General features: G+C 43.0%; 1 long non-coding RNA gene across 1 annotated transcript; it reads right to left on the bottom strand.

The window, feature by feature from the left end:
* Positions 1-57411: 57411 nt before the first annotated feature.
* LOC141112939 (uncharacterized) lies at positions 57412-141136 on the bottom strand. The gene is made up of 3 exons (XR_012236661.1): positions 141041-141136; positions 61186-61236; positions 57412-58771 (listed from the first exon to the last, which is right to left on the bottom strand). It is a non-coding gene; the product is annotated as an uncharacterized lncRNA (long non-coding RNA).
* Between the last annotated feature and the right edge of the window lie 3043 nt (positions 141137-144179).

Below are 144179 nucleotides of genomic sequence, written 5' to 3'. Positions count from 1 at the left end.
ACATTGAGCGCTGTCGTGCTTCGGCAAACACGGGACTCAGCTGTGAATGGGCCCTAAAAATGCTCTCCATTTTGGACTGTTAAACACACCAGTAAAAGTCTTTTGTTAGGGTGGGGATGTCCAGTCATTCGAATCTTCTGGAGGGAGGTAAAGGGCTTAAAGCTGACCTTTCTCCCTTCAAAATTTGCATGCCAATATGAAATCACCTTACGCTAGTAAAAGAACCATTTTTTGCTTTTACAGTTCGTGTTTTTCCCCTTCCTTGCAGAGGCATCCTGGGAGGGCTATTGTCAGGACCAGGGTCTGAGCCCACAACCTCTGCTGCATTCGACAGTGGCTCCTCTTGCTGAGCCACCTGAGATCCTGGACAGCTTTCTGCTTGATCTCGTAGAACAATTTTGCCTTGTCTCTTGCTTCTGGTGAACATTGAACTTCCTATATAAGCCATGACTCTACATTTCCTGTTCGCCAGATTCTTGTGCTCTCTCCAGCCAATATCTTGCTCCTCTGCGTACCTGCAGCTGTCCCTATCTCCAACCACCTGTTATCGGCCTTTGGCTTGTTCCTCGACTACGCTTCTGCTTGATTCCAAACTTCTGATTCTAAGAACTACATGAATCATCTGCCCTTACTCAAGGTGGCTGCAGCTAGAAATGTTGTGGGGGGGGGGGGGGTTTAAAGTGATTTCTCAACAAAATAAAGCATGAAGACATGGATGGATAGATTAGTTTGAACATTAAAATTGAATATAATTGTGTTTTCAGTTTGTGGTGCTCAGGTACAGTTTAGTTCCATTTTACAGATAAATACAACAAAATCTGGTCTGTATGGAGAGACTTTATTAACTCAATAAAGACCTACTATTTGTGGTACAGGAGTAAGAAAATGCTTGAGAGTTCCTGAGACATCACCATCCTCGGCACTCATTAGGCATGTGCAATTCGTTTCGGAATTCGTTTTTTAACGAATTTCGACAAATTCATTAATTCGGGAATATCCGAATTAACGAAAACCCTTTTAACGAATTTTTTCAGAATATTCGTAAATTTGATAAAATTGGACATTCGTAAATTCGGGCATTCGTACATTCGTACATTAGTAAATTAGTGAATTCGTAAATTCGTAAATTCGAAAATTCGGAAATCTGAAATAATAGTTACTAATAATAACTTAACTATTAGTAATTACTAGTAACTTTTAAATTATAGGTATTGTAATTTCCTTTCAAATTTGACTATTAGTGAACGTAACACATACAAATTTATCCAAAGTTATGAATGATCCGAAAAAACGGAATGGAACGTAATGAATTAATAATAATAAATAACAATAATAATAATAACAACGTTTTATTATTATTATTTATTATTAATTTGTTCCGTTCCATTTGTTTAGAGGCAGCATTTGTTTTGGATAATTTGTAACTTCATATTTGTTATGTTCACTGACAGTTGACACTTATAGTTAGTTACTATTTCAGATTTTTGAATTTTCGGGTTTTTGGATTTTCAAACTTCGAATTTACAAATTTCCGAATTTTCTAATTTACAAATGTACGAATTTACGAATGTACAAATGTACAAATGTAAAAATGTACGAATGAACGAATGTTCGAATTTACGAATGTACGAATGAACGCATTTACGAATTTATGAATGAACGAATTTACGAATCGCGATCATAACGAATGACCCAAAAAACGAAAAAAATAATAAACTAATGAAACGAAAACGAAAATGAACAAATTTTTTGGCTGTGCACATGTCTAGCACTCATGCCACTCTTTTGCCCCCACACTCCCTGTCATCCTATTCAGGGGTGTTTGGACTGGAGCAGTTGAGCCCAGTGGGCTGAATGCGAGAAATGCATAGATTCCCCCATCCACGTTAAATAGTATGAATGGACACATCTCCCACTGCCCACTATTGTATTCTGACAGCTGGCATCAACGGCTGTCAGGATATCTAAACGCTAGCTGCAGCTGATTGGATGCAGTCACTGTTTGGCTGACTTTCTTCTGCCCTGTTCCTTCAATTTATCAATTGAATTTACCCCAGCTAGGTGGTGTTGGCAGGGCCACTCTGGACTCAAATTTTAGCTGATTCATGAGAAGGGGGAAGGGAAGGCTATGGAAAGTTTGGTGGCACTATGGGATGGTGGTAGGCACTGTGAGCCACTATGGGAGGTTGGGTGGCACTATGGGATGTTGGCAGGCACTCTGGGCCACTATGGAGGTTGGGTGGCATTATGGGATGTTAGTAGGCATTCTGGGCCACTATGGGAAGTTGGGTGGTGCAATAGGATGTTGGCATCACTGCAGGCAACTATGGGAGGTTGGGTGACACTATTGGATATTGGCAGGCACTCTGGGCCACTATAGGAAGTTGGGTGGCAACATGGGATGTTGGCAGGCACTGTGGGCCACTATGGGGGGTTTGGTGGCGCTAAGTGTTGTTGGCAGGCACTGTGCACTGTTGGCATACTGTGACCACTATGGGGGGGTTGGATGGTGTTAGTGGTTGTTGGCAGGTACTGTGGGCCACTATAGGAAGTTGGGTGTTACTATGGGACGTTGGCAGGCACTGTGGGCCACTATGAGAGGTTGGGTGATGCTATGGGATGTTGGCGGGCACTGTTGCCAACTATGAGAGATTGGTGGCCAGGATGGACCAGCCCGCACGCAGCTTGTTTGGGAATGATTGTAGCTGGAGTTCTTTTTTTAAACATATATTATTTGTGTCAGAAACCACTGCTACTAATTTGTGTTGCAAATGACGGTACCAATATAATGTGTCAAGGTAAACAGTTTCTGGCGCATTCCTGGGCTGCAAGTGATACGAATGGCTGCGGGGGTCAGGTTGGGAATTATTATATTACACATAGGCTTTTACTTGTTTTGCAGATTTTTGCCATGCTTTGTGATCTCCGTGATGTGACACTTGATCTGTTGATGATTTACTGGCCAATAATGTTCATATGATCTGGCTTGATAGATTACAGTAATTATTAACTCTTTTGTCTGTATTCATGCGGCTCGGTTTCCTTTAAACCTCCTTGATGTCAGCGTTGTCTTAAAGCACAGACATTGGGGGTTCTGTGCGGATCTGTGCAGGGCAGACAGACTGAATGAGAATTTATTGTTCTCTTGTGACTTATAAAGTCGGAAAAGCTGCTTCCTTCATAGAGACCTTTTATTTTGTCTGTAAATCCCACCCCAAACATTGTACATTTTCTGTATTTTTTTTGGCCATGTTATTGCAGGATTCGGATTATTCCCCAAAAGCTTTTAATCCAATTGTTTTACATTGTAAAGCTATGTGTCATCCTTTTAGGCTGCGTGTTTTGCTTTCAAGCAGACATTAGCCAAGGAGCGAGTTGTTTGCAAACTTATGTTGTGCTTGATTCAGCTCTCGTTAGGGAACGTCCTGATGTTTGAGAAAAGCCCAATTTTGGCAAGAGGAAGATATTTCGTTATTAGTGCCGAGACGAGAAATGTATTTGCAGAGTACATTAAGAATTTCATTCTAGACCAGCAACTATTTAAATACAAAACTCCCCTAAAGTTAAAGTTCTGTGCTTTTACCTGCATTTTTGGTATAGAGTATCTTTAATTCATACATATAACTGAAGAGGACCTTTTTGCATTGCTCTACAACAGGGATATGCAATTAGCGGACCTCCAGCTGTTGCAGAACTGCAAGTCCCATGAGGCATAGCAAGACTCTGACAGCCACAAGCATGACACCCAGAGGCAGAGGCATGATGGGACTTGTAGTTTTGCAACAGCTGGAGGTTCGCTAGTTGCATACCCCTGCTCTACAGTATAGACACACTGGGGACGTTTTACTCAATTTAAGGCCTTTTTATTTCTCTCACGTGGCAATCTTGTCAACTACACAACTCACAATATTGGATGGCTCCCTGGTTTATAAGGGCTCCTAGTGTTCAGCCTGCCCTTTGGGGTTCCCTCTTGACCGGGGTACATTGCCCTTTCTTCCCCTGCGATACACCTCAGGTTTCCCTCTCCACCCTTTTTTCCTTGGTATAGGGCAGGGGTCTCCAAACTTTCTAAACAAAGTGCCAGTATACTGTCCTTCAGACTGTGCCAAACTGAGGACAGTGGTAGTAGAAAGTGTCCTGCTGTCAGTGGGAGTAAACAATGCCCCTTCATCGGGTGGGAGTTAACAATGCCCCTTCATCTGGTGTCAGTGGGAGGACCTATGCCCAATTGTTGGTGTCTGTGGGAGGAATAGTACCTCATTCTTTAGTGTCAGTGGGAAGAATTGTGCCCCATTGTTGGTGTCATTGGGAGAAATTGTGCCCCATTGTCGGTGTCATTCTGAGGAATTGTGACCCTTCATTGGTGTCAGTGGGAGGTCATACTGTATGCCCAATTGTTGGTGTAAATGGGAGGACACGTGCCCAACTGTTGGTGTCAGTGGATGGAATAGTGCCTCAAGGGCTGAATAAAAACAAGCAAATGGCCGCATCGGGCTTCCGGGCCACAGTTTGGAGACGACTGGTATAGGAGGAGGAGGATCTCTGCAGCGCATAGCGTAACTCCACACCTGCATGTTCCCTGCCATTTGGAGGTTATATGCAGTGTATTCTTTATGAATATACTGTATGTTGTGTGGCCATATCTTATTATTATGTACTTCACTTATAGGTGCATTTTAATTTTGATACAATAAATGTCTTGATTTTATATTGCTTGGTTGTTTTCTTTTCCCAAAAGTGATTAGCACCGTGAACATCCCATCTTTTGCTCTTCAGTTTTTTGTATGAACTATTCGTTTTGGGATGTGGTGCATAGTTCATCTATCCACGCCATTCTAATATATAGGGTATCTTTAATGCTACAGCGTACACAGGCATTTTAGAAAGCTGTACTCCTGCAACCTTGACGTAACAGTTTGGTGAAGGTCCTTTTTAGTTCCAGTATGACTGTGCCCGAGTGTACGATGCCCTGCATGCCAATGCCACAATATAAAAAATTTATTGTGTCACCCAGGCAGGTTGAGGGGCTCCGGGGTGCTTATATCATATAATGCAAACTGGATTTTTTTATTTCCTCAGAGACTGGTAAAACCCAGTTTGGGTCCCGGAGCCCGGAGGTTTCGTAGTGACTTGATAGGGATTAAGTCTCCAATCCTGGGTCCACATTTTGCTGGATTGTGTAGGTGTATACAGAGTTTTTGTGAAAAAGCAGACTGTAGCTCAGGGCTTCATCCTCCTCAGTAGTCCGTGTGACTACAAAGAACAGCCAGAGATGGTACTCATGTGCACAAGAATCTGAGTTGTGAAGATTGTCTGCAGGGTAGGCAGGCAAGGGCCTGAAGCCTTTAAAACCGGATCAAGTGCAAACCAGGAGGCTATTTTGTTGTGTCTATAGAAGAGAGATGTTGAAAACCCTTCAGAGGATAACCACTGTGCGTTTTTGGAACATTATTTTATTAAAGTGGGCAAGAATGACCCTTAAAAAAGAAGATATTAACAGGTGGCCAAGTCTTTGGAATTGCTTATATTTGAGCTAACTTCTTACACTCTGTGTACAAAGCTAGGCCCATAAATACAGTATGGTGTGGAGGAACTTGAGTGGTTTCACAGAGCCCTGACTTCAACCATACTGAACATCTTTGGGAAGAATTGGAACAAGCCTGGTCTTCTTATCCAACATCTCCATACAGAAATAGTTTGATGAGTTTGGAGTGGAGGAACTTGAGTGGCCTGCACAGAGCCCTGACCTCAACCCTACCTTTGGGAAGAATTAGAATGAGCCAGGTCTTCTCATCCAACATCTCCATAAAGAAAGGGTTTGAGTTTAGAAGAAGTCAAGTAATCTGCACACAGAGTTCTGACCGCAACCCCACTAAACATCTTTGTAAAGAACTGGAACAAGCTATGTCTTTTCCATCTAACATCACCATAAAGACATGGTTTGACGAGTTTGAAGTGGAGGAACTTAAATGGCCTCAACCCTACTGAACACCTTTTGAGATTAATTGGAATGTCAATTGCATGCCAGGTCTTCCCATCCAACATAATTACCTTACCTCATAAATGCCCTTTTGGTTGAATATATACAAATTTCAAATAATACACTCCAAAATCTTGTCAAAAACCTTCCAAGAAGAATAGAGGCTGCTATAGTTGCAAAGTGGGCCCACTCTATATTAATGCCCATGGTTTTTGAATGAGACGTTGGATAAGCTCAAATAGTTTTGATGTTCAAGTGTCCACAAACACTTGGCCATATAATGCATACAATGTTCAAAATAAATGAAGTGGGTGATAAAGTTGAAGGGATTTCCATATGAGTTTTTGTCCTCCACAATAATTGCAGCAGTAGCAGTAAAATTCCCACAGGTTTGGAGACTGGTACTGTTTTACTATGTAATATATTTTTTCAGCTATGCACCAGAGGACTTCACCTAAGTTTTACGCATGTTCTGGTGTATCAAAGTGAAATTAAGTAGAGCTGAACAGCAGAAAAACTTAAATGCAGCCACTGTGAATGGGAGTGAAGTGAAGCCCAAATCTTGTGGTTAATGAGTAGTGAGAGGTTAATTACTGCAGGTCAATTATGTGAAAGCTGTCTTTTCAGGTTACATCTTCATGCTGCTATTATCTGATTTGATACCGAAAAGTCTCCTCTAATGTGGTTGATTTTTTAGCATTTAGCAAAGTACAAATTTAAAGGTAACACTATTGTAATTACCGGTAGGTGTTTGATATTGGAATAGAATGCCGCAGACATACAGTATATATATATATATATATATATATATATATATATATATATATATATATATATATATATATATATATATATATATACATACCATAGGCGTGTGCCAGGGCACACCCTAATCACCCAGTGTGGTGCAGATTCCCCCTGTGTTTAGGCCCCTGAAAGTTCACCAAAGTCCCCTGACGGGGCTCCAAAAAAAAAAATAAAAGAAATACAATTGTGAAAAATAATTAAAAATAAAATAATAAATAAGATGGGGTGGAAAAAAATAAAATACAAATAAAAAGCCCTCATTATTTTTTTCCACCCCATCTTATTTCGTGCCGGGGTTGTATGTTAGGTATATGTTGTCTGTGATGTTTTTGTATATTGTATGACAAAGTAATAATAAAGAATGATCTGATTAAAAAAAAAAAAAAAACTAAAATTATCGCACCTACCAAAAAAAAACTGGAAAAAAAAAAAACTACCGACACCAATCTCTGGCCTACTGACACCACCCATTGCTCTTCTGACACTGTCCGTATATATACATGCACACACATAAATGTTTGAGCTTTGGGGGTGCACACCCTAATGCAATAGGCTGTGCACACCTATGATATATACATAATTATATATATATATATATATATATATATATATATATATATGTGTGTATATATATATATATATATATATTTATGTAGCAACAGGGCTGGTGCAAGGATTTTTGACACCCCAGGCGAAACCTCATTTTGACCCCCCCCCCTCTGGCTCCGCCCATGAATCCACCCCCTTTGCCCGAGCATCAGTGTGACCGGAGATGGCGCTAGAGGAAAAATGCGGCTGCAGTAGAAAGCACTGATCATAGAGGCGCGCAGGGGATGTTTGCTCCCGTTCCATCAGGACATGTCCTCCAGTGCTGCGCCTCTATAATGACACTACAGAGCGGCTGCCTGAGTAACATGCAGCAGAGGCATCCCCTGCATCCCCCTAAATGTGCACGCTTTATCCCAGCAGCGCCCACCAGAGGTTATAACATTTATTACAAAGGTATTTATAATACAGCACCGAAAACATACATAGAGCGGAGACAGAGAGTAGGGAAACCAGCGGCCGGGCGCCCTAGGCAGCAGTGCACCCTAGGCGACTGCCTAGTTTGCCAAGTGGTAGCACTGGCCCTGTGTAGCAAGGTCCCGGACCCCCAAAGGCCTAATGGCGACCTCCAGAGTCAGGGATAGCTAAAATCTTTCTTTGTAGAGTGGGTTATAAGGCATGGTGGGTGTGATGCAAGATGGAGTGATGGGCGCCAGACACTTTTTGAATGCAAAAGAGATTTATTGTCTCTTAACAGAACTGTGGGAGAGAGGGTTATGGCCAGGACACCCTTAAGTAGATGCAATGATAATTGGCACTGGTTCCCCGTCCAGATGAACCTTCACAACTCGGTTGGACTCCAATCCTGCAGTCCCAACCCTCCACTGCTTCATCTGCTCCTGGGTAGGCCTCAGGCAGCCTAGCAGCCAGGTGTCCCCGGGATAGGCCTCAGGTTTCCGGCCTAGCAGCCCGGGGTGACATAACAGACACGTAGCCATGGCTCAGTCCCACCCCCTCTCTCTCCTCGTTGGCTCGATGACTTTGATTGACAGCAGCGGGAGTCAATGGCACTCACTGTTGTGTCTCAGCCAGGAGAGGGGAGTCCTTAAGAGTCGAAGCTCTCGTGCAACATCGCTGGATCAAGATGGGGCTCAGGTAAGTATTAGGGGGGCTGCTGTACACATAAGTTTTTTTATGCATAGAATGCATTAAGATAAAAAAACCTTCTGCCATTAGAACCACTTTAATGACATTGGCTGTATATTTGGGGTGGTTATCCTGCTGCAGAATACATTTGGGGCCAATCACACGCCTCCCTGATGGTGTGGCATGATGGGTAAGTATCTGCCTGTATTTCTCAGTACCATTTGCCCCCAGTGAAGCCGACACTGGAGCAAGTGGCCCATCATTGCCGCCATTAGATGGCCCAGAACAATGATGTGCAGCCGCCAATGGAGCAAGTGCATGTAGACAGGAAGTGGCTGACAGAGGTTGGAAGAGATCAACGGCACCGATATGGGAAAAAGGATGAAAATGTAGGAAAAAACAGTAGTTTGTGGAAAAAGCCTGGCATTTCTTTATGATACAGTGTTTTTGCAAACTAAATGTCATCTAGTTTGGGTTTAGCTATACTTTGAATGATAAAACAAAAACATAAAGCACAATCATATACAGTCCATATGTTAATGATTTGTCTTCTAATGAAAATTCATTAAATCAGTAAACAGGAATATATTTTGTGCCACAAAACTGGACAAGCTTTTATTTCTACAACAGTTATTACTGAAAGAAGAGACACAACACCTCAGAGACATACCAATACACTCAAAAACATATCCAAAGTGAAATAACATTGAATCCCAACAAGCACATCAAGGTCAGAGACAGTGGAGTCCTCTTATCAAATAACAGTTCTTGTTGAGACTAAACTGGATATTAAATTAAAAAAAAAATATCTGTACTGTCATTTTGAAATGTAACAGACTCACTAAAAGCTGAACTCTAGCCACAAAAACTTCAATTGAAATACACTAAATTACCAAAAGTATTGCCTTTACACGCACATGAACTTTAATGGCATCCCAGTCTTAGTCCGTAGGGTTCAATATTGAGTTGGCCCACCCTTTGTAGCTATAACAGCTTCAACTCTTCTGGGAAGGCCGTCCACAAGGTTTAGGAGTGTGTCTATGGGAATGTTTGACCATTCTTCCAGAAGAGCATTTGTGAGGTCAGGCACTGATGTTGGACGGGAAGGCCTGGCTCACACTCTCCGCTCTAATTCATCCCAAAGTTGTTCTATTGGGTTGAGGTCAGGACTCTGTTCCTCCACCCCAAACTCGCTCATCCATGTCTTTATGGACCTTCCTTTGTGCACTGGTCCAAATCCTTTGGTGGAAGGGGGATTTTGGTGAGGGGTTGTTTTTCGGGGGTTGGGCTTGGCCCCTTAGTTCCAGTGAAGGGAACTCTTAAGGCGTCAGCATACCAAGACATTTTGGACAATTTCATCCTCCCAACTTTGTGTGAACAATTTGGAGATGGTCCCTTCCTGTTCCAATAATGCCAGTGAAAGAAAAAGGTTGCCAGTAAAACATATGGCGGTGACGCTTGGCTGAGACCATCCGAGTGCCTCCTACAGTGTGTTCAGACTGTGCCGGCAGTGTGTCGCGTGAAGTCATGGTGCAAGGGAACGGGGCAGCCGCAGCCTCATGTGCAGGTCTGCGGAACGGGAGGAAGGCAAGCCGGGAGTGGACTGAAGGGACCACCTGGCATGGAGAGAAAGGATCACTGTGACTCAGGAGGGCACATGTCAGGTCAGTGAAGTGTCCTCAACATCTGTGCTGCTGTACACTGCTGTCAGTGTCACTGTGAGAGTCAATTTCATGTGTGTGTGTGTGTGTGTGCCTGCCCATTCTAATTTCTTGCCCTCCTGAGTCTTGTTCCTGAGCTACTTATTTACTATATATCGAAAATAAAATAAGAAATATGTTTTTGCCTTAATATCTACCTTAAATCGCTTTGCTAATGGCATATTGTACTTGTTTGTAGCCTAAATACTGAAATTTGCACTTAAAACTGTCATTTTGTAACTTTTGGATATGCCAGTAAAAACGTGATTGTGACAGTAAATTTTGGGTGTCGTGTCAGTAAATTTCAATCTGGTAGGTTGGCAACACTGCTATCATCATGTGTATTCTTCTTGAATCTCGGTGAGCTTTGTGTATTTCTTCCAGATCTGTGTAGTAATCCCAGTGTGAGAATTTTCCATCCTGTAGTAAAGACCGCTCACTGCTGCTCTCTCTCCTTGTGCAGGGTGACTGGTCTTGTCTCCGCCCACTCCTGTAGTTTTCTGCAGGAAGCCTGTAGTGGGTGGAGCCTGCTGTACCCCTCCCACAGCTCCGCTCTTTGCACAGGCTATGTACAGCACAGTGATGATGACTGCTATTTTTACAAGGTCATTTCTAGGTTTGTTAGGTATTTGGTGCAGACAACGTGGATTTATATCCTTTGCGGCTATTGAGGAATATATTTAAATGAGAAAGTTTTGTGACTGGAGTTGTCCCTCCCACATCTCTGCTCTATCTCCTTGTGCAGAGTGACTGGTCTTGTCTCCGCCCCCCTCCTGTAGTTTTCTACAGGCTGCCTGTAGTGGCCGGAGCCTGCTGGGCCCCTCCCACAGCTCTGCTTTGTGCACAGCGCATTGATGATGTCACTGATACTTTTACAGGGTGATATCTGGGTTTGCAAAAACCATTCCGTGCACAAAAAGTGGATTTTAGATCATTTGTGGCTATTGAGAAATATATTTAAATCTTTTTGTGCCCAGATTTAGATCTAAGTCATGTACGTCAATGCCTATGTGGCGTTCAGCTTTAACAAAGGTACCGCTACACAATACTAGACTTGAGTGCCATCGAGTGACAGGTGCACTTTAAGTGGGCATTTCCTAGAGTGATTTTTACTTTCCTATGTTCTATATCCCATTCTAGGCTGATGGTTGGCCATGTGCTCACCTTTCCTTCCTTTTTTCTGAGTGTTTCCTGAGATAACATCCATTCAGGATATGGTAGGGTGCACATCCTTCTCACCTAAAGTACACTAATTACACATAAAATGATGATTGCGGTTTCCTATCCAGGCCCTTTTGTGAGCCCGACCAGGAATGAAGGGGTTAAACAATGGGGGTCAGACGAGAGATGAAGTCATGGAACATAGTTTGTGGAAAGGGATATGGAGGGATCCTGTTCTTACATCACGTCGGTAGCTGCCAGGTCGGGCTCACGTTGATAGGTTAGCGCGCCGTGTAAAAGACATTTGGAAACGTTTAAAATTATTAAAAATAATAACTTTAACAGTCACATAACTTTACCAAAAATGGATATACGGGGGCCATGCATTAAAATACTTCTCTGGTTTCAATGAAACGTTGGAGAAGTGGTCTCTTTTTTCTTTTACAAGATGTTTCATACTCTGTAACAACATCTTATAGACCACTTACTGATCATAAATAGTAAGTTGGCAGGTATAGTCTAGGTGCAGTGGAAAAGAGCAACTGCTGGTAAAACGAGAACCCAATATGCTAGAAAACAAAGATTGCAATTGTGCTAAAATTTAGTTTTTTACTGTTGGATTATTCGATTGATATTCAACGCTCAGGTGAAAACTATACAATTACGCCAGCAGCTAGAGCTACTCCGCCCAAAAGGGAGCAAGGGGTGGGCAGGAGGGACAGCCGCCCAGGGCGCACCACGCGGAAGCTCCAGATCGGTGGCTAGCAACCAAGGGCCGTAGTTTGATGTCTGCTAAGGCAGCTGCTGCTGTCACGCCATGCTTCAACATACCTGCTCCCCACCCCATTCGCAAAAAACACACCGTGCACGTGCAACTGCCTTCTAGCCACAAGAAAGCAAGCAATTGCCCATGTAGGGGCAATGTACACACTATGCCAACTATGGGCAGTTGGAACAAGGGGGCAAAGAATGCACAAAAGGTGGCTGTCAGGGCTGGGCTCAGCCCTTCCTTCTCTGAGCTGGCCGCTCAGCTGTTGGCTAATTGCAAGCTCTTATCGCTCCACAGGTACTCAGCTGTTGATGATATCCTGCTCGTCAGTCCTGCGTACTTAAGCCGTCCAGCCCAGAGGATCTCTGCCTTCGCCTTAGTCAACCTCACAGAGACGCTCTCCTGCATTCCTGTTAAAAGACTCGCTCGGCTGACAACCCTTCTAGCTCCAGATCCTGCTTGCTGTTTTACTGCACTCATCTCCGGCTCCCTGACGTTTGGCTTGTCTGACTATCCATTCCGGTTCCTGAACTTTGGCTATGTTTTGACTACGTTTGTTCTATTTACTTTTATTATTAAACAAGTGTGATTTAACTGTACTTCTGTCGAGGTCTGATTTCATGGATTCTGACAGTGGCATACCGGTTCTATGGCATGTATTAGAAGGGGGGTGCAGTTCTTCATCCTTGCCCTGGGCTGTCCAAGTAGTGCTGCCCACCCTGGGCGGGTATCTTAACAGTAAGTATACCAGCGCTTCAAAATTAACTCAATAATAAAGTCCCATGTCATCAGTCCTATTGTTCCTTTAACCACTTGCCGACAAGCCGCCGTCATTATACTGCAGCAGGTCGACACCTTTAAGGCGATAGCAGGCGTGCGCGCACTGCACGGCAGGGGACCGATGCGCGTGGCCAGTGGATGTTCTGTCTGCAGGCCACCCGCGATCGCGGGCACGAGAGCCAGAATGGGGATCTGTGTATGTAAACAGACAGATCCCCGTTCTGACAGGGGAGGAGAGACAGATCTGCTGTTCCTAGTGATTAGGAACAGCGATCTCTCTTCTCCTCCAGTCAGTCCCATCCCCCCACAGTTAGAAACACACATGAGGGAACACATTGAACCCCTTGATCGCCCCCTAGTGTTAACCCCTTCCCTGCCAGTGACATTTACACAGTAATCAGTGCATTTTTATAGCACTGATCGCTGAATAAATGTCAATGGTCCCAAAAAAGTGTCCGATCTGTCTGCTGCAATGTTGCAGTCGCGCTAAAAAATGTAGATCGCCGCCATTACTAGTAAAAAAAAAAAATTGATAAAAATGCCATAAATCTATCCCCTATTTTGTAGACGCTACAGCTTTTGCGCAAACCAATCAATTGAAGGTTTTTGCCATTTTTATTTTACCAAAAATATGTAGAAGAATATATATCGGCCTAAACTGATGAAAAAATGTATTTTTTTTACATTTTTTTGTGGATAGTTATTATAGCAAAAAGTAAAAATATAGTTTTTCTTTCAAAATTGTCGCTCTTTTTTTGTTTATAGCACAAAAAATAAAAATATTTATAGCGCAAAAACATAAAGACATAAAAACATGATCAATAACCACCAAAAGAAAGCTCTATTTGTGGGGGAAAAAAGGACGTCAATATTGTTTGGGTACAGCGTCGCACGACCGCGCAATTGTCAGTTAAAGCGTTGAGTGCCATATCGCAAAAAATGGCCTGGTCATTAAGGGGCTAAATCTTCTGGTCTGTATGTGGATAAAAAGTTCTTTTAAATTCTCATCTTGTGCACCTAATGTATGTGAGGGTGAAATAAAGCTTTTTATTGCAATCCAGGCGTCCGAGTTTTCTTCCTTTGACACTGTGCTCTTTCACTCCAGAAGTTATATTAAATAAAAGGATAAAAAAACAAAACCATATAGTACAATATGTTTTAAAGCAAACCACAAAATACTGATAAACGATTGTGCTCACATTTATTGTGCCAATACAGTGCAAAAATTACTCTTCGCTGTGTGGTTTCTCCTCCAAGTGCCTTATCTCACAATCCATAATACTCTAACCAAGCTCTCTTGCCTTAAACTACCAACGCGTTTCGTAATGTGGCTTTATCAAAGGATCGTTTGGTAAAGTCATGTGACGAAACACGAGAGATCCTTTGAGAAAGTCACATGATGCAATGTGTCAGGAAGAGACGTTGGACAGAAACCAGAAAGGACTGTATTACTGAGTTAATATTGAAGGGCTGGTTTACCCATACTTACTTTTATGTTTGACTCCTCTTCACTTCCTGTTCAAGTGACAACCTGCCATAAACTATGTAGAATGTCATCAAATCTCTACGTCCAGTTCAGTACGAAAGTTCCTATTGTGGTGGATTTCTCCTTAATTCCTGTTTCACCGTATGTGTGGTGGGTGAGTCTACCTCCTGTGGCATTGGGGTGAATATACTCATGTGGTAGATGCTTTCCAGGGTGTTCAGTCCACTCTAGAATTTAGGGCTTGCTGGCCCACTTTTATTGAACAAAATGGAAAGTTCACATAGACATCAGTTGCCCTCACAGGGGTCTGTTTCCACATGAAATGAATAGTCAACTGAAAATGCAGAGCCACCTGCTTCCCTAGTCAGCAGCACCACTGCTCTTCTTACCAGTCCCTCTGATTCTGTTAACTAGCTCTCCTGGTTCTCTTAGCTCACTGAGCCTTTAGTCGCAGGCCCCACTCCTGGCCTTTGGATAGTAGTTTTTCTGACACCCCGATAGCAGCCGACCTGACTCCTGGAACGAAACCTCCTGTCTCCTGGCTACCGGCTTGGGCACCTCTGACCCCTGGTTGAAACTTCCTGACTCCAACATAAGAGCTGTCTCCAAACTGAGAGCCTTGAGTTATGCTTAGGCTTGAGTATAAACAACCCTGCTCACCTAGCTGCAGGCATGTGGAAAAATCTGGACACAGAATTGAAGGTTCCGTCCCACCCAAGACACTTTGGAAGCTTCAAGCTCCAGGCCCTACTCCAGGTTTACAGAATCCAAAGAAAGCCAAAATCACAGCTTTTTCTGCTCAGAAACATTTGCCTGGAACTTCGCATTAAGCCTTAATGCGAATCTTGTGTCATGTTCTCCTACATTTTCACAGTGGCAGGGCCTCGCACTGTCACCTTTTTTTTTGTCATACATGCCAACTGCCCCAGATTTGCCAGGACAGTTTCACATCTTGGCTCCCTGTGCTGCCAAGCTGTGTCCTGGGACATGTCCCAGGATCACAATATCAACTTTCCTTGAGTTATCACACATGCACAGTAACTACAAAAAATGCATTAATTGCAGGGATCGGGGCTTCGAATGGATGGAAACTGTAAACTAGTTGTGATCGGCAGTCCTTGCATATTTACAAGTAGGGTCCAGCCAGACAGGGTGCTGTCTTGACTTCATTTTAGTGCTCTGGACAAGCAAACAGAAGGAGCACAGTCTGTGTAGAGCCAATGACTATTCTCCCCAAGCCAGTCATACAAAGACCCTGTCTCTGCGGAAATATATTATTTTATCTCATTAGATGTCTGTTAGATGTCTCTTTCTTGGTCACAGACTCTAATAGGAGAGGGACATAAAAAAAAAAAAAACATTGTCTTTATTTTTTATAGAACTCTAAAAGGATCAGTGGTCTAGTGATTGTGCTTTACATCTTAACAGAGCGTCAATCACTTTGGTGAAATAATGCACATTTCGGCAGTGTGTCCGAACCCTTATTTTTTTTTTTCCAAGGCATCTGTTTACCATAAAAAAATATGCCTACATCTGTTAGGAGATGTCAGTATTTGTAAAAAGATTAAAAGCAGATTTTCTGCTGTTCTAAGCCATAAAAGAAAGGCAATAGGATTTACTGCTGTTCAATGGCGGTTTGTGTGCTTCGGGACCACAGGGTAGGCATCAGCCACCATAAAATGACCACAAAAGGACTTGCAGCCTGAGCCAGAAGCATAATGGACGTACACAAATCACTTTTACTTGAGGATGAGGAGGATGAAAGGCCCGATTCAGGGTGATATTGATGCATGCCGTGTCTATAAATCGGGCTAATTCAACACATAATGGCATGAAAGGTGGGTTTGGTTGGGATCAAACCATCTGACACGACAAGCCGATAATATGGCACTTTGAAAAGTTTCTCTCGACTATAGATGTCACAGAAATGTTAATGTGCATTGAACATATGGAGGGAGCAAGGGACGTGGGAACGGCGCTGTACAGCCACACATGGTGGGAACATGCAAAACCAAGACCAATGGCTTGAAATATTAAAGGCTAAACATCTGACATAACTTTGTCTATGCCCTTTAAGTTATAACTGTTTAGAGATGTGAATTATTTTACTTTTGACTTTTGCTCTTTTAGTTTGTTCTCCTGATCTTTTATAAAAAAAAATTTGATCAAGAGCTGTCCCACATTATGAAATCCCAAATCAAGCCAGTCAGATGAGGAAATTAAAGTAGACCTAATATTATATAGATACATTCACTGGACACTTTATTGGTACACCTTGCTAGTACTGGGTTGGACCCCTTTTGCCTTCATTCTTAGTGGCATAGATTCAACAAGGTGTTGGAAACATTCCTCAGAGGTCTTGGTCCATAGTGACATGATAACATCACGCAGTTGCTGCAGATTTGTCGGCTGCACATCCATAATGTCAATCTGCCATTCCACCACATCCCAAAGGTGCTCTATTGGATTGAGATGTGGTGAGTGTGGAGGCCATTGGAGGACAGTGACCTCATTGTCCAGTGGTGAGATGATTGGAGCTTTGTGACTTGGTGCATTATCCTGCTGGAAGGAGCCATCAGAAGATGGGGACACTGTAGTCATAAAGGGATGGACATGGTCAGCAACAATATTCAGGTAGGACGTGGCATTTAAACGATGCTCAATTGGTACTAAGGGGCCCAAAGTGTGCCAAGAAAATATCCCCCCCCCACACCATTACACCACCACCAGCCTGAACCATTGATACAAGACAGGATGGATCTATGCTTTCATGTTGTTTATGCCAAATTCTGGCCTTACCATCTGAATGTCGCAGCTGAAATCCAGACTCATCAGACCAGGCAACGTTTTTCCAATCTTTTGTTGTCCAATTTTGGTGAGCATGTGCGAACTGTAGCCTCAGTTTCCTGGTCTTAGCTGACAGGAGTGGCATCCGGTGTGGTCTTCTGCTGCTGCCCATCTGCTTCAAGGTTCCATGTGTTGTGCGTTCAGAGATGGTATTCTGCATACCTTGGTTGTGACGAGCGGTTATTTGAGTTACTGTTGCCTTTCTATCATCTGGAACCAGTCTGCCCACTCTCGTCTGACCTCTGACATCAACAAGGCATTTTCCTCCACACAACTGCCGCTCACTGGATATTTTCTCTTTTTCAGACCATTCCCTGTAAACCAGAGAGATTGTTGTGTGTGAAAATCCCAGTAGATCAGCAGTTTTTGAAATACTTAGACCAGTCCATCTGGCACCAACAACCATGCCACGTTCAAAGTCACTTAAAGAGGTTGTAAACCTCCCAAAAAAAAAAAAAAAACGAAAAAAAATAAAAACCTGCAAGACAAAGGCATAATGAGATAGTATGCATTGCATAATAATTCATGATGAAATACTTACCTTAGAACAATGGCCTGGATCGGCGTCGGCACACCACTGACAGGGCCGACATGTTTCCCGGAGTTACTTTTGGGTTCGCGGGCTCCAGCACTATGATTGTCCGGAGCCCTGATGACGTCACTCCCGCGCGTGCACACAGGAGCTGCCGGTCATGGCACGGGCCCTGAAGAAATGGCACAAGCAGGCCGTTCCTTCAGTGCGCATGCGCCAATGACGTCGGCGGCAGCGTATACAGTAAATATCTCCTAAACGGCGCAAGTTTAGGAGATATTTAAGGTACCTACAGGTAAGCCTTATTATAGGCTTACCTGTAGGTACATATAAAGAGGAAGACTTCACTAAATCGCCTTTCTTCCCCATTCTGATGCTTCAGCAAGTTGTCTTCACCGCGTCTAGATGTCTAAATGCATCTGCTATGTGATGGGCTGATTAGCAATTTTTGTTAACAAGCAATTGAACAGGTGTACCTAATAAAGTGAGTGGTGACTGTACAGTATATGTTAAGCCAAGGGTAGGCACAGGTTCAGAGAGTTCAGAGGTCTCTTGTGTGTAGTGTGGGGTCAGGAGTAAATAACACAGAGTTCTGAGGTCTTTAGAATGTTATACACAGTGCAGAGGAAAGTAGTACATAACACACAGTGCAGAGGCCAGTAGCAGGTAACATACAATGTAGAGGTCAGGAGTAACTAACACATGCCTGTAAGAGGGGCTTCATGGTTGGCTGGTTTTGGTGCCGAGTGCACAAATCCCCCGCTCCAGCCCTGCTAGAACACTGTCCCTCCTGCTGAGGCCTAACCCTCCGTCATCTTGTGCCGTGCTCCTTGCCATAGGTATCCACATAACATTCCCATTGCCATGGACCTTTGTATCTCAAAGAAGGAATGTCAACACAAGAAGTAGTTTTGCTGCACTATACTGGTGATATTCAGGAAACAGCATTACAGTCACATCACTAGGACATACATTATGGAGTCACTTGACATTACACAATTACATTTAGTGGCCGTCTGCAGTAGTCACATATGAAAGCATATGCAGCACCTCAGCAGCCATCTCCTTTACAGTTTCTTCTCTGCTAAGGGTCATTAGTACTCACAGGACTGTGGTCTCTGAAGTCATGTCCTTGCTAGGTACATCTCTCCCAGGAACCTTATAGGGGAGCAGCCTCACAAATGGATCTCCAGCCTGGCTTAAAAGTCTTTTTGCAATCTGCCCTAACTCCCACCTCCATAAGAGACAGAAAACTACAGCCGGCTCCTCCTGCATACAGGTCCACTCCACCCAGCCTCCTACCCTGTCCAGGACCTACATGTATGCTGGCTAAAGCCTCATAGATGTCCTATGCCCCAAGACTGACTGTGCCCCTCCCTACCTGACTTAGAACAGGGCACTGACTCACCTATGACATCACTGCAGGAGGGCTCTACCTAAAGAAATACCCACTTTCCAGTGCAAACATTACTCCACTAAGATAAAATTACCCACAGCACGAATTTCCCCTTCTCTTGAAAATTCACTTACCAAACCTCAGACGAAGCGGCGCCTCACAGAGTGAGGAAAAGTCCCCTCAGGTTTTCTCACAGCTGTGTTATCTGACGTGTCAGAATAGATGAGCCTAGGACTTCATGTGACTCTTTCTTTCTGAGGTCAGAGAGGCAACAGGTGATCGAGTGGTGGTGGAACGGCGGGTTTTGGATCCTCCCAATGACATGGTCATGCATATTGTGATCAAGGGGTTGCCAATCTCTGTGTTAATCTCATGCATACTAAGGATGTGTAAGTGTAAAACTTCCAGATATTTATTAACTTTCACAGAGATAACAACTTTGTAATCTGTCTACTGGGGGAGAGGAGTCTGTGGAAATGAGTCCTCCTGCCTGCAGAAGACTGGTGGTGGCATCATCTCAGCCTAGGTAAAGTCAGTGAATGGTGCTCAAGGACAGCACTTATGATCATTTATCTCATAATTTCAATCTTAAAAATATAGCTGGCAGGGACACCGTTGCTGGATTTACTCTTGGAGCTAGATATCCTAGGCGCCTCTACCCTATCGGGTGCTTGGCTGTAGCTCCACTTAGGAGCTCCCAAGGGAGATACATTTATTATACCACTACTAGATGTTTTAACCTCTATCGAGTGAGTGGCAAGCTTTATCCGAGAGAAAAAAAATGTTCTACTTTCTAAAGGCACAAGTCCCGGTTTTAAGGGGTTTATTATATATGAGCTGCCAATATATTGGATATCTTGAAAGGTGAATCTTCGCTGATCCAGGTGTCCTATATGGGAATCGGATGCCATTAATATTTGGGTTTCAGCTGTGTGGGAGGACGTTTTTGTCCATTGTGTGTGGTTCTGCCCCATATCTTGTCTCTAAGGTCAATCAGCATCTACCCAGTATGTCCTGAGGAAGCAATTCATTGCGAAACGCGTTGACAAGCAAGCATTGAGGAGTTCATGGACCCAACTTTTTGATATCAATCCACATTCTTTTCTATACATCGATGGACTTTCTACTTATTCTACATGAAAAGATCCATGCCTCCATGTCTGTAATTGGGTATTGGTTGACTTGTTGTCTAGTATAGGGTGTTGTCTATGATTTTAACGTGTGTGTGGTTTTAACTATTTTGTAATAAAGATACAATTTTTTCTTATATGCTGCCTCATGTTGTGCCCACAAGTCTGCCCATTTTTTGAGAGAGACTTTGTTACTCTCTCAATCCTTTTTCTCTAATATTTGGATGTTGGCAAGGTGGGAGTCCCCCCTTCTGTGCATCCTAAAAAATATGAATTTCTTCTCTTTGTGTCCCTTACTTACCCTAAAGTCTCCTTGTAATTAGTGGGCACATGACCACTCAAGCATCATTGCACATTTCCCAGCAATCGGGGCACGCTTAAACCAGAAATTAAAGCGGAGCTCCACCTAAAAGGGGAAGGTCTGAATAATGCCTCCTCCCCCCCTGCTGGATTCACTTGCAATTATCGCTAGCGGTTGCTACAGCCACTAGCAATATTCACTGTCTTCTCCCTGTGGGGATGGCTTCCTCCGCCCGCCCCCCCCCCGCCAGGAGCAGACAATTGCTCGGCAGGAGGGATTCCTCTGTCAGCACTGTCTGTGTTAATGGGGGAATTGGCAGTCTAGAATTTTGCACCGTCTATGGCCTGCCTTAGGATTGGTACAGATGTAGAGAATGAGAGGCTATCCTCAACTGCTTGAGGGTTAGTTCAGCTTTGGAACATGTTATATTTTCCACCTGTTTTTAGGGTGGAACATGTAACATGTTCCAGCATCTGCACCTTCTCCCCCCTGATCCCCCCTCCCTGTGACAGCAGGCGAGGGATCTCCTACCCGCACCTGTTGTCACAATGTGAAAACAGCGTGGCCCTGTGGGGCTTTGCCCACGCGGCTGCATCATTCATTCAGTTTCCTGAATAATGGATAGACTACAAGTATCATCAGCCATTGCGACTGATGGCTTGTAGTTCTCAGTGAACAATGGGGGCGCTGTTGAGTGCTCTTGTAGTTCATTGAGCTTCTTGCTCTTATATAGATGCAATGCTCTGCATGCTCATTAGAAAAAAAATTAAAAAATGCAGATTTTTTTTTACCTGCAAAAAAATGTGCATTTCTTTTTTCCTTGTCAAAAGAAGTTTATTGAGTATACAATATTATAAAGATACATAAAGTAAGTTTACAAGGATCTATAAAGTAAGCTCATTGTTTTACGGTAGGGTTTATATAGGTAAATATCATGAAATTTCAAATATTAAACATTGGGTTCACGTAAACCTAAATTAAAGATATATAACATTTCCTTAGTTACTTTTGTAGGTATTTAAATGATTTATACCTATTATACATATTGTTTACAGGTAGAGTGTATATAGGTCAAATAAATTCTGATAATGAGCTTTAATCGTAAGGTGGAGAAAAGGAAAGAGAAAGAAGAAAAAGGGTAGAAAGGCAGAGGTATGGTCCACAAGGTTGTCCCGCTCGTCAGTTTATTATTCTTTTTAGTTCTCTTTGAAGCCTTAGAATGGGTGTCTCTGTAAGTCATTTAATCTGTTACCATGGCAACAGGACAGAGTCATTGAAATTTGACAGGAACTGTTGTTTTATCCAAGGATGCCAAAGTTTTTCAAATTTTGGAATTTGATTTTGATCGATGGCTACCATCTTAGCATGGGACATTGTATTATTCATTCTGTGAATTGTTTCTGCTAGTACCAATGTAGGAGATTTCCATGCCTTGGCCACTGTTTGTTTTGCAGCCGTTATTAGTTGGATCATAAGTTTGAATTGAGAGAGTGTTAACCATTCCGGTTTTAGATTAAGTAAAGTTATATATGGATCTGGTTGTATTATTTTTTTAAATATTTTAGATGCAATCAGGAAGACTTCCTTCCAGAAGGTTTGGATTACTGGGCACGTCCACCATATGTGTAAATGTGTGCCTATTTCTGGGCATCCTCGAAAACAAAGAGCTGAGGTATTAGGTGAATATTTTGCCACTCTAGAGGGTACAAGGTACCAGCGAGTTAGGACTTTATAATTTGTCTCCAGTGCTAAGATGTTGGGTGAAGATGACTTAGATGTGAGCCATATGTTAGACCAGTCCGTGTCTTCTAAAGTTCGTCCCAGGTCCTCCTCCCACCTCTGAACGTAAGAGGGTCTATTAAGATTTGCTACTCCATATAATTGATTATAAAGTGATGAAATTGTACCTTTAGCAAATGGATCTTTTGTACAGATTGATTCAAAAATGGATAATTGGGATAATGGTGTATCCCCCTTTAGGAATGGTGTATAGAAATTTTTGATTTGGAGATATCTAAATATCTCAGAGTTTGGTAGATCATATTTTTCTCTAAGCAATGGGAATGAAAGGAATGATTTAGATGCTATGAAGTCATTTAGTGTCTGAATGCCTGATGTTGTCCAAGCTTTAAAAGAATTTGGGTAGATCCATGCCGGATAAAAGGCCGGATTTCTGATAAAAGAAAGGAGAGGATTGTGTGGAGATTGTAACTGATATTTGGTTTTTAGTTTATCCCAGAGAGATAAGAAGTGTTTAGTTATGGGATTATGAATTTTAAAGCGGTCTTTAGGATCAAGCCATAACAAGTTTGATATTAATAGAGGGTCATTTTCTGAAGCCTCTATTAATACCCATAATGGGATTTCCTGTTTTGCATGGTATTTGGACAGACTGGCCAAATGTGCTGCTCTGTAGTAGTTAGTAAAATTAGGGTATCCCAGGCCTCCTTTATTTTTGGGAAGATGTAGTGTGTGTATAGGTATACGTGGTTTAGAAGAGCCCCATATAAACGAAGTTGCTCTTTTTTGTACTATTCTCAAAAAATAGGAAAGAATTGGAATAGGGAGGACTCTGAATAGATAAAGCAATTTGGGTAGAATAGTCATTTTGATTGCATTAATCTTCCCTATCCAGGATAAAGGAAGTTGCGACCATTGTTTTATTAGATTTGTGATCTGTCTTAATACAGGAGGATAATTGGTTGAGAATAAGTCAGAATGAGATGCTGTTAAATGAATTCCAAGATATGGGATTGATTTTTCTGCCCATGTGAATGGGAGTGCAGCCCTAGCCGGGATCAATTCCATGTTTGTGAGCGAAATATTAAGCACTAGGTATTTCTTAGGATTAATCATAAGGCCGGATAGGGCTGCAAATCCATCAAGAGCTGGTATTAAGTTAGGACCAGAGACCTGTGGTGATGATAGAAAAAGTAATATATCGTCTGCAAATATACATAATTTGTGTGTAATACCTCCTACTTCAATGCCAGTTATAGTTTGGTTTGTTCTGATGTATTGGGCCATGGGTTCGAGTATAAGGGCAAATAATAAGGGAGATAATGGGCAACCCTGTCGGGTACCTCTTTCGATATTAAAGGCATCAGATTTGTATCCAGCATATTATATAGGCTTTGGGTTTATTATATAATGCTTTGATCCATGTTAAAAAGTGGGGTCCAAAACCCCATTTTTGTAATGAATATTGCATATATTGCCAGGATACTGTGTCAAATGCCCTCTTAATATCGAGAGATAGAAAACATAAAGGTAGTAGATTCGTGGAGAGAAAGTAACCCAATGAAAAAGAAATTCACTTATTTCTCGCACCCTCATCAAACCTTCACCAGAATAGATCATATTTTTCTAACAATAGGAATGATACCAGAAATTATTGCATCAGATATAATTCCGATTCCGTGGTCTGACCATAATGCAGTATACACTACTATAGCCTCAGCCATACCAAAAGCGCATGACCCAACGTGGTACTTACCAGACATAATGCTCAAACACCCACTACATCAGATGGCCATTGAACAAGCTTTAAAGGAATACATATCAATTAATAATACAACAGACATTTCCCCAATAACACTGTGGGAAGCTCATAAGCCTGTCTTGCGTGGTACAATACAAAGACAAATGGCACTATCTAAACGGGAACGCAAAAATCTAGGAAAAAAAACTAGAACTCAATTTTAATGCAGCCTACATATCATTCCAAGATAATCCATCTCAGAGTACAAAATCTCATCTGGAAAAATCTAGATTGGAATACGATCTATTTCTCACTGAGTCAGTTGATAAATCCCTCAAACGCTCCAAACACAATTTCTACATGAATACAAACAAACCAGGTACATATTTGGCTCGGGCATTAAATTCAACTAACAAATCTTTCAAACCAATACGTTTGAAATTATCAAAAAAAGTTTATACTTGTAATCCAGTTAACCACTTAAGGACCGCCTAACGCCGATTTACGTCGGCAAGGCGGCACGGGCAGGCAAAATCACGTACATGTACGTGATTTGCCTCTCGCGGGTGGGGGGTCCGATCGGACCCCCCCCCGGTGCCCGAAGCGGTCCCGTTCTGTTCCCCGGCGATCCGAGATGAGGGGGAGGCCATCCGTTCGTGGCCCCCCCCTCGCGATCGCCGCCGGCCAATGGGAACACTCCTTTGCTGCTGTATGCTAAACAGCAGCAAAGGAAATGATGTCATCTCCCCTCGGCTCGGTATTTTCCGTTCCAGCGCCGAGGGGAGAAGACATCAATGTGAGTGCACAACACACACACACACAGTAGAACATGCCAGGCATACAAAACACCCCGATCCCCCCCCCGATCGCCCCCCGATCCCCCCCCAATCACCCCCCCCCCCCTGTCACAAACTGACACCAGCAGGTTTTTTTTTTTTTTTTTTTCTGATTACTGCATAGTGTCAGTTTGTGACAGTTACAGTGTTGGGACAGTGAGTATTACCCCCCTTTAGGTCTAGGGTACCCCCCTAACCCCCCCTAATAAAGTTTTAACCCCTTGATCACCCCCTGTCACCAGTGTTGCTAAGCGATCATTTTTCTGATCGCTGTATTAGTGTCGCTGGTGACGCTAGTTAGTGAGGTAAATATTTAGGTTCGCCGTCAGCGTTTTATAGTGACAGGGACCCCCATATACTACCTAATAAATGTTTTAACCCCTTGATTGCCCCCTAGTTAACCCTTTCACCACTGATCACCGTATAACCGTTACGGGTGACGCAGGTTAGTTCGTTTATTTTTTATAGTGTCAGGGCACCCGCCGTTTATTACCTAATAAAGGTTTAGCCCCCTGATCGCCCGGCGGTGATATGCGTCGCCCCAGGCAGCGTCAGATTAGCGCCAGTACCGCTAACACCCACGCACGCAGCATGCGCCTCCCTTAGTGGTATAGTATCTGATCGGATCAATATCTGATCTGATCAGATCTATACTAGCGTCCCCAGCAGTTTAGGGTTCCCAAAAACACAGTGTTAGCGGGATCAGCCCAGATACCCGCTAGCACCTGCGTTTTGCCCCTCCGCCCAGCCCACCCAAGTGCAGTATCGATCGATCACTGTCACTTACAAAACACTAAACGCATAACTGCAGCGTTCGCAGAGTCAGGCCTGATCCCTGCGATCGCTAACAGTTTTTTTGGTAGCATTTTGGTGAACTGGCAAGCAAGCACCAGGCAGCGTCAGGTTAGCGCCAGTACCGCTAACACCCACGCACGCACCGTACACCTCCCTTAGTGGTATAGTATCTGATCGGATCAATATCTGATCCGATCAGATCTATACTAGCGTCCCCAGCAGTTTAGGGTTCCCAAAAACGCAGTGTTAGCGGGATCAGCCCAGATACCTGCTAGCACCTGCGTTGTGCCCCTCCGCCCGGCCCAGCCCAGCCCACCCAAGTGCAGTATCGATCGATCACTGACACTTACAAGGCACTAAACGCATAACTGCAGCGTTCGCAGAGTCAGGCCTGATCCCTGCGATCGCTAACAGTTTTTTTGGTAGCATTTTGGTGAACTAGCAAGCACCGGCCCCAGGCAGCGTCAGGTTAGCGCCAGTACCGCTAACACCCACGCACGCAGCATACGCCTCCTTTAGTGGTATAGTATCTGAACGGATCAATATCTGATCCGATCAGATCAGATCTATACTAGCGTCCCCAGCAGTTTAGGGTTCCCAAAAACGCAGTGTTAGCGGGATCAACCCAGATACCTGCTAGCACCTGCGTTTTGCCCCTCCGCCCGGCCCAGTCCAGCCCACCCAAGTGCAGTATCGATCGATCACTGTCACTTACAAAACACTAAACGCATAACTGCAGCGTTCGCAGAGTCAGGCCTGATCCCTGCGATCGCTAACAGTTTTTTTGGAAGCTTTTTATTGAACTGGCAAGCACCAGCGGCCTAGTACACCCCGGTCGTAGTCAAACCAGCACTGCAGTAACACTTGGTGACGTGGCGAGTCCCATAAGTGCAGTTCAAGCTGGTGAGGTGACAAGCACAAGTAGTGTCCCGCTGCCACCAAAAAGACAAACACAGGCCCGTCGTGCCCATAGTGCCCTTCCTGCTGCATTCGCCAATCCTAATTGGGAACCCACCACTTCTGCAGCGCCCGTACTTCCCCCATTCACATCCCCCAACGAAATGCAGTCGGCTGCATGAGAGGCATTTTTATGTGCTCCCGAGTACCCCTACCCAACGAACCCCCCCCAAAAAGATGTTGTGTCTGCAGCAAACGCGGATATAGGCGTGACACCCGCTATTATTGTCCCTTCTGTCCTGACAATCCTGGTCTTTGCATTGGTGAATGTTTTGAACGCTACCATACACTAGTTGAGTATTAGCGTAGGGTACAGCATTGCACAGACTAGGCACACTTTCACAGGGTCTCCCAAGATGCCATCGCATTTTGAGAGACCCGAACCTGGAACCGGTTACAGTTATAAAAGTTAGTTACAAAAAAAGTGTAAAAAAAAAAAAAATATATATAAAATAAAAAAAAATAGTTGTCGTTTTATTGTTCTCTCTCTCTATTCTCTCTCTCTATTGTTCTGCTCTTTTTTTACTGTATTCTATTCTGCAGTGTTTTATTGTTATTGTTATTGTTATTGTTATTATGTTTTATCATGTTTGTTTTTCAGGTATGTAATTATTTATACTTTATTGTTTACTGTGCTTTATTGTTAACCATTTTTTTGTCTTCAGGTACGCCATTCACAACTTTGAGTGGTTATACCAGAATGATGCCTGCAGGTTTAGGTATCATCTTGGTATCATTCTTTTCAGCCAGCGGTCGGCTTTCATGTAAAAGCAATCCTAGCGGCTAATTAGCCTCTAGACTGCCTTTACAAGCCGTGGGAGGGAATGCCCCCCCCCCCCACCGTCTTCCGTGTTTTTCTCTGGCTCTCCTGTCTCAACAGGGAACCTGAGAATGCAGCCGGTGATTCAGCCAGCTGACCATAGAGCTGATCAGAGACAAGAGTGGCTCCAAACATCTCTATGGCCTAAGAAACCGGAAGCTACGAGCATTTTATGACTTAGATTTCGCCGGATGTAAATAGCGCCATTGGGAAATTGGGGAAGCATTTTATCACACCAATCTTGGTGTGGTCAGATGCTTTGAGGGCAGAGGAGAGATCTAGGGTCTAATAGACCCCAATTTTTTCAAAAAAGAGTACCTGTCACTACCTATTGCTATCATAGGGGATATTTACATTCCCCGAGATAACAATAAAAATGATTTAAAAAAAAAAAAAATGAAAGGAACAGTTTAAAAATAAGATAAAAAAGCAAAAAAAATAATAAAGAAAAAAAAAAAAAAAAAAAAAAGCACCCCTGTCGCCCCCTGCTCTTGCGCTAAGGCGAACGCAAGCGGCGGTCTGTCGTCAAACGTAAACAGCAATTGCACCATGCATGTGAGGTATCGCCGCGAAGGTCAGATCGAGGGCAGTAATTTTTGCAGTAGACCTCCTCTGTAGATCTAAAGTGGTAACCTGTAAAGGCTTTTAAAGGCTTTTAAAAATGTATTTATTTTGTTGCCACTGCACGTTTGTGCGCAATTGTAAAGCATGTCATGTTTGGTATCCATGTACTCGGTCTAAGATCATCTTTTTTACTTCATCAAACATTTGGGCAATATAGTGTGTTTTAGTGCATTAAAATTTAAAAAAGTGTGTTTTTTCCCCAAAAAATGCGTTTGAAAAATCGCTGCGCAAATACTGTGTGAAAAAAAAAAATGAAACACCCACCATTTTAATCTGTAGGGCATTTGCTTTAAAAAAATATATAATGTTTGGGGGTTCAAAGTAATTTTCTTGCAAAAAAAAAAAAACTTTTTCATGTAAAAAATAAGTGTCAGAAAGGGCTTTGTCTTCAAGTGGTTAGAAGAGTGGGTGATGTGTGACATAAGCTTCTAAATGTTGTGCATAAAATGCCAGGACAGTTCAAAACCCCCCCAAATGACCCCATTTTGGAAAGTAGACACCCCAAGCTATTTGCTGAGAGGCATGTCGAGTCCATGGAATATTTTATATTGCGACACAAGTTGCGGGAAAGAGACAAATTTTTTTTTTTTTTTTTTTTTTTTTGCACAAAGTTGTCACTAAATGATATATTGCTCAAACATGCCATGGGAATATGTGAAATTACACCCCAAAATACATTCTGCTGCTTCTCCTGAGTACGGGGATACCACATGTGTGAGACTTTTTGGGAGCCTAGCCGTGTACGGGACCCCGAAAACCAAGCACCGCCTTCAGGCTTTCTAAGGGGCGTGAATTTTTGATTTCACTCTTCACTGCCTATCACAGTTTCGGAGGCCATGGAATGCCCAGGTGGCACAAAACCCCCCCAAATGACCCCATTTTGGAAAGTAGACACCCCAAGCTATTTGCTGAGAGGTATAGTGAGTATTTTGCAGACCTCACTTTTTGTCACAAAGTTTTGAAATTTGAAAAAAGAAAAAAAAAAAAAGTTTTTTCTTGTCTTTCTTCATTTTCAAAAACAAATGAGAGCTGCAAAATACTCACCATGCCTCTCAGCAAATAGCTTGGGGTGTCTACTTTCCAAAATGGGGTCATTTGGGGGGGGTTTGTGCCACCTGGGCATTCCATGGCCTCCGAAACGGTGTTAGGCAGTGAAGAGTAAAATCAAAAATTCACGCCCTTAAAAACGCTGAAGGCGGTGATTGGTTTTCGGGGCCCCGTACGCGGCTAGGCTCCCAAAAAGTCCCACACATGTGGTATCCCCATACTCAGGAGAAGCAGCTAAATGTATTTTGGGGTGCAATTCCACATAGGCCCATGGCCTGTGTGAGCAATATATCATTTAGTGACAACTTTGTGCAAAAAAAAAAAAAAAAAAAAAAAAAAGTGTCACTTTCCCGCAACTTGTGTCAAAATATAAAATATTCCATGGACTCAATATGCCTCTCAGCAAATAGCTTGGGGTGTCTACTTTCCAAAATGGGGTCATTTGGGGGGGGGTTGTGCCACCTGGGCATTCCATGGCCTCCGAAACTGTGATAGGCAGTGAAGAGTGAAATCAAAAAGTTACACCCTTAGAAATCCTGAAGGCGGTGATTGGTTTTCGGGGTCCCATACGCGGCTAGGCTCCCAAAAAGTCCCACACATGTGGTATCCCCGTACTCAGGAGAAGTAGCTGAATATATTTTGGGGTGCAATTCCACATAGGCCCATGGCCTGTGTGAGCAATATATCATTTAGTGACAACTTTTTGTAAATATTTTTTTTTTTTTTTTTTTTTGTCATTATTCAATCACTTGGGACAAAAAAAATAAATATTCAATGGGTTCAACATGCCTATCAGCAATTTCCTTGGGGTGTCTACTTTCCAAAATGGGGTCATTTGGGGGGGTTTTGTACTGCCCTGCCATTTTAGCACCTCAAGAAATGACATAGGCAGTCATAAACTAAAAGCTGTGTAAATTCCAGAAAATGTACCCTAGTTTGTAGACGCTATAACTTTTGCGCAAACCAATAAATATACGCTTATTGACATTTTTTTTACCAAAGACATGTGGCCGAATACATTTTGGCCTAAATGTATGACTAAAATTGAGTTTATTGGATTTTTTTTATAACAAAAAGTAGAAAATATCATTTTTTTTCAAAATTTTCGGTCTTTTTCCGTTTATAGCGCAAAAAATAAAAACTGCAGAAGTGATCAAATACCATCAAAAGAAAGCTCTATTTGTGGGAAGAAAAGGACGCAAATTTCGTTTGGGTACAGCATTGCATAACTGCGCAATTAGCAGTTAAAGCGACGCAGTGCCAAATTGGAAAAAGACCTCTGGTCCTTAGGCAGCATAATGGTCCGGGGCTCAAGTGGTTAAAAAAGTCCATAAATTTCACTCACATCTCGCAACTTTATACAAGACAAACAATGAATTTAATCCTACAGAGGCTGAATCCTTCTTCTCAAAAATAACCTTACCTGAGTTGTCTCAGAATCAAAAAAGCAGTTTGGATGAGCCTATAACTATAGATGAAGTTGCTAACGCCATAAAAGACCTAAAACTTAACAAAAGACCAGGCCCAGACGGCTACTCGGCTTTATACTATAAAACATTCTCAGAAATACTCTCTCCCATTCTCACTGAAACTTTTAATAAACTTCTAGAAGGACATTCTTTTCGGCAAGAAACACTAATGGCAATTGTTTGTATGATCCCAAAACCCCTTTCTGATGATACTTCCTGTGTGAATTATCGGCCTATCTCTCTGTTTAACCTTGATATTAAATTATTAGCAAAAATAATAGCAAAACGCCTCAATAGCATTATAGGAAAATTAATACATAGAGATCAAGTAGGCTTCATGCCAAATAGACAGGCAGGCGATAATATACGCAGGGCAGTGTTATTGGCACATATTGCTAAAAAACGGAAAATCCCTTTATGTATTTGGAAAGAAGTTGAGAAAAAGGTAATCTAGAGGTTATTTTGGATGGTGTAAAAGGTGATTTATCTAGAAATGGGAGGAGGACCTGGTTCAAATCCCCACACATTATCACTGTTCCTATTTTGTGTGTATTAATCACTTGTAATATATGTGAGAGGAATGGTGTAGGTTGTTTGTTAGGAGCGTAGTAGGAAATCACCGTGATTGCTGTATCCATTATATAACCCATGAGTATCAGGTATCTACCTTCTGGGTCTTTAATTTCTGATGATAAGGTGAATGGTGTGGATCGGTGAAATGCAATTAGAGTTCCCCTTTGTTTGGTACAGGCAGAAGCCGTGTAAATTTGTTGATAAAAAGGAGAAATATATTTTGGAGTAGAATCTTTGGTGAAGTGTGTTTCTTGGAGGCATACTATGTGAGCCTTCTTGTTATGGAAAGTACGGAAGGCTTTGGTCCTTTTTTGAGGGACATTTATTCCCTGAACATTCAGGGAAAGTATATTCAGTGGTGCCATGGCAACAGATCAAATAGTTTTGACTTACTTTTTGTTATGCAGAGCTGACTGCGCAGATCAACCTGTGTGGACTGAAGAGATGAAAAGATAGAAAAGAAACCCGTGAATTCTGGAGTAAAGAGTAAACAAAAAACATATGAGATTAGATGATACATTGTATAAATTATTTTTTGCAAGTAATCACAATTTACCCGTGAAAGAGAATAAATATCTCTCTCAGGGGAATAAGTGCCTTCGTCACACTCCCACATAATATGGTTGGGAGATTGAGGAGGGCTAATGGGGGTACACGGATCTTCCGCTTACAGGAGAGAAGTGCTATGTCAAAAGACATCAAAATGATGATTCATTAATTGGAGTGCAGAATATAGTTTTTGTTGAAATTATTTATTCCAGGGTGGTTGTATATGGTTAGTCTTGCCCTAGGCTAAATAATTCAGTTAGAAAGGTACTGTTAATAACTTTGGTATTGATGAAGATAGTTTGAATTATTTTGGGATTTTAACCCTTTTAGAGTAAACAATCCCAGCTCTCTTATTTCTTTGGTTAGGCTGATTGTTATTTGGTCTGGGGTTTGTTTTAAAGCCTTATTTTCAAATTGTAATAATATTACTGGGGATGCTGAGGAGGCTTGTGGAGAAGTTTGTGAGAGGATTTGTTCTGTATCTGACTCAAATGGAGAGTCTTGCTGTGACATTTTCTGTCTGTGAGAGCGCCCTGATGCTGTATATTGTGAGGTGACTGGAGCTGCTATAGTTGCAGTGAGTGCCTGTGAGCTCTTTGTGAGGTGATTTTTATTTCTGCCACGGCTTCCTCCCAGTACCATATTTCCTGCCCAAACTTTCACAGTTTGTTCCCTGGGGCAAAAAGGTTCAAATGGATACCTTTTGATCCTGCAGGCTCCGCTGTGTCCTTCTCTTCTCTCCTCAGCGGTGCGGAGCTCTAACAATGCATGTCTGCTCCGCTAGACTCCGCCCATCTCCCCATCCGCATTTCTTTTTTCAAAAGGTAAAGTTAGCTTTTATCCGCTTGCCGACCAGCCGCCGTCATTTTACGGGGGCAAGTCGGCACAATCCCGCGAACCATCATAGCTATGCGGCGGCTCGCGGAATCGGGACAGCACGCGCCTACTGCACAGCGGGGGTGCCGATGCTTGTGGCCGACGGCCACGATGACCGCCGGCCATGAGTGATCGCGGGCACGAGAGGCAGAACAGGGACGTATGTGTGTAAACACACAAATCCCTGTTCTGTTCTGTGAGGCGTGACAGATCATGACTTCCTATTAGCTAGAAACCACGATCCGTCACTTCCTCTAGGACAGTCCCATCCCCCCTAAAGTTAGAAACACAGAGAGGGAACACACTCAACCCCTTGATCGCCCCCTAGTGTTAACCCCTTCCCTGCCAGTGACATTTTTACAGTACTTAGTGCATTTTTATAGCACTGATCGCTGTATAAATGTCAATGGTCCCAAAAATGTGTCAAAAGTGTCCGATGTGTCCGCCATAATGTCGCAGATGTCGATAAAAATCGCAGATTGCTGCTATTACTAGTAAAAAAAATAAATAATAATACAAATGCTATAAATCTATCCCCTATTTTGTAGACGCTATAACTTTTGCGCAAACCACTCAATATACGCTTATTGCGATTCTTTTTTTACCAAAAATATGTAGAAGAATACATATTGGCCTAAACTGAGGAAAAATTAGCTTTTTTTAAAAAAAAATGGGGATATTTATTATAGCAAAAAGTACAAAATATGTGTGTTTTTTTTTTAAATTGTTGCTCTTTTTTTGTTTATAGCACAAAAAATAAAAAACGCAGAGGTGATCAAATACCACCAAAAGAAAGCTCTATTTGTGGCAAAAAAAGGTCGTCAATTTTGTTTGGGTACAACTTCGCACGACCGCGCAGTTGTCAGTTAAAGCGGCCAAATGTTCCGGGGCTGAAGTGGTTGGGGGAACTTAAAGAAAAAAATAAATAAACAAATAAAAAAGACCACCCGCAGTATATATACGTAATTCATTTGACGTTAAATACCAATGTTATGGCAGCAGCTAGCTGTCATAACTCCAGTATCATTTTTTACTGTGGGCAAGGAGAGGTGCCTGCCCCACCCCCCCATCGCTTCCCGGTCGTTTCCGGGTTCACCGGAGCCGTCGGTAAACCCAGAAGCGATCTAATGCGACCGATGGTTAGGCAGGAAGTTGAGTGAGGGCAAGATGGCCCCCATTTGGCTCTATGCCGTTAGAGGACCGGAGCGACCTCTGACGTCACTTACAGTTCTCGGGCATAAACAAATCTTTACTTTTTTTCTTAAAGTCGAAATGTCAAAAAAAAATATTTTTGGTTTTAAAAGTAAATGAGAGATCTGAGGTCTTTTTGACCCCAGATTTTTCAAAATAGAGGACCTGTCATGCTTATTTTGATGTTTACATTCCTTGTAATAGGAATAAAAGTGATCAAAAAATAAAAACAAAGGGACAGTGTAAAAAATAAATAAATAGGAAAAAAAAGTGAAGCGCCCCATCCCTCCGAGCTTGCGTGCAGAAGCGAACGCATACGTAAGTCGCACCTACATATGTAAACAGTGTTCAAACCACACATGTGAGGTATCGCCGCAATCATTAGAGCGAGAGCAATAATTCTAGCCCTAGACCTCCTCTGTAACCAGTAAAGAATTGTAAAGCGTCACCTATGGAGATTTTTAGGTGCCGTAGTTTGTCGCCATTCCACGAGTGTGTGAAATTTTAAATCCTGACATGTTAGGTATTTATTTACTCGGCATAACATCATCTTTTACATTATATAAAAAATTGGGGTAACTATTGTGTGTTTTTTTTTTTCATTCATTAAAATAAAAATAACATTTTTTATTGCGTTTGAAAGACCACTGCGCAAATACGGTGTGACATAAAATATTGCAACGATCACCATTTTATTCTCTAGGGTCTCTGCTAAAACAAAATATATATATATATATATATATATATATATATATATATATATATATATATATAGAATGTTTGGGGGTTCTAAGTAATTTTCTAGCAAAAAAATACTAATTTAACCACTTCAGTTTCGGAAGGTTTACCCCCCCCCCTCACGACCAGGCCATTTTTTTGCGATATGGCACTGTGTTACTTTAACTGACAATTGCACGACTCGTGCAACGCTGTACCCAAATAAAACTGATGTCCTTTTCTTTTTCCCCACAAACAGAGCTTTCTATTAGTGGTATTTGATCACCTCTGCAGTTTTTTTTTTTAATGCTATAAACAAAAAAGACCAACAATTGGAAAAAAACAAAACAAAATTTTTACATTCTGCTATAAAACATACCCAATAAAAAAAATGTAAAAATCAGTTTAGGCCATTAAGTATTCTGCTACATATTTTTGGTAAAAAAAAATCGCAATAAGCGTATATTGATTGGTTTGCGCAAAAGTTATACCGTCTACAAACTATGGACATGTTTATGGAATTTTTATTTTTGTAATGACTGTGATCAGCGTTTTTTTAGCCGGACTGCAACATTGCGGCGGACAAATCTGACACTAATGGCCCGCACACACGATGCAAATATCATACGAAAACTGACGTCCGATGAAGAATCGTACGATATTCAGATCGTGTGTGCACTACTTTCGAGAGCCGATCACGACAGTTCATCCAATATGATTTGATCGGACAAGCACGAAAATTTTCCTCGTACGAAACCAGATCGTGCGATTTTCGTTTAGTCAGTGTAGTTGTTGTCCGAAAATACAATACAAATACATTACAACACATGACATCACTTCTGATTTTTTTTTTTCTGTCGCACGAGAATTTTCATGACTATTCAATTTCTACTTGCAAATATTAAGCGAAAAAAGTCGTACGATCTGTCGTACGATATTCGGATCGTGTGTACGGGCCATAAGTGACACTTTTTGGGGACCAGAGACACCACTACAGTAATCAGTGCTAAAAAAAATGCACTGTCAACATTAACATTAGGGGAGATCAAAGGGTTAAATGTGCTTACATAGGCAGAGTGCCATTCTGTCTACCTCTGGGACCGATCAGTGGGTCCCGGCGGACACTGGATCCGCCAGACCCGCTGATTGGCTCTCGCTGTGTCCAATCACAGCCCCCCCGACCCGAAGTAAAACAATCACGTACAGGTACGTGATTTCGTGCTGAAGGGCCGCCCTGCCGCAGTATATATGCGTGGGGCGGTTCTGAAGCGGTTAAACTTGTAAACTTATAAACAAAAAGTTCCAGAAAAGACCTGGTCAGCAAGTGATTAAAGGGGTTGTAAAGGTTCATGTTTTTTCACCTTAATGCATTCTATGCATTAAGGTGAAAAAACATCTGACGATTACCGGCCCCCCAGCCCCCGTTTTGCTTACCTGAGCCCTGGAAAGTCCCGGGTCGCGAACGCGCTTGATCGTTGCCCGGGCTTCTTGGCTCTTCTCGGATGTTCATTGGATAGACTGATAGCAGCGCAGCCATTGGCTCGCGCTGCTGTCAATCAAATGACGTGGGAGTCGGGGGGGGGGGGAGTCCTGTAATTGGCGGCTATGGACGCCGAATGCAGGACTCGGGAGCCGCCCGCAAGGTAACCCCCTTGGGAGAGCGCTTCCCAGGGGGGGTTATCTGAAGCGGGGAGGAGCCATGAGGGCCGCCAAGGGACCCCAGTACAGGAGGATCGGGGCCACTCTGTGCAAAACGAACTGCACAGTGGAGGTAAGTATGACATGTTTGTTATTTTGAAAAAATAATAATCGAACCTTTACAACCCCTTTAATTCTCCCCAGAAATTCTCAGGCCTGTTAAACCTCTAAGGAAAATTAAGACCGTCAGCAAAAATCTCAAACAAGACTTTTTTTTTTTTTTTTATGCCCTAAAATGTTTATTTGTTTGTGGCCTTTGAGAACCGGAGTTGGGTGGCCTGGATTACAAGTATTACATCTGCTCCAAATTTAGCAATGGTGATATAATGTGTTTTTCTAAGCACAAAGTCTGCTCTCCCGAACGAAGACAGGTCTTTAGTAAGAGTTTAGAGTAGAGAACCTCCGCTCTTTAATGGGGTGAAGCCAAGCGTGGCATGTAATCCTTACAGGTGGGTGGAAGGCAGACAAAGAGGAATTTCTTAGTGGTGATGAGCATTGTTTGACAAGGGGATGTGCACAGGCAGATATAGGGGAAGCTGAAATCACACACAAAATAGCATGAAAACAAGCCCGCCAGAGCTAATAATAACACAACCGGCACACATTATCCGCATGCTTTACAAATCCCCTAATGGGAGATCCTGCGAGGATCCCTTCTCACCTGGACAAACAGCTCCCTTTCTACTCATGTGTGTCTGAAGAAGTGGATATGTATTGATAGGTTCCTAGGCAGTTTGAGGGACACAATGAACTGCTCTTAACTTCTCAGGAAGAGAAGGAACAGAATAAAGAAAGACCTTAAGTAAACTGTTGCTATAAATATCAATGCTGGGATTTTACCTGGTTTTGTGGACTTCCCTTCCTGATTTCACGAGAGCAATACGTGTTGAAGAAAAGGCAACGCTACAAAGAATTCCTACAATGACAGAACTAATAGGATCTGATCTAGTGGGGTAAATGCCACCATAGTGACTCGCACAGATGCCAGGGAGCCCCAGACTTAATAGGACCCAGCTATTTCTAAGTGGGTTGAAAATAGCAAGTTAGGTGCGGTTCCAGACGGGAGGGTTAAGCCCCGTACACACGATCAGACTTTCCGACGGGAAATGTTCGATGACAGGCTGTTGGCGGTAAATCCGACCGTGTGTACGCTCCACCGGACAATTGTTGTCAGATTTTCCGCAGACAAATGTTGGATGGGAGGTTTTCAAATTTTCCGCGGACAAATGTGTGTTGTCGGATTTTCCGAGCGTGTGTACACAAGTCCGTTGGACAAAAGTCGAAAGTGCAAACACGCATGCTTGGAAGCAAGGACGAGCCGGAAGCGGTCGGTCTTGTATATCAGCGTTCGTAATGGAGAATTAACATTCGTGACGTGGCAAATTATGAAATCTCCAAATGCAGCGCACAATTCTCTTCTTCTTTAATGGGATAAAAATGAAGCTGCTTTGCTGGTGATACTGATGGAGTTATTGCAAACAAATTTTCAAAGGATTTTTTTCTAGTGATATCAAGAATAATATTATTATGTTTTTGGTTTTTTTTGTTTTTTTATTTGGGCAAGTTACCACAACACCATTATCCCGTAGTTTTTAAGATCAAAGATACAACTATGTTGGTGTCCCTTGTTAATGTTACATTGTATTTTTTAAAATGGAACTGCCGTCTCCCAAACTGTCATTTGAAGTAAAACACATAGCCAAGTATTATTCTCCACAATTTTTTTTATTGTGCATTAAAAAAGAAAACACATAAAATTAGTCATGCTATCTGCCAATAGAACTTAACCAAAAAGTGCATTCTATGCATCCAAAAATATAGAAAATATAACAAATCAAATCATTATTATTCAACCAAAAAAAATAATGTCAAAGCAATAACTCCAAGGCCAATAATAAATAACACGTTATCTCCTCCGATTCCGCAACATGTCTGGTTGACGTTGCCGTTCAGAAACAAACTGAAAAGCGCGAAATGAATAGCACGAATCAACACTCACCAAACTTCTACTAACACAAAATTAGCAGAAGGAGCCCAAAGGGTGGCGCTAAGGAGCTGAAAAACCACGTAATACGTCACTACGTTCGTAATCGTTGGCCAACAATTGTGTGGCTGTGTGTATGCAAGACAAGTTTGGGCCAACGCCCTTCGGACAAAACTCCACGGTTTTGTTGGCCAACAATCCAATCATGTGTACGAGGCTTAAAAGTCAATGCCTTCCCGGTTCTGGCCTTTTGGTGGGTTTTTCTGGGCCAGACCCACTGGTTCTGTGTAATATGAAAAGGGACAGGGGCCCATACCCAGAAGGTGAGAGTCCAGAACTGGATAGCTGGGAGATCCAAGGGGGGGGTCCCAGGGCCCGTAGCAGGCCAGACAGAAAGCTGAAAATGTGCCTGTAAGGGAGAGAGTTGGAGAACAACACCCGAGAGGAGTAGAAGAATATGAATGTACAAGCTATTGAGATCTGAGCACAAGTATATCTTGTTCCTATTGTATTGCAGGTCAGTGGCCAGACCTAAACAGCGTAGCTCTCCCCCATTTTGTGTCTGTTTGTCCAAGGTTGGCATTGTGTCCACAGTAGCATTTGCAGTGGCGAAGCAGAGTAGGACTGGCTAAGGAAGGATTACTTTGATGCAGTTGGCCAGCTTAAACATGTATTGCAATATGTGTGAACTATATATCCCTATTTTTTTATTTGCAAAGTTTGGTTAAAAAGTTATAGCAGTGTGCAGAGGGTTTTTCTTTCTTCAGGAGTAAAAGATTGTCACTCACTATTACTTGGATGTAAAGTCATCAGAACTTGGGGTTCATACCGAAGAAACACCAGCTGCAGGAGAATGCGTCTGATGGACTCTGTAATTACATGAACACTACCTTTGCAGGTATGCCAAGGCAGCACATAGTCTGAGTTAGGGTATTAGGAAAGAATTAGGTCTCTGAATGTTGGACTTTGTAATGCCTTTTGCACTTTTTCAAGTAAAGTTTTGCAAACCTATGAAGACTATAGTACAGAAATAATGCAGTGCGAACACACCAGTGGTTACCTAGGGTAACAGGAGTCTAACAAGCAGCCTGTTGATAGCGTGTACCTGCTTCAGGTGGAATGGCCTCTAGCAGTGAGGAAGATGTTGTCAGCACTACTTCCACCAGAGGTCTGTCTCCTAGACCAATGGGAGCGCATTTGAGCTGCAGAGGTTCCCATCCTATACAGAGGTACGGAGTTTAAGAGTTAAGTTAAGTGCACATGTGGGGCCTGCGCAAGTTGCACATTTGGGCACACTCCGCTACTGGGGAATGGTAGGTGGATGTGGACAAGGCTCAGTATGTCGCTCCTGAATGCAAGTTACACAGATGGTGTACATTGTCCCAGGGACCTGAGTGTTAACTGGAAAACAGTTGCAGTGCAAGTGTAAATGGTGTACCTTCATCCCTAAAAGTAGAGGCCTGGCCCAAGGTCAGGTATTCCCCATGGCAGCCTCAGCTTTGTCCCAGGGCATTGATAAAAATGGCATAAAAGTAAAGGTAACCCATATATAGCAAAGTGAACCTGCTACAGGTGCCTAGAGTAGCCAGAAGAACTCACCCCAGGTAGGCCTTTCATGTGACCCTTGCTTGGCGTGACGACTGCCCTGTCACCCTAACCTGCCCACATATGGATGTATCTTGCCAACATTAGCTGCCCACTTTATTTCTGGGCCGCCAGCCTCCCAGTGCACAATCTAGAGCTAATTATTCACATTTAACTGGACTCCCAAATAGCTATGATAAAGGTCTTTACTGAAAATGCATAAGCCTCAACTGAGGTTTACTTAGACCAAACTATGAACAAGTCCATTGTTCCAGGTAGTTGTACTCCTTGGGGAACTGCAGCAGTCCAGCAGCAAGTTCCTACAGCAGTCCAGCAGCAGGTTCCAAAAGCAGTCCAACAACAGGTTGTTATAGCACAGACAACCTTAGCGTGGCAGCATTTAGCGTAATAGCTCAGTCTGGCTCTCCTAGCTGACACACACACACACTGAGGAGCCCCAGTACAGGTTTTAACAGGTAAACACAAAAGTTTCTTTACCAGAAAGACTTGCTGACTTCACCTTAAAAATTATATTTAAGAATCCATGGAGCGACATACCTTCCATCCCACACACTTTTCCAGAGAACATTACAACAGTCACCATGATACAATACCCTTTTCAATGGCACAGTCTGCTAGGACATGCTCTAAGAAGGAAAGTTAAAGGTAATTGTATCTGTTCCAGACGAAGCCCTATGACCTATTTATAAGAACCTAAGACACTGTCTGTCATCCCAACATGCTTCTGGCTACATATTTTCTAGATATAACCTAAAGATGGACTAGTCATCAATCAAAGGGTGAGTAAACCGAGTAACATATTACTCCACTAATAGCTCGATGGCACAACGGATAATGATTTCTTTTCACTATGCTTTAAAAAAGAACTGAGAAAATGTAAGAATAGGGAAGGAGAAAATATCTTTTTAATAAATTAGACTAGATACCCAAATTGAATGACATTGAGTTTGCCAAGGCCTTGAAGGTCCATCAACTTCAGACACCAAGGAAAAAGGACTCACGGAGTGGAATAGGGTTATATATTTGAGGTGCTCCTCCCTTAGAAGTATGCTAGCATCCAATCACCTGAAGGTACGAGCCTGATGTATGAATAAGTTGCCTGTGTCCTGTACTGTACTCCTTGATGTGGAATTTTCAGGTAAGTCAAAATTCCCCTTTTGCTGAAGTCCACACTGAACGGGATCCTAAATATTATAAGGTGGCTGGTTGCTCCATCCAATCCATATCATGCTCAGAATCCACTTATGGCCTTGACCCTCCAGCTGGATAAGTACACAAGCAGATAACCCTTGCAGATGACACAGGCTTGACAGAGGTGTGGGGTCTAACCGGTTGCCACCAGAGCTCCTGATGATGGAGATGGGTTTTGCTGCATGTTAGTACCAGGTCACGCGGGCCCACCTGAGGTGCAGGGTCTAAGTACTAACTGGTATTCACCAGAGCTCCTGATGGGTTTTGCTGTATGTTAGTACCAGGACACGTTCTTCAGGATCACCCTACCAGGAGGTGAGCAAGCCAGGGTCCAGTAACAGATATAGCAGGAAGGGATCAAGCAGAAGCATAGTCAGTAAACAAGCCAAAGGTCGGTAACAAGTGGTTGCCGGTTGGGATCAAGTAGAAGTGTAGTCAAGGAACATGCCAAAGATCAATAACGAACGGTAGTGGAGATAAGGACAACTGCAGGTACACAAAGGTGCAAGATATAGGCTGGAGAGAGCACAATAATCTGGCAAACAGGAAGTGCAGAGACATGGCTTAAATAGGAGGTTCATGGGAGGAGAAAAGAGTTCAAGGTTCACCAGAAACAAGAGACAAGGACAGATTGTTCTAAGAGATCAGGCAGGAAGCTGTCCAGCATCTCAGGTGGCAGAGCGAGAAGAGCTACTGCCAGACACAGCAGAGGTCGTGGGGTTAGATACCGGTCTTCACACCAGTGCATTATCATAAGCACCATTTAAAAACTCACAAAAGTTGTAAATACACAAGCTTTGGATAAATCCAATAACAACAGTATGGATATACTGTACCTTCTTCTTCAGAGCTCTCTTGCATTAGTAAACGCATTTTAAGCAAGATAGCGCTAAAGAAGAGAAAATCTTGAAATGTGTTAGCATTCTTGCAATGGTTTGTGTGAAGGTCTCTCAGATCATAGAGGTCCAAGATACTGTTGTTATTGGATTTATCAGAAGCTTGTGTATTTACATCCTTTGCGAGTATCCTTTTACATCTTTTTTTTTTTATAATAAAACAGTGCTTATGGTAATGCACTAGACTGGTGCACCTTCAATTTTTTGCTTTTCTTTACAAATAAAGCTTGGTGTAAGACATTTTGTATAGCGTCAGTGTTGCTTTGATTCAAGGACGGGCAGAACTTCCATCAACCTGATGCATCCAATTTCCAGTCCATCCCTACCCTTTTCACTTTATTGCTGCTTTGTAAAAAGGATGTGCCTTACAGTGTTTGTCGAAGTGGAAAGTTGCACCCCCCAGTCTAAAGGTTTTAGGATTGAACAAAAGTTAACAAATTGACCTTTAATAGAAGGAAACAGACTGTCATGGTAGATTAGGAAATATATTATTACCGCCCCAAAAATTCTGTCTGTCAGGATATTACAGGTCACCAAGCACTAGTATACCATTAGAACGCAGCGACGTTACAGAAAATTTAGGATGAAGACAAAATATTGTTTTTAGGGATCACAGTTAGCATTCCATTGCTGCTTAACAGTTCCAAGACCCAATGTGGTGTCCTCGGTTCTTTGCACAGGAGAATAAGCTCTGCACTTTTAGCCGTCTATCCTGCAGCAAATCAGATGTTTACTTTGACAGTTTTCACGAAACAACAACCATTTGCTGAGACACCACAAGAACCCGAGCTGAGACTGCACTAAGCTGGATGTGTTGAGTGATATTTATGAGTCTCTTATGTGACAGCTAAACAACCTAAAGGAAAAAAAACGGAAGGGCAGAAAGGTAACCTCATGGAGCTTTTGTAACCCATTACAAAAGGAAAAGAAGTATACAATGTAGAAAAGAGGTAAAGTATAAACACTGAACAATAACAAAGAAGACAGAACAGAAGAGTAACAGAAGAATATAAAAAAAAGGCAATTATATTATCTCCATAAAAAAATACATTTGCCTTTGACACTCCAACCAATTCCATCTATTCTTTACCTTTTTATTTTAAATAAAAGCCCCAGTTATGTGACAAAGTCCCAATTCTTTTCTCTTTGTTTATTTATTTTTCTCTTTGTTATTATCAAGATTAGTCAAGTACAGTATTTATGAAATATTGAATATGTCAATTAATGTAGCTTGGGCTTTTTTGGTTAGAGAATAGGTGCCAAGGCTTCACTTCTTCTGAGCAGTCCTGCCCAGATTATGTCAACTTTCCACCCATAATTATGCAGGAACCTCCGACCTATTGCTATGAACCCCTCAGTTTTTGAGTTACTGGGCATGCTCAATGGGGCAGATTTACAAAAACTGGAGAGTGCAAAATCTGGTGCATGGTAGTCAATCAGATTCTAACCTAAAGCGAAGGTCCACCCAAAAGTGGAACTTCTGCTTTAAGGACTCCTCACCCCCTTACATGCCACATTTGGCATGTCATTTCTTTTGGGGGGAGTGGGTACCTAGTTTTGACAGGTACCCAGCTCCCACTTCCACCCAGGCCGCCTAGGCGACTCGAGCGGAAGTTCTCCTCTCCCGCTCCCTCCCTGCAATCTTCTGGGACACATCACAGGTCCCAGAAGATTGCCCGGCCGTTGAGAAGGCACAGCGCCAGTCACATATGAAGCCGCAAGCTGTCACAGCCGGGTGCCCACACTTGTGATGCCGGTGCCGTAGAGAACCAAGGGAGAGAACCGAGGCTTTGGGCGGCCACATCGCTGGATCGTGAGACAGGTGAGTGTGTGTTTAATAAAGGTCAGCAGCTACACTTTTTGTAGCTGCTGACTTTTAATAAGCACAAATCCGAGTGGAACTCCGCTTTAAGCTTGCTCAGTTAAAGGAGAAGTACAGCCAAAACTCGTTTGGCTGTAAATTCTCCTGTTGGATTACAGGAGTCCAGTTTGTTCTGCACTTCTGTGACCTGTTTTCAGCAGACAGCAGGCTGAAGCCCTCTGTCAGCTGATGTCACAGAGCCATTCCAGACTCGGAAAAGATTGCGACCATGTGGTTGAGATCCGCCCTCATGCCTGGATTGGCACCCGGCATAGCCTGTCAGCGAGCCACCGAGAGCCTGAGCTGGCCACACCCACCTCCACAATCCAGCGCTCCAGTGAGAGTGAGGGGAGGAGGGCAGAGCAGAGAGCCAGTGACTGACAGTCACCAGCTCTCTGATAATGGAGCGACTGGTGGTGTTTGATCGATTGGTTCTCAGTGTTAGAGCCGGCAGGGTACGGATGCAGCATCTGACCGAGTATGATTAAAAAAAAAAACATTCCCATACTTCTCATTTAGGCTTTCACAATAAAACCTGGAATCTGATTGGTTCCTATGCAGAGCTGCACCAGATTTTGCACTCCACCCTTAGAGCCCTTTCACACTGGGGCGGCGCTTTACCGCTGTTATAGCGGTGCTATTCAGACAGTAGCAGGGCGCTTTAAACCCCTGCTAGCAGCCGAGGAAAGGGTTACAAGCACCCGTGTTGCGGCACTGCCAAAGCACTTTGCAGGCGCTTCAGCAGCGCTGCCCATTCATTTCTGCCTTTATAAGGACGACAGATATGCTCAGAGATTGCTGATTGATCTTCAGCTCCCCGCATTCCTTGTTACTGTGTATTCTGCAACCTTGGATCTCCTGTTACTGACCCAGCTTGCCTCTGGACCTCTCTTTTGCTTTTCTCCTGGCTCTGACCTTGGCTTGCTCCCACAGACTCTGCTCTTGCTTGCTTCCTGTGCATGACCCCAGCTTGTTCCTGACTACGCTTCTGCCTAAGCTCCTGCCTGATTGACTTTGACTCAATTTCCTGATTACGTCTCCTGTCCAGTCCTGCCAGTCAGACCTGTCTTTTCCTTTGCAGTTCCACCCTGGCCCAGCTGCCACCTAGCCCCTGCCCTGTCTTTAGCAGGCTTCGCATTACAGCTGACTCTTCTGGCAACAACACAGTTGGCAACCATTGCTTCTTTGGGCTCAGGACCTCCTGTTACCCTCTTCAGGGGTGCTTTGCACTTAGCCACAAGGAAAGCCTCTCGTTACTTCGGCCTCTGACCAGGTACTTGACAAATTTATCTGATAGGTCCATTTTATTATTTCTGTATTACTTGCCAAGGCACTAGGGAAATATCAAAGCTTATCTTCCTACCAAACATTTCTACTAATTTTACTGACGCTATGGGTTCACCATACATACTGTATAGACCACGGCATCAGTTTCCAACTACTTAAACTTCCATCAAAAAATCATTCAGACAGAGAGCAGCTACAGAGTGATATCATCAGAGAAGCATGTGACAACCAAACAATAATACAGGTACAGGCTGTGTATGAAGATAATACACTGTATTTTATAATTATAGCCTCTGAAGAATTAAAAAAGCCTAGACATGCACACCGTAAGATGTTGTAGTCTGTTTACATGTACGTCATGTTCGCCTACAGCTTTCTATCCATAACAACAGGATGACATTCATCTTGCCGCTTCTACTGTTGGGGGGGTGGGTGGCAGTAAAAAGCAGCAAGGCCTACAGGCCTGTCAGCATCATTAAAGGAGTAAAGATAATTTCCTTCCTTTATCTCTAAGTACGGCAGACATTACAGTCAGGGGAAATAATGCCGTCTACAGATGGGCAAATCTTATTATGTCATTACCAGAAATGCCCATCCTCTGGAGGACTGCCAAGTACCGAAGCCCTCGGGAATCTTTTTTTTTCTCAAACAAGAAAAGTAGAACGACTGGTTCCTTTTCTTAATAAAAAATGGTACAAGCACTTAAAACATCTAAAACACTGGGAAATATCTTGGGCTGTTGTTAAAGCTCAGTATAGTAAACTGTCTGGGATTTCTTCATGATAATGTTGGACCCAAAATATATCAATACTGCAATTGCAAGAGAATATCTTTCACACATACCAAGATGTGTTCATACATTATTCTCTTGCTAATGCAATTTTTGATCTAATTCACCGACCAACATTACCTTCCCAAACAATACATTTTACGTGGATTCAATCATTGCAAAGAGCATAATAGGAGATAATCTGAAATGATCTAGTATACATGTTGGGAACTCCGGAGCCTTCTCCTTCTTTCCATAAATCTCTACACCCCCTCCCTACCCACAAACGGGGTTCCTTATTTTATTTTAAAGTGGAATTCCAGGCTCTAACTAAGCTTAAAACGGATCCCCCCCACCCCCTCCCCCTCTAACACCTATACTAACTACCCTGTAAAAGGTGTAGAGAGGCAAGCCCGTGCCACTGTTTATTTTGGCAGTTTGGGCCAGGTTTTGCAGGAAACAAGCACACTAATGATACAGGTGTGTGCTGGGATTATGTTAGAGCAGTGGTTCTCAACTCCTGTCCTGAGGACCCACTAACAGGCAAGGTTTACAGGATAACTGAAATACATCACAGGTGATAAAATTTGCTGCTCAGTGATTTGAGTATTCTAGTCTGCATCTCCCCAAGGTAATACTTAAAATCTGACCTGTTAGTGGGTCCTAAGGACAGGAGTTGAGAACCACTGTGTTAGAGCCTGAATTAGAGGTAAGTGGCCCCACGCTCCCGAGGGAGCTGTGTGGAGCACGTTGCTCCATACTGTCCACACTGGGACAGTGAAAGACCGAGCCTGTAAGGATGTAGCAGCAGGGAGCTGCAAGAGAAACAGTCAGAGCTGACAGAAGTACAGCGTTTTGTGCACAAGCACGGGGACTGTGTGTTTGATGGTTTGGAGGACCAAGGCAGGAGGCCTAAGCAGAGATACTGCAAAGATGAACCACGAGGCTGAGTACTGTTTGGTTATCACATTGATGGTGAGAACCCCTGCAAGGGAAATGATTTTAATGTCAACTTGTGCCTTGTTTTCAATAAAAGTGGGCAGAAAAAGCCCTAAAACAGACTTTTGGAGTGGAATAAACTCACTGTTTGGCACTACCAATGAGCTAAAATACCCCAACTAATCACAAAGGAAGATGCATATATTGTACTTACCTATTCTCAGGGCGGACACGTGATCTCCCCAGCAGCCGGCTCCAGGGGAGAGGAGGGAGCACCGACAATGGCTGGAACGTCTGAGTGGTTACGTCACCCAAAGACTCCCTGGGTCTATGGGTGACGTAACCGCTCAGGCATTCCAGCCATTGTCGACGCTTGCTCCTCTCCCCTGAAGCCAGCTGCTGGGGAGATCATGTCACCAGACCAGAGTGACCTGAGAATAGGTAAGTATATGCATCTTCCTACTTCTACGGGATAGTTAGTACAGTAGTTAGAATGAGGGTGGGAGAAGTTTTAGACTTCGTTATAGTGTGGAATTCTAATTTTAGCCATACTACCGCTTGATATCCTTGTTCATCCACCTTTCTTCATCCATTGCCCACACTGGAAACTCTGGAGCCCTCTCTTTCTTTCCCTAAATCTCTGCTCTCTCCTCCCTACCCCCAAAGGGGGACTTCTCTTTTGGCTTAATCCATATTTCCCCTTGATATTCTTTTTCACCCCTTTACCCTGTCTTGATCCTCTTTCCCTTCATGTTTTCATCTCTTCTCTGCTTTCCGAATATCTTTTCAGTGGGGCAGGGAATATGGTGGATAACTCTCTGTAACTGTGAAAAATGTATTTAACCAGTGGCGGTCCATCCATAGAGGGCGCACGGGTGCCGCCTCCCCTATTAATGTGTCTGGCCCACTAATCTACATATCAGTGGCGCTGGATCATGGATTCCAATGTGGGGTGGGTGTTTTTTCAAGCACCTGATTAGAGCCAGAGGCTCTAATAGGCTTTAAAAAAAGGTGAGCTCGGAGTGCAGAGCATTGCACTCGGAGCCCACCCAGTTGTGTGACCATAGTAAATGAATTATCGCTATTATCACACTAAAGTTCCTCCCTGCCAATCAGGATGCAGGTCTGTGAGACCTGTTTCCCGAATGGCCAAAGTGTCAGGCGATTCTATTGGATGCCCATCGCTTTGTCGGAAGACACGTGGCGGAGGAAGCTGGAGGAGCAGACACTGGAGGCCACCACGGCTGCTGCCCACTCTCCAGGAGAGGACACCACAGCCTCGCCACACGAGCGGGTAAGTGACGGATTGCCTGCGGGGGGGGGTTGTTTGTTTGCCGCCCCTCCAAAAGAAGAACCCACCAGCCGCCACTGTATTTAACAAATACTATTGAAACTGAAATAATCCATTGCATTTAGAAAGAAAAATGTGAGCCAACAAGAAGCTCAGTATTCCCTTGCTCTCCACAGGTGCATCTTTCTTCAAACTACTTTGCATACTCCTACATTGGCTCCTGCTGCTGTCAATTAAATCCTGTGAAGAGGGAGCAGGGCTGAGCCCGCACTGTCTTGATCCTCTTTCCCTTCATGTTTTCATCTCTTCTCTGCTTTCCGAATATCTTTTCAGTGGGGCAGGGAATATGGTGGATAACTCTCTGTAACTGTGAAAAATGTATTTAACCAGTGGCGGTCCATCCATAGAGGGCGCACGGGTGCCGCCTCCCCTATTAATGTGTCTGGCCCACTAATCTACATATCAGTGGCGCTGGATCATGGATTCCAATGTGGGGTGGGTGTTTTTTCAAGCACCTGATTAGAGCCAGAGGCTCTAATAGGCTTTAAAAAAAGGTGAGCTCGGAGTGCAGAGCATTGCACTCGGAGCCCACCCAGTTGTGTGACCATAGTAAATGAATTATCGCTATTATCACACTAAAGTTCCTCCCTGCCAATCAGGATGCAGGTCTGTGAGACCTGTTTCCCGAATGGCCAAAGTGTCAGGCGATTCTATTGGATGCCCATCGCTTTGTCGGAAGACACGTGGCGGAGGAAGCTGGAGGAGCAGACACTGGAGGCCACCACGGCTGCTGCCCACTCTCCAGGAGAGGACACCACAGCCTCGCCACACGAGCGGGTAAGTGACGGATTGCCTGCGGGGGGGGTTGTTTGTTTGCCGCCCCTCCAAAAGAAGAACCCACCAGCCGCCACTGTATTTAACAAATACTATTGAAACTGAAATAATCCATTGCATTTAGAAAGAAAAATGTGAGCCAACAAGAAGCTCAGTATTCCCTTGCTCTCCACAGGTGCATCTTTCTTCAAACTACTTTGCATACTCCTACATTGGCTCCTGCTGCTGTCAATTAAATCCTGTGAAGAGGGAGCAGGGCTGAGCCGCACTGTTCGTCAAAAAAAAAAAAAAACACAGCCTGGCTCGGGATTGACCCCCCCTGGTGTGCCACCATAGCAAGCAGCTTCCTATGGTGGTACACCAAGAAGAGCAGTAGCCAAGAGCGCTAAAGGGGACGCCAGAAGAGAAGGTTTGGGCTGCTTTGTGCACTACTATTACATAGACCATTTGGTCTTTTTTCTTCCATCCCTCTTCTATGTTTCTATGACACACTCGCAAATCTTGTAGAAAGCCTTCCCTGAAGAGCGGAGGCTGTTATGGCTAACAAGAGGGTCCCTGTTCCATAATAATGTCAATGGTTCTGGAATGGGATGTCCAACATGCTCCTAAAGGAAGAGCGTGAGTGTCCACAAGTGTTTGGCCATATGACCATTGTACCACACGGTCAGATTTTCCGACGGGAAATGTTGGATGTGAGCTTATTGGCTGAAAGTCCGACCATGTGTATGCTCCATCGAAAAATTTGTTGTTGGACTTTCCGCCAACAAATGTTTGCTAGCAGGTTCTCTAATTTTCCGCCAACAAAACTTTGTTGTCGAAATTTCCGATTGTGTGTACACAAGTCCGTCGCACAAAAGTTCACGCATGCTCGGAATCAAACAGAAGGAGCCACACTGGCTATTGAACTTCCTTTTTCTAAGCTCGTCGTACGTCCTGGACGTCACCACGTTCCCACATTCGTAATTGTTGGCCAACATTTGTGTGACCGTGTGTATGCAAGACAAGTTGGAGTCAACAACCTTCGAACAAAAATGCACGGTTTTGTTGTTGGAAAGTCCGATCGTGTGTACTGGGTATTAGACTGGAATACCATCTACAAAGCGTTTACCTCATGTCATATGAAGTGTGGTACAATGAAATGATAAAAATTCATGTATTACAATAATGAGTAAGTGTACAGAAAAATACAGGAAAATACAGAAAAAAAATATAGAAAAACAGAAAATGGACAGGCAGGATGGATCACTTGTTTTTTTTTTTTTTCCACCATTTCTCTTCTATGTTTCTATGAAACTCCAAAATCATATGGAAGGCCTTCCGAGAAGATTGGAGCCTGCTATAGCTACAAAGAAGGCAACCAGATCCAAATTAATGTTGATGGTTCTGGAATGGAATGTCCAACAAGCTCACATAAAGGTGAGATCCTAAGTGTCCAAAAACATTTGGATAAATGACCATTGTACCCTTAGGCTGAATACCATCTATGAAGAGTTTACCTGCAATGTATTGTAATCACTTTAACTGCTTGCCGACCATTTAACATAGATATATAGTGGCCTAGTACGGCCTAGTACGTGACCTAACACTTCTTGGTAGGGGGCGTGCTTGCGCGTCCGCGGACAGCTCACTTCCGCTGACATTTACACACAGCGGAAGCTGATTGGCGGGTATCGGGTACTTGAATACTGGACTACCACCTACCAAGAGATTACCTCATCTGCAATGTACTGTAATTACTTACATTATATTTATCAAGTGCAATACACTGAAAAGATAAAAATGTGGGTATTACAATATAGAGGAAATGCACGTCACAAAACTACTGCATAACATGAAGTATATACTACATAACTTTAATTCTATTCTCAAGAGAAGTAGAGAAATATGACAATTATCTAACTGAAATCAGTCTAAAAGGTAGACCTCTTCTGTCTGTCAACCTCCAAGTAGACCGAAAGATGTCTTTATCTTTATCTGTACCATATGCAGCATTAAAGGGATGGTCCTGCCCTATAGTACAGACTGGATGCCATGTCCACCCTGCTGATGCAGAATTTTCAGGACAGCAAAGAAACAAAATTCTTCAAAGCTTTTGTTCTCTTATAATCATGTAACAAGCGGACAAAAGAAAGAGGCTAGAGTCCTGTTGAGATTGCTTCTTAAGTAGGCGCCTAGTGCTGAATTTCAGGGCAGGGAGCTGCACCCTGCGGAGTGATAGCCTGTGGAGCTATAGAGAGCTCCTGAACCGAGTACAAATATGTCACATAGCCTGAACGGAGAGGAAACCATGCATTACGGAGAGGTGACATACCTTACCAGCCCCTCCATAGTTGTGCACAATGCGTGTATGTCAAATGGCTACACGTTACAAAGGATCTATAACTAGGCTACTTCCAGCACATAATATGCCTTTAAATATTTGACTGGAGAACTAACATGAAAGTCAAACTGGTTCAAGATTTAGGATTTTTATAGATGGAGGATTGACGCTTCTGGTGGCTACTGAGCATCCTCTAGATCAGGGGTCTCCAAGCTTTTCAGTATGAGGGCCCCATTGTAAATTTTACAAATAATGGACCGAGAATTTTTTTTTACATCAATGACTAGGAAATTAATGGATACGTTTTAGTTGGATCTTTTTTTTTGCAATCAGCATGATGATTCAGAAGAAAAGAGAAAGAACTGTAATAAAACAAAGGAAAGTCCCCTTCTACATTAGAGTGCCTATTAGAGTCCCCCCTTACATCAGGGTCTCCCATCAGAGACCACTTACATCAGGGTCCCCATTATAGCCCCATTGCATCATAATCCAGCTTGTGAGTCCCCCCGTACATCAGGGCCCCCCTTACATTAGGGTGTCCCATCAGAGTACCCCCCTTTCATTAGGGTCCCCCATCAGAGCCCCCCTTATATCAGGGTCCTCATCAAAGCCCCCTTACATCAGGGTCCCCATAATAGCCCCCTTACATCAGAGTGTCCATAATAGCCCCATTACATCAAAATCCACCTTGGGGGTCCCCCATACATCAGAGCCCCCTTACATTAGGGTTCCCCATCAGAGCCCCCCTTACATCAGGGTCCCTATTAAAGCCCCCTTACATCAGGGTCCCCATAATAGCCCCCGTTACATCAAAATCCACCTTGGGAATCCCCCCTTACATTAGGGTCTCCCATCAGAGTCCCTTCTTACATCAGGGTCCCCATCAAAGCCCCCTTACATCAGGGTCCCCATAATACATCAAAATTACTGTTACATCAAAATCCACCTTGGGCGTCCCACCCGTACATCAAAGCCCCCCCCCCCCTTACATCAGGGTCCTCATCAAAGCCTTCCTTACATCAGAGTCTGCCTTAGGAGTTCCCCCTTACATAAAAGTCCCCAGCAGAGCCTCCCTTACATCAGATTCCCTGTTAGGGCCTGCTTATACCTTGTTTACATCTTGACTGTTGTAGCAGCAGGGTGAGAGCCAAGACGGGAGCAGGTGTGGACAGAAGAGGAAAACGAGTTATCCATTAGTAGGACCCTGGTGGTTCTAGCAACTAACTGCCTTGGAGAAATTCAGCGCAGTGGAGGGAATCTTGTAACGGGCCGTAGTTTGGAGACCCCTGCTCTAGATCTGTCTGCCTTCAACCTTTTTAACATGGAGAAATCCTTAAAATAAATTCCAGCCTCAGGGGACCCCAGATAATAATTATTATAGCTAGAGCTCATGATAATATATGATGGTTAGTAGGAAAGTTGCTCCTTATATTTGTGGTCAGTAGGAAGAATCCCACCAAAAAAAGATCATGGCTATCAGTGTTTACTTATCTGAGGGGCACAAATCGCTCCTTGCTCAAGGAACCTCCGACAACCTCTGGAGGAACCCTACTTGAGAAAGGTTGAGCTTGGTACACAGGACCATGATGGACTTTATGTTGTGTTTTATGTTGCTTTTGGATGACGTCATGGACCAATAGTGGACCTAACACTGCAGGACTTTAGGTGTGCTTTCAGAAACACGCCAAAACTGCCCAATGCAATAGAAATCTATGGCAAAGCACAGGTAACCTGCAAAACACCTGTGGGTACACGGCGCTGCACCTGCGGTGTGGGAAAACAGTGCCCACATCAGTGTGGAAGCGTTTTTTTAAACAAGTGAAACAATCAATACCTTTTACAAACATTTATTTTTAATTAACAGGTTTAACAGACAGCCTCTATTTTTAGAACTCCGGGCAGTCGGTGACAATGCTATAGCCGGGCAATTGCACACTTACTAAAAATAGCACTAATTGCACAGTACCTGTAAGTAAATAATTAGCATATTAGACTACAATGGAGAGTAGCGTGCTTAAATGGGAAAATCCAAAGTGCTTATAGCCATTTGAGCAGAAGAATGTTCCAAAACGCTGAACGGCCGTGCAACTAATTACAGTATTTAGCTTGGAATTTCAATGCCAAACAATTGTATTTTCGGTGTAAAAAACAATTTAGGCTTCTAAACCGAATTTTTACTTAAAACCAGAGAGTACAGATGTCAGTCTGCATTCATATACATGAGCTTCCTACATGAGAAAAAATTTTTAAACAGTAATTATGTGTCGACACTCTAATTAGTCTAGCCGTATGTAAAAGCTCCTAGCAACAGTTCTAGTGGAATCTGGCTGATCACAGACAAAAAACGCTGACAGTTCTAATTGTTCCACAATAGGAACCAGCTATTGCCTCCTCTGAAATGCTAACCAGCCAAATTATGGTTAATTAATACAATTACATACACATAATAGTGATGGACAACACTAAAGTGACTTTATCTTCTGATGTGGTCAATAGCTTTAAACATCAGTGACTGACTTTTTCCAACTGTCAACAAAGCTTATTGTGGGGAAAACCCATCACCATCGAGAAAATTTCCCCTCCTTACTAAAGTCCAGGAAAAGAGAATGAAATGAGAACTTCAACTGAACCAACAGTGAAGTGCAGACACATGTGCTGGGTGTACCTGTGCTGGCATGGTCCTAGAATGAGCCACTCGGATATCCAAACAGTCATAACGTCAACCCAAGTCAATAGACTGCCAAATGATAAATTCTAAAGGGCTACCTACCGTTACCCCCAACTCAGATATACACTCACCAGCCACCTTACTAGGTACACCTTGCTAGTGAACAAATAAGATAGTATAGTGCAGCGCTGATGAAGCTGAAATAAGCAATAAAATTATCCCAATATAAAGTGAATATGATAAATGAATATTCAAAACAAAAATACAGAACAATAAAGTATCACAACGATAATGATAAAATAGCATAAACCAACAGTGCCAGTGCATATAAAGTGCATAAAGTCCATATATGACATCAAATATAGTGACTGTGACTCTGTGTGAACTGGTTGTCTGCAGATAATCCACCACCGTAAGGAAAGGGGCTTACCAGACAGGTTGAACCCAACTAGGCATATGCCTTATGAGTCAACCAAGCTTTTGGTGTAACACACCCAAGAAGGTACAGCAACCACGACTTCCAAAACCAAAGACCAAATCAGATAGGGAGCCATGACCGTTTTGACATCAGTAGCTGTCTACCATAGGAATAGTGACCGGAATTCGTGAGCGATTCCTGCCCGGCTCTCGGCAGCTCTCTGTCCTCCTGGCAGGTGAAGTGAGTACCGGGTTGGACCCCCTTTTGCTTTCAAAACTGCCTTCGTTCTTCGTGGCAAAGATTCAGCAAGGTGTTGGAAACATTCCCCAGAGGTCTTGGTCCATAGTGACATAATAGCATCACGCAGTTGGAGTACAGTGACCTCATTGTCCAGTGGTGACATGATCTGAGCTTTCTGACATGGTGCATTATCCTGCTGGAAGGAGCCGTCAGAAGATGGGGACACTGTAGTCATAAAGGGATGGACATGGTCAGCAACAATACTCAGGTAGGCCGTGGTGTTTAAACGATGCTCAGTTGGTACTAAGGGGTCCAACCTGCACTGCATTTGTGCATCATTTGAAGAAAACCAATATCTGTTAAAAAAAAAAAAGGGAGCCCAAAGTGTGCCAGGAAAATATCCCCTACACCATTACACCACCACCAGCCTGAACCGGTGATACAAGGCAGGATGGATCCATGCGCCAAACTCTGACCCGACCATCTGAATGTTGCAGTTGAAATCCAGACTCATCAGACCAGGCAACGTTTTTCCAATCTTCTATTGTCCAATCTTGGTGAGTCTGTGCCAATTGTAGCCTCAGTTTCCTGTTCTTAGCTGACAGGAGTGGCACCCGGTGTGGTCTTCTGCTGCTGTAAGCCATCTGCTTCAAGGTTCGATGTGTTGTGTGTTCAAAGATTATATTCTGCATACCTTGGATGTAACGAGTGGTTATTTGAGTTACTGTTGTCCTTCTATCATCTGGAACCAGTCTGCCCATTCTCCTCTGACCTCAACAAGGCATTTTCCTCCACACAACTGCCACTCACTGGATATTTTCTCATTTTCAGAACCATTCTCTGTAAACCCGAGAGATGGTTGTATGTGAAAATCCCAGTGGATCAGTAGTTTTTGAAATACTCAGACCAGCCCCTCTGGCACCAACAACCATGCCACGTTCAAAGTCACTGAAATCCCCTTTCTTCCCCATTCTGATGCTCAGTTTGAACTTCAGCAAGTTGTCCTCACCAATTCTAGATGTCTAAATGCATTCAGTTGCTGCCATGTGATTGGCTGATTAACAGTTTGTGTTACCAAGCAATTGAACAGGTGTACCTAATAAAGTGGCTGGTGAGTGTATATTGTTGTTAATGGAAGAGATGCGTTTCATCCCATGAGCACGCCCACACTTGTTATGCAACACCACCTCCACCAAAAAAATGGGGGGGGCGAGGAGTACTTAAAGCGGAAGTTCCACTTTTGGGTGGAACTCGGCTTTAAGTTCATTTTCATGGCAAAGAGGGACTTTGCAATTAATTTCAATTCATCTGAGCGCTCTTCAGAATAACATTCTGGAGTATATGCAAAATTGCCATCCTAAAAACTGAAGCAGCAGACTTTGTGAAAATTAATATTTGTGTCATTCTCAAAACCTTTTGCCCTAACCCAATTGGGGTAGGCTGGTACAGACTATCAATTACTATATTTGTATAAGAATATTTTTAAGAACTATTGCAAAGAAGTTAGTCACAATAATTATCGTGACAATGTCAATCTGTATTGTTAAGAAAATCCCTTCAATAAAAATCTATTGTTTAAAAAAAAAAAAAAAAAAAAAAAAAACCTTTGGCCCAGCTGTACACTGGCAATAAAAACAAGCAGTGCTGCCAATATTGATCGTCTTTTGTGATTACCGGGTTTTTGAGGTGAAAAGGGTGATAACAAGTGCCTTAGGCACCACCTTCACCCGTTTCCTGGAACAGTTCTGTTCATATTCACATACACATTCCCCTTTAAAAAAACCTGTGTACACTTGTATCCACACTATATGCACTGCGCATCCAGAAACCATTCACTGCAAGCCCAGTTTATGTCAGATATAATGATAGAGATACAGATGGAAGGAAACAGAAAAATTACAACTGTATTAACTGCATTACAGACCATAATTAGGAAATAGGATTATGACTTTTATATAATTTGATCTCCAGGGTTGTCTGGGGATAGCCAGTCCTGATAATTCTGGGACACAAGGAGCAGATGAACTAAAAAGGAAGGAAATATTTTGGCTCCAATATATTATTATTTTGTAAAAAGAAAACATAATACATCAGTTAGGTTCACGTGAGTTGAAGGCACTGTGCACCATAGATAAGCTGTCTATATTGGAAAGACCCATAGAACTATAGGCAAAACTTTTGAGTCCCATTTATGGAGATTTCCCTTCATTTCCTGTCCCATAGCCAAACAGAAAGTGAAAAGAATTCCCTGCAAATTAAGGTAATCCCTTGGGGGCCCCCGAGGTCACCAGAACTAGTGTCCCTATTGGAAAATTCCTACTCTTTTAGATTCATGTAATCTTTATTTAAAGCGGAGTTCTGGCGAAAAAATTATTATTATTTTTTTAAAGATTCTAGCATTATTACTAATGAAATAAAAAAAGGAGTATACAAAGATCATGATCGATTTATGCAAAATATAAATTACTTACTGGAATATTCTCTTCCTCCGTTTGTGGCCATTGCCATCATGATTGTGGACATGTGAAGCCCAATCCAGATTGCTTCCTGGATTAGCTTTGGAGAGGTGCATGCTAGGGCTGGGGAAAAAGTCGATTTGAATCTTGAATCGAGTTGAGAGGTCAAATCGATTCAAATTTTCAGCAAATCGATTTTTTTTTTTTTCACCAGGACCGGCGCGGTATTAGCACCGGTCCTGGTAAAAAAAAAAAAAAAATGATTTGCTGAAAATTTGAGCAGCTGCGGGCAGGAGTTTTTAGGCGAGGCTGTGGCTTCGGCCCAGTCCGCGAGGCCGGACGCTGCGGACTAGGCCGAAGCCGCGGCCTCGCCTAAAAACTCCTGCCTGCAGCTCCTCAGGACCGGCCCGGTGTCCATCAAAAAAAAAAAAAAAAACTCGATTTGAATCGTGAATCGAGTATTTTTTTAAAAAATTGCTGATTTTTTTTTGGAGAAAATCGCCCAGCTCTAGTGCATGCTGGGTAACCTCGCAGATTACGAGGACTAAATAGCAACAGGGTGTTTATGGTAAGTTTAAAAAAAAAAAAAAAAGAACAAACACCTAATTATTGCCATATGTTTATTATTTTCAATGTTCTCATCTCTTATACATCCCAAGATACATATCGCTGGGTTCAGCTCAAAGTTGACACCAAAAACAAATTCCATGGTGTCAATAACCTTCCTCCAGTATCTATGTAACTTTGGATGAGATATGGATGAGATCTCCCCTCAGATCTTCACACCTTGGACATTTAACATCGGGTCTCCGCCCAAGTAAAAATAGCTTTCGGGGGGTGTAGTATGTTCTGTGAAAAAGCAAAAAATGGGAAGTTCTTTGTGATGGGGATAAGGATACCAGCGGTCCAGTATCTAATATATATCTCCATTGTTCCTCTGTTATATCTCTCAAATCTTCTACCAATCGACGTTTACAAGGGAGTTCTTCTTTCCCATTTATCGCCACTTCACATATGTTTTCATATATTTCCGACATCAATCCTCTAGTCAAGTTTGCATTGGCTACTTTATGAAGAACAGTGATCCCACTCCACTCCAGCAGCTTTCCTCTAAATTGTTTATCCAAAGCATGCCTAATAAATTTCTCCTCTTTACTTTTCTGGGGGCAACCCAGAATTCAGGATTTTCTTTTACCTTCACCTTCAATGAAAATGGTGAACAGGACAAATAGGAAGGGTGAATCTCCCTAAAGCCTCGTACACATGATCAGATTTTCCGCAGACAAAACCTCTGACTTTTGTCCAAAGGCGTGTGTCTGGATTTTGTCTTGCATACAAACGGTACACAATTGTCGGCCAACAAAAACAAACGTAGTGACATACTAGACGTACTACGAGCCAAAAAAGAGGAAGTTCAATTGTCAGGCTCCCCCCTATGTGCTCCTTCTGCTAATTTCGTGTTTGTAGAAGTTTGGTGAGTGTTGATTCGCACTTTTAATTTCGCACTTTTCAGTTAATTTCTGAACGCCCGTTCGTCAACCAGCCATGTTGTGGAATCGGAGGAGATAACGTGTTATTTATTACTGGCCTTGGAGTTATTGCTTTGACCCAAGTCCAATCCAGGAACAGGAGGGGGAAGAGGATTTCTTGGACCAAAAATTGGTTGCTTTATTAATCGTGACCAATTATGTCATATGCCTTTGCTGCGGGAGCTCCAGGAGAATAATCCAGATGATTTTCAGAATGATCTCCAGATGACGGACCCCTGCTTTCATCAACTCTTGGCATTGCTGACCCCCTATATTAAGAAGCAGAACACATGCATGAGGCTTTTATTTTATTTTTTGGTTGAATAATAATGATTTGATTAGTTATATTTTCTATATTTTTGGATACATAGAATGCACTTTTTGGTTAAGTTCTATTGGCAGATAGCATGTCTAATTTGTTTTCAGTTTTTAATGCACAATAAAAAAATTGTGGAGAATAATACTTGTCTATGTGTTTTACTTCAAATGACAGTTTGGGAGTAGGCAGTTACATTTTAAAAAATACAATGTAAAATTAACAAAGAACACCAACATAGTTGTATCTTTGATCTTAAAAACTACGGGATAATGGTGTTGTGGTAACTTGCACCAAAATAAAAATTACAAGCATAATAATATTATTCTTAATATCACTAGAAAAAAAGCCTTTTAAAATTTGTTTGCAATAACTCCATCAGTATCACCAGCAAAGCAGCTTCATTATTATCCCATTAAAGAAGAAGAGAATGTGCGCTGCATTTCGAGATTTCATAATTTGCTACGTCGTGAATGTTAATTCTCCATTACGAACGCTAGTTTACAAGACCGACCGCTTCTGGCTCGTCCTTGCTTCCGAGCATGCATGTTTGTACTTTGGACTTTTGTCTGGCGGACTTGTGTACACACGATCCATCTCCACTCTATCTAAATTAAAAAAAAAGGGTTGTTCTTCTATCGGCCACAGGAGTGCACTTCGTTCTGCACTCCTGTGACCCGCTGTCGACTTGTTGGCAGGGCTTAAGGTGCCCTAGTGGGGACACTGTGGAATGGTATTCAATAATGCCTAAACCTTAGGCGGGAGCTTGCAATCGTGTGAAATCAACATTAAGTCAGAACTCCAGACTCAGAAGCGAGAAGCAACTTGCATAGTTGACTCTTTAAGTGATGACCATGACCAAACTTGTTATCCATGATCAAAGTGATCCATGACAAACACTGTTAAGACTAAGCACTTCGGACACAACGTCTGTTAGAGATCAAAATTTCCTCAGGTGTGCAGCATTTCTGAGCTGGTACCGCGGAGCATGTACGAGTCTCCACCAACTCAGCAATTCCTGTCACCTCACTCCATGCAACTGGCCCAACTATCGACTTTTCAATAACCCCATGTTTGTTCTCTCACCCGGGGCCCCACTACATCTCTCTTCTCGTGACTCCCAGGCTAGGTCCCCAGACATCCGTGCCAGGGTTCTTGTCCCAAAATGCAGGAAGCCAACCGTTAATGAAGGGGCCAAGTATGACACCCCTTCACTTCCAGAGTGACTGTCATCCTTGCCATGTCACCCATCTCCTGGCTGGTTACTTACGTCACAAGTGACACAAATATGGTAGTCCTTGGAAATAGCATTATAGCCTCCTCTGGACAACATTCTGCTTGTTAGACACTGTACTGTATCTTCTCTAACCTTCAGTTCCCTGATGTAAACCCTGTTCTTTGTTACGCCATGCTTAAACACCTTTAGAGAGACTTCAGACCAGGCAATTCAGATGTAAAACAAAGTGCTTTTACTGAAGTAGTTAAAGTCAACAAACTGACTAGGTTTACATCTGTGTGGGTGTTTCCCCCTGTGGGTCTATACCCGTTCCCGTAGCCACAATCACCTGTACAGAAAAATGCTTTGTGTTTCAGGAGGCACGGCAGTCCATTCACATGAATGGGCTGCCGTGCCCGTGCAAAACGCGGCTCTCAGAGCCGCATATGTGTGAAGTGAACCTAGCCTTGGCATACATGATTTGGCAGCAATCCACAAAAGGTAGTAAGTCCATAACTGATATCTATAAGTTCAAGTAAGCCCTCAGGTTCCAGACCCAATTGGGGACCCCGACTGGGCCCCCCCCCATAAGGGGGCTCAGAACAACAGGGTAACAGCTACAAATTGGCAGTCTTTACCAACCTTCAGTCAGGGCAGTACCTTCAGCAAAGTAGCTAGAAACCTGGCCAGCAGAGTTAAGTCTTCCTTCCCAGATCCACCAACCTAGCAAATCAACCTAAGAACAAATGTTGCAAATAGATATATTGTAACATTTGGTCTGAACACATAAACACAGCTGATCTGAGCAACCCCAGAGCATGAACACAACAGCAGAAAAATATTAATCTTTTGGAAGCACCTACTTCACACAGCTGGTCCAGGCTCTGGAAAGACCCCGACTAATAGAGGGATCCATCCAGAAGCCTGACCGGCAGCTGGCTCAGACCCTCAGTCGCTAAGAGCCTCATGGCAACTTCAGGTCAGACAGAGGCTAAGATGGCAGCTTCCTTGGCTGTAAAGGATAGATAGGGGGGCTTAGTTCCTCTTTACAGTAACATTCAAGCTAGCATCTAACCAACCTTAAACTGTCCCCTCCCCCCTCCTAACACCTATGCTAACCTGTGTAAGAAAGATGTACTGTATGTACTTACCTATTTCCAGCCCGGTCCAGTCACCTGATCCCCTGTGTCAGCCAGCAGCAGCTGCATGGGAGAGAAGAGAGAGTGTGATTGGCTCACTGATTTTCCCAGAAGTCTGACTAAGATACAAGTCAGGTTTTTGGCACCCCCTGCAACAAAAATTTCATTTTTGTTAAGATACACCCAATAGTAAATCACGTCTAAAGAGATGCAGACCCTGCCACTTTTCTCACTAGAGCCCTACAGCTGCAGCAGCTGGTTGATAAATATGAAACCACTCCTATTAGACTCACTCGGCCCATGGACACGGAGAAACACACAGTGATGTCTTCAGAATAACAAAAGGTAGGAATCTGCAACAAAGTTTGGTAAAATCCCTGCAATGTACATAGGTCACGCGGAGGGGAATGTTTTGGTTTTTTTTCTCAACAAAAGTGGAGTTACTCTTTAGGAGCAAATCTCTTTGGATTAACATTCCTAACATAAGAAGTCCACATGAACATGGGCTCACACCATATAAACATGGCTAACACGGCAGATTTCCCTGGCCTCGTATAGCCATTGTGGTCAATTCTCCTGCCTAAGCCACAGCTGCCTGCAATTTGGGAATATTTCATACCACCGCTGGATCAGCCGTAGAGGACCAAAGAAAAGTCTAATTGTGAAGACTTTGGCACAATTTCCTGGACGGCACTGATACCCGTATAGTTTTCATGTCCTCGTCTACACTTAACATTACATGGAGAGGGGCCAACCAGGGTTTTACAAGGTTTAAGTGAAAACTGCTGGCTTAATGCAAAGACCGTTATTGTTAGGCTTCTGTAAATGTGTGGCCTGACTTTAGTAATACCAAATAAAATGTAGGATGTTTTGCAGCTGATTTATAAAGATGAAACAAAGGTGCGTATTTATGAATTAAAAAAAATGAGAAAATCTGGAATAAACTAGAGGCAATAGATAATCCAGTGACTCGGCTTAATCTACTTACCTTTCTTTCTATAGCGGAATGAGTATGGCCTTGTTTAACCACTTGCCTACCGGGCACTTTCTCCCCCTATCTGCCCAGGCAAATTTTTAGTTTTCAGCGCTGTCACACTTTGAATGACAATTGCACGGCCGTGCAACACTGTATCCCTATGAAATTTCTTATCATTTTTTTTTCACAAGTAGAGCTTTCTTTTGGATTTTTTTTTTTTTGCTAAACCAAACAAAAGTCATAGTTTGTTATAAAATTTTGGAAACAGGCAATTTTTCTTCTTTACTTATGTGCGCTGATGAGGCTGCACTGATGAGGCGGCACTGATGGACACTGATAGGTGGCATTGATGGGCACTGATGAGGAGGCGCACTGATGAGGCTGCACTGATAGGCGGCACTGCAAGGCGGCACTGAAGGGCACTGATAGGTGGCACTGATGGGCAGCACTGATAGGTGGCACTGGTAGGCAGCACTGATAGGTGACACTGATGAGGAGGCACTGATTTGCAGCACTGATTAGGAGCATTGGTGGGCACTGATTGGTAGCACTGGTTGGCACTTTAGGGACTGTACTGATGATCAGGGCACTGATCATGAGTGCCCTGATTATCAGTGCAGATGTGCCTTTAACTCAAGCCGGTTATTGGCCCCCTTTATCTCTCCTCACGCTGTGAGGAAAGAAAGGCCGATGACCAGCTTGTGTTTACTTCATGATTAGCTGTCATTGGAGATAGATAATCATGTGGTAAGGGCCGCTGTGATTCACCCCGACTCATTAATCACAGAATGCATGCATTGCATACTAGCACATTGTGAAAGACTTAACTTGAAACGAAGCCCACCAGCAATGTCCTGTCATCGCCGCAGAGGCTTCCATCTTCACCCAGTCTTCCTTCCGGCTGTGCCCGCATGAATGGCTGAGCTGCGATAATGTCATGACCACGGCACAAAACTTTAAAGGAATGGCACGGGTATGCTGTTCCTTCAGAGCGCATGCGCCGGTGATGTCACTAGAATATCTCCTAAACGGTGCACATTTAGGAGATATTTATTTAGCCTACAGGTAAGCTTTATAATAGGCATACTTATTTGGAAAAATAAAAATTGAGAGTTTACTACCACTTTGATTATGATTATGTGTGCTAAGTATATATTAATTCTGACATGTCATGATCAGGGTTGCCACCTGTCCGGGATTCACAGTTCAGATTTTGGATCATGTGTCCAGGTTTCAGACCACTTGAAACCTGGACACATTATTTAGATTGGACTGTGGCTTCAAGTAACCGAGTACCACAACCACCGAGTGCATAGGCATGCTCATGGGTCAGGTGTGCCTGGGCTCACCCTAATCACCAGGGCTGCCAACTGTCTGGAGGACTAACTGCAGTTGCCTAAACTGAGTGTCTATGACACTCTCTCGCACACTGCCCAGAGCCAGTACAATTCTGCCCCTCACCCCACATGGGCTATATTTAGAGAGAACAAGTACCCCCCGGTACTGTGGGACTTTGAAGGCAAACTTTTGAAGACACCTTATTTTAGAAGCATAGAAAAAAATTATTATTTCATAAAACAGTATGACGGTGTGAAACAGCACCATACATAAAATAGTACATGATATCCATATATAATATGAGAAAAAGCACTTCTCCTATATCCCGACGCATTTTGGGAAATTTGGGGTAAATCTCTTCTTCAGGGGCATGGAGGAGATAATGGTTGGAGTTGCTCTGGAATAGAGAAAACAAAGTCTAGATTTCTAGAATACAACAGGGCGAACCTTGTGTTAAATATGGAAGCATCACAGCCGAAAAACACATGCACATACCAGTAATATATTTGTGAAATCGAATGTTTGTTAAAAAAAAGTTGTTAGCATGGAGCTGAACACCCCACATGGGTAGGAAAGGAGAGAGGGCTCGATCTGCGCCTCCTTCTCTTGCCCCTTCCCCTCTGTGTCTGCCTATGTGTGGGTGGGAAATTTGAAGCCCAGCAGCCAGCTAATACAGTACATGGTGGATGAAAGGTGTCGACGTCTGAGCCTCCATCCTCAGGTGCCTTCAACCTAAGTCTCCACCTTCTCTCCCCTCTCTCTCCTACCTGAGTGAGTACACCATCCTCAGTTGCCTCCAACCTAAGTCTCCCCCTTCTCTCTCCTACCTGAATGAGTACACCAAGGTGAGGGGGACTAAGATGTAAGTGTTGCTCTGCAGACACTGATGTAAGGGGGGTTTGGGAACCCTAAATTAAGGGGGAATACTGGGAATTCTGATGGAAGTGGGGGCTTTTGTGAGCAGTAACCTCCCTTGCATCAGAGTTCCTCCCTACAACAGAGTCCAGAACGTTCCCCCTTAAAAAAAAAAAAATACTGTGCGCCGCTGAAGTTTTTGGGTTTGGCTTGAAGAAAAGGTAGCAACCCTAGTCATGATATGTAACTATGCAAGTATAGATATCTGTATGACTGCAAATATTAAAAACAAAGAACTACAAAAAAAAGTAAATCTTTCCAAAGTGGAATATACGTATATCCAGAACAAATGTCCCTATGGAAGATCTCCCCTCATGCATCAATGAAGAATGCAGCTAGCTGCAGGAATGAGTGTTCAAATTTTTACATTTATCTTACTTTCAGTTCTAGTGACATTGTCACCAGGACAAAAAGAGAGAGGGAATCTCCCTACCTAAAAAACGTAACAGGGGATTCTCCTCTCCCCCCTCCTCCTCTCCTCTCTCTTCGATAACTGTATCTTGCATGTTCATGACTAATAATATGTTACCTTTGTCTATAGTGCAAATGACAATACTTTTCTCGGATTACTTTGTTGTTATGTTAACATTGGATACCAACTGATAGTTTGAACCTGTTTCAGTTTCTATCATTGTACCACTTTATTTTGATACAATAAAGAAATATTGACATTAAAAAAAAAAAAAAACTTAACAGGGGTTCTAATCTTTTTACACACTATCTAAAATTTTAGTTATACTTTAACCTGTTTGCTGCCGCCCATGTAAGGGTTACATCGGCAGCAGCACCGACGTGTAAACAAACTCCCCGCTGCTGTAGCAGTCAGGAGTGTGTTTACCTTTTTATTCCCAGCTGCAGGCTTCCTTGTAGAAATGTTTCAGTTGTTGATCAGTTTCAATGGAAAGCATATGATAGGCAAACATCTATTTTGCTCAACAACTACCTGAAAAATATTTGCCGGAAAATGGCATGGTGTGCCGCTCAGGCTTTCTAGGCAGGGTACTAGTCCTGAGCATCCGCCTCTGAGAGGGCTTACATGGGAGGGAGCTTGCCCCGGCTCCTGGTGAAGATTCGATGTAAGGAAGCTCCCCCTATGGCTGCACATCTATGTGATCCCTGAGGTGAGTGTGTAAGTGGCAACCTCAGCCTGGACTCCAACCAGGCCATGCCCCCAACACCAGGCCAACGCATTTCAAACTGCTGTTTGTGTCCATAAAATCTTTCAGCTAGAATCAGGAACACGCACTGAGTGACTGATACTGACAGGATCTCTGCTGCTATAAAAAAATAGTACTCACCAAAAAATGTATTTTGTTTTGTGTTCACAAATTCATATAGATACTGCTGCCTGCAGGATTGGACACTAATTAAAAACGAAAAGGGGCCAGCTTCCTATCATGGCTAAACCCCTCTACCTGCTGTATAACTCAGTTGTAGCAAGCAGCAAAACTAAAGGGAAAGTAGCAGAAGGTAAGGTCTTCCTAAAACTGACAACCAATCATAATTGCAACAAACCAACTAAGCAAGAACCAAATAGAAGAGAACATTCCTCAATGAACATAGGAGAAAATTATTTTACAGTGAGTATAAAAAATCCTATTATCACTATTGTTAACTGAAGGACACAACACCATAGATGTGTTTACATTTGGGAAATCTAAAACCAGTCTCAAAATTTAGGGGTGGGCCAAGGACACCTAAAAAGAACCAAAGTAGCAAACTCTTCAGCCCAGGAAAAAAAATGGTGATCATACAGTCTCCTGCAGGACCTTACTGCTGAAGCTAGAATCTACAGATGAAGTCACATTCACCCTATAGAATTTGAGAAACATGTGGACAGAAGGAAAGACCAGGTTGCATCTTTACAAATATGAGAAACCAAATGATATATGGCCCAAAAGGCACTTACTGCTCTGGTACAGTGAGCAGTGGAAGCCTCTATGATTAAACCCAACCTTATGGGTAAAAAATCTCAGTGGAGAAGGTCCAAGGCAGGAACTCTTTGTTCATGGTGCATGAACGATTACATTTACCAGTGCTGGAAGTTTTTTCAGAGTGCAGCCAGTCTTTTCCTTTTGGATTTGTGTAGCCCAAAAAGTGGTCTTTGGAATTCACCAGGAGATGGCTATCCCCCACACAAGAAGTTCTGATCCAACAGAGTTGGAGGGATATATTCTGCCATTCTCAACCAGGGTTCAGTGGAACCCTGGACTTCCTGCAGAGGTTGCTAGAGGTTCCTTGAGTTGTGGCTGGTGAACCACCTATTTGATGGTGTGAGAGACTTCAGTGTTAGTGAGACCCTGTAAAAAGCCAACTTAGGGTTCCCCAGGGTGCGGAGTCTAAGCCCCGGCCTGCTTCTTAACCAGGGCCCCTGATGGTGGGGATGGACTTGCAGCAAACTGGAACCAGGTCGCAGCCCCCAGGTACGCCCATTGAAGAAAAAGAAGATTAGTCGCACACCATGGAAGGAAGAACTTCTATAGAATAGTTACTTAATTGTCAAGGTGCCAAAGGACATAGACAGGACGTTACAGGACCATTGGTAGACCGGGTTCAAACGGATAACTTGTGTGAACAAGCACGAGTTATCCGCGTTCCAATGTTCCCGGTAACGTCCTGTCTACGTCCTTTGGCACCTTGACCAATCTTCTTTTTCTTCAATTACTATTGACAGTGGTGAGCCAGGGCCAGCACCCACAAGGAAATCTTTATCCACAGTCTGTTACACTCTTTCTGGCCCAGGTATGCCCAGCTGCAGATTCAGAGACCACCTGTGTATGCAGAGCACAAATCACAGGAGATAGAAGATCCAAGAAACAAGCCAAAGTCAGGGTGGGCGGCAGGCAAGCACAAACGGTAGATGAAGCCAGGGTCAGTACATTGAAAGTCAGACACTAAATACAGGTAATACTAGGCAAACAGGAGCACAGAGAACTAGGAAGTTGCTCAGGCAAACTGGAACCAGGTCGTAGCCCCCAGGTACGCCCATTGAAGAAAAAGAAGATTAGTCGCACACCATGGAAGGAAGAACTTCTATAGAATAGTTACTTAATTGTCAAGGTGCCAAATGATGTAGACAGGACGTTACAGGAACATTGGTAGACCGGTTTCATATGGATAACTCGTGTGAACAAGCACGAGTTATCCGTGTTCCAATGTTCCCCGTAACGTCCTGTCCACCGAGACCACCTGTGTATGCAGAGCACAAATCACAGAAGATAGAAGATTCAAGAAACAAGCCAAAGTCAGGGTGGGTGGCAGGCAAGCACAAACAGTAGATGAAGCCAGGGTCAGTACTATGAAAGTCAGACACTAAATACAGGTAATACTAGGCAAACAGGAGCACAGAGAACTAGGAAGTTGCTCAGGCAACACAGGCTGCACTGAGCATGTCTTATATAGGGAAGCAAACTGGGAGGCAGGCCAGGAATTGATAGAAGGGAAAGGAATATAGACCCACAGTACAGCAGGCAACGCCAATAGATGAACACAGAAGCCAAACAACACATGTGAATAGAATCACAGGTCTAGCAGAACCACTGCAGGAAAGAGCTCGCTGCAGGGTCGCGCGCGCATCGCCGGCGGCACGCATGTGACCACACGGCGGCAAATTTAAAGGGACATACCTGTACGCCCATTTGCCTGTCTGTGCCATTCTGTCGACGTATATGTACATGCAGCGGTCGACAAGTGGTTAAGAGAGGCATTGTTCCTATTGACCACCAATATAAGGGGCATTGTTCCTATTGACCCCTGATGAATTGGCTTTAATAAGGGTTCATTGAGACCTGAAAATTATATTAGGGGTTCCTCTATGGTTAAAAAATTGAGAAAGGCTCCTCAGAGCACTAAGCTAAACTAAGCAATAAAGAAAGTGCATGGGGTAAAGCCACTAGAGGGAGCTGAACAGATTTTAATTTTTCACTGAGTGTCCCATTCTTCCATAGGCGGCAAGATACCCAACTGCTGGGTCACTTCAATGATGGAGAAAATACGTTTTGGATAAAGTCCTAAACAAATAAACCTGATGTACTTAGTTAGCAGCAGTAAAGTATAAATCGGGTGACAATAACAAGAATAATAATCGGTTTAATAAACCAACACAGTGCAAAGTGTACAGAATGTTTTATGATTCCTCCTCCCGGGCTCTTTTCACCAAGCTGCATAACATCACTTTGTTATGTCAATGGGTCTCCCAAGACAATTTGGGTACATGGAGTCTCGTGACACAGCCCTGTATATAACAGTGTGGGAGATCAGACAGTACAAAAGGATTATACAATAAAGTAAGGTTTAACCAAATACAGGAAACACCCTTATTTTTATAGGCCTTGTCGTATATTTACAATTACTCACGGCCACATTGGATTTCACAATGTGTTGATTCTGAACAGGGGTAAGTTACTTCCAAGTTCTGTATGTCTTTTAAATGCTTTTTTTTCCCCGTGACATTAAGTTCAACATAAACTGCCATTTTTTTTTTTAGAGAAATTAATAATTAGCCAGCAATGTGTGAGGTGAATGAGCCTTAGGTAAGGAACTCACTGTGACAGATGTATACAAATACAATGTGTACAAGTTATCAGGACTACCATGACCTACTGAAAAACCCATCAACAAAACTGTTTGGAATTCAAGGAGGTTCACTGTGTGTCAGAATTATGAAAAATATTCTGACATGGGGGGTATAGGAAAACTTCACAAGCTGTGCTTTCCTGGGACCTTTAACTATTGATGGTGCACCAAGTATTTGGTGCACGGAAAATTGATTTATGTAATGACTTTGCATGATCTGCTCCAAAAAAAATATTGTTCAGAAAATGAGTTTTACCAATATTTTGCGAAAAATAAAGGCGTGCAATGGTGTGCCAACCAGATGATGGCACAAGACAGTCATGATCCTGCTTTATAAATAATATTGGGATGTGTTTTCAATGTTCATTCAAAGTTGATCTCCAGGTTTCATTTAAAAAGGTTCATCAGTTGTTTTTTTTGGGGGGAGAAAAAATGCAGCGCTTTAAAAGTCCATTCATAAAGAAGACCACAAATTCTTGGAAACCCCCAGAGTATGTGACACAAATGTAGCCTTCTAAAAATTCATACACATAAAAGTCCACAAATCCTAGGGAACAATCAGAGTGTGTTGCGAAGTAAACTGTAGGTGAAAAGTATAATCCTCCGACAATGTAGCACACTGAGCCTCTTACCCTTATGCCGCATACACACGATCGAAATTCCGGCCCGCAAAAGACCGATGAGAGTTTTTTCGTCGGAAAATGCGACCGTGTGTATGCTCCATCGGACTTACTGATAAGTAAATATCGAGAGGATGTTCTCAATTTTTCGGTCGGAAAAAGTTCCTATCTGAAAATGCGATTGTCTGTGGCAATTCCGACGCGCAAAATTCCTACGCATGCTCGGAAACAATTCGACGCATGCTCGGAAGCATTGAGCTTCATTTTCTCGGCTCGTCGTAGTGTTGTACGTCACCGCGTTCTTGACGTTCATAAGTTCAGCAAACTTTTGTGTGACCGTGTGTATGCAAGGCAAACTTGAGCGGAATCCCGTCGGAAAAGCCGTCATATCTTTTTCCGACGAGAAGTCCGATCGTGTGTACGTGGCATTAGATGTGGACCACTAAATTATAGGTGGTCTACCAGCGCTTCAACACTCCTCAGGCTCCCCCTTGTTCAACAAAGATGGCATTAGACTAGATCCTGTCGGCTTCTCTGAGAACATCAACTGCAATAAACAGGTGGTCTGGAGCACGCTGGCCACCTGCTGATTGCAGTTGACGTTCTCAGAGGGGCCGACAGGATCTAGTATGATGCTATCATTGATGAACAAGGGGGAGCCTGAGGAGTTTCGGAGCGCTGGTAGACCACCTATAATTTAGTGGTCCACAGCTAAGGGTAAGAGGCCCGGGGTGCTACGTTGTTGGTGGAGGATTACTATTTCACCTACAGTTTACTTCACAAAACACTCTGAGTGTCCCCTAGAATTTGTGGACTTTTATATGTATGAATTTTTTGAAGGCTACATTTGTGTCACATACTCTGGAAGTTTCCTAGGATTTGTAGTCTTCTTTATGAATGGACCTTTAGAGCGCCGCTGCATTTTTCTCCATATGTTTTAATTGTCACCTGCAATTTATGCTAGCTGCAGTCCCCAATCCAAACGCAGTAGAAATTCTTATGTTAGTTGTTTTTTTTCAATTAAAGGTCAGCAGCTACAAATACTGTAGCTGATGACTTTTAATAAACAGGCACTTACTAGTCCAGGGATGCAGCGCTGTCCTTACCTGGGCCGGTTCTTCACCAGTTTTTGGGTCCCCAATGCCGCCCTGTTAACTGCCCGCTCCCCGTGGTGCAGGCACAGGCCGCGCTGTTCTTTGTGAATTGTCCTGCAGCCTCCTGGGACCTGTTAAATGTCCCAGGAGGTTGTGGGCATAGCTTCCAACTGTCCCTGGTTTTGAGGGACTGTCCTTGATTTGGGACAATGTCCCTCTTTCCTCCTCATTTGTCCCTCATTTTGGTCTCCTCTATACAGTGGTATATAAATTGTACTTTTTATCTTTCAAAAAGTGTTTCCCAGTGCTAAACCTTTCATCCTTTCTAAATTGCTGCATCTGTAAATTTCAAAAGCCAGTATGAAGGAATAGTAGTGGTAAAAAAAAAAAAAGCACCTGCGGGTTTAACTAATCTTTTTTTGTATAATTCTCTATTAAGGGGGCGTGACAAAGGGGCGTGTCCCATGCCTACATACTTTTACTAATAGGTGTCCCCCCATTCCCATCTCAAAAAATTGGGAGGTATGGGGGTGGGTACCTGCCAGAAATAGTTACCCACTCCCTAAAAATAAAAAAATAAAACAACTGCCAAAAGTGGAAGAGGAGGGGAGGAGATGGATCAGCATGTAGGCAGGTTCATGTGGCCCCTTTAAATCCTTCCAGGAAGGGGGATGATTTCAAGTGACTTACACCCTCGGTGGGGATTCCTCGGAGATGTGCACAGCGATGCATCACCTGCCTTAAAAGAGTCTTATGACAGTATTTGGAGGTAGAATGTCATGTTGAACTGTGCTGGGGTCCAAGACCCATATTGGCTGTATCACCACTTAATATTCGTCAGTAAAGAAGTTCGTCTGCATGCGGCCTCAGTGTTCAATTCTTTGGGTATCTCAATAGAAGTAGGGAGAAGGAGAGTAAACAGTAATGTCACCTACCTACGTTGAGCCCTGGAAGGATGAGGGCCAGTGCCTAGATACCTCTGGGAGTGAGGGGTCAGGTGGTGCAACCAGGAGGGTGGAAAGGTGTTCGATTGTCCAGCCACCACCCACACATCGAGAGAGAGTGAGAATTACAGGGCAAGGTCTGGTATGTCCAGAAGGTTAGTCTTTGTTAGGGTGCCCCGGCTGCTCGCTGTGGTCACATGTGCGGCAGACTTATCACCTGCTAACAAGCAGAACTTCCATTTTTAGATGAAGTTCCGCATTCATTTTAAATAGTTCATTTGGACAGACCTGGTCCAGATGAACGATTTACTAACAGTTGCAGCAGCTGTAAGCCCTGTATAAAGTTTTATGTGGACTAGGCTACATATAGTACACAATGTTGTGTTCCGGCATTGGGACGAGAACTTTGCGTCCCACGCCTGAAACAAAACTGAATCAGGCTGAGCATTGCTCAGCCATTTACAGGAGTTAATACAAAGCTTACGCCAATCAGAGGAAGCTTTTACTGAATAAGCAACAAAACAACCAAAAATCAAAGTGGCGCTTATTCTGGGGTTACAGTATGCTTCACATATGCCTGGATCACGCTTGATATAAATACACCATTGACATTGCACATTCTCCCTCCGTATAGTGCTTGTTATATTTAATCATGCTATCTGTTCCTACTTGATTACTCAGTAGATGTTCCAAGTTTAGCATTAATGCACTAATTCACATACAAAGGAAAGAAAATCAGTCTTGACTGTATTGTAATCTTGTGGTATCAGAAAAGCATGTACTCGGTAAATACGCCTTCCTATTGTATTGTGTAGTGGGCTAGGTGATAACATTGACACATACCTTTCTATCACATCGAAGCCAACTGACTAATTGTAAATGTTAATTATTGGAGTTTGGCAAATGATCTGAGTGCATGTTTAGAGAATGGGGCATAATGCCACGCGGAATTGTAAAGATCATGAACAAGTTTCCAAGGCTTTGTTTGAAGCCACGTAAAAGAAATGCTCCAATACCGATCTAAAAGCTGCAAGACTGACCAAAGATTGTCTTAAAGCCGGCCATAGATGGATCGAAATATGCCCGGCTCCGATTTCAATTCAACTATAGGCAGGCTGGTCTATTGACTTCAGTACAACCAGCCTGTTGTTGTTGTTTTTTACGATTACTGTCGTGGGTTATAATTGCTTTGCCCACAAAAGTAGAGAATCCCAATCAACTGAAGATCAGGTGAACAGAATACATTTAGGGGTCATTTACACCTACTTCGGCTTTAACACACATTAAGGGCTAGTTTACACTTGCTTCAAAACAAGGCTTTCATCAGGCTTTGTTAAAGCTCTCTGAATGACAGTCAAAGCCCCTGTCACTAAATAAAATGGTTAGCTTACAGTCCTGTTTACACCTTGCTTTTGCTTTGGCTTCGTTTCAAAAATGATACCCTATGTCGTTTTAGTTGTGCCTCAGAGCGTCTTCAAGGCCCCCATAGAAGTCTATGGCAAAGCTCGCTTGAAGTCCCACCGAAGCTTACTCAAAGCCCCACAAAGCCTCACCAAAGCCCCATCGAACCCCCACCAAAGTCTCATCGAAGCTCCACCAAAGCCTCATTGAAGTCCCACCGAAGCCTCATCAAAGCGCCAAGAAAAAGCTTGAAGCAAGTGTAAACTAGCCTTAAATGGGATCCCCAACAAATTGCCATGTTGCATAGCTTTTGATTGATCAGACTTTATGTTACCCAACATTCAGCTGGCCACTTTGAATATAGAAGATGCCTTTAAAATGAAGAATTTCAGTACCAACTCTGTTTAAAAAAGCCTCCTGACTTACTAGGTTGCTACTTTGCTTATTGCTTTTAAGAAAATGAATTACTCAGTATACGCTATATAACCAAAGGTTTGTGTACCTTTGTGAGGTTGATGGGCATTTCATTCCAAGACCATGGACTTAAAGTAGGGGTTGACCCTGTTGCAGTATTAACATCCTCCACTTTTCTGGGAAGGCTTTCCACAAGATTTTGGAGTGTGCGGTATCTGTGGGTAGGGATGAGCTTGGGTATTTTTGGATCCTAGTCCGAACCCATGTGGGCGAGCCCGCCAGTAACCATCATCTGCTGCTGGGGCATTCCTCGCCCTGCAGCCTCATGTATACAAGGGGGAGTGTATATGTGCAGTCGTAGGAAGGGGAATGTCTCATGATTGACCCAGTACAGTGACAGCTTCCTGGAAGGGTCGCTCACATTAGTTCGGACCAGGATTCAAACACGCCCAAGGTTATCTTTATCTGTGCAAATCTGCATTCATTTGTGAGATCAGTGTACATATTTTCCAGCACACCACAGATCTTCAAATAATGCTCAAAGGTTTTTATGAAAGAATGATCACATAACAGCAAAAAAGTGCAACGTTTCGAAGCCAGGCAGGACCTTTTCTTCAGGCATGTGATAGATAGGTGAATCGCATAAAAAAAAATCTAGAAACAACAAATGGGACTTTTAGGGTGCTATTAACGTCAAGAGGAAAGAGACAGACAAAACAATATAAAATCACAATATTTATTGTATCACTCTGTATTTGCAGACGATACTAAGCTAAGCAGGGCAATAACTTCTCCGCAGGAAACCTTGCAAAAAGACCTGAACAAATTAATGGGGTGGGCGACTACATGATAAATGAGGTTCAATGTAGAAAAATGTAAAATAATGCATTTGGGGGCAAAAATATGAATGCAATCTATACACTGGGGGGAGAACCTTTGGGGGAATCTAGGATGGAAAAGGACCTGGGGGTCCTAGTAGATGATAGGCTCAGCAATGGCATGCAATGCCAAACTGCTGCTAACAAAGCAAACAGAATATTGGCATGCATTAAAAGGGGGATCAACTCCAGAGATAAAATGATAATTCTCCCACTCTACAAGACTCTGGTCCGGCCGCACCTGGAGTATGCTGTCCAGTTCTGGGCACCAGTCCTCAGGAAGGATGTACTGGAAATGGAGCGAGTACAAATAAGGGCAACAAAGCTAATAAAGGGTCTGGAAGATCTTAGTTATGAGGAAAGGTTGCGAGCACTGAACTTATTCTCTCTGGAGAAGAGACGTTTGAGAGGGGATATGATTTCAATTTACAAATATCGTACTGGTGACCCCACAATAGGGATAAAACGTTTTCGCAGAAGAGAGTTTAACAAAACTGGTGGCCACTCATTAAAATTAGAAGAAAAGAGGTTTAACCTTAAACTACGTAGAGGGTTCTTTACTGTAAGAGCGGCAAGGATGTGGAATTCCCTTCCACAGGCGGTGGTCTCAGCGGGGAGCATTGATAGCTTCAAGAAACTATTAGATAATCACCTGAATGACTGCAACATACAGGGATATATAATGCAATACTGACACATAATCACACACATGGGTTGGACTTGGTGGACTTGTGTCTTTTTTCAATCTCACCTACTATGTAACTGTGTGTAACTGTGTAACATTTAAAATGCACCTATGTGTGCAATACATAAAATAAAAATAAAAACAGTCTTTGAGGATGTCGTTGATGAACTAGAAGATTGAGGTTATACATTTCTACGTGTTTCACAAAAGGAGCTTCATCAGTAGAACTGAAACCAGTTGGTGTGGGATGGAGTTACACTACAGAAACCCTCTCAGACTCCCCAGGGCATCAAGAGTGGGTAAGAAACACAGATGCAACATGGGGGGGAGAGAAGAAAGGCCAGAACAAAGTTTCCCGGGTAGGAGAGGACCCTGACAAATGGATTAACCCCAGGAGCTTTAAAGATCAAGCAGCTGATGTCACAAGTTAGCCTGCAGTTTCCTGCTTGTGTACTCTTACCTCCTTGCTGCAGTGTTTCTCTAAATGATTCCTTTCACGTGTGGCTTGGCTGTGCTCACCTATGGGTGTCGTCTGCTATTCTGTGGACCTTCATTTCCTTCCCTTCCATCACTTCCTGGCCTGACTCCTAGTTTGCTTGTCTATATAAGAAATGCTCAGTGTAACCCACCTTGCCTGAGCAACTTCATAGTTCTCTGAGCTCCCATTTGCATACCTCTTGTCCATACTGTGTCTGACTACCTGTGTACCGACCCTGGCATCATTTACCGTCTGTGCTTGTTCACTGCCCGCCCTGATCTTGGCTTGTCTTCTGTATTCCCTTTTGCCTGCCGCTTGTACTTTGCACACATTCCTTAACCCCTTGGCGCCGGTGCCTCCTGGCCCTTTAATGGCTTTCGGATGCTGGGAGGGGGTTGGGTTTCTGATAAAGTGACCACTGTGTTTGGCTGTCACATGTTAGGAAAGCTCCCGATCGCAAGTAGAGGTTGGGAGCTTTCCATTAGCCGCCGGTAACTTTGCCAGGAGTGTGCAGGGCGTGCTCTCTCGGCACAGCTATGTTTACCTTTAGGTATGCATATATGAAGCCTCTCTGCGTTAGGGCCCTTTCAGCCGCCGGGGAGGAGGTAATAAAAGCCTTTGGACGTTATTTGAAGATCCATTGTGTGCTAGATACTGATCTATGATGTTTCCAGTCTCCAGCTAGTTGTTGCTACATCACCTGCTATCCTTAAACCTAGTCCAGGAACGTGGGTGATGGGAATATTGATATACATTCATTTGTTAGATTTGGTACTGATTTTGGACAGGAAGACTTGGCTCACAACTCATCAAAGGTGTTCAATAGGGTTGAGGTCAGGGTTTTGTGCAGGACACTCCAGTTCCTCCACACCAAATTCCTCAAACCATGCTTTTATGGAGCTGGCTTTGTGCACAGGAGCATAGTTATACTGGAACAAAAAATGGACCTTTATCTGAACTGTTGAAGGAGCACAATTGCCTAAAATTTCTTTGTATGCCGTCGAACTATCAGTTCACTAGAAACATCTGAACTCCATCATGTGGAGAGGAGTCCAAATACCTTTGGCCATATAGTGTAGCAACATTCCTGCACTGTACAAGCAAAATCGTCAACAAAATGATGATGCTCTTCTATAAAATGTTTCATTTGGACAACCCCTTGGCGCCGGTGCCTCTCGGTCCTTTAATGGCTTTAATGGCTTGCTGGGGGTGGCGGTGTTTCTCATTAAGTGACCACTGTGTTTGGCTGTTACAGCGGTCACATGTTAGGAAAGCTCCCGATTGCAAGTAGAGATTGGGAGCTTTCCATTAGCCGCCGATAACTTTGCCAGGAGTGTGCAGGGCGTGCTCTCTCGGCACAACTATGTTTACCTTTAGGTACGCATATATGAAGCCTCTCTGCGTTAGGGCCCTCTCAGCCGGTGGGGAGGAGCTAATAAAAGCCTTTGGACGTTATTTGAAGATCCATTGTGTGCTGGCAAATATGAACTCCATCATGTGGAGAGGAATCGACCTACCTTCGGCCATATAGTGTAGCAACATTCCTGCACTGCACAAGCAAGATCGTCAACAAAATGATGATGCTCTTCTATGAAATGTTTAATTTGGACAACCATGACAAGATGCATGTCTAGGACACACACTCATCACTGTAATTTCATCATTATGAGGACATATTTAGGACACTGAGGGGTTTTAGATTTTTAACAGTGTACTGTATTTGTCAGTTCTCCTAGTGCCTTCTTTTAACGGGACTCATTCAGCACCATATCTGCCAACAGATAAATATTTAGCAATTAAGGGGCTCCTAAAGCTGCCTAGACTCTAGAAGAATTTTGTTCAAAATTTTTATTTTTAAGAACGTTCTTTTACCTGGTAAAGGCAATTTATTTATGTTTAATTTGTTTGTTTTTTTGTTTTTTGAGGAATGAAATATTGGATGGAAGGTTTGAATGTCACTAGAGGAATAATTTATTGAAATGGAACATATATTTGTTGGGATTAAAACACTCAATCGAGGGTTGATTATGATATCAATATATAGATACTTTGTGGATATGAAGAGTGGAACAATCAATTAAAAAAGAATAAATACTTCTTGAAAGCACTTAAATAAAACATTTAAATATAGGGGTCGATTAAGAGATTAAAATATCAAAACTTTTGGGATTTTTTTATTTTTTTTGGTAAACTCACAGTGATGCAAAGTTGGTAATGGATTTATGCACTTGATAATGTACCGAGAGGCCCCCTTCTTCATTATTAAAGTGTTGCACGAATATCGTGTTAGTTGTGATTTTTAATAGAATGGAAGCTTTTAATTTTTTTCAAACCAAAAGATGGATGAATAGGATTGTAAGACTCTGTATATTTCCTCTTAAAAAAAAAAAATATATATATATATATATATATATATATATATATATATATATATATATGTACATATATATATATACATATATATATATATATATATATATATATATATTTTATTTTTATTTTTTTTGGTTTTGTGTCTTAGGTTTTGTGTTGTATATACGAGAAAGTGAAAAGACCTACATATACATGTGCTTTAGTAATATGTATGTGGTTACGTGGGTGAGAGATAGATAAAAAGATATGTTATTATTATTATTTCTGTATTATATGATGGAGTTTGTCTTAATAAAAGAAAATTGATTATTAAAAAAAAAGAATGTTCTTTTAAATTTAAAATTATTAGTGGGGTCAAATCTGCATTTGTTTCTGATGTTGAAGGAGAAGGATGGAAATATTTTCTCAAATAAATGAATTTGTAACAGTGTAAGTGGATTTCAGTTGGGAAGTTACATTTATTCCAAAATCGAGTGTTAAAAGAAAATAAAATTATGATTTTTGACATTTGTCCAGTCATTAAATGTACAAAATGAACCAAAAGTGGGAAAAAAAGTGCTGTGCCGTAGCAAAATCATACAAATCCAGCCATGGGTAATAAAAGCAAGAATGTTTATTCCATAGAAAATAAAAATGAAAGATTATGGCATACAGCAGTCATGGAGCGGCCAACTAGATAATATTGCAGAACACAACTATGTGCTGGAAGTACCTGGAAGCTGGAGCCACATGAATGACAGGGGGTCTCCTGGGTGATGGAGGAAGCCAGCCGTACTGCTGGGCAAGATGTAGAGGAATTGGCCACGATCAGGGGATCCCCAAATGGGACAGTTTTGTAAATTGGGAGACTTGTCTCTGAATCTCCCAACCCACCCGGCTACAATACTGTGCCCTTTGGGGGACCCCCTGATCGTAGCCATTCCTCTACATCTTGCAGTACAGTTGGCTTCCTTCATCTTCCAGGAGACCCCCTGTCATTCAGGCTGTCAATCGCCTGCTGTGTGTGTGTGTGTGAAGGGGAGGGCAGGGTTGACATAGACCAGGGATATGCAATTAGTGGACCTCCAGTTGAAAAACTACAAGTCCCATCATGCCTCTGCCTCTGGGTGTCATGGTTGTGGCTGTCAGAGTCTTGCTATGCCCCATGGGACTTGTAGTTCTGCAACAGCTGGAGGTCCACTAATTGCATATCCCTGACATAGACTGTCAGAAGTGACCCATGCAGATAGCAGAGGAATTAGACAGCACACTGAAATAAAATTACAGCGGAACCTTGGATTACCTGCATAATCTGTTCCAGGAGAATGCTTGTAATCCAAAGCACTCGAATATCAAAGCAAGTTTCCCCATAGAAGTCAATGGAAATGAATATAATTAGTTCCGTATTGACTTCTATTGCATGCAATACCACATGTGGCCAGAGCTGGGGGGGCACCGGAGAGCTTCAGAAATACTCGGGGACAGCTCGGCTGAACTCGGAAATCCTAGGAAAGGCTCGGAAACATTCGGGAACTGAGCATTTCCGAGTGATTCTGAGTATTTCCGAACTATTCCGAGTATCACCAGCGCCCCCCGCACCTCTGGCCAAATGCAGTACTGCACACCACATTAGCTTGAATTCTGCTAATTTTGTGAGACAACACCTGCAAACTGAGTCAGGATTTAAAAAAAAAAAAGTTGCTCGTCTTTTAAAACGCTCGTTAACCGCGTTACTCGTTAACCAAGATGCTTTGAATTGAGGCAAGTAGACACTTCAGAAGGATAGGCTTTGTTCAGTTTTTATTTCAGAGGTTCACAACCACTTTAAATTTGTAGAAACTGATCTGATACAGTACTTGCCTATGCTACCATAGGTTTAAAGTGAAACTAAAGGTTCCTTTTTTTAAAGAGCCCTTGCACACTGGGGCGGTTTGCAGGCGCTATTGCGCTAATAATAGCGCCTGCAAACCGCCCCAAAAGTGCCGCTACTTTCATTCCAGTGTGCAAGCCCCGAGGGCTTGCACACTGGAGCGATGCGCTGGCAGGACGGTAAAAAAAGTCCTGCTAGCAGCATCCTCGGAGCGGTGAAGGAGCGGTGTGTATACCGCTCCTTTACCGCTCCTGCCCATTGAAATCAATGGGACGGCGCGGCTATACCGCCGGCAAAGCGCCTCTGCAGAGGCGCTTTGCGGTGGTATTTAACCCTTTCTCGGCTGCTAGCGGGGGGTAAAACCGCCCGCTAGCGGCCGCATACCGACGGTAAAACGCCGCTAATAATAGCAGCGTTTTACCGCCGACGCCGCCCCCCGCCCCAGTGTGCAAGGGCTCAAAAAGAAAAATAACAAACATGTCATACTTACCTCCACTGTGGCGCTCGTGTTGCACAGAGTGGCCCCGAACCTGCTCTTCTGGGGTCCCTCGGCGGCTCTCTCGGCTCCTCCCCCATCAGATAACCCCCTGGGAGAAGCGCTCTCCCGGGGGGTTACCTTGCAGGCGTGCTCCCGAGTTCAGCATTCGGTGTCCATAGACGCCAAATGCAGGACTCAGCCCCGCCCCCCCGGCGGCCGCGTCATTGGATTTGATTGACAGCAGCGGGAGCTGCTCTGCTATCAATCTATCCAATCAACAGCAGAGAACCCCCTAGCAGAGAGATGGCGCGTCCCCGTGGGGTCAAGTTCGAGGGTTCAGGTAAGTAAAACGGGGGGGGGTGGCGGCGGGCCGGTCACTGACAGGTGTTTATTCACTTTAATGCATAGGATACATTAATCTTTACAACCCCTTTAAGGATCAGTGCCATTGGGCATATTTTTTACCTTTCAACGTATCTATATCCGATTCATATGCTCTGGAGATTCTCTGTATGCTTCTGGATTGTTGTGTGTATTATGATTTAAATCTGTTTTCGTGACATATATCCATTTTTGTATATTGTCATGATATTATGTATTTTATATACTTTAATAAATAGTTTGTAAGCTAATAATTTATAGAAAGATTTACATTTGTGTTTCTTTTTTTGTGGCTGCAAAATGTTTTGTTTTAGAAGTAGTAAAGCCTCGTACACACGAGCGGAATGTCCGACAGAAAAAGTCAGACGGAAGCTTTTCATCGTTTATTCCAATCGTGTGTGTGCCCTGTCGGACTTTTTTTTTTTTCGAAAATTCTGACGGACCTAGAAAGAGAACATGTTCTAAATATTTCCGACGGAACCAATTCCTATCGGGAAAACCACTCATCTGTATGCTGTTCCGACGGACCAAAAACGACACATGCTCTGAAGCAAGTACGAGACGGAAGCTATTGGCTACTGAACTTCCATTTTCTAGTCCCATCGTACGTGTTGTCACTGCGTTCTAGACGGTCGGACTTTGGGTTGACCGTGTGTAGACTAGACCGCTTGAATGGAATTCCGTCAGAGTTCTGTCGGAGAAACCTTCGGAGTTTATTCTGATGGCAAAACCGGTCGTGTGTACATTAGAAGTAGAAGGCTAGTTTAAACTTGGAAAGCTTCAAGGCTATGACACAGATAATAAATATTCTTATCTTCTGAAATATTAAACAAATTGTCTCCATAATAATGCTCCAGGGCTGTATTCAATGTAAAAAAAAAAAAAAAAAATACAGAGGCAATTATCCCGTGATAATAAGCGAGGGAAGGATTGTTTTGATCGAGGTGTTTCTGGGTGCTTCCTGCAGAAAGACCTGGATTTAGAAAATGCTATTTATTCCCACTAATACATTGCATAATTTTTTTTCGGCTGGTAAATCCACCAGAGCGTGACAGGCAAAACATGAAATGAAACAAGATTACGAGCCAGAAACAAAGCATTGTGTTGATGGATTGAAAGCGTATTTCAAAACAAGAACCATACAGTTACAGATTAAGTGTGGCTTTGACTCTCCATTGGGTTCCCAACAATGCTGATTCATTTTCCTCAACAAAGAAAGATTATATTAAAGGGTCAGCCCACACATTTCTAATAATTTATTGGTAGTAAACACCGACAGGTTGACCCATCTGGAAAAAATGTACTTGGCAACAAGATCTCTGCCCCCTCCCCTCCCCCCCCGAATTGCCAGGACTGCCAACCTGTTCTAAATATTGCCTTGATGAACTTTTAATTTATCTTATAAATACAGAAAGTGCAACAGAATGAAGGAGACTCTAGGGCAGGGGTAGGCAACCAGTAGCCCTCCAGCTGTTTTGGAACTACATTTCCCATGAGGCATTGCAAGGCTGGCAGTTACAATTACTCCCAGAGGCATGATGGGACTTGTAGTTCTGGAGGGCCCCCAGGTTGCCTACCCCTGCTCTAGGGAAGGCAACAGGAAGAGTGACACATAGCAGGAAAGGGAGGAGCTTTAAGACCTACAGTCCAAAACAGCCGATGCAGATGTAGCACCCTCCTAGGCTAGGTAAGTTTAGTGTTTCTTTTAGGCTTTTCTTTTAGTAAAGCAGATTGTGATTGCTCAGGGCTGTTCTGGGCTTTGCCGGATGCAGGTTTGATTGCTTCCCTGGTTTTCTGGAAGATTCCAGAATATAGTGGGTGGGAGGCAGCAGATCTGTAGCCTTAATATTTATATACACTATATTGTCAAAAGTATTGTGACGCCTACCTTTACACGCACATAAACTTTAATCGCACCCCAGTCTTAGTCCGTAGGGTTCAATATTGCGTTGGCCCACTCTTTGCAGCTATAACAGCTTCAACTCTTCTGGGAAGGCCATCCACAAGGTTTAGGAGTGTGTCTATGGGAATGTTTGACCATTCTTCCAGAAGCACATCTGTGAGGTCAGGCACTGATGTTGGAGAAGGCCTGGCTCGCAGTCTCCGCTCTAATTTATCTCAAAGGTGTACTATCCGGTTGAGTTCAGGACACTGTGCAGGCCAGTCAAGTTCCTCCACCCCAAACTCACTCATCCATGTCTTTATGGACGTTGCTTTTGGCACTGGTGCGCAATCATGTTGGAACATGAAGGGGCCATCCCCAAACTGTTCCCACAAAGTTGGAAGCATAAAATTGTCCAAAATGTCTAGGTATGCTGATGCCTTAAGACAGTGGTCTCCAAACTGCGGCCCGGGGGCCAGATTTGGCCCTTTGCTTGCTTTTATCTGGCCCTTGGGGCACAATTTCATCCACTGATACCAACAATGGGGAAAATTACCCTCACTGACACCATCGAATGGGGAACATTTGCTCCCAATGACACCGACGATGGGGCACAATTCAACCCACTAACACCAACAAAAGGGGGCACAATTCCTTCCAATGACACAAACGATGGGGCCCAATAACATCAATGAAGAGGTGCAATTCCTCTCAATGACACCAATAATGGGGCGTAATTTCTCCCACTGAAGCAAGCAATGGGACATTATTTGTTCCCACTGACGTCGACACCTTTTCTACTCCCACTGACCAAAGCCCAGCCCTCTTGAAGTCTGAAGGACAGTAAACTGGCCCTTTGTTTGGAAAGTTGAGACCCCTGCCTTAAGAGTTCCCTTCACTGGAACTAAGGGGCCAAACCCGATCCCTGAAAAAAAAACACACCATAACCCCCCCTCCACCAAATGATTTGGACCAGTGCACAGAGCAAGGTCCATAAAGACATGGATGACATGGATGAGCGAGTTTGGGGTGGAGGAACTTGATTGGCCTGCACAGAGTCCTGACCTCAACCCGATAGAACACCTTTGGGATGAATTTGAGCGGAGACTGCGAGCCAGGCCTTCTCATTCAACATCAGTGCCTGACCTCACAAATGCGCTTCTGGAAGAATGGTCAAGCATTCCCATAGACACACTCCTAAACATTGTGGACGGCCTTCTCAGAAGAGTTGAAGCTGTTATAGCTGCAAAGGGCGGGCCAACTAAATACTGAACCCTACGGACTAAGACTGGGATGCCATTAAAGTTCATGTGTATGTGAAGGCAGGTGTCCCAATACTTTTGGTAATATAAAGTGTATCCAGACACAGAAATACATTTCTGTACCTGTAAAGTAAAGGACACAATACTCTTTTACTGCTATTTCAAAAAATTACGTCTACTTCTAACTTTCTCTTGACTGTACAGGACAAACTCAACTTTTTTGTCTTCTACGATTGTTAATCTTATGCTGTTGTCAGTGCAGTACTATAACTATGGTGAGAGTTAAATGTCTATGCAAGAGCGTGCAAATACTGAATGTGTTTATTTTATGTGTAAAAAACGGGCCGGCTGACCCCTTCCCTACACCTGCATGCCGAGACTCTGAAAGTAAATGACGGCACTTTATTCACAGGCAAAAGCAAACAGTGATTTTCAATCCGCATTTCTTTTAAGGTTCAACCACTGACATCTATGGAAAGAATAAACAGTTTAGCTCCCTGAATGCTCCTATCATCACAGTAATGTCTTTATTAACATAACTGAACTGTTAAGTTTCACATTCTTAGACGACATCTTCCACCTGTGCGTTATACCACAAAATACACATGACTTCAGGAAAAAAAAAAACTCTGCAGGTAATTCGTCTGCACGGAGGAAAGGTAAACGAACGATTCAGAAGCTGGCGAGCAAGAAACTTTAGTTTGGCACAACGAAATCTGATATGTAGCACTCCAGAGAGGCCTTGATAAGGTCTTTGGTTTTTTCTTTTTTTTTTTTAATCGTAATTGCTTTTGTCTACAACCAGAGAGGTGAAAAGGGGAAGGTTATTAATAGAACAGGCCGGGGTTTCTCATGTGAAAGAGATGTTGGGGAATTACAATATACACATTATTGGTGCAGCTGCTTTAAAAACGGAATTCCAAGTATGGATTTGTTGCATCAGTCCAGCTTGGGACAATGTAAGTTTAGATATGCCATACCAGTGGGACCGCCATGGAAGTAGAGGATCACTGTACTCGTCAGCGCTACTACAGTGATCAACACTGTCTTCCTGGTCCTGTGCCAAGCAGATGCTGCATAATAACTACAGCAGTTCACTCACTTGGCACAGGCACCATTCACCAGGGTGGATTTGATTTAAATAAACTCGATTTAAATCATAATTTTGAAAGACCAACTGTCATCTCTGTCCCACAGCGGCTCCTCCTCTGACCCCGCTGTTGGCTCCTCCTCTGACCCCGCTGTTGGCTCCTTCTCTGACCCCGCTGTTGGCTCCTCCTCTGACCCGCTGTTGGCTCCTCTTCTGACCCGCTGTTGGCTCCTCCTCTGAACCCGCTGTTGGCTCCTTCTCTGACCCCGCTGTTGGCTCCTCCTCTGACCCCGCTGTTGGCTCCTCCTCTGACCCGCTGTTGGCTCCTCCTCTGACCCGCTGTTGGCACCTCCTCTGAACCCACTGTTGGCTCCTCCTCTGAACCCGCTGTTGGCTCCTTCTCTGACCGCTGTTGGCTCCTCCTCTGACCTGCTGGTGGCTCCTCCTCTGACCCGCTGTTGGCTCCTCCTCTGACCCCGCTGTTGGCTCCTCCTCTAAACCCGCTGTTGGCTCCTCCTCTGACCCACTGTTGGCACCTCCTCTGACCCCGCTGTTGGCTCCTCCTCTGACCCTGCTGTTGGCTCCTCCTCTGACCCCGCTGTTGGCTCATCCTCTGACCCCCTGTTGGCTCCTCCTCTGACCCCGCTGTTGGCTCATCCTCTGACCCCCTGTTGGCTCCTCCTCTGACCCCGCTGTTGGCTCCTCCTCTGACCCCGCTGTTGGCTCCTCCTCTGACCCACTGTTGGCACCTCCTCTGACCCCGCTGTTGGCTCCTCCTCTGACCCTGCTGTTGGCTCCTCCTCTGACCCCGCTGTTGGCTCATCCTCTGACCCCCTGTTGGCTCCTCCTCTGACCCCGCTGTTGGCTCATCCTCTGACCCCCTGTTGGCTCCTCCTCTGACTCGCTTTTGACTCACCGACAGTCCCATTCACTTTAATGGGACGGCTGGTGATGCGGCAGTGACACAACAAGGTGAGGGATGTGGCGGCAGCAGGTGAGCGGATCTCCGCTAACAGGCGCTGCCATGATGGGTCTGAAATGACAGGTGCTCTTTAAATGTAAGGACTTATTCTTGCTGGTAGTGTTTGCAAACAAAATTAAGGTTTCCTATTTAGAATAACAAGCTGTCAGGTTAGTAAAAAAGCGATCTCAGAACTGGTTCAATCATACAGTGTCACGGTACTACTTACAGTGAGCCCACGGGCGAGCAGGTGACACGGGATCCCCAAGGGTGTGGAGTCTAAGGGCCAGCGGTATTCTGCCAGGGACCCCCTCATGAGGGTTTGGGCTTAGCTGCGTGCTGACCCCAGGTCACGACCCCTGGGTTCACCCCGCTCGCTAGGGAAGTACCAGAAGACACTGTCAGACAAGGATGGATGGATGAAGCAGAGGAGAGCCGGATAGCGAGCCAAGGTCAGGGCGGGCTGCAGACAACGTAATCAGAACAAGCCGAGTCGGTACACAAGGGATCAGTTCATGAGAGGTCAGGTTAAGGCAGGTTACACGAAGGTAGCTCAGAACCAAATGTTGCTCAAGCAACCAGAACTAGTCAGAGAGGAATTTAAATAGAGAAGCACATGAGGGGCTGGACAGGAAGTAGTAGGAAGGAATCATATTTTAAGCAACAGGTGAGGCCGGCGACACCCATAGCTGCAGAATGCAGAGCTGAACACAAGCAAGTGGAACAACAGGTGCCAGCCGACCTACAGCAGTAAAGGTGAGACACAGATCAGCTCCGCAGCTGATCTGTGACATACAGTTTGTAGTGTACACAGATTTGCAAAACAATGGGATAAATGAATATTGCTGATCTTTTGCTTTATCTCATGGTTACTGTGACATTGTGTGAATGCACCAATGCAGTGCATGTTATCTCAGCTTGCAGAGCTTGGATTCATTGAATGAGTTTACCAAAAATGTAAATATTGCAGAATATACAGCCTCATGCTACATAACTAAGCTCCATTTCATGCTGAATAAACTAAATTATTAATGTATCTTATATAGAAAACTATCTTTAGATAGATTTATAATCCAAAAGCATTTTATGAAAATACGTTTTTTATAAAAATCTAAAAAAATCTGATTTAAATAAAAAAAAATCAGATTTTTATTTTTTTGTTTTAAAAATCATTGATTTTTATCCACCCTGCCATTCACAGGATGCCTTGCAAAGTGTTCTCTAACTCAATGGTCATCAACCCTATCCTCAGGGCCCACTAACAGGCCAGGTTTTATGTATTACCTTGGGGAGATGGAGACTAGAATTCTGCAATCACTGAGCAGCAAATGATATCACCTGTGATGTATTTCAGTTATCTTGCAAACCTGGCCTGTTAGTGGATCCTGAGGACAGGGTTGATGACCACTGCTCTAACTGGATGAGGTGCAAAGGAAGGACGGCATTTGCAGCTCCAAACCAACACATACAATAAATGTGTAAAAAAATAAATATATATATATAACAAGTCCAATGATGATAAATGTGATCATAACAGGGCGGATAAAAATCAATGATTTTTTTTTTAATCTGATTTCTTTTATTTAAATCAGATTTTTTTGATTTTTATCAAATTTATTTTAGTAAAATGCTTTTGGAGTAAAAATCTATCTAAAGATAGTTTTCTATTTAAGATACATTAATAATTTTGTTTATTCAGCATGAAATGGAGCTTAGTTATGTAGCATGAGGCTGTATATTCTGCAGTATTTACATTTTGGTAAACTCCTTCAATGAATCCAAGCTCTGTAAGCTGAGATAACATGCACTGCATTGATACATTCACACAATTTCACAGTAACCATGAGATAAAACAAAGTTCAGGTATATTCCTTTATCCCATTGTTTCGCAAATCTATGTACAATACAAACTGTATGATTGGATCAGTTCTGATATCACCGTTTTACTAACCTGACAGCTTATTATTCTAAATAGGAAACCTTCATTTTGTTTGCAAAAATCAAAGATTCTAACTACCAGCAAGAATAAGTCCTTACATTTAAAGAGCCCCTGTCATTTCAGACCCATCATGGCAGCGCCTGTTGGCGGACATCCACTCACCTGCTGCCGCCGCGTCCCTCACCTTGTTGTGTCACTGCCGCATCACCAGCCGCCATCCCATTAAAGTGAATGGGACTGTCGGTGAGTCAACAGCGGGTCAGAGGAGGAGCCGCTGCGGGACAGAGATGACAGTTGCTGCTTAAAAATTATAATTTAAATCAAGTTGATTTAAATCAAGCCTTTTTACTAGCGATTTAAATCAAATCCACCATGGATCATAAAATTTGTGAAATGTCCAAATCTTGAGGGTCACCATGTGTAAAGGGACATTTTCATAACAAGAATCCAGATATACCACGTGATCCACCACCAGGAATAGGATAGACTCTTACCAAAACATAGGGACTCTATTACGCAGTCACATGTGCCCAAATTGACCACCAGGTCCAGCTGTGTGATACCTCAGAGGCTCACAGGTGTTCCAGGTACATCTCAGACAGGGATGTTGGAATAAGGTGTCACCGTATAAACAAAGCAGGAGAAAAATCCACACAGTATAAAAAAGTTAAAGGATATTTATTGATGCAATAAACTACAGGGTACACATATGTAGTATAATAAAACAGCGCTGTGTACAAGTATAAAAGGATTCAAATCACTGGGGATGACAATAAATTTGATGGTGCTCAGATTCACCTGCTATCAGGTCTATCCAAGTAGAAAGCTGGCCCTTTGAAGAGCTTGAAGGGCTACTCCTAGAAATCTTCCGCTACAGCGTTTCCATGTTACACACCACGTGTGCCGTCTGCTAAGTTGCTCCTCTCCAGTCCGGACCCCGCTCACCTTCCTGCTGCTCTTAGCTGCACGCCAGATATGACCAGCTAAGAGTAGCAGGAAGGTGAGCGGGTAGTAAATGTCAACCTAAAGCTACACTGTATGGCGAGCAGAATGTCTGACAGAAAAAGTCAGACGGAAGCTTTTCATCATCTATTACGATCATGTGAATGCCTCATCGGACTTTTTTTTTCGAAAATTCTGACGGACCTAGAAATGGAACATGTTCTAAATATTTCCGACGGAACCAATTCCTATCGGGAAAACTGCTCGTCTGTATGCTGTTCTGACGGACCAAAAACGACGCTTGCTCTGAAGCAAGTACGAGATGGAAGCTATTGGCTACTGGCTATTGCACTTCCCTTTTCTAGTCCCGTCGTACGTGTTGTACGTCACCGCGTTCTGGACAGTCGGACTTTGGTGTGACTGTGTGTAGGCAAGACCACTTGAGCAGAATTCCGTCGGAGTAACCTTCGGAGTTTATTTCGACGGCAAAACCGGTTGTGTGTACAGGGCATTACACTATGTGGACACCCCTCCAAAAAATTCATTCATGTGTTTACAGTGAAGTACCTTTATTGCTACAGCAAATCAATATATTTTAGACAATTGTGCATTTCCAACCATGTGGCAACATTTTGTATAGGGTCCTTTTCTATTCCAGAATCCATGTGTCCCTGTCACACAAGCCAACTCCAAAAAGGCATGATTTGACCAGTTCGGCGTGGAGAAACTTAAGCATCCTGCACGCAGCCCTGGCAAGGTTTTTTTTGTCCAGCATAGCCTGATCTTACCGATGTTCTTATTGGCTTAGTGGGTGAAAATTCCCACATACACACTTCAAAAATCTAATTGAAAGCCTTCCCAGAGGAGTTTTTTTATGATGTGTTTTTAATGACACTTTAAATAGAGACCAGATACTTAAACTTTTGATCATATGGCCACCATTGGATTGAACTAGGAGCAGTGATTTCTTGAAAAGGGTGTTTCTGCCATTCTACTCTTCATTTATCCTTTGCAGAATGTCTGTTATCATAGCCTTATGTTAACATCTTAGTATAGGTCTACTTTGAGTCTTTACAACATATTTAGTATACCCCTAATTAGAGACTGTGTTCAAGCTAAACTGAACCCATACATTTTCATAGGATACAGTTCCTTGGCATTCGTTTCCTATGCATACATTCTTTTGTAATTGGAGAGACCGTCGTGGCACCATACTATATGCAAACAGGCCGAGGTGATGCTTAAAACAGTTAACACTCCCTACAAAATTATACATGATGATAACTGGAAGCAATTCTTGGTTTGATTCTTAACAATTAAACCAAAGCTAAAACATCAACATGCAATTCTACCTCCATTATAATATCCACAGAACATTTTGCAATGACACATCCAAACCACGTTCAACAGAAAGTCTTCAGTTAATGATCCCAGAGAAGTGTACGCAAGTTACCTTTCTAAGCAGGACTTCAGGAAAAAATGCCTTCTTTAACATGTAAGGCTAAAAATGTTCTTTTAGTTTAGTATAGAGGATGGAATAGTTGACACGTTTTGTACTTGAATCAACTGCTGAAGCCTACTTTCTCCCAGATACTCATATTCTGTTTTCTAACCTTTCCAATGGAAGGGGGTCCATTAGAACAGTGGTTCTCAACCTCAGTCCTCAAGTACCCCCAACAGGCAATGTTTTGGGAATTTCTCTTAGATAAAATAGCTGTCTAAAATACCAAGCCATTGATTCTTAGCTAAAATAGCTGTCCGAAATACCAAGCCATTGGCAAGATAAAGGGAAACCTGCAAACATGGCCTGTTGGGGGTACTTGAGGACTGAGGTTGAGAACCACTGCATTAGAACACCCAAAACTCATTGCCTTGTATCTTTCAGTTATAATATAATTAAATTAAATTATTCTGATTCTAAGCGATTGGTTTGGTGCTTCTTCTCTTCTAAGTCTCTTAGTAATTAAAACCTGACGTGGTATTAAAATATTCACAGGATCCCTACTGGGTCTTCCAGGGTTCCTCAAAGGATCCCTGCCAGTATTTCCAGGATTGGTAGGACCTCCACTACCTCCAGGACTTCCAGAGTTCCCGGTAACAACACTGGGTGTGTCCTCTGACCAGAAGCGTATTAAAACTCCAGCTGTTGAAGGACTTGGTGCTGTGTCTTATCACCAGCTACCTGAAAGCTAAAGAGCTATAAAACCTAACTACCTGTTGCCTGTCTACTGCCAACCCAGAATGACCTGACTACTCTCTTGCCTGCCGCCTGCCTTAACCCCTGCCTGGATCTGACTACTCTCTTGTCTGCTGCATGCCTTGGCTGTTTTGTCTGGAACTGACTACTGTCTTTCATGCCACCTGCCAGGACCCCTGCCTAGACCCAAATACTCTCTTGTCAACTACATCATGCTCCGCAAGGTTGCCTTTTTGACCCAGCAACCCCTTGGTGGGGAGATACTGAGGGCCACAACCTGGTACAAATTAGCAGCAAAGATAATCATGAACAACTCAGGTTACCTCCCTATAAAAAAAATATAAAGAATTTGGTTTAGATTTACAACACTTTGATGAACTTCCCTCATGACTGGTCCTATGAAGCTTTCCAACATCAGCACATAGAATTCAGGGCCCCTGTTCCTGCATTGTACGTACATAGAGGGCCCACCCACATACCAGGAGCGGAGGAACAGAATATGAATATGGTAATTCTTCCTTTACTTTACTACCCCCAAAGACTAAATTATCTTTTAAACCTTGCTATCCAGAAGGAGGGGGAAACATAAATATATTACTATACAGGATTTATATATAGCGTCACAAGTTTGCGCTGAGCTTTACAACATGAGGGCAGACAGTACAGTTACAATACAACCAATACAGGAGAAATCAGAGAGCCCTGCTCGTTAGCGCTTACAATCTAAGAGGGAGGGTCAAGTGATAGAAAACATAATAACTATGGGGGTGTCAGAAACCAAGAATCAGACCGAGACAGAAGTACAGTTAAATCACACTTGTTTAATAATAAAAGTAAAATAGAACAAACATAGTCAAAACATAGGCAAAGTTCAGAAACCAGAAAGGATAGTCAGCCAAGCCAGAGGGTCAGGAATCAATGTAGTAGAACAGCAAGCTGGATCTGGAGCCAAAAGAGATGTCAGCCAAGCAAGTCTTTAAGAGGAATGCAGGAGAGTGTCTCTGTGATGTTGATCGAGGCAAAGGCCGAGCTCCTCTGGGCTGGACGGCTTAAGTAGGCAGGACTGACCAGCAGGATGTCATCAACAGCTGAGTAACTGTGGAGAGATAGGAGTTGGCAATTAGCCAACAGCTGAGCAGCCAGCTCAATGAAGGAAGGGCTGAGCCCAGCCCTGACAGGGTGATGAGCTGATGGAAAAAATAAAAATACAGTTGTTAGGTAAGGGTAGGATAGGCTTCTCTTGAAGGGAAGGGTTTTCAGGGATTGTCTTAAAGCAGGCAGAGAAGGAGATAGACAGATTGGGGTAGGGAGTTCCATAGGGTGGGAGAGGCTCGGGAAAAGTCCTGGAGCCAAGCATGGGACTGTCTGGGCTGGCTCAGCCCTTCCTTCTCTGAGCTGGCCACTCAGCTGTCGGCTAATTGCCAGCTCTCATCTCTCTCCACAGTCAACCAGCTGTTGTGAATCTGCTCGTCAGTCCCACCTACTTAAAGATCTCCAGCTCACTTCATTCCTGCCTTTGCCTTGGTCACATCACAAGAAACCATCTCCTGCGTTCCTGTTAAAAGACTGGCTTTGCTGACAACCCTTCTGGCTCCTTATCCTGCTTGCTGTTCCTCTACTTGGATCCCTGACTTCTGGCCTGGCTGATTACCCGATCTGGTTCGAATCCCAACCATGACACCACCTGCCTGGAGTTTGCATGTTCTCCCTGTGCCTGCATGGGTTTCCTCCGGGTACTACGGTTTCCTCCCACACTCCAAAGACATGCTGGTAGGTTAATTGGATCCTGTCTAAATTGTCCCTAGTATGTATGAATGTGAGTTATGCCCTGTACACACGGTCGGATTTTCCGACGGAAAATGTGTGATAGGACCTTGTTGTCAGAAATTCCGACCGTGTGTGGGCTCCATCACACATTTTCCATCGGAATTTCCGACACACAAAGTTTGAGAGCTTGCTATAAAATTTTCTGACAACAAAATCTGTTGTCAGAAATTCCGATCGTGTGTACACAAATCCGACGCACAAAGTGCCACGCATGCTCAGAATAAATTAAGAGATGAAAGCTATTGGCTACTGCTCTGTTTATAGTCCCAACGTACGTGTTTTACGTCACCGCGTTTAGAACGATCGGATTTTCCGACAACTTTGTGTGACCGTGTGTATGCAAGACAAGTTTGAGCCAACATCCGTTGGAAAAAATCCATGGATTTTGTTGTCGGAATGTCCGATCAATGTCCGACCGTGTGTACAGGGCATTAGGGACCTTAGATTGTAAGCTCCTTGAGGGTAGGGACTGATGTGAATGTACAATGTATACGTAAAGCGCTGCGTAAATTGACAGTGCTACATAAGTACCTGAAATAAATAAATAAAACTCTGGCTTGGCTGACTACCCGATCTGGTTACGTTCTGGCTATGATTTGACTACGTTTACTCTATTTACCTTTTTATATTTATTAATAAACAAGTGTGATTTTACCGAACTTCTGTCTCGGGCTAGGTTCATGGTTTCTGACAGGGAGGAGGTGATGAGGGAGCTAGAAAGCAGGAGGTCTTGGGAGAAACGAGAACGATTTGGTTGGTATTTTGAGACTAGGTTAGTGATGTAGCTGGGGGGGCTGAGTTGTAGATGGCTTTCTAAGTTGTTGTTGAAGAAGGGGACATACCCCGAAAGCTTGTCCTGAAAAATTGTATGTTAGTGCAAATAAAAAAAGTATCACGGACAGTACTCAATTTTCTCTGTCACAATTGCACTAATACGGCTACAATCAAATCAAGTAAGTTGTTGTTAGTATTTTGAATTTAATGTGTTGGGTGAGAGGAAGCCAGAGGTAAGATTGGCAAAGAGGAGTAGCAGACACTGAACGGTTGGTAAGGTGAATACATCTGGCAGCAGTATTCATGATGGACTGAAGAGGGGATAGCCTATATAAAGGTAAGCCAATGGTAATAGTCGAGGCAAGAGATAACCAGGGAGTAAAGCTTAGTGGTGTCATTGGTTAGGAAGGGGCATATTTTGGAGATGTTGCATAGGTTGAGGTGGCAAGCTTTGAACAGTAATTGGACATGGAGCTGAAGGGATAGTTCAGAGTCCAGGATAACACCTATCACCTTGGCATGTGGGGATGGGTTGATAGTTGGGCGATCGATCTTGACAGAGAAGTCAGGGGAAAGGGCACGTGTGGGAGGAGATATTATGAGTTTTGGATAGATGTCACTTGAACTCCAAAATGTCTGCATTAATCCATGGCTGAAACAAATGAATGCTTGTATCTTGGACCCGGTATAAGACAAACCATATACTTATGCTGCACCCCTTGTTACCTCACCGCAGGAGGTCTATCACGCAAAGTGAAAGATATCTATCGCCATCCAAAATATGCCCCGGACAGTAAGAAAGACAAGAATGTTCCGAAATCCTTTGATTTTGGTTTGGCTCTTGTTGAATTGGACACAAAGATCGACTTTTCTACAACAGTCAGGTATCATCACCCTCCATGAAGTTATGGTTATTGAGTAGTAAAAAAGAAAAGTCAGATAAAATGAAAAAGTATTCAAGTTATTATATAGGTTAGAGTTATAGGTTGTGCCAGGGACTTACCAGCACTGAACTAAAATAGGCAACACAGACAGGCACATAAATTACAATGAAATTATTGGAAACTAAAAACAAAACACTGCAAATATTGACATTACTGAAAAGTAAGACGAAAACACCAGAACACAACGAGTCATTTAAGACAGCAGTGAAGTCAACAAGCCTCTTGCAAAACTGCGGGTAACATTTCCCCTTTCCAGGGAAGCCTGCCAAACATATTTTTTCTTTCACAAAGTAACAATGCTAAAAGGAGCCCCTTGCTAAATGATTAACATTTTATGCGTCATATTATTTGCATTTTTTTTTCATCAGCTCAATTATTTGTGGTTTCTGTCATGAACAGCACACACTGTTGTGTTTTAAAGAAGGCAACTCTAGTTTCCGTAAGGCTATAATTTATCTTGAATTGTTCGGAGTTTGGTATTTTTTTCACTAGGGTGAGTCACTGTACTACTGTTGTGAATAGAAAACAAACTGAGCAATTGTTCCTGTAAGAATGCATTTGTAGGAATTCCTTTTACTTGGGACCTGTGTCGGCGATGTGAGACTATAAGTTCAATGGGTACCTTTGCAGGCAGCTTCTATACACTTGGATTTTTTTTTTCTTTTATTATGCTATTTAACTGTAGCGCTGGTAGATTTTTAATCTACTGCTGATAGGTAAATTTAGTGGGTTATCTGTTCATACATAGTCAGATTTGCCTCTGTTCTAGCTCGGCTGAGTTGCATGTGATTTCACACTGTGCCTGTGGGTGTCGTTGTTACTATGGGCTAGTGTTGGAAAGGCAACACGTTGAAGTGTATGAGTGCTCCTCGGTGGAGGTGGTCCTCAGAGTTGCATTCTGGGAGAAGGTATTTATGGGACAGACGCCATGTTTAGGGGTTGGTTTTTGCGTCCACCTGCTGGCCCTCCTGGCCGACAGGTATGCGCTAAGAGTACTACCTCGTGGTCCTCTGATCTGGAGGCCCACGGCACTGTGGCGTGTGGGTGGGCCCAGAGGCTTGTCTGGGGCCTACCACAGTGGCAGAGGAATGGTCCTGGGCTGTCTATCCTGTGTGAAGAAGCTGGACAACTGAGAAGATCCCAGGGGAGGACCCGTCATGGAAGGATCATGCAGAGTGCTGGTCTGGAGAGGGGCCTGGTGACTCAGTTGGAGGACGTATCCCAAAGTAATCCTACCGCATAGTACTGCCGGGTTGGCTTAAAGGTCCTAGTGCTGTGTTTCATTGGTCATTGTAAAGCAATACATCCTGTGGCAGAGGATCGTACGGGTTTTGTTTCAATCAAGTCTGTGGCAGAGACTTTTGTTCGTGCTACGTACTGGCTGCTAGGTTAGTGAGAGAAACCTATCCAGGTGCGCAAAGATTCAACTCTACAGAGAGAGAGAGTATATTCAGCTACAAGTTTTCAATCCCTAATGCTACACAAAGAACATTAAGAAAAGGTATTTGAGCTTCCCTGCAACTTTCCTTCTACTTCCTTCAATTTACATTCATTAAAGCATTGGAAAAGATATTCAAGTGTATGGTGCCTACAGTGTTTATGGTGAACTCAACGGGACCCTAGACCCGGTTCTGGTGAAATAGAGGTAACGAAGGTGACGGTAACAGCCCGCTTAAACCAGCAGCTCCACCGTGAGTTATTGCTACATAACGATATCTCTTGTTAATACAAATATATTTATTTTAACCACTTCAGCTCCAGAAGGATTTACCCACTTCCTGACCAGGCCATTTTTTTCTTTTTGCGATACAGCACTGCGTCGCTTTAACTGACAATTGCGCGGACGTGCGACGCTGTGCACAAATAAAATTTATCTCCTTTTTTTCCCCACAAATAGAGTTTTCTTTTGGTGGTATTTGATCACCTATGCGGTTTTTATTTTTTGTGCTATAAACAAAAAAATGAGCGTCAATTTTGAAAAAAAAACAATATTTTTTACGTTTTGCTATAATAAATATCCCCAGTTTTTAAAAAAAAAAAAAACTATAAATTTCTTCATCAGTTTAAGCCAATATTGAGCTATAAACAAAAAAAGACCGTCAATTTTGAATAAAAAACAATATTTTTTTACTATCTGCTATAAAACATTCCCAATAAAAAAAATTATAAAAATCAAATTTATTCATCAGTTTAGGCCAATATGTATTTTTTCATATTTTTGGTAAAAAAAAATCCCAATAAGTGTATATTGATTGGTTTGCGCAAACGTTATCACGTCTACAAACTATTGGATAGATTTATGGTATTTTTATTTTTTACTAGTAATTGCGGTGATCAGCGATTTTTAGCGGGACTGCGACATTGCGGCAGACAAATTGGACACTAAGTGACTCTGTTTGGGGACCAGTGACACCGATACAGTGATCAGTGCTAAAAAAAAAATGCACAGAATAAATGACACTAGCAGGGAAGAGGTTAACACCAGGGGCGGTCAAATGTGTGTCCCTGGGAGGGGCTTACTAACTGTGTGGGGGACAGATACACTGGAGGAAAAGAGAGATCCGTGTTTCAGCTTAGCTGAAACACAAGATCTCTCTTTTTCTCCCTGACAGATTAGTGGTTTGCCTTGTTTACATAGACCGCTGCTCCATCTCTCCACTGAACGATCGGCGGGCCACATCCTGGAGTAGCTGGAGTAGCATTCCGGCAGCGCGCACCCCCTGCACCGCGTGCACAAAATCACATACAGGTATTCCCAGTTTGCACTGGCAAGACACAAGTAAAATTTTAGGCACCCCCTACAATAGGAATGATATTTTTAGTGGACAAAACTGCCTAAGAGTTAAAGCATTTTTAAAGGATCAGAATTTTTTTTTTTATACAACAAACATGTTTATATAACAAACATGTTATACCTGCTCTGTGCAATGGTTTTACACTGATCTTCCTCTTCTCGGGTCTTCCGCCGACACTCTGGGTGCACTCGTGTGTGCTAACTCCTAAGCCGCCTCGGCCTGGCCTCACCCCCTCCTCACTGGCTGTGATTGGCAGCATCGGGAACCAATGGCTACCGCTGCTGTGTCTCAGCCAATGAGGAGGGAGAGACCCAGGAGAGCTTCTGCTTTCACGCACATCGATGGATCTGGCTCAGGTGAGTATAAGGGGGGGGGGGGGCTGAGGGGGGAGCTGCACACTGAAGGTTTTTCACCTTCATGCATAGAATGCATGAAGGTAGAAAACCTTTAACCTTTATATAACCACTTTAATTACTTCTAATGGGATGCAGACACTGCAATTTTCCTCATTATAACACTACAAGTGCATCAGATGATTATAATGAACACAGGCACTCCCATTTAGGAATCCGTATTTCAAGGATATGGTGGAACATACATCTTTTTCTTGAGAACAGAAACAGGTAGGTGTCAGGGTCTGAACTTGGGACCTCCCCTGTGTCCGGCAGTAACTTTGTCTAATGAGCCATCCGAGTTGCTGGACAGCTCCCTGGATAATCCTGCCTTTACCTGGCTTCTCGTGAACTTTGAACTCTTTGCTACTCCCTTGAACTCCCTATTTAGGCCATGCCTTTGCACTTCCTGTTTGCCAGATTATTCTGATCTCTCCAGCCAATATCTTGCTCTAGTCACTCCTGATGTCATCCATATCTTGGTCATCACTTGTTAGCGACCTTTGGCTTCTTCCTCGACTATTCTTCAGCTTGATACCAACAAGCAACCACTTGTTACCAACCTTTGGCTTCTTTACTGACTACGCTTTTATTTGATCTCTACCAGTTATATCTTCTACTGAACCCCAGCTTGCTTACCTCCTGGTGGGGTAATCCTGAAGACCGTGTCCTGGTACTAACACACAGCAAAACCCATCAGGAGCTCTGGTAAATACCAGTTAGTACTTAGACCCTGCACCTCAGGTGGGCCCGCGTACAAAGACAAGTGTGTCTTGCCTACAGTCAAGCATGGTGGTGGGAGTGTCATGGTCTGGGGCCGCATGAGTGCTGCCGGCACTGGGGAGCTACAGTTCATTGAGGGAACCATGAATGCCAACATGTACTGTGACATACTGAAGCAGAGCATGATCCCCTCCCTTCGGAGACTGGGCCGCAGGGCAGCATTCCAACATGATAACCACCCCAAACACACCTCCAAGACGACCACTGCCTTGCTGAGGGTAAAGGTGAGGGATATCCATAAATCACCCAGCAGGGATTTACTTTTTCTCAGCAAAAGTGGTGCTACTCTTTAAGACACGATTTCAGATTGTAAGTTCTATTGACCGAAGTTTCCTTGTTATACTGCTGTGCCTTTAAATGTAGATTTTACAACTAACCTGCAGTCTGTATGGTATCTGGGCATGCACACTGCACATTCAACACACTCTGCCAAATATGAATAATAAAAAAGGTAAAAGTTTTTGTAATGTATGCTACATGTATACAATTTGGCCTCATATCTGGCTGACAATTCCCACAGCTGCTTTTAAACAGATGCATGAAAGTCTGCAAAGCACACTATGAGAGCAAATGTCACATTGCAGTAGGCTTTATATTTGCTCTCTGAACACTTGAGAATCACATGTGGGTCAGACAATACTTATATGCTGCCCTGAGACACCCCTGCCAAGCGTAGCTGCTTCTTATTGTGTGAAACTGTTGACATTTGTCTCAAATGACCTCTGACAATCCAGCTTCTGTGTGACGCTCCTGCAACCAAGGTGTACTCTCTCCATTTTCCGCTCACCCTCCCTAGTCTTTGAGTTGTACACTTCTAATGTTCCCATTACACGGCCTAAATGACTAATTCCCTGACCATGCTGAGGGTAATGTGTCATTTCCCACCGCTGTTCAATGCCAGGAAACAAAACAGAGAAATTTACAATTTTATACTAAGGAAACTTTTTTTTTTCTCTTATTAAGGCTGACCGAGTTGAATTTTGTCCTACGGTTTATTACCACTCTCTCAATCAACATGAACTATTTTAATCCTTATGCTGCTAGCAATAGGAAATAAATAGGAAGGTATAATATATTTACTTGTTTTACACATTTTTTCTATTTCTTTAGTTGCTTCCTGGTTTCTGGGCTAGGCCAAAATGATGTCAAACACCCCAAGAATCTTCATGGGAAGAGGGAAGGAGGGGCTTTCTCTGCTAAGCACATCCTCCTACCTGCATGCCTGAGCTAAGGGCAGTGTCAGGACGCAGGTCTGAACCTACAACCTCTGCTGTGTCTGGCAGTATCTCTTCTTGTTGAGCCACCTGAGATGCTAGACAGCTCCATGCCTAGGGTCCGGTTTCTCTTAAACCTTGAACCCTTTGATCTTCCAATGGACTTCTTATTTATACCATGCCTATGCACTTCCTGTTTATTGTCTTCTCTCCAGCAAATATCTTGTTCTTGTCACCCCTCCTGCTGTCCATATCTTCGCTACCACCCGTTACCAAACTTGGCTTGTTCCTCGATGATGCTTCTGCTTGATCCCAACCTGTGACCACATGTTACCAACCTTTGGCTTGTTTACTGACTATGCTTCTGCTTAAACCCAACCTGTGACCACTTGTTACCAACCTTTGGCTTGTTTACTGACTATGCTTCTGCTTAAACCCAACCTGTGACTACTTGTTACCAACCTTTGGCTTGTTTACTGATTATGCTCCTGCTTGATCCCTACCTGCTATAGGATCCTGGCTTGCTCACTTCCTGGTGGGGTGATCCTGAGGACTGCAACCTGGTACTAACACGCAGCAAAACCCATCTCCACCAGCTCTGGTGAATACCAGTTGGTGCTTAGACCCAACACTTTGGGTGAGCCCACATCATCTGCTAGGGTGACCTACTTGTATACCAATCCTGCTGGTCTGTGGGAGACTATCTACTGCTATGGCTTCTGGCCTAAGAGCCTGACCTCTGACCATAACAGGCAGATGGATTCCAGGAAGTAAATGCTACATGAATCATTTGCCCTTACTCAAGATGGCCGTGGCTAGAAATGCTAGCGGGGTGTTTTTCAAAGGGATTTCTCAACAAAATAAAGCAGGGAGACATGTATGGATGGGGGGAGTTTGCTTCGAACATTAAAAATGTATTGAATAGTCTTTTCAGTTTGTGATGCTCAGATACAGTTAAGTTCCACTTAAAATACTTACCTTTTTTGAAGAAACCACAGATCTGATCTACCTCTGGTGTTGGTCATATGACGTACAGTAATACCAAGGCATCGTCCATGTGGTCTCAGCTGCTGGTGAGTATCAATGTTCAAGCAGAGCTGTTCTAGTGTTTGCCACCACTCAAATCAGCCTCTACCATAAAGAAGTTTAAAATTATATGTAACTCTACACTGGGTACACATGTAACAACCCAACTGTGTGATCTCTTTTAGATTTACTAACATCCATGCAAAAGACTGCCTAAACAATTTATTCAATGTATATCTAATCATTAAATTCAGGTAAATTCTCACATTACTTACTCTTAGGAAAAACAGATATTGCAAGCAGAGTGTGTTGCAATGTGTGTTGCCAGCCTACTTTATATCTAAATCCAACTTTTTTTTAGTTTTGGATAGAATAAGGAACATCTAAAATTGCCCTGTATTTGGCTCCATCCATCTTCCCATCAACTCTGGCCAGCTTCCTTGTCCCTGCTGAAGAAAATCATCCCCACAACATGATGCTGTCACCACCATGTTTCACAGTGGGGATGGTGTGTTCAGGATGATGTGCAGTGTTAGTTTTCCGCCACACACAGCGTTTTGCTTTTAGGCCAAAAAGTTCAATTTTGGTCTCATCTGACCAGAGCACCTTCTTCCACGTTTGCTGTGTCCCCCACATGGCTTCTCACAAACTGCAAACTGGACTTCTTATGGCTTTCTTTCAACAATGGCCTTCTTCTTGCCACTGTTCCATAAAGGCCAGATTTGTGGAGTACACGACTAATATTTGTCCTGTGGACAGATTCTCCCACCTGAGCTGTGGATCTTTGCAGCTCCTCCAGAGTTCCCATGGACCTCTTGGCTGCTTCTCTGATGAATGCTCTCCTTGGACTGCCTGCCAGTTTAGGTGGACGGCCATGTCTTGGTAGGTTTGCAGTTGTGCCATACTCTTTCCATTTTCCGATGATGGATTGAACAGTGCTCCGTGAGATGTTCAAAGCTTGGGATATTTTATTTATAACCTAAACCTGCTTTAAACTTCACAACTTTATCCCTGACCTGTCTGGTGTGTTGTTTGGCCTTCATGATGCTGTTTGTCCACTTATGCTGCGTACACACGAGCAGGCTTTTCAGCATCGAAGGTCCGACTGTCTTTCCGACGGACTTTCAACGGAGTTACTACGGACTTTCGAATGACTGGACTTGCCCACACACGAACGGACTAAAGTTCGTTCTAAAGTCTGTTAGTTTGAATGTGATGACGTACGAAGGGACTAGAATAAGGAAGTTCATAGCCAGTAGCCAATAGCTGCCTTTGCGTCGTTTTTTGTCCGTCGGACTAGCATACAGACGAACGTATTTTTTGACCGGACTTGAGTCCGTCTGAAAGATTTGAAACATGTTCTAAATCTAAAGTCCGTCTGATTTTTCGACAGCAAAGGTCTGATGAAGCCCACACACGATCTAATTGTCCGGTGGATTTGTTCCGTTGGACCTTTGCTGTCGAAAAGTCTGCTCGTGTGTATGGGGCTTAAGGTTCTCTAACAAACTTCTGAGGGCTTCACAGATCATATTCATACTGAGATTAAATTACACTCAGGCGGACTTTATTTACTAATTAGGTGACTTCTGAAGGCAATTGGTTCCACTGGATTTTATTGTGTAACAAAATTCTAACTAATAAATCAAATTCAGTTCAAAAACATAAACAATAATGCATTAAATAAAGTCCACATAAAGTTCATATGTATCCACAATCTTCATAGTGCAGATTCTAATTGTGCAAAATAAAAGTGCCAAGTGATGAAACATGTTTATTTGTAAAACAAGCATTGTGACTGCGATAGAGAGAGAGAAAACAACAATTTTAAAAACACATAAACCTAAATAAAATTGATTGAAGACCATTGCAGGTTCCTTTACACAAAGATATAATGTCAGGAGCGTGTGCGCTCCTGTTATTAATATTATTTAAGGTACTTATATAGCGCCGCCAATTTACGCAGCGCTTTATATATATATTGTATATTCACATCAGTCCCTACCCTTAAGGAGCTTACAACCTAAGGTCCCTAACTCACATTCATGTACTAGGGCCAATTTAGACAGACGCCAATTAACCTAAGTCTTTGGAGTGTAGGAGGAAACCGGAGTACCCGGAGGAAACTCATGCAGGCACAGGGAGAACATGCAAATTCCAGGTAGGTAGTGTCATGGTTGGGATTCGAACCAGCGACCCTTTTTACTGCTAGGCGAGAGTGCTACCCACTACACCACTGTGCCACCCGTTCCATCATAGCTGCTGGTTCCAGCATCCTGGTTTTGTCTGTGGCATTCTCCTTGTCTGTCTGTCCACCTGCAAGGTGATTGATTGTAGACATGTGCACTGATGAAAAAATTTTTCATTCGGTTTTTTGGGGTTTTTTTTTCGTTTATCATGTCATTTTGTAAATTCAAAAAATTTGTAAATTCGAAAATTTTCGAAAATGAGAAAATTCGTAAATTCACAAATCCGAAAATTTGAAAATTCGTAAATTCTAAAGTCCTGAAATCCGAAAAATCAGAAATTCGTAAATTCAAACATTTGAAAATCCAAAAATCCAGAGATTTGAAAATCTGAAAATTCGAAAATAAGAAAGAAAATTCGAAAGAATGAAAATCCGAAATAATAGCTAACTTACTAATAATAACTAAGTATTACATTATAGGTATTGGAATTTCCTTTCAAATTTGGCTGTTAATGAACGTAACGAATACGAATTTATCCGAAGTTTAGAATTATCCGAAATAAGGAAAGCTGCATCTAAACAAATGGAACAGAGCGAATTAATAATAACACATTTGTATTATTATTACTGTTATTTATTAATTTTAATTTGTTACGTTCCATTCGTTATTTTGGATAATTCGTAACTTCGGATAAATTTGTATTCGTTACGTACACTAACAGCCAAATTTGAAAGGAAATTCCAATACCTATAATTTAATAGTTAGTAATAGTTAAGTTATTATTAGTTAGTTATTATATCAGATTTTTGAATTTTCCGGTTTTTGAATTTTCTGATTTTCGCTCTTATTTTATGATTTTTGCTCTTTTAAGTTTTCATTCTTATTTTCAGATTTTCGGATTTCGAATTTCCAATTTTCCGAATCTTGAAATTTCCGAATTTCTGGATTTCCAAATTTTCGAAATGAAGAATTTACGAATGTTCAAATTTACGAATTATCGAATATCCAAGTTTACAAATATTCAGAAAAATTTGTTAAACGGGTTTTCGTTAATTCGGATATTTCCAAATTAACTAATTTGTCGAAATTCGTTAAAAAACTTATTCGGAATGAAACGAATTGCACATGTCTAATTGATTGTGGCCAGACTCTGGGTGGAGACCAAACCTGATATAAGCTAGTCAAGCCTGCAGTCTCATGCTTGTGATAGAGTGTGTAAATACCTGATCAAGCTGCCTGTTTGTCTGCCCTGCACTGCTAGATTGGATTTCCCTGATTATGACCTCGGATCGGATATCGACTATTCTCTAAATGCTGCCTGCCTTTTACCTATACTGTCATTGAACCACTCTGCCTGTCTTCCAATCGCAAGCACCTGTTTGCTTTCCTCAGTTCGCACATGCCCTGGCGTGGTAGCCAGGCACAATAGCATTGTGTATAAGTCGTGGGGGCAACCGAGTACCGGTAGGCCTGGTACTTGCCTTATGGGAAAGGGGGCTGCTATAGGTGAAGAACACAGTAGCCAGCTATAGTGTCTGACCACCTGCATTAGGGGTAAGCGTGGCATAATAAAATGTCAAGGGTGGCAGAGACTGGGTAAAACTGAAATTGAGGGTAAATTATAGCTTTTATATATGTAATATATGTAATGTGGGCTCTCAGGCAGTAGAGAAATGACAGATGACATCACTGGTTACTATAGGCAACATCTCTTTTCTTGTGCATTAGGTTTTCCAAGGCCAAGATATAATTTTATAAAGTGACTAATAAAATAAAATTAAAAAAAAAAAAATCTTCTGTATATTTATTTTAATCGCTGTTACAGTAAAGCTGTGTAAAATACCCATTTAATTATTAGGCAACAGATTTATTTGATTAAAGCTGGAATAAGTCGAGGCAACTCAGCCAAACTTCTCTGATATCTTTGTTTAGCCTCTCAATTAAGCAATTATGCTGTACAGCAAAATTAGATTACTTTTTTATAAGTGCACACCGAGAACAATCTTTCAACGGTAAGCTGCCTACCACGATAGAACGCGCGTTTACAAAAACTTCAGTAAATTCTCATGTTATTTTTTTTTTTCATTTAACTTAAAGTATTTGTAACCCCCCCAAAAAAAAAAAAAAAAAAGAAGAGAAATCCTGTTCCCTTATAGCAGGTTAAACAGCACAGTGCTTGTATTGTCTCACCTGCCCCCCCTGGAAGCTGTAAAAAACCTGCCAGTTTCTGCCCTTCCCCCTGTAAACTGACCACGGCTTATCGTGGCCGCTGAGCCCTGACACCGTGGTCAGTTTATGTGCCTCTGTCATCCGCAGCTCTCCTGTCATCCGCTGTCCTCTCCCCCCTCCCTGCCTGTCACCCCCCCTGTCTGTGTGAGCTGTCTCTGCCCCCCCTCCCCCCTGCCACCATTAGTATAAACATTTTAAAAATGTCACTGGCAGCCCCTCTCTTGTAAACAATACCACACTCTGTAAGTGTTTTTTTTTTTTAAAACGGCGCCTCTAAATACCTTTTTTTTCTGTTATCTTCAGGCCGGGCACGTGACTCCCGGACGCTCTCCTACTCCGATGCAGGGCTACAACGGGAGGGCCTTAATAGCCAGCACGGCGGTCACGTGACCTGATATCAGAGGGAGATCTCGGCTCCTCCCGCTGTAGCCCCGGATCGGAGTAGCAGAGCGGCCGGGAGTCACATGACCGGCCTGAAGATAACAGAAAAAAAAGGTATTTACATGTAGAGGCACCGTTTAAAAAAAAAAAACACTTACAGAGTGCGGTATTGCTGTATACAAGAGAGGGGCTGCCAGTGAATATACCTATTTGGGTAACAACCACTTAAATGTAAAATTAAATGGAAGTGAGACATTAAATGCATTCATTTGAAAGTGGAGCTTAAGTATCTTTCTTTTGCAAATACTGTAAAAGTGCAAGGTAAAACAAAATGCATACAAACTTTCAAATCTGTTTTCGCTTTTGCAATAAAGTCGTTATAAAGGCAATTTTTTTTCTAAAATAAAAAGAACTTACCTGCTCTGTGCAAAGGTATTGTATGGAGCAGTCTCTTGCCAACTTTTCTGGGGTCCTTTGCTGGCACTCTCTGCTTCTCCTCTTCTGCCAGTGCCCCATAACAAGCCGGCTGCTATGGGGGCCCTCATGTAGGTGCACTTAGCTGGGCAATGGGGTCCATAGACACACATAGTGAGGTTTGTCCCTGCCCCTCCTCACAGGACTTCATTGACAGCCATTTGGCTCCTGCTGTTGCCTCTGTGCTATTTGAGAAGAAGAGGAGAGGAGAATGCTGCTGCAGACAGGAACGGCACTGGATCAAGAGAGGGCTCAGGTAAGTGTTTAGGGAGATGGGGGGGAGCAATACAACTACTGAATTTTTTTTACCTTAAAGACATTGTATACTCGGAAACAAAACAAAAAAAACCTGTAAGACAAAGGCATAATGAGCTAGTATGGATCGCATACTAGCTCATTATGAAATAATTACCTTAGACAAAGCTCTCTCAGCAGCGCCCACACACCGCCGAGATGGCTGACATTTTCCCCGGAGCTTCTTCCAGGTTCGTGGGCTCCGGCGCTGTGACTGGCCAGAGCTGCTGGTCATGGTACACGGCCTTGAAGAGACTACATGGGCAGCCGTTTCTTCAGAGCGTATGCGCCGATGACGTTGGCGTATATAGTAAATATCTAATAAACTGTGTGTCAGGGCTGGGCTCAGCCCTTCTTTCTCTGAGCTGGCCGCTCACCTGTCGGCTAATTGCCAGCTCCCATCTCTCCACAGTTACTCAGCTGTTGATGATATCTTGCTCGTCAGTCCTGCCTACTTAAGCCTTCCAGTCCAGAGGATCTCTGCCTTCGCCTTGGTCAACATCACAGAAACTCTCTCCTGCGATCCTGTTCAAGACTTGCTTTGCTGACATCCCTTCTGGCTCCAGATCCTACTTGCTGTTCCACTACATTGATCCCTGACTTCTGGCTTGGCTGACTATCCATTCCGGTTACTGAACTTTGGCTATGTTTTGACTACGTTTGTTCTTTTTACTTTTATTATTAAACAACTGTGATTTAACTATACTTCTGTCTCGGCCTGGTTTCATGTTTTCTGACACCGCGCAAGTTTTGGAGATATTTACAGTACCTATAGGTAAGCCTTATTATAGGCTTACCTGTAGGTACAATTAAAAAGGAAGACTTTACTTCTTCTTTATTGCAGAGAATGCATTAAGGTTAAAAAAAAGTCTTGAATTTAGAACCACTTTCTAAATTCCTTGCAGAATCATCGTATGCTAGGTTTGACCTGAAGGATCTGGCACTTTCATGCATGAGGATGAATGGGCTAGATGCCCTAGGCAACCATCAGATGTTTCCAGACTGCATGACTAATTATTGTGGGATAATACCTACATTTCGTCTCTGAACTAGTCTTGGCTGAGAGTGCTGATCAGTAGCTGGCCGGCTTCTGTCAGACCGACTGACATACACACAAGCCGAATGTCAGCTGGTTTTTACTGACCTGGCCGAAGTCTCCTGACATTCGGCCTGTGAGTACTAGGCATTAGCCAGGGTTCTGTGGCACTCTTTTGTTCCTTCAGAGGTTGCTATGGGTGCCTTGGGCTGTTGCTAAATGACCTCCTATCTGATGGTGCTTGCAAAGTTCCAGGGCCAACACTAATTGGCGAAAACAGCAGCATTATCTTTTTAGCCGTTTGCAAGTATGTCATATTTACTTGTCTTAAACTTTTTTTTTTACATTTCTTCAGTTTCTTCCTGGTTTCTTGCCTAGGCAAATGTCGTCATACATCCCAGGAGTCTTCAGGTGGGGAGGAGAGGAGGAGGGGTTTTCTTAGCTAAGCACACTCTCCTATATGCATGCTTTAGCTAAGGGCAGATGGATTCCAGGAAATACAGTGCCTTGAAAAAGTATTCATATCCCTTGAAATTTTCCACATTTTGTCATGTTACAACCAAAAACGTAAATGTATTTTATTGGGGTTTTATGTGATAGACCAACACAAAGTGGCACATAATTGTAAGTTGGAAGGAAAATAATAAATGGATTTCAATTTTTTTTTACAAATAAGTATGTGAAAAGTGTGGGGTACATTTGTATGGTGCCCCCCTGAGTCAATACTCTGTAGAACCACCTTTCGTTGCAATTACAGCTGCAAGTCTTTTTGGGGATGTCTCTATCAGCTTTGCACATCTAGAGAGGGACATTTTTGCCCATTCTTCTCTGAAAAATATCTCAAGCTCTGTCAGATTGGATAGAGAGTGTCTGTGAACAGTAATTTTAAAGTCTTGCCACAGATTCTCAATGTGATTTAGGTCTGGACTTTGACTGGGCCATTCTAACACATGAATATGCTTTCATCTAAACCATTTCATTGTAGCTCTGGCTGTATGTTTCGGGTCGTTGTCCTGCTGGAAGGTGAACCTCCGCCCCAGTCTCAAGTCTTTTGCAGACTCTTATGCCGTGTACACACGATCGGAATTTCGGCCCGCAAAAGACGATGAGAGTTTTTCGTCAGAAAATGCGACCGTGTGCATGCTCCATCGGACTTTTGCCGAATTCCGGCCAGCAAAAGATTGAGAGCATATTCTCAATTTTTCGGTTGGAAAAAGTTCCTATCCGAAAATGCGATCGTCCGTGGCAATTCCGACGTGCAAAATGCCTACGCATGCTCGGAAACAATTCGACTTAAGCTCGGAAGCATTGAACTTCATTTTCTCGGTTCGTTGTAGCGTTGTACGTCACTGCGTTCTTGACGGTCGTAAGTAACTTTTGTGTGACCGTGTGTATGCAAGGCAAACTTAAGCGGAATCCCGTCCGAAAAGCCATCATATCTTTTTCCGACGAGAAGTCCGATCGTGTGTACACGGCATAACAGGTTTTCTTCTAAGATTGCCCTGTATTCAGCTTCATCCATCTTCCCCTCAACTCTGACCAGCTTCCCTGTCCCTGCTGAAGAAAAGCATCCCCACAACATGATGCTGCCACCACCATGTTTCACAGTGGGGATTGTGTGTTCAGGGTGATGTGCAGTGTTAGTTTTCCACCACACATAGTTTTTTGCTTTTAGGCCAAAAAAGGTAAATTTTGGTCTCATCTTACCAGAGCACCTTCTTCCAGATGCTTGCTGTGTCCCCCCACATGGCTTCTCGTAAACTGCAAACAGAACTTCTTATGGCTTTCTTTCAACAGTGGTTTTCTTCCTGTCACTCTTCCATAAAGGTCAGATTTGTGGAGTGCACGACTAATAGTTGTCCTGTGGACAGATTTTCCTACCTGAGCTGTGGATCTCTGCAGCTCCTCCAGAGATTCCATGGGCCTCTTGGCTGCTTCTCTGAAGAATGCTCTGCTTGTCCGGCCTGTCAGTTTAGGTGGACGGCCATGTCTTGGTAGGTTTGCAGTTAGTACTGCCATACTCTTTCCATTTTCGGATGATGGATTTTTTTTTATAACCTAACCCTGCTTTAAACTGTTCCTTGGCCTTCATGATGCGGTTTGTTTACTAAGGTTCTCTAACAAACCTCTGAGGGTTTCACAGAACAGCTGTATTTATACTGAGATTAAATTACACATAGGTCGACTATTTACTAATTGGATGACTTCTGAAGGCAATTGGTTCCACTTGATTTTAGTTAGGGGTATTAGAGTAAAGGGGGCTGAATACAAATGCCCCCCCACACTTTTCAGATATTTATTTGTAAAAAAAATCCATTTATCATTTTCCTTCCACTTCACAATTATGTGCCACTTTGTAAATAAAGGTTAAGAGAGCTGCGCTGACCATATACATTCAGTACTTAATTGTGCATATATATAGAAAGTGAATGAAAGTCCACAAGATCATTACTTAGAACGATCAGTTGAGCCCGTAAGGGTAAATGTCCCTGACAGGTTATTCCACCACACCAAAAGCGCATCTCCACCACATAGAAAACATGCTTACCATGCTTACTTGGAAAGCTTGTGGCTATTACCCAGCCAGGGCCTTTATCCTGGGGAGAAAACTGATGCCAGCTCTAGCAGGGATCTCACTCAGTACGGGAAAGGCCAACCAGACGTCTCACCACTCTCGCAAGGGCCAAGGAGTACACATCCACCTCAGCATTCGAAGGAAAATGAGCCAAAATACCCAAAAAGAAACATTTGCTATAGTGTAAAACCAACTACACCTTTAATGGTAAAAAATGGTATTGCACTTAGAGCAAAGAGCTGATAAAAAAAGCAAGGGAAAAAAACCTGACAGGCTTGCTTAGACCACCTGTCTTTCCGGGATCGTAGTAACATGGTGACATCAGCACGTCCCTCGTCCCGACATGTTTCGTCACAAGATGACGTTGTCCTGGGGCCACTTTGTGTTGGTCTATCACATAAAATCCTAATAAAATACATTTACGTTTTTGGTTGTAACATGACAAAATGTGGAAAATTTCAAGGGGCATGAATACTTTTTCAAGGCACTGTAAATGCTATATGAATAATTTGCCCTTACTCAGGATGGCCACAGCCAGAAATACTAGGGGGGGTAATTTCTCAACAAAATAATGCATGGAGACATGGATGGATGTGGGAGTTTGCTCTAAATATAAAAAATGAATTAAATTGTGTTTTTGGTTTTATGGTGCCTAGATGCAGTGAAAATCCACTTTAACAAGGTTTCCCCAAGACCAGAAAATTATTTTAGGGGTAAATACGGTATGTTGAGAAAAGCTAAAATAGGAGATCATGAAGAAAATGATCTAACTGTAGCAAACAGCATATTTCTGAAATCACCACACCAGTGCAATAGATTAACATTCCTTTATATGTCCTAAATCTGGTAAGAAAACACAGCTGTGTCAAACTGGTTTATTGGGAGTGAGCCCCGCATATTCAAATGTGTTCTGTGACCATAATTTATCAAGGCATTTACAGTTTTCCTTCTCTGTATTTACCCTTAAGGAAATAAACTTTGGCAGCCGATAGAAACATAACCTTTCCACCTGTCAGCGAGAAGACAAGATGTTAACACCCATTTCAATTTCCATTCGATGACACGGTTCAGGTCAGACTGCTGGTTGGAAGCCAAACAGTGGGGACCTTGAGTGGAGAGCGTGAACAAGTTTTGCTTTTGACTGTTGGTGATTGCTGGGTTGCATTTTTAGGTTCTTTTTGGGGCTTTTCCTTGTAGCTTCTTAACACCTTTTTCTGTCACTTTTTAAACAGCTTTTTTTTTCTTTGCTTCCTTCAGCCCATTAATTAAGGGGAGTGGTTAATTGGTCACAGGTGCTCGAGGCCTATATAAGCTTCTGTAAAACTCAATGTGAGCCTGCTCATCTTTGAGCTTGCTGGAACTTAGACCAAGTGGAACTGGACTAAGTGGCAAGTTAAAAAAACAGAGTTAGGGGAACTGGACTAAGTGGTGAGTTAAAAAACCAGAGTTAGTGGAACTGGACTAGGTGGTGAGTTAAAAAAACAGAGATAGTGGAACTGGACTAGGTGGTGAGTTAAAAAACCAGAGTTGAAAACAAGAGGTTGTAACAGGGGTCAAGTACCTGTGTAGGGTCCGTGTGTACCTGTGTATTGTAAGTACATGAGTGCTGCGAGTGCACGTGGGCTGTATTGAGTATTAGTGTCAGGTAGCACCTGTGTATTGTGACTACCTGAGTGTTGTCTGAGTAGTGTGTGTGGATCGTTAGTACTTGTGTATTGTGTGTGCGGGCACGTTGGTCTGCGAGTGCACGTTGGTCAGCGAGTACCTGTGTATTGTCTTGTTGAGTACCTGTGAATTGTTTTGTTAAGTATTAGTGTCAGGAAGCTAGTTGTTAGGTAATTTGGACAGGGTATAATCCCCAATCCTCATTAAATTAGTAGGTACAATGCCCGGCGGGTGTGGAGATGCGACTTGGTGTACATCTTGCGGCATGTATGCGTTCCTTGATCATCCGATCGAGGGCAAATACTGCTGTGCAAAATGTAAGCACATTGTTTCCCTTGAAGCCCAGGTTCTGAATCTGGGGGAAGCAACTGTCAGCACTGAGAAGTCCCTCCATACTAAAGGAGAGACAGGAACGTACCCGGCAGGTGCCGACAGGGGCCAGTACCTGCTGGGTGGCGACAAAGAGGCACAGGCACTAGGAAAGAGTAGATGGGTGACAGGAAGGGTAGAGGGGGAAGTGCCAGGGAGGCCGATCCAGGGCTGGAGCATCCCAATAAGTATGCTCCATTGAGTTACATTGGTGAAATCAGTCAGAGACCAGCATTGCTGCCGGGGGAAGAACTCCTCCAGTGAGAGTGGGGGGAAAGCAAAGGGAAAGGATAGACAGATTCTGGTAGTAGGATATAGTAGATGGGGAATTGGCGCTACCCTCTATGTGTCTTATAATGGTTACCTATATCATAAAGTAAACGAGGATATTACTATCCCACTAAACTTAAAAAATGCATTAAGTTTATAAAAGTAATAATACTTAGTGATATTGGCATCCAGTGTCTAAAATGTGACAGTATGTCCCTTTGGGCAGACGCCCTTAATGTGTGGTAATGTGTAGCACCCAGGGATAAAGATCCCTTTAAAAAATATATCACTAGCGGTGCAAACTCAAACGGGTCTCAATGTGTACATACATTAAATACAATACAGGGACTAGTATTTCAGAGTGGAAAGTTTGTGAGGTACTATCACTTAATACACCTATATATTTGAAACCTGTACCAAGCATGAGCTACTTGTGATTAAAGCATAAAAACAAATTATATGTATCTCAAACTATAGTGCTGTGACCTACTTAGAAAGTTATACATATATCAAAACTGCATGTGCAACTTTATAATTGTAACAAAAAAGCTGTGGAAAAAGCTATGAACAGAGTCCAATCGGAAAAAAATACATAAAAAATAAAATAAAATAAAAAAATAATAGGTAGATTATAAAGCGTCCCAACTGCGTGCAGTCCAAACTTATTAAACCAGTGAGTGAGTATTTCAATAGTGACTTCTGTGCTCTTCAGAGACAAGTAAGATTGGTGACTCCAGGTGTTCCCCCCAATGTGATCCCCACTCACCAGAAATAGTCACCCCTGCAGGGGTAGCAGGCATAGAGTGGGTTTCTGAAATGAAGATTCCTGTGTATTTCCTGGTTACCTCCGGTTGTCCGTGGGTGTATCCCAATGGCTCGGTGCGGGGTCTCCAGCAGGCTTTGTTCAAGAATGGCCCCTCCGTATCTCCTCAGTAGGTTAATGTGTTTTCCTCCATATAGAAGAAGAAACAGGGGACTTTCATAGTGAAGTAAGTCTTCATTTATTTGAAATCATTCGTTTACAGATTACAGTGGCAAGCAACTGACCCGGTACAGCGCGGCTGTACGATACGCAAGACCAGGAAGCCAGAGACGGCGTGCGTCCCAGCTTGCGTTCTAACCACGGCTTCCGGGTGTGACGTGTGAGCGTGACTCCGCCTTACGCGTTTCGTCATAGGACGTTATCAAAGACGTCCTATGACGAAACGCGTAAGGCGGAGTCACGCTCACACGTCACACCCGGAAGCCGTGGTTGGAACGCAAGCTGGGACGCACGCCGTATCTGGCTTCCTGGTCTTGCGTATCGTACAGCCGCGCTGTACCGGGTCAGTTGCTTGCCACTGTAATCTGTAAACGAATGATTTCAAATAAATGAAGACTTACTTCACTATTGATAGGGTTGAAATAATGACTTAGAGTTCCACTTTAATTGTTTCTGTTTTTTCTTACCTGTGTACGTATCAATTGTTCTATTTAAATTGTTTGTGCTCCTTTCTTACCTGTGTACGTATCAATTGTTCTATCAATCTGTATCTAGATGGAATTTGGAACTGCTGAATAATCATTACATGTTCGCTGATGAGAAACTCTTTGTACCTTAACCTCATTTGGTAATGCCGATAAGATTACTGCTTTTGTAACTGCCTATAAAAGAAGTAAAGGGAGCAGTCCTTTTTGGGGGATGCTCAGAACTGTGATACAGACATACCTGACTCTGTGTCATTATTCTTATAGAAGCAATAATTTGGCAAAGCAATATAAACTTAAGCAACTTGTTTAAAAGTTGAACCTAACATTTTGGCGCCCGAAGAACAGGGACTCACCGATGATACTACAAGAGGTGGACGAACGCGGCTGACGGAACAAAAAGGAATAGGCATTCCGGGAATCACAGATCAAAAAACCTGCGCAGGTAAGAAAAAGCTTTATTTTTCTTATATTCTGTGCTCCCCTGATTTGTGCCTATCCGTTCTGTCAGTTACGGTTCTCCTGGTTTTAAAACACCAGCCTCTGTAGTGGTGAGTCTAGAATTACTGCATATTTTCGTTTATATTGCTGGAATTATTTGTTTGTTTTGTTATCTGTGTTTGTCTTGTCTGTCTTGTTGAGAAAGTGAATGAGCCTTGTCAAGGATGGTATGAGTTAGAAGGGGATTGCCGAACTAAGCAACGGAATGCGCCTTACCTCACACGATTGGGAACCTGAGGGCTTGTGAGCTTGGGGGTCTGACGCTTATGCTTAACCTCACATCTAACTCATAAACCATAGACGGGTTGAGAGTATAAGCCCTGTCTGCTCCATAAAGCAGGGATAAGAGTGTATGAGAGGGATTCCCAGATACGGGGAGGGAATAAGGTCTCAACAAAGTCCCGAGATCTAGTCGGATACCTGGCCACTTAAAGGAATGCTTGTATATGTTGTAGCCGCATTTTTGTATATGTTGTAGCCGCATTCTGGTTTGTTATTGGGCTAGCATATAAAGTAATTATTTATTATTGGGCTAGCATATAAAGTAATTCGGTTTCAGAAATCTCATTCCGGAGAGGTTTCTAGAATTCTAGCACCCTAGGAGGAAGGCAACGAGGAACTAGTGTAACTTAGCTGGTTTGCTATTGGGCTAGCATATAAAGTAATTATTCATTCTTGTATATGTTGTAGCCGCATTATATTGTACACTAAGTGTCCCACACGCTACCTAGGCAGGACTGTTAGAATGGGCCAGAGGAACACAAAACCCCGTCAGGGAATTGTGGCGCACTATACGGTGCCACAGATAATTAAGAACATTTATGGGAAAACCGAAGCACAGGACTTAAAGGATGTCCTTCGTAAATTTAAGGTGAAAGGAGCAGCGGGCTTAGACCCGGATGTATGGAGTGAAATAAAAAGGGACAGACAAGGAGAGGTGTTAGAGAAGCAATGGATGCGTCAGGTTCAATGCTTAATTAAGGTCTCAAATAGAGCGAAAGAAGAGGGGTGGAAGTATAATCCAGATTGTGATGGTTGGGATATGAAAGATAGAAGAACAAAAAATGTCGAGGCTCCCAGCTCAGCCATCCCACCCCCATACACTGACGTAGAACGCAAACCACACAAGATATATCCAGTACTTGAGGGGAGAGGATGGGTTTGTCAGGATTGTGGAGCACAAAACCCAGAATGGGCAGTAGAATGTGTGCATTGTGGGGCACAAAAACCTCATCCAGAAACTGTAGCTCCCGTACGCACTGATACACGCATTGTTCAGGTAAACAATCCAGAATTTGGACAAGCAGCCCATCCAAATGCCCCGCCTACTGTCACTCGTAGAATGCAAATAAGGACTTGGGCACCATGGTCGGCAGACACCCTTATGGCATTAATACAGAGCGCCCCAGACCCGGTAGCAAAGCCAGCTGCTTTTTGTAGATTTGTGACACAGTTAATGAATACACATGAAGCGACCTGGCAGGATGGGGAGGATCTATGCAGACACAAAATGACTCTGACCCTGTTTAACCAGTTTATGACAGAAATAGGTCCACACAGACCTGCAGGACAAGTTGATGGGGATGGCAATTTAGAGACAGGACATGTCAGACATATAGACTCAAGGGCCCCTTTTATTGCTAGATTAGAAGCTTTTTGTCAGGCAAAACAACAGGAGAGGGGGTCCATATCACCCATGAAGCAAATGCCAGGACAGACTGTATCGGGATTTTACTTATCTATGGAAAGTATGATGGCAGATGAGGGATTGGACTTGGCCCTGCCAGTCACAATCCGAGCCTTCAATAGACAATTTATGGAGGGATTAATTCCACAGATAAGTGAGAGACTGAAAGCCTGCACACCAGAGTGGAGGGCAACTAGAGATAGAGGGACGTTGTTACAAAAAGCGCAAGGCATAGAGGCGGACTTAGCAGAAACCAAAGGGAGGAAATCTCATGCTATCAACGCACTCGGGGGTCCCCAAGAGCAAGGTAGAGGTTCCTTTCGCAAACCCCTTACCTGTCACTACTGTAACAAGATTGGTCACATCAGACGCAACTGTAAGAAAAGAATAAGGGATGAAGGAGAGGAAGGTGTTGATTCTCCAGTTAATCAGAGAAGGAACCAGCCCAGGGACAACAAAAATAGTCATATCAGGCAGCAGGGAGATGGTCCACGAGCATGACTCACCCCGGTTTTAGAAAAATCCAAAACAACAATGCTTAAGACAAATATAACGGTTGGTAATAAGAAAATCTCTTGTTTAGTCGATACAGGAGCTTCACGCTCGTTACTTTCTGACTCTGAACTACTCCCTGGCCAAAAATCACCTGACACTTTACTAATAACTGGATATGATGGCATTTTAGCCGACGCCCCGCTTACAAAACCTCTGAAAGTTAAAGTAGGAAACCACATGTTCCTTTCACGCTTTCTGGTATCCAGAGGAGCCCCCACTAATTTGTTAGGAGCTGACATTTTGCAGAAAATAGGAGCTAACATTACCTATCACCCAGATGGCACTGTCACCTTAGCTATAGGGGATAATCAAGAACACATGGAGATGTGTAACCTGATACAATACCTAGAGGAGGAATCGGAATTGTCCGGCACACCTCCTTCAGACTTAGATCAGATTTTGTCGTCCCTTCCAGGAGAACTATGGGAAAAACATCCAGCTGATGTTGGACTTTTGCCCATACCTCCGGTTACCCTACAGCTGATTCCAGGAGCAGTGCTTCCCCAACAAAAGCAGTATCCACTTAGTGCACCCCAAGAGACGGCCATAGAAATGCAGGTCCAATCCTTCTTAAAAAGTGGAGTTCTAAAAGAGGTAAAATCACCGGCAAACACTCCCTTGTACCCGGTTAAAAAGAAATCAGTAGCCGGTAGTCCGGTTAAGTATAGAATGGTCCAAGACCTTAGAGCGGTCAACAAAATACTAGCCCCGATGACACCTTTAGTACCCAATCCACATACATTACTGTCACAAATACCATCAACCAGTATGTACTTTACGGTTATAGATTTAGCGAATGCTTTCTTTTCCGTCCCGCTTGCTGAAGAATGCCAACTTTGGTTCGCATTTTCAATAAAAAATCGGCAACTAACCTGGACACGCCTACCTCAGGGTATGGCGCATTCACCTACCTTGTATTCGCAAGCATTGCAAACGGTGTTGGGAGAATGGGTACCACCAGATTCCTGTGTATTGTTACAATATGTGGATGATTTATTGTTATGCTGCCCTGACAAAGAAACTTGTTTGGCCACCACCCTTAATTTGTTGCGATTTTTGGCAGAAAAAGGTTGCAAGGTTAATAAGAAAAAGTTACAAGTGTGTCAGGAAAAAGTTATCTTTTTGGGACATTGTATATCACAGGGTACGAGACATCTCACTGAGGAGAGGGTTCAAGTGATAAAGGGAATGTTACCCCCACGGAATTTCAAACAATTGCGTATGTTTTTAGGTATCGTGTCATATTGTAGACAGTGGATACCACATGCTAGCGCTTTGATGCAGCCATTATACGATTGTTTGAAAATTGTACCGTATATGCTTACAGAAGTAGCTTATGAATCGTTTATCACTTTGAAAAAGTTGTTGATTTCTGCCCCGGCTATTGGTATACCAGATTACACCAAGATATTTAATCTGTACATTGCTGAGATCACTGGACACGCCACAGGTGTTCTGACACAGGCACATGTAAAACAAAGACCAGTCGCTTACTTTTCAGCAGCATTAGATCCAGTATCTAGAGGTTCACCGTCTTGTGTACGGGCGGTAGCTGCAGTGTCAATTATCATAGATAAGTCATCAGAGATTGTTCTAGACAATCCAGTCGTAGTGCATACCACACATGACATACATGCAATCTTGTCTCAGGTACAGCCCAAACACATTTCAATGGCTAGGCAATTAAGATTACAGTGTACTTTACTCTTACCTCCAAATGTTACTTTTCAGCGCTGTACAACCTTAAATTTGGCCACCTTTTTGCCTCTTCAGTCACCAGATTTGGCAAGGGGGAATGATAGTACTAATAGTACTAGTGAGAAAAGAAATGAGGACACTGACACTCTTTTGTTTAAAGAAGTAGATCAGCACGATTGTTTTCAGCTCATGGAACAGGAGACAATGGGATTTCCACATGTTACAGATACACCAATTTTAAATGCTGAGCACACCTTGTATATAGATGGTAGTAGGTTTGCTGATGACAAGGGTAAATATCACACAGGTTATGCCGTAGTGACTGATACACAGGTGATTGACGCACAGCCCTTACCAGCCCACATGTCAGCACAAGAAGCAGAATTAAAAGCTTTAGAACAAGCCCTAGAATACTTAAAAGGACGAGAAGGGAATATTTACACTGACTCCGCTTACGCTTATGGCGTAGCGCATGATTATGGCCATATATGGAAGGCTAGAGGTTATCTGACAGCAGCAGGTACACCTGTAAAACATGGAGAAGGGATTAAGAGAGTCCTGAACAATCTTCAAAAGGTTAAACGAGTAGCCATCATGAAGATAGCGGCACACACGAGCGCAAAAACAATTGAGGCAAAAGGAAATGCATTTGCAGATTTGACTGCAAAACAGGCAGCTCTAGGGGAAGGAAGCCCTGAGACCTTAGCAGCGGTAGAGGTGAGTATCCCAGAACCAACATGGCAGCAGTTGAGTAAATTACAGGAGCAAGCAGGGGAGAGCGAGAAAGATAAGTGGGTCAGAATGGGAGCAGCACCAGACCTTGACAATGTATGGAGGGAAGGAGGCAAAGTATGCCTACCTGCCTCTCTGTACCCAGCGATGGCAGCGGCAGTTCACCTACCCACACACGTCAGTTCCTATTCCATGTATAGGATTGTGAACCAAGGATGGCTCGCCCCTGGATTCAGTAGCACTGCAAGAAACTACTGTGCAGCCTGCCAAATCTGTCTCCTGAATAACCCAGGACAGAGAGTAAAAACCCCACGAAAACACCAGGTCCGGGCCCAATACCCCTTCCAGAGACTGCAAATTGATTACATACAAATGCCTAAGAGCGGCCCTTTTGAATTTGTCCTCGTGTGTATCGATTTATTCTCAGGTTGGCCCGAAAGTTATCCAGTAAAATCGGCTACAGCTAAAGCCACAGCTAAGAAACTGATCACTGAGTTAATACCTAGGTTTGGTCTTCCTGAAACCATAGAATCAGATAGGGGGACACACTTTACAGGAGAAATCATGCAGAATGTGATGACCATGTTAGGGGTTCAACAAAGTTTTCACACCCCTTACCACCCACAGAGTTCAGGATCAGTGGAGAGAGTAAATGGGACAATAAAGTTAAAAATACAAAAAGCCATGCAAGAGTTAAACAAGCCTTGGCCAGAATGCCTGCCTTTGGCTTTGTTCTCTATAAGGTACACTCCAACAGGAAAGACAGGATTATCCCCATATGAGATACTTTTTGGGAATGCACCTAGATTGGGTTTATACTTTCCACAGAGTATGCAATTGCAATGTGATAGTTTGACTGCATATGTGATACAATTACAACAACGTCTAACTAAGATCCACAAAAGTGTGTATTCTTCTCTTCCAGACCCTAATTCAATAACAGGTACACATACTCTGCTACCAGGGGATTATGTATATGTGAAGAAACACACCAGAAAGACATTGGAACCCAGGTTTGAAGGTCCTTACCAAGTACTCTTGACCACAGCCACCTCAGTAAAGCTGGAAGGAAAACCTACCTGGATACACGCATCACATTGCAAGAAAAAACCCGAGAAAACAACATGATGAAATATCTACTTACAGATTTTTTGTTGAAGATTGTTGTTTTACAAATATATGCATGGACTCCTGGTATTAATGTACTTGAAGTAGAGGAAACAACAACTTTCGAATGGGCTATAGATGATCCTAAAGTAGCAAATTATTATTGACAAAGGTAGACTAGTACATCTTTCCTCACAGATACAACAGGATACTGCACCACATTGGTGGGATATATTTAGTGGAATGTCTTCTACAGCAACCAATACCTTTCACTGGTTGTTAAGTCCAATGGTAATTATTATTCTAATATTAATATCACTTACAATCACGAATATATGTGTATACAGGAAAATAAATAGGAAAATTAGGAGAATAGACAGGGTATACTGATAAGTGTGTATTGACATCACCCTACTCCTATAAAACTCCTCTTCTTGAATTTTAAGATGTTGGTAATACCTAGGGGGATGGGTTCTACCCCTCTGACAACTCGCGGTCAGGGAAAGGACTCTGGGGAAAAACTGACTAGAACTTATTCATGAGGACCCAGGGGGAAGGAGAGGATGATGTCAAAGGGGGAAATTGATAGGGTTGAAATAATGACTTAGAGTTCCACTTTAATTGTTTCTGTTTTTTCTTACCTGTGTACGTATCAATTGTTCTATTTAAATTGTTTGTGCTCCTTTCTTACCTGTGTACGTATCAATTGTTCTATCAATCTGTATCTAGATGGAATTTGGAACTGCTGAATAATCATTACATGTTCGCTGATGAGAAACTCTTTGTACCTTAACCTCATTTGGTAATGCCGATAAGATTACTGCTTTTGTAACTGCCTATAAAAGAAGTAAAGGGAGCAGTCCTTTTTGGGGGATGCTCAGAACTGTGATACAGACATACCTGACTCCGTGTCATTATTCTTATAGAAGCAATAATTTGGCAAAGCAATATAAACTTAAGCAACTTGTTTAAAAGTTGAACCTAACACTATGAAAGTCCCCTGTTTCTTCTTCTATATGGAGGAAAACACATTAACCTACTGAGGAGATACGGAGGGGCCATTCTTGAACAAAGCCTGCTGGAGACCCCGCACCGAGCCATTGGGATACACCCACGGACAACCGGAGGTAACCAGGAAATACACAGGAATCTTCATTTCAGAAACCCACTCTATGCCTGCTACCCCTGCAGGGGTGACTATTTCTGGTGAGTGGGGATCACATTGGGGGGAACACCTGGAGTCACCAATCTTACTTGTCTCTGAAGAGCACAGAAGTCACTATTGAAATACTCACTCACTGGTTTAATAAGTTTGGACTGCACGCAGTTGGGACGCTTTATAATCTACCTATTATTTTTTTATTTTTTTATTTTATTTTATTTTTTATGTATTTTTTTCCAATTGGACTCTGTTCATAGCTTTTTCCACAGCTTTTTTGTTACAATTATAAAGTTGCACATGCAGTTTTGATATATGTATAACTTTCCAAGTAGGTCACAGCACTATGGTTTGAGATACATATAATTTGTTTTTATGCTTTAATCACAAGTAGCTCATGCTTGGTACAGGTTTCAAATATATAGGTGTATTAAGTGATAGTACCTCACAAACTTTCCACTCTGAAATATTAGTCCCTGTATTGTATTTAATGTATGTACACATTGAGACCCGTTTGAGTTTGCACCGCTAGTGATATATTTTTTAAAGGGATCTTTATCCCTGGGTGCTACACATTACCACACATTAAGGGCGTCTGCCCAAAGGGACATACTGTCACATTTTAGACACTGGATGCCAATATCACTAAGTATTATTACTTTTATAAACTTAATGCATTTTTTAAGTTTAGTTTGGTAGAAACACTGGGATAGTAATATCCTCGTTTACTTTATGATATAGGTAACCATTATAAGACACATAGAGGGTAGCGCCAATTCCCCATCTACTATATCCAATACCCGAATAGTCCCATTTAGGGACTTACTAGGGGAGGCTGCAAACCCTGTTATTCCTAAGCGCGGACTAATCACATTTAGTAGGATTCTGGTAGTAGGGTTCTCAATTCTTAGAAGGACAGATAGGGCAATCTGTAACAAAGACCTTAAGCACTGAACTGTATGTTGTCTACCGGGCGCTCGGGTTCGGCACATCACAGATCTGGTGGACAGATTACTGGGAGGGGCTGGGGAAGACCCAGCTGTCATGGTGCACGTTGGCACCAATGACAAAGTCAGAGGCAGATGGAGTGTCCTAAACAATGATTTTAGGGACTTGGGAGCAAAATTGAGGAAAAGGACCTCCAAGATAGTGTTCTCAGGAATACTACCGGTACATCGAGCCACACCAGAAAGGCAGAGGGAGATTAGGGAAGTAAACAAGTGGCTCAAAGCTGGTTTAGTAGGGAGGGGTTTGGGTTCCTGGAAGACTGGGCCGGTCGATCACCAGTACTATAGAAAGGACGGACTGCACCTAAATGAGGAGGGTACATATCAGCTGGGAGTAAAGATGGCCCAAAAGTTAGAGGTTAGAGGGGTTTTTAAACTAGGTGACAGGGGGAGGGCCCAGACGTAGAGATAGTCAGGGCAGAACATATTCCAGAGGATAGTATTGGGGGCATTAGTGGTAGGTTGACTAAAGCACATAAACTCAAGGTAAGTATAGTAACAAGTCCTAGTTGCAATCTTGGAACAACCAATAAGAGGATAGATAGATGCAACCGGTCTAAACTACGTGGCATGTTCACCAATGCCAGGAACCTGACGGACAAGATGGGTGAACTAGAGATACTGTTGTACAAGGAGGATTTGGATTTTGTGGGAATTTCAGAGACCTGGTTCAACAGCTCTCATGATTGGCTGGCAACCATTCAAGGGTATACCCTTTATCGCAGGGATAGAGAGGGTAAAAAAGTGGGAGGGGTATGCCTATATATCAAGAATAATGTACAAGTGGATGTGAGAGATGACATCACTAAAGGAGCTAGGGAGGAGGTGGAATCCTTATGGGTAGAGCTCCAAAGGGATGAAGCTAAAGGGAAAATAATACTGGGAGTATGCTATAGGCCCCTTAACCTGAGGCAAGAGGGGGAGACGGATCTCCTATCACAAGTTGGATTAGCAGCAAGGATGGCAAGTGTTATCATAATGGGGGATTTTAATTATCCAGACATAGACTGGGCAGAGGGAACCACGCAATCGTCTAAGGCTCGCCAGTTCCTAAATGTCTTGCAGGACAATTTCATGGGTCAGATGGTAGACGCATCAACTAGAAATAAAGCGTTACTAGATCTACTGATTACCAACAATACAGATCTGATCACGGATGTGGAAATACGGGGCAATTTAGGAAACAGTGATCACAGGTCAATTGGCTTCAGTATAAATCACACAAATAGGAAACATAAGGAGAATACAAAGACACTGAATTTCAAAAGAGCCAACTTCCCTAAGCTACGAACCTTGTAAGAAGGCATGAATTGGGATAAAATCTTAGGAACAAAGAACACGGAGGAGAGATGGGTTTGCTTTAAGAGCATATTAAATGAGGGCAAAAGCCAATGCATCCCATTGGGTAATAAATTTAAAAGAGCGAACAAAAGTCCTGGATGGCTTAACGCCAATGAAAAAATGCATATAAAAGCAAAGGAGGCCTTCAAAAAATAAAAGGTTGAGAGATCATCATCAGCATTCAGACTTTATAAAGAATACAACAAGAAATGTAAGGGTGCAATTAGCATTGAGCAGTCTGAGTCCTTGTCCAGAGCTCTGCAATGCCCTAGCTAATCTACGGCTGGAGGCCCTACTTCCAGACAGACTTTAAGCTAAGAAAGTGAGATTTCACCTAGGATCCAGTCTGGAAAGTCCACTAAGAAACTGTGTGCCAATCTCTGAGGTAGGCATCGGGGGTGTCAATGATGTCAGTTATGACAAAACTAGTAGGGTGGAGTCTATGCTAATTCTCATCAAGCTAGTTCCTATGTGATCTGCAGATGTTTTTTTTTACCTTGGAAACTGTTTTATCCCTGTCTGTTTGGACTTATGCTACCTCAATAAATCATCACGGTTTTATGCTATGTTGGTGTTCTTCTCCTTTCTTTTATCGTACTTGGGAGCGAGAAACTGTCATCTGTGTTGATACTTTCATCATCCTGTTTATATCCAAAGGACGGATCGTATGTATTACACTCATCCGCGCTTTACTAGGCTACCATAAAGTGGAGTCTAGTCATCTGGTAAGGGCACAGCCTTTCTTTTTTCACGGTGGAAGGTGCACTTTGGGTGTTCAATCGTTTTTTATCACAGAGACACAAATATTTAAGGACTTCATTTATGTTGGATTTTCTCACAGATTTGAACATTAATATTTTAGATGTTCTCATGGACTTATTGTTTATTTAATTTACATTTTGGTTATATCACTTGCTATTTTAGCCCTGCAATTTTGGGTTACACGAATGTTCTGTAATTGCCAGCTGCTGTTTTGAATATTTAGTATTTCACCTGCGCAATTTCTATCCACATTTTTGCAGTACTATTGACCAATTTATTTCTCCTCTACTTGCCATTTTTGACACAGATTTTACAGTTGAGGTCTTCTTTAAACAGATCAATTACATTTGTACAGTATATTAGAAACAGAGAAAAAAAAACACCAAAAAGCCTGCAGCTCCCCTTTAAGCCAATTTTAATATAGTCAAATCCAATGCAGCCAGATTACCAAACTTCATACTGGGCTCCTGAACAGGATGGCAGCTTAGAACTTGCATGATTTATTACTATAATAACACCCTGTGAGGCTATAATGTATGGGTTAGGCTACACATGCTGGCTCCACATACAGCAAAGCTCTATTAATTTCAGTCACTTTTATCCGGCTTACAATTAAGAAAAAATACCAAACAGAAAAAGGTAGCCTAACCCCTGCCAATTCTACTAGCGTGTCTTAAAGAGGAAGTAAACCCTAATGGGTTTTACTTCCTCTTTTGTTCCCTGCAAAGTAAAAGTCACGGCACGGGCCCTTTAGAAACGGCACAATCGTGCACATTCGCCAATGACGTCGGTGCAAGCGTATATGGTAAATATCTCCTAAACCGCGCACCGTCCTATAATAAGGCTTACCTGTAGGTAAAAGTGGTGTAACTAGGTTTACAACCACTTTAAATGTATATGTAAACCCTCACCTTGTAAAACTACCCATCCAGTTTAACCACCTCCCACCCGCCATATAGTAAAATGATAGGTGCAAGGTGGCTCTCTCGTTCTGGGATGATGTCACATGATGTCCCTGGTACACGGTGCATCACTGATCTCGGTAAAGAGCCGATGACAAGGCTCTTTATCCATAAGATCAGCTGTGTCCAATCACAGCTGATCACATATAAACAAGGAAATGCCCCTTATCGGCTCTCTTCTCCTCACACTGACAGCGTGTGAGGAGAGGAGAACCGATCAGCGGCATTTCCTCACAGGGGAGATCCACACAGATAATCAGTGCCCTGATTATTAGTGCAGCCCCAACAGTGCCCAGCAGTGATGCCAATCAGTACCCATCAGAGATGCCAGTCAGTGCCCATCAGTGATGCCTTTCAGTGTCCATCAGTGCCGCCTATCCATGATGCCTATCAGTGCCCATAAGTGCCGCCTATCAGTGCTCATCAGTGCTACCAATCAGTGCTGCATATTAGTGCCTCCTCATCAGTAACACCTCATCAGTGCGCATTCATGAGTGCACATCAGTGAAGGAGAAAAATTACTTATTTACAAAATTTTATAACAAACTAAAAAAAACTTTTTTTCAAAAGTTTTGGTCTTTTTTTCATTTTTTTTAGCAAAAAATAAAAACCCCAGTGGTGATTAAATACCACCAAAAAAAAAGCTCTGTCTCAAAAAAAAAATTTTGTTTGGGTACAGCGCAGCATGACCACGCAATTGTCATTCAAAGTGCGACAGCTCTGAAAGCTGAAAATTGGGCAGGAAGGGGATGAAAATGCCCAGTATCGAAGCGGTTAAAATATAAATGAAAGGAAAAGGATTTGTGTATACACACAAAAAAAATAAATACCTTTTTTCCTCTTTTTTATAAGTGATCACTTTACCTTCTGTTCTCAGCTGCATAAGTTGCTCAGAGAGCTGGAAGTGGAAACACAACCCACTGATCTTCCCAATGAATGGCTGTGCCAGGGGGGAAGGATGTGTCAGGACAAATCTAATCATTGGAGGAGAGCAGACTGAGTTTTCGCCACAGCTAGAGCACTGACCACCCTGTGCGCTTGTGCTTATTGTGGTCAGTTTTTGATAGGAAAGCAGAGGGACTGGCAGGAACACCAGGGATTTAACACAAAGGAAGCAATACAAAGAGAACAAGATACTTTTTCATACAAGTACATAGTACAGCAGGCACATATTAGGAATAGCAAATATTGAGTTTACATATTCTTTAATCAAAAGCTAAAGAGTAGGGAATGGCTTTTGCTTTTTGCGTGTCCCGGTGTGTCCCCTGAACAAGAGCTTCAAGCTGAAGATTTCCCCTGTTTACTCCTGTTCCGGAGACAAGTCAAAATTTTGAATTTTCCCTTACATTTATCCTCGGTGGTCAAGGTCACCAGGAGAAATCTTCCTAGCAAGGACACATCAATAAAAACCTGACAGGAGGTTTAGCCCCCTCACCTCTCTATCCAATCTAAAATAAAAAAAAAACTAAAAAACTAAACAGAGTTTGGAATTTAGATACACTTTAAATTAAGTACAAGTGTTGAAGGTTGGATGTCTTGATCTGTATGGTTGTTTTTCAACCTAAAGCTTTAGTTTACATAAAAAGCACTGCAGAATATCAGCAGGTATGTTTGCACTAAAGAATGCCTAAGGCTATGTGCAGTAAAGAGTTGGATAGTGTGAACTCATGGAGGTGTGCCATGGGTTAAACTGCAGGCTTAGGTAACCTTTGACCAACTTTCAGTTTGCTCAGTGAGAAGCTGTCTCTCTATCTGGTTGTCAAGCAATAGAGTCCCTGACCCCCAGGCTATCTTCACAGCAATACACATTAGTAACAGGCTGTGTCTCTATCTTGCCATCAAGCAGTAGGGTCCTTGTCCACCAAGCTATCCTCACAGTCTTCCAACTCAGAGTGAGAAGCTATTTCTCTGTCTTGTCATCAAGTAGCAGAGTCTCTGTCCACCAGGCTATCTTCACAGTCTTCCATGTCAACCAATGAGAGATTGTCTCTATCTGGTAATCAAGAAGTAGAGTTGTTGTCCACCAGGCTATCTTCACAGTCTTCCAAGTCAAACAGTGGGAGGCTGTCTCTCTATCTGGTCTTCAAGCAGCAGAGTCCCTGTCCACCAAGTTGTCTTCACAGTCTTCCAACTCAAAGAGTGAGAAGCTGTTTCTCTATCTTGTCATCAAGTAGTAGAGTCCCTGTCCACCAGGCTATCTTCATAGCCTTATATGTCAAACAACGAGAGGCTGTTTCTCTATCTGTTCGTCAAGCAGATCTTTCAACCAGACTATCTTCACTATCTTCACAGGCCTTCATGTCAAATAGTGAGAGGCTGTTTCTCTATCTTGTCCTCAAACAACCGAGTTCCTGTCCACCGGGCCATTTTCACAGTTTTCAGTGTCAAACAGTGAGAGGCTGTCTCTCTATCTGGTCATCAAATTGCAGAGTACCTGTCTACTAGGCTACCTTCACAGAATTTTACATCAAACAATGAGAATCTGTCTCTCTATCTGGTCATCAAGAAGCAGAGTCTCTGTCCAACCTATTTTCACAGTCTTTCACATCAAAGATTGTCTCTATTTTGTTATCAATGAGAGAGTCCCTGTCCGCCAGGCCTTCTCCACAGTCTTCCATGTCAAACTGTGAGAAACTCTCTCTCTCTCTAGTCATCAAAAAGTAGAGTCTCTATCCACCAGGCATCTTCATAGTAATCCACATCAGAGAGAAGCTGTCTCTCTGTTTTGTCATCAATCTGAAGAATCCCTGTCTACCAAGCTATCTTTATATTCTTCCAAGTCAAACAATAGGAGGCTATCTCCAAATCTGTTCATCAAGGCAGAGTTTCTGTCCACCAGAATATCTTCACAAACTTCCATGTCTAAGGCTAGCCATAGACGGTTTGAATCTCGGGCCTGTTCAGCAGGAATGTACCAAGTTGACCGATCGATTACCTTGGGTACACCCAGCCTGCTTGATTCACTTGCGATTATCACTAGCGGCTCCTAGAGCCAATAGTAATTATTATTATTATTATTCGGGATTTACATAGCGCCAGCAGTTTACACAGCGCTTTACAACAAGAGGGCAAGACAGTATAGTTACAATACAAATAAATACAGAAGGAATCAGAGGGCCCTGCTCATTAGAGCTTACTAACTAGAAATTACTATGTTCTCCTGGCGGGGTGATGGCTTCCTCCACCTCCCCCCGCTGGGAGCAGGCAGTGGTTGCAGGAAGACTTCACACTGTCTATGGGCTGCCTATGTGTGAGCGTTTGTTTCTCTATCTGGTCGTAAAGCAGATGAGCCCATGTCCGCCAAGTTATCTTTAGTCTCCCATGTCAAACAGTGTGATGTCTCTGGATCCTCTTTATGACCATAAAGCAGCCCAGTAATTCTGTCTGCCAAGCTATCTTCACAGTTTCCAATGTCAAACAGAGGCTGTCTCTCTATCTGGTCATCAAGCAGCACAGTCCCTGTCCAGGAGGCTATCTTCACTGAATGTCATGTCAAACAGTGATAGTCTGTCTCTATCTGATTGTCAAGCAGCAAAGTGCCTGTCCGCCAGACTATCTTCATAGTCTTCCACTTCAACAGTGAGAATCTGTCTCTCTATCTGGTCATTAAGCAGCAGAGTCCCTGTTTGCCCAGGTTTTTTTTCACAGTCTTCCATGTAAAACAGTCTCTCTATCTGATCATCAAACTGCAGAGTACCTGTCCACCAGGCTACTTTCACAGTTTTCCATGTGAAACAGTGAGAGGCTCTTTATCAGGCCATCGAGCAGCAAAGATGCTGTCCACCAAGCTATCTTCAGAGAGTTCCATGTCAAACAGGGGAAAATTGTCTATCTGGTCTTCAAGCAGAAGAGTCTTTGAGCTATCTTCACAGTCTTCCAAATCAAAGAGTGAGAAGCTGTTTCTCTATCTTGTCATCAAGCAGTAGAGTCCCTGTCCACCAGGCTATCTTCACAGCCTTCCATGTCAAACAATGAGAGGCTGTCTCTATCTGTTCGTCAAGCAGGTCTTTCAACCAGACTATCTTCACGGGCTATCATGTCAAAAAATGAGAGGCTGTTTCTCTATCTTGTCTTCAAACAGCTGAGTTCCTGTCCACCCGACTATTTTCACAGTCTTCCATGTCAAACAGTGAGAGGCTCTCACAGACTCTCTACAAACATTGCAGAGCCCAACACAGCTCTCTGGGCAATCCTATTATTATTTATGAAAAGGCTCTTTCTGTCCTAAAGTACTTACATACTTTAATCTTTAAAAAATGTAGGTAAATAAGCTCCCTCTCAATCCACAAATTTATGACAAGCTTGTATAACAATAATTCAGAGATTCCAAACCCAGTCCTTTTGTTTTTATAATCACTTGTAGCACCTCCTCTGTCCTGCTCTAGCACAACCTCAAAGAACACCATTTGACAGGCATTAAACAGAAAGCTTGTCAGTAGAGAAATAATCTGACATGTGTATTATTAGATCGATAGTATCGCTTACACTAGTTCCTTCAGGTCTGACAGTACAACGCCTCCATTTCCACAAAGATACTACCAATTAAGAGCTGCGGCCCCTGAGGCCTCGTACGTGACTAATTTATGTCAGAAATCATACCTCAGCAGATTTGTGCTCGGTGCCTAGAGATGGAATTGACATTAGCTCAGTGCTTCAAACGCTCATAATCCATTTGTAAATTACTTTAATGAACCATTAAGTAATTCTTGAAATCATTTTTTTTTTTTTTTAGATTTCAAATATAATTGTCTTTGTTCCCCTGAAAGAGGACATGATTATACCAAATTCAGGATTCCCATTTCTGTGGGTCACATGATGCACAGCATGACCCAGGGTCAAACTTTCAACCATAAAGAGGCCGTGATTTCATAGTTCTTGAGAAAGCCGTTACTGCGAAGTGTGTTGAGCGAGCGTGATATCAATATGTACTACACGGATGACAGACTAACAGCGTACTGAGTGGCAGGTGAAAGATGGACACCAGAGTCTTTGTATATGTGCTGAAAAATTTGCAAGGGGCATTAACGCCCTAAATGTACCCTGTGGTGCAGGGTTTGCCAAAGGAGGCCGTGCTCCAAAGCGCATAACCATGCCCATTTATATCTCATATGACATCATCACGGACGTCTGGTTGGCCTGCAACACTTCCTTGCTGTCCACAGTGGTTTTCATTCATGTGATATACATACACAGTCTGCTGCTTCTCTTGGCTCGACCTAGTGAGCATTCCAAGCACCTTCCATCACATCCACTCTGATGGATTTGCTCACCACTGACCACCTGGGAGGTCACCACCTGCTGGAGACTTATTGATGTGCTTTTCGATACCTTGTACATGTGCATTTATAATGGTTTTACATTTTATAAAAACTTTTAAATAAATCCTACACCTAAGTCTCCTTCTTCTTTTCGTTCATATAGTATACGGTTTATAGTGTGTACGATGCTGGTTCTATTTATTTATTACAGGTACTTATATAGGGCCATCAATTTATGCAGAACTCTTAATATACAGTCAGGTCCCTATATATTTGGATTTGTTTTTTTTCAAGTGTTTACGAAAACATATTAAAGTTATAGTTATATAATGGATATGGGCTGAAAGTGCACACTCTCTGGTTTAATTTGAGGGTAAGTACATCCAAATCGGAGGAAGGGTTTAGGAATTACAGCTCTTACGAATAGCCATCCCCCTTTTTTAGGGGACCGAAAGTAATTGGACAATTGAATCAAAAGCTGTTTCATGGCCAGGTGTGGGCTACTCCTTCGTTATTTCTTCATCAATTAAGCAGGTAAAAGGTCTGGAGATGATTCTAAGTGTGGTATTTGCATTTGCAATCTATTGCTGTGAACCTACATCATGCGTTTAAAGGAGCTGTCCATGCATGTGAAAAAGGGCATTGTAAGGCTGAAAAAAACTTCAGAGAGATAGCAGCAACATTAGAAGTGGCCAAATCAACAGTTTGGTACATTCTGAGGAAAGAAGAACGCATCGGTGAGCTCAGCAACATAAAAAGGCCTGGATGTCCAGTGGTGGATGATCGCAGAATCCTCTCTATGGTAAAGAAAAATCCATTCACAACATCCAGACAAGTGAAGGACACTCTCCAGGTGGTGGGCATATCATTGCCAAAGTCTACAATCAAGAGAAGACTTCACAAGAGGAAATACAGAGGGTTCACCACAAGGTGCAAATCACTCAAATCATGCAAATAATTCATAAGCCTGAAGAATAGAAAAGCCAGATTAGACTTTGCCAAAAAAAAAAAAAAATCTAAAAAGGCCAGACCAGTTATGGAAAAGCATTCTTTGGACGGGTGAAACTAAAATTTATCTGTACCAGAATGACGGGAAGAAAAAAGTGTGGAGAAGGCTTGGAACAGCTCATAATCCAAAGGATACAACGTCATCTGTGGTCACATGGTGGAGCTTGCAGTGTGATGACAAGGGCATGCATGGGTTCCAGTGGCACTGGGTCATTGGTGTTTATTGATGATGTGACAATACACAGAAGCAGCCAGATGAATTCTGCAGTGTTTAGAGATATCCTGTCAGCCCAGATTCTGCCAAATGCAGCAAAGTTGATTGGACGGCGCTTCACAGTACAGAAGGACAATTATCCAAAACACACCGCAAAAGCAACCCAGGAGCTTTTGAAGGAAAAGAAGTTGAGTATTCCGCAATGGCCAAGTCAATTACCTGCTCTCAACCCAATTGAGCATGCATTTCACTTGCTAAAGGCAAATTTTAAAGGCAGAAAGACCCACAAACAAAGAACAAGTGAAGACAGCTGCAGTTAGAGCCTGGCAAAGCATCAGAAAGGAGGAAACCCAGTCTTTGGTAATGTCCATGGGTTCCAGACTTCAGGCAGTCACTGCCAGTAAAGGATTCTCCAAAACATATTAAAAATGTACATTTTATTTATGATTATATTCATTTGTCCAATTACATCTGAGCCCCTGCAAAAAAATGGGGGGACTGTGTATAAAAAATGGTTGCAGTTTCTAAAATTTGTACTTGATATTTTTGTTCAACTCCTTGAATTAAATATGAAAGTCTGCACTTCAAATTCATTACAGAGCCAAAAGTATGAAAATTGTGCCTGTGTCCAAATAAATATGGAACTAACTGTAAATAGTGGTGGCAAAATTGTGGACACTTTTGAAAACCTCTAAGTAATTAGAAGGTCTAAACACACTCCATTGTCACTCGTCTGTTGTAAATAACCTTGTGTGATTCCTTTCCTATTTTTCAAATTTGACTGAAGTCGTCCAACCCTCATAAAACAAGAGCTTTTATAGTGTAGTGTCCACATTTATTTAGCCATATTAAACCTCTTACATTAACCGGTGCCTAAAACTGTGCCTGTGTGGGTTTCCTCAGGGTACTCTGGTTTCCTCCCACATCCCAAAGAAATGCTAGAACAAACAGCAAAACTGACTACAGAACAAACAGCAAAACTGACTTTCCTCAAGTTCTCACAAGATTTATTTCAGTTGCTGCCAGGACGGTCTAAGCGGGGTCTGATTGGTTGGCGCCGTCCATGTGACAATGTCTCCTATATGTACCTTTACGAGGTACGTTTAGGAGATTAAGCCACAGGGGATTTCACATACCCAGGCAGGTGAAGCGGCGACCTGATGTCTCCTAGCTGGTGACCGACGGCTTCAGGGCTTCAGGTACAGCGGGGGGGGGGGGGGGGGGGATGGGGAGAGGGTCCAGTGTAATTTCACCTTACAGATTTTCATCCACAATGGCTGACAATACTTCTTTAAATGTGAAATGTGGCCCTGCATGGGGCATTATTTTTAAATTGTGACAGCGGGTGCAGGGAGAAGATCCCCTGCCCACTCTCAAAGGGAGGGAGAGGATGCGGGGGAGAGGCTGCAGATGCTGGAACATGTTACATGGCCAATGCAATATGGACACTCTTCTGGCTTGTCTCTGTTTAGAGAGTATCCATTATATTTAGTAATGGTGTATTTTACAAACAGAATATGGCTTCAGAAGACCAATCGACCAACAGAACTTGTTATGTACGGTAATAAACCAAGGACAACCAGCTGCTTAACCTACCGTGTCAATTTTGTCATCATCCACTGTGCCTGGAAGATGACCTCAGGGAAGAGCATAGATGAATGTCAAGACATTTATTTTGGTATTTTTTAAAAGCTTTACCTCAGGCAAATCAGTTGAGACAAATATAGGAGTTGTTTTACCTGTCAAAGTTTTTGCATTTCTGTCTGTCCAGTCCTGATGTTTGTACAGCTCAACCAGACAGCAGATCCTGGTTGCTGCCCTTGACTTTTCTCTACTGCAGTAAGCAATCATTCCAAGCCATCTCCCACCACTAGACTGTGATTGGACAGTGAAGGAACAGGAGGACACTGATGAGGTTTGCTCTTTCTGTCAGCGTATTTCCTTTTAGCTCGATTGGCTACCCTCTGGATGTCGCTGTACACAGGCCCATCTTTAATATTGATTGGACCCTGGGCAAACATTTTCTTGGGCCCCCAAGACATGTCAAGTTTCATAGGCGGTGTCACCTATCAAACTTGCCCATTGAAGTCAGTCACCCCAACCACAAGCCAAATGCAGTATCTCCTCCTGAATGCCTGCAAACTGCCTCTGCAAAGCGATCCACCGTGGATCACCTTTTATGCCACGTTCACACGACCGGTTTTGCCGTCAGAATAAACTCCGAAGGTTTCTCCGACGGAACTCAAGCGGTCTTGCCTACACAAGGTCAACCCAAAGTCTGACCAAAGTCCGACCGTCAAGAACGCGGTGATGTACAACACTTACGGCGGGACTAGAAAAAGGAAGTTCAATAGCCAGTAGCCAATAGCTTCCGTCTCGTACTTGATTCAGAGCATGCGTCGGTTTTGGTCCGTCGGAACCCGATAGGAATTGGTTCCGTTGGAAATATTTAGAACATGTTCCATTTCTAGGTCCGTCAGAATTTTCGAAAAAAAAGTCAGATGAGGCACACACATGATCGGAATATACGATGAAAAGCTTCCGTTGGACTTTTTCTGTCGGACATTCCGCTCGTGTGTACGAGGCTATAGAGGGGCAGAAGGGACTGCAGTACATGTGAAATGGCCACTTTATGTCACAAAGGTCTTGATCTGACACTCATATACTCCATTTAATTTTTGGACATACAGTATAGCTTTTCTACTACAGTATGGTTAACTGATGAGATTCTGGGGGTCTCAACTGCAGCCCCTGACACACCAAAGGGTTGTGCATATTATTTAGTGGCAGACATACTACAAGAGATGGTTAGAGACTGCAAATGTACTACAAGAGACAATCAGAGACTGCGGATGTACTAAAGGAGACAACCAGAGAATGCGAATGTACTACAGGAGACAGAGACTGCGGATGTACTACAGGAGACAACCAGAGACTGCAGATATACTACAGGAGACAACCAGAGACTGCAGATGTACTACAGGAGACAACCAGAGACTGCAGATGTACTACAGGAGACAACCAGAGACTGCAGATATACTACAGGAGACAACCAGAGACTGCAGATGTACTACACGAGACAATCAGAGACTGCGGATGTACTACAGGAGATAATCAGAGACTGCGGATGTACTACAGGAGATAATCAAACATATACTATATATGTCATCAATCTGAAGGCACCTTCATCTCCATATATTGAAACTGTCCCTTGTATGTAAAACATTTGGACATATGAAACTGACTCTGCAACAACTCCCAGGAGCAACTAAAAATTTTAAAACTATAGCTTTCAGCAATGCACAGTCCTGACTCCCGCCCATTCTCATCCAGCCTGCCTCTTCTGAGTCATATGTGGCCCGGCTGATGAAGGGGGTGGGTTACAGTATAGTGCTGAATGCTGAATGGCTGAGAGGCGGCAAAGCCAAGCTACGGCAAGCTTCACCAAACGGGCTCACTCTTACAACAAAAATAAAATTCAAAACAAGGAGCACTGATCCAGTAAATTAATAACCCAATATTGTGATAAAATAAAAAAGTATAACTTGAATAACACTTGTATCCATTGATAGTCACAAATAATTAGTCAAATGAAAGATGCCTGGATAACACAAAAACTCAAGGCTGACATGTGTAGCTCTGAATTAGTGGAGGAATGGATGGCTTTCAGAATCCCTGATGCTGAGTTGGAGCAGGCTTGCCAGGAAGATTGGGTAAGGCTCTCACCCTCAATACACCCAGTGGCCAGATGGGGAGGAATCGAGAGGAGTCCCAATGCTCCAAAGTGTGGAATCCAAGCCCGAAGAGATCGCTCTTCGGTCCCGATGGTCATGTGACCTGACGAAGGGGAGATTGCCAAAACATTTAGTCCTACATTTGTCTCCTATTGTTTTGCGGTCCTCTGACCGCCCTTTGTCTGCCTGTGATCATCACTGCTTTTCAGTTCCCAGAAGTAAGCTTCCCACTTGTTCATGTCACTCCGTTCCAGACTGATTCGCTCTGTCTTCCTCCCCTGACCATCGGGACCAGAGATCGCTCTCTTTGTACTTGGATTCCACACTTTGGAGCATTGGGACTCCCCTCGATCCCTCCCCATCTGGCCACTGGGTGTATTGAGTATGAGAGCCTTACCCGATCTTCCTGGCAAGCCATCCCTGCTCCAACTCAACATCAGGGTTTCTGACAGCCATCCATTCCTCCACTAATACAGAGCTACACATGTCGGCAAGACGCTACTTAACTCGGTGCTGACAGCTCTCCTCCTCGCATACACTGACGTTTTGCTTTCCGCCTGTCAAAACTTTCCAGGCACCTCCTACTCACTGTGTGCAGCACTAGATATGTGCCGCTGAGCTTCCTAATGTCATGACAGTCTCCCTCCACACAAACCGATGGCAGCTGCTTAGGGCCCCACAGCAATGACTAGGCCCTGGGCAGCTGCCCCTTTTGCCCAATGGTAAAGACGGCCCTGGCTGTACAGGGAGTTACTAAAAGCCGATACCAAGGCTCCGTTCACACTAGTGCAATTTCAGATGCAGTTTGAGTCATACAGACGATGCATGATAATATAAATTACATTGTTTTTAATGGTGCCCCTTCACAACAATGCACATGAACTGCGCCAATTTTGGAAAAGGTTCCTGTACTACTTTCGGTGAAATTCCAGCGCGATTTTTGCCCTATAGAATATGAAAAACACATTCAGGTAACCTTACAAAATCGCACTGAAAAATCGGATCAAGGTTGGATCGCAGCAGTGTGAACCTAGCCTAAATCAAGTTTAAGCGCTTACATTTAAAAAATCCAGAATAATATACTCAAAGAGGCGCTGGTAATTTTTAGGCTTGCACTTGCTGTCAGATAAAGGAAAACTTTAAACAAGCTTGATAGCTCTGGTGAAGCGGCTCCCACACAGCAAGGCTTTCCCTCGATGGACACCCAACAGTAGCTCAACCCATAATAAAGGAGCACCAGACCAAATTCTGATAAACGAGTCCAAGAAAATCTTAAAGTGGTTGTAAACCCTCCACTTACACTTTAGCTCATTCCAATCTACAGTGATAAGCCTGCTGATTGCTGCTTGTGAAATTTCACTTACCGTTACAGTCTTTTCATAATCCATCCTGCAATCTTAAATGATGTCACTGACGCATGCGCAGTCCGTAGTTCCGTTAACGGCACACTGTGTGTGCCGTTTCAATAGCCCCTGCATGCCAGGTTAATTCCTTCCACTTAGAACGGCACAGAGGAAGCCTCGCGATAGTGTGCCCTCCTCCACACCTTCCCGGTTCTCCCCTTCTGACTGTATAAGACATCACACAAGGGGAGTGAACCAGAGTATCACATAAACGTCATAAGAGCACACGCGATTGCGCAATCACGCATGCGCGAGATTTAGCCAGGGAAAGATAGGAAGGGCGGAAATTATGCCTACACAAGAGCCAGAAATCAGGAGTAAAGATGGCGTAGCCGATTCCCAGGAGAAGATCTATTTTTTAAAAGCAAAAAAAAGGTATATCCCAAACTTGTTTTAATGACGTTTTAATATGGAAGGCATCTATATATATTGTTGATTGATAATATGTAAATAAAAAGAAATAAAATCCGGGGTTTACTTCCTCTTTAATTGTTGATAGAAAAAAAAAAAATCATATAAAAACATCCAACGCATTTTGAGGGCAACAGCACTCCACCTTCATCAGGACTACAAGAATAAGCTAATTTGTTTTTATAGTACTTTTTTTTTCTTTCAATCATTTTTATTGAAATTTTGAACTCAGGCAAAAAGAAAATTTTGTTAGCGTTACAACAGCCAGAACTCTGGCACAGGCTTTACAAATACAGTAAATGACAAACATCTTTCCAAAATTAGAACGATTGTTAAAGATGGAGAAAATCAAAATTAACATTGTTAAGCTAAGTAGCCTCGCGCCATGTCCGTCACGATGGTAAGCAGGACAGAGCATCTAGACAGGGCCGTCTTTAAGGCAGGACAAAAGGGGCAGCTGCCCTGGGCCCTGTCATTGTTGTGGGGCCCAAAGCAGCTGCCTCATACTTGCCAGCTACCCCAGTTTAAATTCCCTTGTCCCTTGAAGTTTTAGTCCCTCTCAGTGTAAAGTGCTGCTACTAATACTGCCCAGCTCTGCCCTATTGTTGTGTACAGATGACTCACCTGTAGACCCTGTGTTTACATGTAAATAACCAGCATTCATATGTAAATAGCTGCATCCGGCGGCATAGATATGTAAATAAGGGGGCATTCATATGTATATCATGCCCCCTGCAGTGAGGAGATGATGTGCTGTAACCTCTAGCAACCAATCAGTGAGCAGTATTACTGTACAGTAATCTCTAGCAACCAGTCAACAAGCAGAAATCATGTGCTGTAACATCTAGCAACTAATCAGTGAGCTGTAATGTGTGCTGTAACCTCTAGCAACCAGTCAGTAAGCGGTAATGATACACTGTAACCTCTGGCAACCAATCGCAATCGATGCCTGATCTGATACAGTAAACTGATTTTAAGTCTAGCTGCTATTTATTGTATGTCTCAGAGCAGGTGGAGAGCGAAATTGTATGGGGGGGCCCAAGAAACCATTTGCCCAGGGTCCAATCAATATTAAAGACGGCCCTGCATCTAGAAAAAATAGTTACACAACTTACCTCAAGGACTACATGGAGAAACTTCTCAATTCACTATGCAAAATGCACACACAAAAAAAGGAGCCATGATTACCAGCTATAACCATTATAAAAGAGAAGTCCCCAGCAGGAGGAACCTCAGACGTGACAGAAAGAATAAAGAAAAAAGAAGGGGAAATAGAAAATAGTAGGGAGAGAAACCCAGAGAGGAAAACAAGAAGCAAAGCTCCCAGGGGGGAGAACAGAACTTGTTCAGATCCCCAAATCGCTTTGTAGTATCATTGACCACACCAGCAATTTGTTCATTGAGCATTATCCAAGACACCTTTTTGTCTATATAGTGAGATACACATCGAAGTCTTTTTCCATGAACGGGCTATAGAAAGTTTTGCAGCCAGGAGCATAAAGAAGATCAGACGATCAGACGCCTCCCATGACCATATCCAGCCCGGCTATTTATGTAGGAGAAGCTCTAATGTTCAACTAATTTTATTTTTGGATAGAGTGAAGTGGAGCGGAGGGCCAGAACCTACTGTATGTCAGGTTTTCATGTTAAGATTTCATGTTCTGTTCACATGAACAAGGGAATCCGCTGAGGTAGAAACCTCCAGGATCAGGGAAAACATGAATGTCATATTAAGGTTCAGTTTACATTGCCGCGACTTGGGATCCGACTTGTGAGACCCCAAGTCGCATTACATGTGAAATCCCATGCTTGTCAATGAGAGCTGTCTTAATTAACACTACTGAAGTTGCTGCGACTTTAGAAAAGGTTCCTGTACTACTTCAAGGCGACTTCTATCAGACTTGTGCCTTAAAGTAGTACTCAAATCGCCAGGAAGTTTCCTGGCAAAGTCTCACCATAAGTCGTGCAACTTTCAGGTCGTGGCAGTGTGAACCGAGCCTCATGGTTTAGGCCTCATGCACACTGGATGTTACAAAAATGGCAGTAGCTTTAGCTGTAGAACTCTACATCAAAAAAAATTGCCGTTTCTTTTTTAGTTTTGCAGCGTTTTTGCATTAGCGTTTGCGTTTTTTTCAGCAAAGCTATACTCACACAAAAGCTTAGGGTTCAAAAACACTCATAAATGGCAAATTGCTGCGTTCTTCAGCTTTTTTCAGCGTGTTTCGGAGTTAGAGAGTTTTTTACAGCTGAAAAACTCCTCTTTCCAGCCAGAATACGCCCCTGTCAAAAACTGCTGATAAAAGCCCATGTGTGCATGGACACATAGGATAACATGCTGGGGAGTTTTCTGGCTGTAGAAAAAAACGCCTAAAGCTAAAAACCAGCAGCTGTTAAAACGTCCAGTATGCATGAGGCCATAAAGTGATTGTAAGGGCTCGTTTTTTTTTCCTATAAAAATAACAAACATATTATACTTACCTGCTCTGTTGCAGTGGATTTGCATAGAGCAGCCTGGTTTCTCCTTCTCTCGGGTCCCTCTTCTGTGATCCTGGCCCCCTCCCCTCCTGTTCAGTGCCCCCCACAGCAAGCAGCTTGCTATGGGGGCACGCAAGCTGAGTCACAGCTCTCCGTGTCCATTCAGACACAGAGCCCCAACCCTGTCCTGCCTTCTCTCTCCCCTGATTGGCTGGTTGACTTTGATTGACAGCAGCGGGAGCCAATGGCGAAATTGCTATGTCTCAGCCAATTAGGAAGGAGAATCTCAGGCGGTTGAGAAACTCGTAGACATCGCTGGACAGAGAGGGACCTCAGGTAAGTATTAGGGGGGCTGAGGGGGGGAGCTGCACACAGAAGGCTTTTTACCTTAATGAATAGAATGCATTAAAGAGGAAGTAAACCCTGATGGGTTTTACTTCCTCTTTTGCTCCCTGCAGAGCCTGCAAATTAAAAGCATAATGGGCTAGTATGCATCGCATACTAGCCCATTATGTGACACTTACCTGTTTAGGAGATATCTCCACTATATATAGGTAAGCCTTATTCTAGGCTTACCTATAGTTAAAAGTCACTAGGGAGGGTTTACAACCACTTTAAGATAAAAAAACCTTTTGCCTTTACAATCACTTTAAAGAGGAACTGCGGTCTGCTCACATAATTTGTAATAAAAACATCTTTGCCATTCTGAAGCTTCCCTCCAACCACTTTGCATATTATTTTATATATACTGTGATTCTGTACTTGCCAAAATATGCTGCAGAAATCTCCCTCCACTGAGTCTGGCTGCAGCCATTTTAACTGTGGGCAACTGAAGCTGCTGCCTGTTCACTTCCTGGATTTACACAGACACACAGGAGGCACACCTCCAGCTCTGCAGCTCTCATTGGCCCTTATGACTCATCCCTCCCTCCCCCTTCCTGGCAAACTCTCACGAGAGTGAGAGCTGTGCATGATGTTATGAGCCTAGGCCAGTGATGGCGAACCTTGGCACCCCAGATGTTTTGGAACTATATTTCCCATGATGTTCATGCACTCTGCAGTATAGTTGAGCATCATGGGAAATGTAGTTCCAAAACATCTGGGGTGCCAAGGTTCGCCATCACTGGCCTAGGCTAATGACCAGACAAGAAAAAGGAAGTGGGCTGTATATAATTCATCGTAGCAGTCCAAAGACAACAAACCAACATGTATCAGTGGCTATAAGGTTCTCCTTCATAAGGGTTAAAGAGAATTAAAACCATATATGTAAATGATATTGATGAAAGAGGAAGCTTATATTCCCTGAAACATTTTGTAATCTTGAAATTGGACTTCTGTGACGAAATAAAGACTCTCGAGACTCATAAACTCTTGGTGTTGCGCTCATTTTCACTACAACTTCTAATGTTTAACCGAGGGCCCCTTCGTGTTATGCAGCTTTCTAACCAAAACCACTGTACTGTTTACAGTATAGACTTACAGTATCTTCACTAAACCAACTCTGGATCCAGTGCCTTCCACCTACATCTTTCGAGCAATAGAGCTTGACAGCTTGACAGAGGTTTCCAACCCTTTCCTAAAAAAAATAAAAATAAAATAAAGCAGAAAATTGTTTACACAGCTCTACATGTTAAAAAAACAATAAAAATACTGTATGACCATAAAAACATCATAATCCAGAAGGCCTGGCTTTAGTCAAAGCATGTATTCTGCTGTTAGAAGTACAAAAAGCAGAGTTGTTCTTGGCATAATATGAACCATTTGTCGCGGGGGCAATGTGCAGGCTGTGATGAATGATCTCTGATAAATTAGTTTTGAGTTCTTCTCCAAGCCATGAGCACTGAGCTGATTCACTGACTTGCTGAAACCACAGAATGCAGTCAGAGGTCGTGGGAAGGAAAGTAAAGTTAGCTTAACAGTGCCATTCTTACTTCGCTCATCACATATACTACCCCTGCTCATTTCTAAGGAGACTATGACAAGCATAAAGATAACATTCTATATTGTATATTGTGTGCTCACAAACCGGGGCCTAGTTTATCTTTAACCGCTTGCCGACCAAGCGCACGACGATTTACGTCGGCACAATGGCACGGCTGCGCAAAATGGGCGTGCCTGTACGTCCCTTTAAGACGCGGCATTGTGGGCATGCGCGCCCGCCACGTACTTCGTGACCGTGCCCGCGGACTCGATGTCCCGCGATCATGTCACGGAGCGGCAGAACGGGGAGATGCCTATGTAAACAAGGCATTTCCCTGTTCTGCCTAGCAACATGACAGAGATCTACTGCTCCCTGTCACTCCTAACAGACCAGGGATTTGTGTGTTTACACACACACTTCCGTGTTCTGTCCCTCGTGCTCGCAGTCGCTCGTGGCCGGTGGTCATCGTGACCATCGGCCACGAGCATTGGCACCCCCGCTGTGCAGCTATCCCCATCCCGCGAGCCGTTGTATAGCTACAACCGTTCGCGGGATCCTGCCGACCTGCCGCAGTAAAATGACGGCGGCTGGTCGGCAAGCAGTTAAATCTGAGTCAATGGCTTGGTATTTTGGACAGCTAATTTATCTAAGAGAAATTCACAAAGCACCTGTGCAACATAAAAGGAAAACCTGCAAACATGGCCTGTTGAGGGTACTTGAGAACAGGGTTGAGAACCACTGATTTAGAGGACAGGAAGAGCAGTTTTACAGAGGTTGGTTGGAGACTGTGGTGCACACTGAAGTCTAGGGCTGCTGTCTTCTGGTGAGCAGAGGCTTCTATGTAAGTGTCTTTTTGCAGGTTTGTTTTTATGCTTGGTTGGAAGCATAATCACACTCTAAAGGTAAATAAATGGCTCCTAGCACACCAACAGATATATAGCGTTAATAAGTATGGTGAAAAGAGTGCAGTGCTTAAAAACAAATGAAAACACCAACCACATGTGACAATAAATCAAAAAACAGCTCATAGTAAGTTAGCATAAAAGTCCACCATCCAATAAACAAATTGGGCCGTACCTTCCATTAACAGAAATGCAGAAAATCCCACACCGCAGTGTTCCTTCACCGCATGTTCTATAAAACAGGCTTACCAAAATAATTTGACCCTGTTACTCAGAGAAGTCAATATATGTATGCGAGGGATCCTCCATGGCACAGAGTAATCGTCCTTCTATACGGGTCTCTGTTAATTATTCTCTAAGGCTGGGTTCACACCTATGCAAATTTTCTCCGCATCCAATTCGCACACCAGTAGATTGTGACCAGCTCTCTATGGAGCCGGTTCACACATCTCCGCATCGGATCCAGGGGGGTGGGAATTGCACAGGAGTCCCGTCGTCTTTTGGTCCGTATCAGGTCCAAATTAGGCCAAAAATACGGTCTGAAATCAGACCTGCAACGGTGAATGGAGACACACCGGACTCCTGCTGGGAGCCGCTCCATGTTATAGTGAGAACCCAGCCTTAGGCTACATGATATCCATAAAAGGAAAGCCAAGGAAGCCAAAGTTAACAAAAAAAAGGTAAGGCAGACTTGATGGACCACTTAGGCTTTTTTCTGCCGTCACTTTTCCATGTGTAAAGGAAACTTGTGAGTTCTGTATATAATTCTATTTTATAAGTATTGCACACTGCTCTCACTGTGCACACGGCCCTAATGTTTTCAGTACATGTTTGCATTCTTTCGAGTCCTGATTAAAATTAGGCTGCCCATGTTACGCCCCTTGTTTCCATAAAAGTACAATTGTAATATTAATGTGATACCTACGTAATCATGTGTATAAAAACCTTCAATTGCATCATAATAAGGCAGAACAGTTATTTGGAAAGATGCGGAGTGTATCTTTTGTGTCTGTTCCCTACTGCAGTAGTTATTAATTTGGAACCACTAATCAATATGGAGGGTAGGAGTTGCCCATCTAGAAATTCCCATGTCACATGTAAAACTGTAGTCTAAAATGTTTAAAAATAACCATAATACTTACATACATAAAAGAAACATTGCCTGTAACGATATCATGCCTTTCCTGGGGCTCAGATGGGCCGCTCCCGGATACATGACGACATCACAAACGTCAGCTTCGACCTACGCATTTCACCACAAATTACATCTTCAAGGACGTGACGTCTTCCACGCCTCCGGAAGACGTCCTTTGTGCCAAAATGCGTAGGCGATTGCCGGTGTTGGTCTTGCACATGAAGATCACTGCTGTATGGTGTTGAAGGACAAGGATGTTATACTTGGACTTTACTTGGACTTTTATTTGTTTTGCAAATTTTGTTTCTATGGTATGTTAATATTGTGGAAGGGCTGCATTATATTTACTGCTCATCCAGAGTGTTTGGCACCTCAGCCAATCAGCTAAGAGGTGTTCAAGCTATGCCTAAGACAAGCCCCCGGCTGCATTCCTTCATCCTTGCTTATGTTCCAGCAGCCTTTGTCACTCCAAAGTCTCCAGTGACCTCAGATACTTGTGACTTCCAATGATTCTACTGCATCCTGTGTCATCCAGGGACCCAGTACCATTCTGTCTTACTTTGACTCCAGTACACTCTATGAAACATGCATCTCCACACAGCCTCAGACATGTTTGTCTTTCCTGGACTGTCTCTCAGTGGATACAAACCTTTGTCCAGGA

The sequence above is a fragment of the Aquarana catesbeiana genome, linkage group LG11 (genome assembly GCF_042186555.1).
Source record: "Aquarana catesbeiana isolate 2022-GZ linkage group LG11, ASM4218655v1, whole genome shotgun sequence".
NCBI classification, from domain to species: domain Eukaryota; kingdom Metazoa; phylum Chordata; class Amphibia; order Anura; family Ranidae; genus Aquarana; species Aquarana catesbeiana.
The sequence above is the reverse complement of the archived record's forward strand: the minus strand, read 5'-3'. Positions and strand labels throughout refer to the sequence as shown.